Source organism: Lissotriton helveticus, chromosome 2_2 (assembly GCF_964261635.1).
Source record: "Lissotriton helveticus chromosome 2_2, aLisHel1.1, whole genome shotgun sequence".
NCBI classification, from domain to species: Eukaryota; Metazoa; Chordata; class Amphibia; order Caudata; family Salamandridae; genus Lissotriton; species Lissotriton helveticus.
This window is the reverse complement of record NC_136060.1, coordinates 332,158,831-332,303,009: the sequence shown is the minus strand read 5'-3', so window position 1 is coordinate 332,303,009 and position 144,179 is coordinate 332,158,831.

The following is a 144,179-nucleotide window of genomic DNA, read 5'->3' as shown; positions in this document are numbered from 1 at the left end:
GAAGTCTGTCTAAAGACCGACTGGCTAGGTGACGACCAAGGAGGGAATCCACGGCCCATCTCCCCTATAGCTAAACCAGGTAGCGTCATCGGGCATCAGACAAAATAGTTTAGTCTCAATACATTGAAAGAGGAGAGAAGGAGAGACATAAATAGACGGAAGTTCGTAGAAGTCAAGAAGAAACTGAGAACAGCGGAAATTGACTACGCGCTACTGTACCCAGCGAAACTCAGAGTGACACAGCAGGGGAAACAGAGATTCTTCACAAACCCGCAGCAGGTAGAAGATTTTCTCCGAACCGCGAAGCGTGCGAATCGGAATGGAGGGAGCCTGGGGGCCTTCCAGAATCCTGAACGTAATGAAGACAACAACGAGATGGAATGACTATTCCCCAGAACTGCTGATATGTGCCACTTGGTGCCGAGTGACTACCTCAGATACACTGGCGAGTGGAGAAATGAAGGGCGGTGGGAAATCCTATATTGACTAATTAGTTATTAATGTTCCAGGCTCCACTTCCAACCCCCCCTGTGATGTACGGCAAGATGCCGAGGGGGACTTCAGAGGAGCGGAGAGACTGCGTAGCTATCTAGACATGACCCCTCACGGGTGTTCCCCCACAGAAGGCAATGACACACTGTTTGGGAGGGGTGTGATGTCGTGTTTGTTGCAGTTGCGGGAAGGGGGAGGGGTGGGAACTGGATACTGCCACATTTGGGTTGCTTCAGTGGGAGGGGGAGGGTAGGGGGGAAGTTGGATCGTTAAGTTTGCAAGAGAAGGAATGTGTAAGATTATTTCCCAAAGGGGAGAATGGCTAGTTGGGACAGGCAGAGTACGGCATCTGATAAGAGTACTTTTAAAAAAAGATGGCTGCAATCGCAGGATCGGGAACACGTTGCATGCATTACAAATATATATCAGGCAGACGACAGAGGTTATGGCTAATCCGACTGTAGATAACTTAAACATTGTTACATGGAATGTGCGGGGGTTGGGCGACCCAAGGAAGAAAAGCCAGATACTATCATATCTGGATAGACATAATGTGCATATATCTATGCTGCAAGAAACTCATTTAGCGAGTAAGAAACAACACACATTTGCCAATAGATGGGCGGAGCATAGAATATTCTCCTCTTACTCTACATACGCAAGGGGAACGGCGATGTTGATAAAGAAACGGGTCCCCTTCACGATGGAGGTTCGAGATGGAGGATCAGGAGGCAAGGTATAGCCTTGCGTGGGGCCGACTGGGTACAACGTCAATCACACTTGCATGTTGCTACGGACTAAACACAGATGACCCTGGGTACTTCGACACTCTTTGGGTAAAGAGTTTTGAGATAAATTCCACCCATATCATATGGGGAGGATATTTTAACGTGACTTACAACCCTTGATTAGATAGATCACATCCCGCCCCCCATCATTATTCTAAAGCGCAGGGAGTGTTAAAAGAGATCATTGCTGCCTACCAGTTGACAGATGCCTGGAGACATAAGTTCCCTAATGGGAAAGAAGGCACACATTTTACTGCGCAAGCACAATCCGGGGCCTGGCTGGACTATTTCTAAGTGTCCAGGGGTACGGGTCCTGCGGTAGCCGTGGTGCGTCACCTGGCCAGGACATACTCGGACCATGCACCAGTAGTGTTGGGGCTCGCCCGACTTTAGCACACCTCGCAGTCCTTGGTGGCTGCATGCCCACATTTTGCTTGACCCAGTTTTACAAGAGGAGTTACGGATGGAAATCAGTGACTTTTTCGAACCCAATAAGGACTCGGTCGATAGTGTGGAGACTGTCTGGGAGGCCTTTAAGGTAACGCTCAGGGGATTTTGCATAGCTAAGGGGGCTGGAGTTCTTAGGGACATCCTACATACCCTGCGATCCCTAGAAACAGAACTGAAAGCATTAGAGCTGGAACTCGTGGAAGGTCCAAGGAGCGCCACGCAGGCGGCATTCAGGGAGAAGCTCACAGAATATATGGAAGAGGCTCAGATGGAGGTGCTACTCCGAGGGAAGCATTGGGTTCACTGACAATATGGCGAAGGAGATAGACCTGGTAAGATATTAGTGTAAAAGGTGGGGAAACCTAGATGTAACACTTATGTAATGGAAGTGGAGGACCCAGACGGGGGAGTCTGTCAAGAGACACCTAACATACTCAATGCCTTTATGAAGCATTACAAAACACTCTACACCACTACAAGAGTACAGGCACTGGATCTGGATAGCTTTCTGGGGGATGTGGAGTTGGGATGGCTCAGCGATGGGCAGAGGGCTTTCCTGTGTGCATCGTTTGAGCTCGATGAGGTGCGAGAAGCTATATTGGGTCTACAATCTGGGAAGGGCATGGGTACAGACGGCATCCCGGCAGAATTTTACAAAACATACATAGACATAATGGCCCCCATTCTTAAGGAAGTCTATGAAGATGCGTTGGAGGTGGGCCACCTGCCAGCCTCCATGAGGGAGGCGCTCACACTGTCCTTGTTGAAGCAGGGTAAGGAGCCAACAATGTGTGACTCCTATAGACCATTATTGCTCCTAAACTGCGATGCAAAAATCTTGGCCAAATTAATTGCAACGCGCCTGAGTCTTTCAATGGAAAACCTAATATTGCCTGGCCAATCGGGCTTTGTGCCTGGCAGAGCCACCTCTCGCAACCTTAGGACGCTGTTTGCCGTCCTGCAGAACGTCTCGCCTGATTTGCCGATGGCGGCTTTTTTTTTGGATGCCACCAAAGTGTTCGACTCCATCGAATGGGACTATATCTTTGGAGTTATGGAGCGCATGGGCTTCCCCCCTCTATTCCTGTCATGGATTAAATTATTATATTGCAGGCCTGTGGCTAAGGTCCTCGGCAACGGACACACAACACATACCTTTAATATTACTAGGGGAACGAGGCAGGGGGGCCCACTTTTCCCATTACTATTTGCAATAGCGACGAAGCCGCTTGAGGCTAAATTAAGACAGCACACAATGAGAAGCCCTCAGATGTAATCTGCGTCAGGTGTTGATATCACTGTACGCCGACGAGATCACGTTGTATGTTCGCGACCCTCAGCAGAACCTGAACCCGATATTGAGAGAATTTATAGTATTTGGGCAACTCTCGGGTGTACAAATAAACTGGGGAAAATCATGTATTTTTCCACTGACCTCAGCTACAAAACCTTTTCCCCTAGGAATGGTGTGATGAGGAACTGAAGTACTTAGGTATAAGAATCACCAGGGATAGGGAAGAACTTATGCAATTGAATTACGGTACAGTCATAGCTAAAATAACAGATTGCGTCACATGCTGGGTGGCGCTGCCCCTCTCAATGGCGGGACGTGCATCATTGATTAAGATGGTGGTGCTCCCCAGGTTGCTATACCTTTTCCTGAACATCCCCTCTTATCCAGGGGCATTTTTCTTTAAATCACTAAAATCAGAGATGATTCGGCTAGTTTGGGGAGGAAAACAGCCTAGACTGCAAAGGGAGGTGATGACGAGACCTTATGAGAAGGGAGGGTTTGGAATTCTAAATTTTGAGCTATATTATATCTGCGCGCAGGCCCATTATGCATGGTACTGGGTGAAGCAGCCGGCATATATGCCACAAGTGGCAGCGGAACATTGGTTGGCGCATCCCACACCAATAGAAGGTGCACTATATGTAGTAGCTAGAAATAGAGACAGGGCGGCCAATGCACTTACGGGCACTATAGCAGTATGGACACACATACAGCGGATTGGTGTCACTACAACGCGGTTTATAACAACGCATTCCGTTACATCGGAATTTTTACAACGCAGGATCCATTACATCGGATGCCATTACAACGCATGGCATTACATAGCAGATGCTATTACAACGCATGGCATTACATCGTAAGTATAGGTAAGTATACCTTTTTAAAAAAAATGTAATTAAGTTAATTTAATTAATTTAATTTAATTAATTTAATTAAAATACATTTTAAAATAGTAATTAATTTTATTTAATAAATTTAAATCTATTTATTAAAATTAATTTTAATAAAAATTGTAATTAATTTTATTTAATTAATATAATGAAATTAATTTAATTTAAATATTTTTTTAATTGTAATTAAATTAAATTATTTAAAATAATGCATTTAATTTAATTATTTTAATTAAGAAATGTAATTAATATAATATAATTAATTTAATTTAACCTAAAAACACCCCTGTACCCCAAAACCCAAACCCTGCCCTGAAACCTAAAAACACCCCTGTACCCCAAAACCCAAACCCTACCCTGAAACCTAAAAACACCCCTGTACCCCAAAACCCAAACCCTACCCTGAAACCTAAAAACACCCCTGTACCCCAAAACCCAAACCCTACCCTGAAACCTAAAAACACCCCTGTACCCCAAAACCCAAACCCTACCCTGAAACCTAAAAACACCCTTGTACCCCAAAACCCAAACCCTACCCTGAAACCTAAAAACACCCCTGTACCCCAAAACCCAAACCCTACCCTGAAACCTAAAAACACCCCTGTACCCCAAAACCCAAACCCTACCCTGAAACCTAAAAACACCCCTGTACCCCAAAACCCAAACCCTACCCTGAAACCTAAAAACACCCCTGTACCCCTAAACCCAAACCCTACCCTGAAACCTAAAAACACCCCTGTACCCCAAAACCCAAACCCTACCCTGAAACCTAAAAACACCCTTGTACCCCAAAACCCAAACCCTACCTTGAAACCTAAAAACACCCCTGTATCCCAAAACCCAAACCCTACCCTGAAACCTAAAAACACCCCTGTACACCTGTACTTATTTTAAAAATTATTTTAATTAATATAATAAATAATAAATTAATAATATTAAAAAACATAAATAAATATATTTAATTATAATTAATATTAATAAAATTTAAAAAAATAAATACTTACCTATACTTACGATGTAATGCCATGCGTTGTAATGGCATCCGATGTAATGGATCCTGCGTTGTAAAAATTCCGTTGTAAAAGCCTCCCGTTGTAAAAGTTGCGATGTAACGGTGCATCACCCATACAGCGTATGCTGGATAAGCTCAAGGTTTACTCTCCCCTGTTAGTCCTTATGTACCACCCCAAGATGCCTTTGTTACAGGAGGGTTTTTCAAAAAATCCAAGCAGCGGGCTCAAGTACTTACTTGGGGAGACCTATATCACGCGAGCCAATTCCGTAGTATAGACCACATGTTCCAAGAGACACAGGGGACATCGCTAGATGTATTTATCTATCTTAGACTGAAAAACGGGTTACGATCGATTACCCCTGAGTTCCCAGCAGAACCGCCAGTTTTGACTCCATTACAGCTCATATTGGAGAGAGACGCACCCAAAAGGCTAGTATCGTTGTTATATCACACGATTCATACACAAGCGGAGGCGACACCCCTGACCTCCTGTAGGAGGTGGGATGAGGAACTGGGGATGGTTTTAACTGATGAGCAGTGGGAATGGAGCTGTCTACAAACAGAGCGTGTTTCAGCCAGCAGTAGACTTCGGCTAATTCATTATAAATTTATACATAGACTGTATTATACCCCGGCCAAGGTGTACAGGTTTAAGTTGCGAGGAGATGACAGATGTGACAGGTGCCATGCAGCTATGGCGGATTTTTTGCATTTGGCATGGGAATGCCCTGAGGTAAATGAATACTGGGATCAGATATTTCATGCATTGCTCGAAATGATTGACACACCTGTAGAGGCCACACCACAGATTGCATTGCTGGGACAAGTTAAACCACTCCGACCTGAGCACCGTCAGTTCACAACGCTGGCACTCCTTACGGCTAAAAGAAGGGTGGCGTGCCGATGGGGCAGGGGACGCGCTCCCAAGTTTAAGGACTGGATTGCGGACCTAGTAATGTGCCAGGCAAGATTATTGACTTATGCGGACCTGTTACCAATAACTTCAAGGCCCAGGGATATATGGGCACCACTACAATGCTATTTACTGGCACACCCACGAGACGTAGAGAGCTGAGATACAAGAGAACTGTAAAGAGAGGTAGAATTGATAGGTGGCTTCTAGACATACTGTGACATAATGTTAGACATCTGTATTGTTAGGACCGGGAATGGTAGGATACAGACTCCCGTAAGAAGATAATTTCCCCATTTTCAGTAGAAACTGTACAAGGATGGGGGTGGGTGATGGAGCCGATCTGTTGAATATATGTTATTGTGGTTCGCCATCTTCTGCATGTAATTACTGGAGACATTATTAATGTTGTAACAAGAATATGTTTTGACTGCTCAAATTGAACAATGCATGCAACGCTGTGCTATGTCTAATCTACGTAGAAAAGAAATGTAAGGTGCTGATACATAAATGCTCACTTTTGGAAAACAAAAACTAATAAAAAGAAGTTTAAAAAAAAAAGTCTGTCTAAAGATCGACTGGGTAGGTGACGTCCAAGGAGGGTATCCCCGGCCTGTCTCCCCTATGGCTAAACCAGGTAGCTCCATCGGGCATCAGACAAAATAGCTAGATCTCAAATGACAAGGGTAAATTCACAGATAAACCGAGTGGAAACTAAGGGCCAGAAAAGGTGAGGGCAAAGGTCATGTGGCAGGAAAGTGGAGAAGAGTAAAGCGGAGAGGGGTAGGGGGTAGGGGAGGAGGGAGATAAGATCAGGAGAGATGCAGGAGGGTTTGTTGCGGCCGTTATTTTAGGCAAGTATAAGCAGTATTTACATGAGGATCAGAGTTACAGGTAACAAGTTACATTTGTTCCAAGAGCAAAATAAAGATAGGGAAAAAAGAAAGCAAAGTTACGGAAATTCATCAGGGGAGGGATGTGAGAAAAACTGGGAGATGGGGAGAAACTGTGCCCAATTTCCTGCTGGGTAGGTGATGGCCGAGGGGATGAACCCAGGCCAGACTCCTCTATAGCTGAACCGAGCAGCTCCACCGGGCATCGGACATAGTAGACTTATAAGTGAATTAAATATGACAATTGGAGATAAACCAATGTTACCATTTTTAGAGGAGAGAGTACAAGCACTTTAGCACTGGATAGTAGTCCTAAAGCCAGCAAAATCGGGATCAGTAGAAAAAAATAGAGGAAGGCAAAAAGTCGTGGGGAAGACCATCCTAAGGCTAACAAACCCAAAATTTAAAGTGACCCTCTAGGGTTGGGAATGCTGTCTCTCTTTTGCCCCCTCAGTCAGAGCAGTGTGCCAGTACCCTGGTATCAAATAAAAAATACTGAGGAACTTGTCAGTGCTCAGCCTGTCGATGAGCTAATCTGCTCAGGATCTAGGGTATGCGTCAGTTATCACGACAGGATTGAAATCCCGGTAGTCCAAACAGAACCTATGTTTTGGAGTGATGCCCGGTGGGGCAACCTTGGGTACCAGCGCCATAGAGATGGACCATGGACTGCTGGAGGGCTCAATCACCCCTAATGGTAACATCTTGGCGACTTCCTCCTTGATACTGGCCCTCATCCTATCTGACAACCTGTACATTTTGTTCTTCACTGGTGGACTGTCTCCAGTTTCAATGTCATGGACTCACATATGAGGTTCCTAGGGGTCTTTTAGGTCCATCAGGTAGGTGGACTTCCACTTTCGCTCCTTCACCTCATGTGGATACATCCAGCAATCCTGGGGAGCGCTAGGTTACACAGGCTCTATGACCCACCCATACTTTCTGCTCAGGCTGAAATTCCACCAGAGGGGCCTTCTGGTCCTAGCAGAGCTTAATAACTCCTTTGCTGAACTCAATGTTGCTTTTAGCCTTTTTCCGCAAGTGGTGCATCTGATTTCTTGGGAGCTTTCTCCCACCCTTCCTTGACAAGGCTCAGAGACCGCCTGACAGAGTGGTTATAGAGGAGTTTAAAAGGGTTAAACCCTACTCCTTTCTGTAGCACCTCCCTGTAGGCAAAGAGAAGACACGAAAGGAAGATGTCCAACTTATGCCTCATGGGCTCAGGCAGGCCAATTATCCTGCCTGTCAAGGTCTTGTTGAATCTCCCGCAAGACCCCTGGTATAGAGGTTATAGGGTGTGGTGAACTTTTATGTCACCCAAAACTCCTCCCACATGGACTTCATGTACGCTGACATGAAGTTAGTGCCTTGGTCAGACACTTCCTCCTTTGGGAACACCACATGGATCAAAATCCCCATCAGAGCTCTGTCCACCACAGGTGCAGTCACTGACCTCAAATGGATGGCCTCTGGGTAGCGAGTTGCATGGTCCACCAAGCCCAGGACAAACTTGTTGTCTAAGGCTGTCTTGGGGTCCAAGGGTCAAATTATGTTGATGCCTACCCTTTCAAAGGGATGCCAACAACATGAATTGGGATCAGGGGAGCTTTTAGCTTTTTCTCTGATTTCCCACTGACCTGGTAGGTGGGACAGGACCTACAGAATGCATCTGAGGCTGTCTTTATCCTGGACCAAAAAAGTGGGCAACAAGCCTGGCAAAGGTCTTGTCTTGCCCTAAATGTCCTGCCAGGAGTAACCCCGAGCAGAGAACTCCGCTCCGTTCCACGGTGGGAGTTCCAATGTGTCGTCCCAAGATGCGGGTTGAGGCGGTGATGCAAGTCTTGTGCGATGGGTCCAATCCAGACAGCAGCTGCAATACATCTGTTCTGCTCAGGGATGTGCCGCTCAGCCGAGGGCATGCTTCGGTTCTGCTCAGGGATACATCAAACAGCAAAGAAGATGCATCAGTTCTACTGTCATGGACCCACTTGGCAGGGTAGACCACAGCTGGTAGAGTCCAGTTGCAGGGGTTGGAAGCCGGTCAAATTCAAAGTATATTTATTTCAGTTAATAAAAACCATGACCTTTTCTTCATTGAAGCCAAAGTTAAAATATTAAGATCATTAACACACATTCTGGTAAAAGAGCATCATGTTATTTCAGCCATACCTTCAGATCAAAGTGCAAGGTATTAATGCAAATTTCGCTAAAAGTGCATAGCTCAAAATTGTAAACATGCACAGAGAGTATCACCCCATACATATTTTTAATATAGTGGGAACAATGAAACCGCCCCAAAACTGTAGCTCGCAATGTTTATTGTTCCTGCTGCAAAAGAATCATTAAGGCTAACAACCAGCTATTTGCTTGGGGAGATGTGCCCTTCAACCAAAAATGTAGTGAATGTCGACATGACCTAATCCCATGCTGGTTAAAAATTCTCCGTAACAAACACCTGCATTCAGTTCACAGAATGGGGCAAATCAATAGAATGTCAGCTTTCTTCATGTAAATGACAAAGTGTACACTAAGTTGTAGAATGTTTCGGCAGCCATTTAGGAATACAGTCAATTGTGGTGACACAAGCCAAAAGCTCAAGTGGAGCAGCTTTTTAGGACTCGATTACAGCATTGCTTTAGCAATGCTTTTTTGGCGAGATTATAGTAAGGCTTTCAAAAGTCTACCCAAAACTGCGGATCGGATACAGTTCTTGTGAGCCAGGCGCGTGCACATCTCCAGCCACATTCTACACCATTTGTCTGAGCCTCAGCATCTGACTTCAAAGGAAGCCGCTCCCCCGTCCCCCCATCAGACTTCAAAGGAATGTGATCCCCCGCCACAGCAATGCCGAGAGCGTGTTTTCAGTAGGCACGGGGATCACAAGCTTGTTAATTTATCTCCTTAGTTCTTTTCGGCCGACAGTCTTTCTTCCTATTACACACGCATCCTGGTTGCCTAACAACCATCAACAGGAGACTCCGTCTTTTTTACCAGGGATCATGACGTCACTGACATGCATGACCATGGGTAGCACGGAACAAACACTTATCGGCTGGAGGACACTGCAGTCTGTCTTCTTGCATGCTTGCTAGTTAACGTTTTTGCGCTCTTAACATTCTCCATATATTTGGCTTCCCAGGCTCATTAGGGCCATTCTGCCCAGATAGCCGATACACAGAAACCGAGATTCTAGGTAAGCACTTTTGCACAGCTTTGCCGACATAGACCCGGGCATTTTTATTTTATTTAATTTTTTTTACAGCCCGCACTACCCTTTCCCCCAAGCCGATTTTAAAACGTTTGCTGTGGCTCACTGCACTTATACTAAACAACACCCCGCCCCTCCGGGCTTCCCACAGCCATCATTTCTATACATGCGCCGCTCACTTACTGCCCTTCTGCCTCTTTTCCATATGCTGTCCCACTCAGTTGTCCCTTAGTCACTTTATAAGCACCTACCTCACTAGGTCTGACCCCCCCCACATACCAGCACCACCAGTGTGCTATTGCTTGGACAGCAGCATTATTGACGACCAGCATGCAGTCCGGTCCCTCCTGTCTCCGCAAGCCTGTATGCTCCCGGTGCTGAGTGCTTCCCAAATTCCGTTAGCACACAGCACCCACGGGCCACCACCACCTTTTCGAGGCATCATTACGATGTCAGGCCGCTACACACCACTAGTGCAGCTGCACGTCACCTCTTACTGGTGACTAGGCTCCTTTCCCCCTGCGCCATCGTTCACATCCCATCATCCGAGCATATTGTGCCATGTTTGCTCACCAGCCCTCTGCATGCACCGCAGTGAGGCGCTTACCTTTGGTTTCTTTTCATCACACCAAGCTAGTGTCCACAGGCTGACCATGACTGACCCTGATTCACGGGCTCTCATTTTCTTCAGGTCTCTCATCACAAGCCCTTGTCAAGGTGGCCACTTCACCATTGCCAGCACTGAGTGCTGCTGTTTCCGTTCCCACGCACCAGGAGCGGCCCAAGCTGGGCCTACTCCACCCAAGTCCTCGACGCACCATCCATCTTACATCCACATTGGTATGTACCCTCCTGTTTTATTTACCTTACGAGGGCCATGCATGGTCTGTCATTAATCCCGTTCCGCCTCAGAAGCACCACTGAGTATTGTATCCAGTTATATATTTCGAGCGCATATGGTGTCCTGTAGGCATTCAGCCGCATGTATGTTTTGTAGCCTATTGCATGTTCAATAGAACTGCTTTACTTACCCGGGTTCTTTGCATGGTATTTTATATATATGTGGTCTTAGTTTAGATAGTATCTGTTCTTCACACACTGATGCACCACCATTGTCTTTCCCCGAGTGTTGCCAGTATGCCCCCAGCAGGGGCGGTGGCTAATTTGAATCATGAGCCAGTATTTCTCAGTCCCATCGCCCATGCCCCTGGTGTGAATTTTAACCCCACACCCCACACACACACAACCCCCCACACACACAAACCCCACACACCCCCCACACACAACCCCCCCCCACACAACCCCCCACACACAACCCCCCACACACAACCCCACACACACAACCCCACAAACACACACAACGCCACACACACAACCCCCACACACAACCCCACAAACACACACAACCCCACACACACAACCTCCCACACACACAACCCCCCACACACAAACCCCCCAACACAACCCCCACACACACAACCCCACACACAACCGCACACACTCCCCCACACACAAACACACACATATACAACCCCCCACACACACAACCCCCCACACACACAACCCCCCCACACACAACTACACACACACACAAGCACACACACAAAACCACAAGCATACACACAACCACCCACAACCACACACAACCACACTCAACCACACACACAACCTCACAACCAGACACACAACCCCAAACACACACAACCCCACACAGATACAACCCCCCACACACAACCCCCACACACACACAACCTCACACGCACACGCAAAACCACAACACACACAACCACAAGCACACAACCACAAGCACACACACAACCACACACAACCACACTCAACCACACACAACCACACACAACCACACTCAACCACACACAACGAAACAGCCACACACACAACCCCACAACCACACACACAACCCCAAACACACACAACCCCACACACAACCCCCACACACACAGCCCACACACACACCCTCACACACAACCCCCCACACACAACCCCACACACACAACCCCCCCACACACACAACCCCACACACACACAACCCCACACACAACCCCACATACAACCCCACACACAACCCCACACACACACCCGCACAAACACCCCAACACACCCCCACACACAAACACCCACACACACACCCCCACACACAACCCCAAACACACAACTACACACACAAACACAACCCCCAGGCACACAACACACCACAGACACAAGCCCACACACACAACCCCCCCCACACACACCCACACAGACACACCACAAACCCCCAACACACGCACACACCCCAAACACACACCCATACCCACCCACACACACACACACACACACACACACCCACACACACCCACACAACCCCCCACACACACACAACCCCCACACACACACAACCCCCCACACCCACACACACAACCCCACAAACACACAACCCCCCATGCACACAACCCCCCCCACACACAACCCCACACGCACACAACCACAAGCACACAACCACAAGCACACACACAACCACACACAACCACACTCAACCACACACAACCACACACAACCACACACAACCACACACACAACCCCACACACACAACCCCAAACACACACAACCCCCCAAATACAAGCCCCCCCACACACACCCCACACACACACCCTCACACACAACTCCACACACACAACCCTACACACACACAACCCCACTCACACAACCCCCCACACACACAACCCCCCCCGAACACAACCCCACACACAACCCCACATACAACCCCACACACACACAACCCCACACACAACCTCCCACACACACCCGCCCACATGCACCCTCACACACACACCCCCCCTCACACACACACACCCACACACACACAGACACAACCCCCCCACACACAACCCCCCCACACACACAGACACACCAAAACCCCTACACACACCCCAAACACACACCCAAACACAACCCCACACACACACAACCCCACACACCCACAACCCCCCCACACATACACACAACCCTGCAAACACCCCCCCACACACACACACACAACACCACACACACATACAACCCCACTCACACCCCCACCCACACACAACCCCCCACACACACAACCCCCCACACATACAACCCCCCATACACACAACCCTCCCACACACACAACCCTCCCACACACACAACCCTCCCACACACACACAACCCCACACACACACAACCCCCAACACACAACCCCCCACACACACAACCCCACACACACACAACCCCCACACACACAACCCCATATACCCCACACACCACACACACAACCCCCCACACACAACCCCACACAGATACAATCCCCCGCACACACAACCCCAACACACACACAACCCCCCCACACACACAACTACACACACACACAACCACACACACACAACTACACACACACACAACCACACACACACAACCACAAGCACACAACCACAAGCACACAACCACAAGCACACACACAACCACACTCAACCACACAACCACACACACAACCCCACAACCACACACACAGCCCCACAGAGATACAACCCCCACAGACAACCCCCCGCACACACTACACACACAACCACACAAACACACAACCACACACACACAACCACAACCACACAAAACCACACTCAATCACACACAACCCCCCACACACACAACCCCATACACTCACACAACACCACACATACCCAACCACCCCCACACACAACCCCCACACACACAACCCCCACACACACAACCCCCAGACACACAACCCCCACACACAACCCCCACACACACAAATACACACATGCACAACTACAAACACACAACCACACACACACAACCACACACACACACAAATACAAGCACACACACAACCCCACAACTACACACATAACCCCAAACACACAACCCCACACAGTTTCAACCCCACACACACACAAACCCCACACACAAACACAACTACACACACACACAACCACACACACAACCACACACACACACACAACCAGACACACACAACCACGAGCACACAACCACAAGCACACACACAACCACACACAACCACACTCAACCACACAATCACACACACAAACCCACACCACACACACACAACCCCACACAGATACAACCCCCCACACAAACCCCCCCACACACACAACTACACACACAACCACACACACACAACCACACACACACAACCACAACCACACAAAACCACACTCAATTACACACAACCCCACAACCACACACACAACCCCACAGCCACACACGCTACCCCAGCACACACAACCTCACACACACACAACCCCCCTACACACACAACACCACACACACACAACACCCCCACACACAACCCCTCCCACACACACCCCCACACACAACCCCCCACACACACAACCCCCACACACACTACTATACACACACGCAACTACACACACATCTGTCTATCTATCGCTCCATCCATCTATCATCTATCCATCTATCTATCTATCTATCTATCTATCTATCTATCTATCTATCTATCTATCTATCTATCTATCTATCTATCTATCTATCTATCTATCTATCTATCTATCGATTTATCTACCTACTGCACTCACTGTATCTATCGCCCTCACTCTATCTATCTGTCTATCGCCCTCACTCTATCTATTTATCTATCCTATCTATCTATCTATCTACTGCCCTCACTCTATCTATCCCCCTCACTCTATCTATCTATCTATCTATCTATCTATCTATCTATCTATCTATCTATCTATCTATCTATCTATCTATCTATCTATCTATCTATCTATCTATCTATCTATCTATCTATCTATCTATCTATCTTATCTATCTTATCTATCTATCTATCTATCTATCTATCTATCTATCTATCTATCTATCTATCTATCTATCTATCTATCCATCTATCTATCTATCTCTCGGCCTCCCTCTATCTATCTATCTATCTATCTATCTATCTATCTATCTATCTATCTATCTATCTATCTATCTATCTATCTATCTATCTATCTATCTATCTATCTATCTATCTATCTATCTATCTATCTATCTATCTATCTATCTATCTATCTATCGCCCTCACTCTATCTCTCTATCTATCTATCGCCCTCACTCTATCTATCGCCCTCACTCTATCTATCTATCGCCCTCTATCTATCTATTGCCCTCACTCTATCTATCTATCTATTGCCCTCACTCTATCTATCACCCTCACTCTATCTATCGCCCTCACACTATCTATCCATCTATCTATCCATTTATCTATCCATCCATCTATCTATCTATTTATCTATCCATCCATCTATCCATCCATCTATCCATCTATCCATCAATCTATCCATCTATCCATCTATCTATCCATCTATCTATCCATCTATCTATCGATCGCCCTCACTCTATCTATCGCCCTCACTCTATCGCCCGCAGTCTATCAATCTATCTATCTATCTATCTATCTATCTATCTATCTATCTATCTATCTATCTATCTATCTATCTATCTATCTATCTATAGCCCTCACTCTATCGATCTATCACCCTCACTCTATCTATCGCGCTCACTCTATCTATCGCCCTGACTTTATTGCCCTCACTCTCTCTATCGCCCTCACTCTATCTATCGCGCTCACTCTATCTATCGCCCTCACTCTATCGACCTCACTCTATCTATCACCCTCACTCTATCTATCACTATCTATCTATCTATCTATCTATCTATCTATCTATCTATCTATCTATCTATCTATCTATATATATATATATTCACTGAAAAAACCATAGGTTATAGACCATATATAGTTAGGAATTAGCATTTAAAAAACCTTATTTTACTCACACAAAACCATTGAAATTCCATATATAGTTAGTTGCACTAACTATATATTGCGCACCCGCAATCCACTGCTGATGATGTCACATATTACATCATTCATGACATGGTCAGTGACATCACTGATGACATCACTGATGACATCTCAAATGACATCACTGATGACATCACTGATGACAACATCCAGTGACTATGTTTCTGTAAAGTTAAAATATGTCTTACATATTGAAGAATGAGTGGATGTATAAGTGTCTGGACGAAGGATTTAGTAGGTGCATGACTGAATGTATGAGTGAGTGATTAAATGTGTCTCACTGAGTGCATGGGTTAGTGACTAAACTGTCTTAATTTGTGCATCATTATGTCTGTTGTTCTGTAAACTGCTGCATGTGTTGATCAGTAGCTATATGAGTAACTATATGGGTTATTGATTGATTGCCCAAGTATTTGCATGGGAGACTGAGTGTGTGTGTGGCTGGCTGGGAGGTGTGTGACTCTGTACAGATCAATGTGTACTTGTATCAATGATTGTATAAGAGAGTAAGTATGTGTTAGTATATGGTTGAAAACGTAAGGTGCTCTATGTTTAACTGTATAGAGTAGAAAATGGAAGTGTGATTGATTCTTTACAGGACTGACTAGGTGTGTGAGTAACTCCATGGATGAGTGGCAGAGTGTGAGTGTCTGTATAGGTGTATGAGTGCATATGATAGTGTTCTAAACATGAGTGATTCTATGTATGAATGATTGTATGGATGAATGAGTGAATGTGTGTGTAGACGTAGGAATCAGTGAGTACGTATGTAGTAACTAGTATTGGTGTGTCAATGGTTTCAAAAATTATACTCTGTTTTTAACACTGGGTGAAACAGAGGTTATATTAAAATGTGAGGAGATGCATTGTATTGTCACATGAATGATATCATCAGTGATGTGGTCATTGATGTCAAATGAGATGTCATCAGTGATGTCATCAGTGATGTCATTTGAGATGTCATCAGTGATGTCATCAGTGATGTCACTGACCATGTCATGAATGATGTAATATGTGACATCATCAGCAGTGGATTGCGGGTGCGCAATATATAGTTAGTGCAACTAACTATATATGGAATTTCAATGGTTTTGTGTGAGTAAAATAAGGTTTTTTAAATGCTAATTCCTAACTATATATGGTCTATAACCTATGGTTTTTTCAGTGAATTTTCAAGGTTTTGTAAATGCTAATTCCTAACTATATATGGTCTATAACCTATGGTTTTTTCAGTGAATTTCAATGGTTTTTTAATAGCAAATATCATAAGCTGTCGAATGTCAAGTACGTGGTAAGTGAAAACATTTTCGTGTTTATGCACACTGATCTGCTTTGAATGGTGCCCCCCCCCCTCATTTCTATTACGAGTACTCTCTCTTTGCAGATAGTGAAAGGTAGTTAACGCAGGCCTTTGCCCCCGTTGTAATCCGTCGTGCCTGCTTCTCTCTCCATTTGATTGATTGTTATCCAAGTATTTACTGTTTTAGAATTAGTTCTCTTTGGTTCATTCTCTATTTACAAACAAACACAGAGTCGCAATACTCTGTTTAGTCTTTGCAGATAACGAAAAATCGTGTAAAAAAAAAGAAAAGGAATCGAGTAAAATCAGTAGGCCACTAATGGGATCTCTTTTTGACCTCGCTAAAATAGAAACAAATACCAACCTTGGGACACGTTTCAACGGCATGGCAAGAATAAGAGCTCTTTTGTCTCAGAGAGAGGTGGCCTTGAGTTCGGCCCGTGAAACTTTCGTACTTCACATAGCGAACACCCGTACAGAGGTGCACACCCTTTTCAATTAAGATTTGCCTTTCAATTTCAGCAACATGTTTCCGACTATCTTTAACGCATCCTCCACAAAGTCCCTGGCGCACTTTTTTAAAGTTGTTACCAGTGGTCTCGTGACTTCATTTGAGAAAATCTTTGGAGTCATCCCTGCTTCCTTTCATTCCATTTTCTCCACTCTGGTTCGTGGATTGGCATTTTTACTTGCATTACCAGCGGACGCTCTTGTGCTTTTTTACATTTTTAAATATGGATGTCCCTCCTATGCAACCTCACACCCTGCAGCTGCTGACACTGTTCCGCAATCGCATGCTAGAATATTATGGCACAATGCCGTTGGCGATATTAAGCACGGCATATGGATTATCTTTTCGATTCTCCTACTTCACCTGTGTCCAGCCTGTATTTCACTGCCTGACCTGTGATTTCGATTGGGCCATTGATTTGTGTCTCTGCGGACCGGTTTCTCCTGACGTCGACTTTAATCAGCTGATGACTCCTATCATTACTCACGAGTTGGTTTGTCCTGGCGAAAGGATTATGGCTGTGGCATTGATGCATGGACTACTTGGTCCCTGGAATTTACTGGCGGCAGCACAGTCTTTCTTGGAACAGAGCTTTCTTGAAAACCCACCGAGCTGTCCTCTGATGGTGATAGAGGATGCGGTGCTGGGAGAGCACGTATGTTCTTTTCCGCTTTTAAATTGGATGGCTGAACTGTTTTCGGATGAAGACGGTGACTTCCTATTGGAGGCTGTTGCAGCTTATTTTGCATACACAGTTATGTCATAGACCTTTTTCATGTTTGATATGCTGAGTACTAGCATTTCATTGACAATTCATTGACTTATTTGTCAAGTTTTTATTATTTACCTTGCCTATTGGCTTAAGACTCGATAAAGTACTTGGCTGTTTTATTTTTCTTTAGCATTAAATTTTCCTAGTTTTTAATGCTTTACCTTGCGGACCGTCCACATATAAACTTGCAATCTGCTCTCATGAGATGGCACTTCTATTATCTTATTCAGTTCGTTTCCGGATCATGGGGAGGTGTCATCTAGGTCCTGGATATCTTTACACCGTGTTAAGTTAGCATGGGCTCATTACCGGTTTAAACGCCATTTTTCCTTTTTTGCAACTTCTGCACAAGACACTTAGTTGTTGCTTTAGCTTTCCACCTAGTAGTTCATCGTGGTTTACATGAGAATAATATGTTATTGGTCTACTATCTGCTTTACTTGTTAAACTATATCTGTACAGCGAGTGCTAAAGTTTCAAGAACAACACGATACAGAATTGTTATGAGGTCTGATCTCCACGACTTCATACTCATAACATAAGTGCAACTTCTGCCAATTCTGGGCATGAGGCGGGTTTTATATTGCTTTGCCGAACACACATACACAACAGTTGATGCGGTTCACATGAAGAGAGAGCTGGTGTATGCTGATGTGATTCCTTCAAATCTAAGACACTAAAGTATGGGCACGCCCTAAACCAACACAAAGAGACCTTCTTAGCAAATAATATAATATGTGTATTAGGGAGGGTGAGATATAAGCAGCCGCGGGCCGTGGAGGGAGTTACGATGGGGCAGGGAGGCGGGGAGGGGAAGAAGCAGGGTGGAGCCCTCTCTACCTTGCCCCTCCCCCTCCCCGCCTCCCTGCCCCACCGTAACTCCCTCCACGGCCCGCGGCTGCTTATAAGTGTTGCTAACTCTTATTCATTTACAGCATGTTAACATACTGTCACCATTCGCTTTTTATGTACTAGTAACTATGCTGGTAATTTTGCTACTGATAATATGTGTACTTTTATTATCTAAGGTACTACGCCTGAGAAGACGGCATTAGTAAATAAACATTTCAAATACACATCTGTTCTTCTTAACTCCATGTTCTGGTTTCTAAGAAATCTATAACAACCGACTGTTCATGAGTTCCACGTATCCTGAGGTACTATAAGTTCATATTCTGGATTGTCTAAACATTGAGAGTTTGTTATATCCAATGTGACACTGTACCTAGCTTGCTAAGGAGTTTTTGATTACTAACGTGAGTTTTGGGACACCCTAATTCGCCGAGGTTCCAATCCTCTGTCCACAGTTCTGTGTGAGAACAGAAACCCTGCGACAGGGGCACCCCCGACCCTTGCTGGAGCTTCATCACACTTGCGATACAACTCCAGCAATGCATTCGCCGAGGTTCCAATCCTCTGCCCACAGTTCTGTGTGAGAACAGAAACCCTGCGACAGGGGCACCCCCGACCCTTGCTGGAGCTTCATCACACTTGCGATACAACTCCAGCAATGCGCCACCTTTACGGCACAGATACATCACGCATCTGTGCTGTTTTTGCCCCATGATGCGCCGCATTGTAAATGCAGCACACCATAGGTGACGGAACAGCGGCACAGAATGACTAACACATCCCTGGTGATGCGCCAGTCATCATAAATGTATCCCTATGCTTCTTATCTTGTTAGAGATGAACCGCCATATGTATCATCAAAGTTTTTTGCATTTCCTAAATAGCGAACTTTAAGGAATAAATAGCGATTCTTTACCATTCCTAGTTTGCGATGAGCTATTTGCTAATTAGCCGAATGTAGCCCAATGAAGCCCAATGTAGCCCAATGTAGCCCAAAGATGGCCGCCAGACACACAAAAAAACAAATGTAGCCCAAATATCAGCCAGATGTAGCCCAACTATAGCCCAGTGACAGAATGACCAATCAGCTTCGCAAACCTCCGTTACGCGAAGCGGAGCGCTGTTACAGATATATATCTTTTTTTGAACGTTAATTTCTCAAAATCCACTGGAGCACATATATTGAGACCTAGCAAAGGCACATCGGGCTACCAGTCCCTAATATTTTGCCAGGTTTCGTGCAAATCCATTCAGCCGTTCGATTATTATTATTATTATTTTTTTTTGCCCCGCGGGGCCCTTTTAAAACCTCCACATCAAACCTAGGGGGTCAGCGAGGATCTACTATGCCCCCTTATAGTTATTTCCCCCTTTGTTTTGACCTCCTCTTGTCTCTCGATCCTACCGAGAGACAAGATGGCGGCCGCTACGGACTTTTTGGAATGTTGACAGACGCCAGAGAACCAATCAGCTTCGCTTCACAAAGCTCCGTTGCGCGAAAAGTACGCGTCCTGGAGCGCTGCCCGGTCCGCTGTTACAGATATATATCTTTTTTTAAACGTTAATTTCTCAAAATCCACTGTAGCACATATATTGAGACCTACAAAAGGCACATCGGGCTACCAGTCCCTACAATTTTGCCAAGTTTCGTGCAAATCCATTCAGCCGTTCGGGCTAAAAGTGAGGCCAACCGCCCTATGGAAAACTCAATGTTAAAAACACGTTTTGGGACCCCCCTTTTTTCTCGGCCCCCCCTTGACGAACCCCCCCCAAATTTTCAAGGGCTGCTCAGAACCAAAATGTGCCATTTTCCTGAAAATTTCAGCCAATTCCGTCCACAAACGCCAAAGTTATTAGACATAGAATTTTCAAAAATCCCATAGAGAAAAAATCCTAACTATATATACCTACTGGCGACCGCCAGTAGGTAATATATATATATATATATATATATATATATATATATATATATATATCTATCCATCTATCGCCCTCACTCTATTTATCTGTCTATCGCCCTCACTCCATCTGTCTATCTATCGCACTCACTACCTATCGCCATCACTCTATCTATCTAACTATCTATCGATCGCCCTCACTCTAGCTATCACCCTCACTCTATCTATCTATCTATCGCTCTTAATCTATCTATCTATTGCCCTCACTTTATCGCCCTCCTTCTATCTATCTTTCGCCCTCACTCTATCTATCTATCGCCCTCACTCTATTGCACTCACTCTATTGCACTCACTCTATCTATCACACTCACTCTATCTATCGCATCACCACAGCATCACTCAGCACCAGCACAGCATCACTCAGGGGCACCACAACATCACTATGCGCTACCACAGCATCACTGAACGCCACAGCATCACTCGTCGCCACCACAACATCACTCAGCGCCACCACAGCATCAATCTGTGCAACCATTCAACAACAACTGGTTCAAATATGTTCTCTCGATGTTTCAAGCTTTTTTACAGATGTCACAAAAAGATGTTAATATTTCACTTCTGTTCTTGGATTTTCGTCACAATAAAATACACTGAACATAATCTTCACAAAAGTTATTTACAAAAGTTTAAGCTATTGCCATTATAAATTACAATAACTTTTAATTAAGTATTAATTATAAAAAAATTTAAAAGCTATTGTTATGTGTAATAGCAATACATCTAAGTCACGTAAATACAGCACATATTGCATTACAAATGCAATAGGTGTCACATTTGCGAAAGTTATAACTATAGGCATTGTAAATAACAAAGCTATTAATTTCGCTATTTTCAAAACCAACACATAAATAAAAAAATTGTCATTTACAATACCAATAGCTCAAACTTTCCTAATGCGAGACCTATTGCATTGCAAATGCTTGTTTTAATAAAAGGATCCAAGTAGGGTTGTTAGATATAGCTGCGGACAGAGCTGCCTATAAGAGTCAATGATGGTCCATGTATGTCTTCTTTTTCCAAAGTCCTCTTTATATTTGTTCCATGATAACCTCTTCATTTGTTTATTGAAGACAACTTTAAAAGAGTTGTGAAGTAGTGACAGCTCCTATACTTAATTTGCGTTCAAATCATTATGGGCCTGTTCAAAGGACCAGAGCCCAGATGTTTTTTTTTACAATAGACCAGGTAGAATTTCGTGCCATAGCAGGCAGCTGTCCGAGAATCTTCATAGTGACATGTACTTGACTTTGGAGCCTTTTTGTACCAGTTATTCGTAGCTCAAGCCGAATTCCAGCCGTATGTGGGATGGCCATACGTTCTGAGGAAGATGAAATAGAAGGCGAAATACCTTACTTTGTGCAGAATTAAGACAGGACCCCAAATTTCCTGTAAAAGCTTCGGTCCCGAAACAAATCGTTGGGATGAGCTTGGCTTTTATCACTGTAAAAAATGGCAGGCTTTGTAATTTACGATGTAATGATTGAAACGCTGCAATCAAAGAGGCAATCCTTGGCTTCAATAAATTGAGCTTTAAGTGATATGACAGACGATCCTGTAGCCAGACACCGGGGTATTTATAGCATGGGCTTCGCAAGACAAGTTGTCCTCCTAGCAAACAACTCCCTTTCTTTTTTACCTTCCAGTCGAACACCGCAACCTGAGTTTTTGTAAGGTTGATGGTTATTTAATTTTCAATACAGTAAGAATGCAGATTGTTTAGCATCCTCTGTAGTAAAATCTCGGTCAAATTCCTTAGAAATACATCATTGGAGTATTGTGGTGAAGACGCTTGACAGGCTTCACGCTTGAAGGATAGGAATTGGCTGGATCTCGGTACGAGTTTAGATCAGCCAGAAACAGATTAAATAGGATTTGTGCAAGAACGCTCACTTGCTTCAGGCCCTTCTTTATTGGGGTTTTATTCAACAGGCCTTTGTTCAGTCCAAGTTTGACCTGAGCCCAGTTGTTCGAATATAATCGCTGGTTGGTGTATAATAGATGTATTGGAATGAACCAGATAATCAGTAGAATGGTGAATTAATTAGAAGGCGTCTAAAATTAAAGGATTTATAAAGCAACACTGATAAGCCACCTTTTGGGTGCCCATTTTCATGGCTTTTTCTGCTGGGGTAAAGTATTCCATATATCCATTTAGTGGAAACTCCTCCTCATTTCAGGTCTCCTGCAAGCATGCAGCATCAAAACTCCTGAGATAGTTTTCTAGCGCGGGATCTGAATTGAGTTTTTTGATTCCTGCTGTATTCCATGATATCAAAGATGTACACCAGAGTTCTTTATTAGATAAATTTTCATCACACAAATTTATGGAACGTGATTTTCATTCTTGGTGGGGTTGCTGTATTTGGTGCTTAATTTCGAGGACTGTAGTGGAGGGACTTTTCAGGGCATGTCATTTGGTTTTATTTTGATTAAGAGTAGAAGCTAACCTGTTGTTTGGCAATTTGGAGGATTTCCAAACCAACAACTATAAGCCTGCGATCTAGTTAGTGATATTATTAGCTCTCAGAGGCTGAGGCGGTTGGGAATTGTGAAATGAAGCGGTTGCAGGCTTGCTCCCATTTTCAACCAGGAGGAGGGCGAGTCATTACGGGGCCTCAGGCTCTTCGATGCTCACAGCCAAACCCTGGGATTAGATTGCTGCCTATCTGCCATCTATCGGCCATTGAAGAAGCTGGACTGGACTCACACAAACGTCTCCGCCTCGCCTCGCTGATGCTGATGCTGTCAACTGTGCACTAAAACTGGAACCGGAACACATGTAACTTGCAACTACCCAGCTTCATGCAAGGGTGTATGCCTGGAATCATGTTATGTCCCTGAGGCTTCAGTTAAAGAGGCAGGACAACTAGCCATTGGATTCACTCTGGGGTCTGGGGTCAAGTGATGCTGGTCCAGTTCTTTTCATCCAGGTAGAAGGGAAGCAAGCCAGCAGATCAGCACAGCAGAGAAGGAGTACATCAACGTAGCAGTCCAGCAGAGAATCAGTCTTTCGGAGGCACATTTGTCCTTTTTCTTGGCAGAGTATCCAGAGGTCCAGAACTGTTCTGTCTTGGTGGTGTCTGAAGTCCAGTGCTTATACCCAGTGATGCATTTGAAGTGGGGAGACTTCAAAGGCATGCCTTTGAAGTGCACAGAGGTCCTGCCTTCCTGCTGTGGCTCCAAACTCACTTCCGAGGGGTATGCAGCCACTTGTATGTGGACAAGGCACAGCCTATTCAGGTGTAAGTGAGGCTGTACCCAGGTCTTCCCTCCCATTCTGCCAGAGATGGCCCATTGAGACACACCTAATCTCCCATTGTGTGTGCTGTCTAGGAGGAATACACAAAGTACAACTGCCAACTATACCCAGTCATGTGATCAAAGGCAGGCACCAGGCACCAGGCAGAAAACGAGTAGAGCAAGAAAATGCCAATTTTCTAAAAGTGCAATTTTCAGAATTGCAATTTAAAATTCAACTTCACCATACATTTGGATTTTAAATTGTGATTCCTGAGACACCTGACTTGAAGGGTTTATCTTTTCCCAATTGGAAATTACACTTATAAAATTGTAATAAGGTAATCCCAATGTTATCCTATAGAAACCTTGCTGTAGTGAAAAATTAATTTGAACTGCCTTTTAAGCACATTGCACCCTGTCCTCAGGGCTGTCCAATGCCTACAATAGGGGTGACGGGGAACATCGTTTACAACGCGGTATTTACACCCCGTTGCCTTTACAACGATGCCATTACAACGCAAGTCGTTACTACGACTTGCGCTGGATGGCGCTGTTGTATAAGGAATATTGTAATTTGATATTCCAACACCTTCCCTACTGTTACGTGGACTGGTGTTGGAATATAAAATTATAATATTCCACAATCCACGCCCTCCAACGCAAGTCGTTGTAACGACTTGCGTTGTAATGGCAGCGTTGTCATGTACCGCGATCTAAAAGATCGCGTTGTACTGACATACATCCGGGGTGACATATGTATTAAAAGAGAAGGTTTGGGCCTGGAAAAATGTCGACATGGCAGTGTAAACTGCACACACAGGCTATGCAAAGGCGGGCCTGTGAGATGGCTAATGGGCTACTTAAGTGGGTGGCACAATCAGTGGTGCAGGCCCATTAGTAGCATTACATTTACAGGCCTTAGGTACATGTGTAATCACTTTCCTAGGGATTTATAGGTAAATTAAATATGCCATTTGGGGATAGGCCAATTTTACCATGTTTAGGGGAGAGAGCACAGGCAGTTTAGCACTGGTTGGCAGTAGTAAAGTGTGTAGATTCCTAATACCAGTGAGAACTAGGTCAAACAAGTGGAGGAGAGGATCACCCTAATTCTGCCAGGTCTAACAAATACACATACCTACATACATTTGCAGATAAATACAAGCACCATTACATCAAATTATAAATGCTTTGAGATTTCTGGTGCTGAGCACCAATGAACAATCCCAAATTAAGAATGGAAAACATCCATAAAAGTATAAAAACAAAATGTATACAGAAAATGATACGGTAACATGGGATTGACATTTACATTGTGGGAATGTAAATGGACCGAAAATAAAATATAAAATAAGAACTATATAACCTCTTAAGGCGTTTAATAATTCAGAAACATTTTGCTTTTCACATCTCAAAACCTCACTGTTTTGAACATATATAAAATGTGATTTACAATCTGATCCTTATGTGGGTCTTCTATACTGTGAGTGTGCAGGGTTCTTGCTACCCTATTTATTGAGGTTGTGGTGAAAAAGTGAGATAAAAGGTTATCTAGTAAGTCTTTGTTAAGGATGTACAGTGCACTCTGTAGAGTGAGGTCTGTGTAAATGTTATTGTCAAAAACTAGAGCCTCGATGTCAGATGCTTATGATAAGGTAAACAGATTTGTGAGGTTGTGTATTGATATAAAAGTGAGGAGCACTGTGGGCTTTTTACTATTCGTCTGAGATATGGGTGGTGTGGAGCTGGTGATATGGCCACTGGATAGCTTTAGTTAGGATTGTGTTTCCATAGGAAATGCATTTTTGTGTTGCTAATAACTTTGGCCCCATTTGACGAATCTCCACAAAGCATTCGATAAAAGTGCTGCCTTTTGACTAGTTAGCACTTGGAAAGTTTAGGGATGAACCATCAAGCAGGGGCCAAGAAAAAAGGGGAGTCCCAATACGAGTTTTCCACATTCATTTTTCCATAGGACCATTAGACACCACTACAGCCCAACCGTTGAACAGATTTACACCAAGTTTGGCTGACAGCTAGATCTTGGTCCAGAAAGAGTGCTTTCTGTGTTTGGTGTAGATCCATCCTGTATTTTTGGAGAAATGACGGCTAAATATTTTCAGGTCTCCTCTAGGCAGCGCTTGCGCTGTCTCTTCGAGACATGATGTATTCAGGTATGGACTTGAAGCACAGCCCACTTTATGCCCATCTTTTGAATTGCTCCTGTTACTGTCCTTTGTAAATGGTGGCTTTTGATTCCTCAATAGGCTTAGTAGTCCATCCGTCTCTTTTGTTGTTACCTCCCCTGAGAAGAGACCCTCTTACATGTGTCCTTATTTGTTAGCTTTCATTAGCAGTAAGGGAGAGCTATTTACTTAAATAATGTCTTGCTGAAGCAGGCACGACATTCTATCTGAGCGCATAGCAATGGCAGACACTTCTTTTATATCCAACCCCAAAGCACTTTGTCTTTAAAGCAGTGCTTTAGCAATGGAGTAAACAGAGGGGAGATACCGTTGGCGTCCACCCCCTCCCGCTTGGATTTTCAATGTTCATGTTTTTTTAATGCAGGCCAGCACCCCACACTTCATTAATGGCAGCTGCCTATTTTATACACAGCCCCACACAGCACTCAATGGTCGCTGCTCTTCAGCAATCGCGGTGCTTCGTGTTTTTATCTGCAGCGCACCATGTGCGCTTTCACAATCACAATGGCAGCCGCGCACCTTTCTTTCTGCGCAGTTCGCTGTATTCAAATTGTTTTATTAGCTGCCTAGCACTCTGCCTTTTTTCTGGTCGCGGCACAAGGAGGAAGGCAGAATCGGGTCCTTCACATGTGGGAAGGTAAGCAGGAGCAATTTAGCCTTTCTTTTTCCATTAATGTAGCATGGCCTCGCACCTTTGTTTATTAAAAAATGCCACCACTTTGACTTAATTAACATTTTGTTTTCTGTGTAAATCATCGGTGAATTCTCAGTAAATGCTTGGCATCTCCTTCCCAACTGAGTTGAGAAACCTTCCCCAGCCCTGGGCACCAAATGGAATAATAGTATATGACAAAGCAGCTTTTTGAAATGTAGTTCACATTCTGTTGTATATTCTTTCCTCTTCACAAATTTCACAGGCTCCCACATACACTACGATGCTCCGCTCCCCCAGATCAATGAAAGCGATAACAATGAAATTTATGGCTAGGCCTGACTACAGATTTGGCTCAAAACCAGCAAGTTGTTCATTTCGCCCTATACTGCTTCCTTTATTACAGTATGTAATCTGTCAAGGGAGTTTGTATTTTCTAAAATGTATAGGAATATACCTGAAACATATATCTCTGTGCAAAACACATGTGCACATAATACTGTTTCGGTTTCTTTTTTGTTTCACTAGCGTTTCACTCATTTTGTAAAAAACATCTGCGCTCATGTGTGTATACTTTGATGTGTTTTTTAAACCACCGGCTTATTTTGGAACAGCATGCAATTATGGTATCCACATGAACACAGCAGTCTACTACACACTACATTCACTCCACTCAACACATAAAAAACGATTACATTTACAATGACAGTAGCTCTAACTCTCGCAAATGCAAGACTTATTGCATTGCAAATGCTTGTTTATATTCACACCACAGAGGACCCATGGAGCTGACAGATTTCAAACTGAGATCTGATTGGCTGCCAAAATATCAGCCAGGAAGTGGTGGTAGCCATCTTAGGAATTGGGACAAAGTCAATTGCCTTATCTTTTGTGCTTTGCGAGCTACATTATGTTTTATTGCATGTTTGGTGCCTGGCAATGTAAAGATTCTATCTGGTGGGTCTGAGGGTGACTATTTGCAGGCATGCCTGGAACAACAGTATTTGATGATATTTTTGAGAGAATGGAGATGTTGGATAACCAATATTATGGGATATTGGAACTGTGTTGGTTAAATCTGATAAGCACTGCTTATATTGCGCTGATTTAGAGGATATTTATTGACACTTTGATTTGGTAGGTTCATGCATACTGTATATTATCTATTCTCTAAATTACCTCTGCTAATTCTGCCACCAGATTTTCCACAGTGTGTCCTGGTAGACATTGCCGCCCTGAAATTCCTAATTAGCTATTTCGTGTCAGGGTAAAACCCCAGCCCCCCAAACCTCAATCCCCTCTCCTCACCTGAGTAGTGACAGAAGTTTACTGCAAATATCCCTCTGAGTCGCTGTTGGTACATGCGGCACCCGAACTAACCCCACGGACCACGCCAGAAACCTCGGCATCGTACTTGACTCCTCACTCTTCATGAACCTACAGGTCAACGCAGTCACCTCCAACTGTTTCAATGCCCTCCTCATCCTTGTGTCAAGGAAGACAGTCACTTATGCCCTCATAACCAGCAGGCTCGACTATGGGAACGCTCTCTATGCCAGCATAGAGAGCCTCTACTCTTCAAGCTCCAGACAATACAGAACAACGCCGCCAGACTCATCCTCTGCCTCCCCCGAATCAAACACACCAGCCAACACCTACAGAACCTTCACTGGCTCCCTGTTGAAAAGAGAATCACCTTTAAAATACTCACCCACGCCTACAAATCCCTCCATAACACCGGACCCCAATACCTCAACAAGAGAATCACTTTCCACGAACCCAAGAAAAACCTCTGATCTGCCTACCACGCCCTCGCCGATACCCCACGGATATGCAGAGCCAGAACAGGGGGAAGAGTTTCCTCCTACATTGTGGCCAATACCTGGAATGAGCTCCCGATCAACATCAGAAGAGCCTCCTCCCTGAACGCTTTCAGGAAGGCCCTCAAGACCTGGCTCTTTGACTGAACATAGCTGCAGACCCTCCCCTCCCCCAGTGCCTTGAGACCCTCGAGGGTGAGTAGCGCGCTTACAATTCCTTTGATTGATTGATTGATTGATTGATACATCAGAATAAATCTTCTTTCAGACTTAAACTGCTGTAGGAGTTTGATGGAGAAGAATGGTTTCCATTCATAAGGATTTAAGTCTCATAGTTGTACTGCTTATCTTCACGGTATACTTAACGCCAGATGTACAAAAGGTTTTAGCGTTTGCAAACTCTCTGAATCTGTAAATCAGCAAGGGCCAGATGTATGAGTGTTTGTGATTATCAAATAGCTAATTTTGCGATTCGCTATTTGATTATCACAAACAGTAATGTACAAATGTGTGTCTTAAACATTTTGTGATTCCCAGTGCGTCACAAATAGACCTACGTCATAAATATTGAGGTAGGTCTCGGTGTGCAACCCTTTAGAAATTGCAAAAATCGCAGGGATGGTGACCTGCTGGGGTCAGCAGATCACTATGTCTGGGATTGCTTTTGAATAAAGCAATCTGTTTTTTTTTTTTAATGGAGCTCATTTTCCATAAAAAGGATGTGTTTCAAAAAGAAATATGAGAAGTTTTCTTCTCATTTTTTAAGAGTAGGCATTGGTCTGTGGAAGCACTGCCTGCTCTTAAAAAATAACTTAATGAACATTCACAAAGGGGCAGGGGTTCGGTTGGGACCTCTTTGCAAATGGATTACCACCTACTTGAAGTTAGCAGTAAAATGTGAATGTTTTGCAACCACATTTCGGTCGCAAAACATTACCACATACCACTGTGGTATTAGGAAGGGACGCCCTAAACAACCTCCTTCCTAATACCGAATCTCAAACCCAATTTGCAATTTGGTAATAGGTTACCGAATCGCAAACAGGGTTTTGAACATTTCAAAAAGCCTCTTTGCGTTTGCTAACATAAAAACGCTTTGTACATCTGGACCCAAGTTTGTGAATGCTAAAACCCGTTTCTTATGTATGAAACATATATGGTGATTCAGAAAACATTTTCCAAATCATTAAATGTGTTTAGAAATAGATACCAAATCTGTATTTGGAAGCGAAATGTTTTGGCCCCCGTTCATTATACTGGGATGATAACCCATTTGTAAAAGGAGAGGTCCTGTAAGACCCTTTTCCCTTTGTGAATTTATAAAAATGTTTGTTTGGTAATAGGCAGAGGTCCAGGGGACCACAACCAATTTTCAAACAAACCTTTAAAAAAAGATTTTTTTTTTAACTCAGTACAGTAGTTTCTTTTAAGGAATCCATACTGTATTAAAAGAAAAATACTTTATTTATGGCGATCAAAGGCATAGTCTTGTGTTGACATTAGGAGGCCACCATTACTGCGATGGTCACCAATTGAATGAGATGCAGTTAATGAGGTAATTTGGTTTGCTATCCACTCCGATTTCTTATTTTGTGAACTGACCTATTCGTATATATATCAGTCTCAAAATAATTTAGTGGTTGCTAAAAGTCGGTTCGCAAATTGCAACCACTTCTTGCTACCACAATTTTAGTACATCAGGCCGTTTGTGAGACTAGGGACTTTGCATTTGTGAATTCTGAGCGGTGTTAGCAACCTGAGTTTGGAGTCCTGTTTCAGGCTGATAGTATGCTGGGTAGAATAAGAATAAACGTGTTGCTTTGGCTTCCATTTTCCAATACTGATACTCACTTCGACAAAAAACCTTTCGGACCAAAGCCAACTTTACTAGATGTGTTTGGAGGAATCGAAAACTGATGGTATTACTAAATGGATGACTTTATGTGTACATATTGTTTTGATGCACTGCAATTTGCTGGCAGTTTACATTTTATAAATGCAACAAACAATAATACTCATACTAAGAAGAAGATTGGATTGAAATCTACTATCCAGCATTCAATTGTCCAAATAAAAAAATCCTTGTTTTCCTTCCCCTGTCAACCTTTTCCTATTTGGTGCCTCATTAACCTCAAGTTCTCCCGAAAAGCTGCAATTGATGGTGAGTTAATACCGTTTTCACTTTAGCAAGTGATTTGATTGAGCTTGTTCTATAGGCAATTAATTGCTAGATATATGTGAGATTTTTTGGTGTAGCAAATGCTGGCTGATTCCCTCACTTCGTCCTCATATGAGAATACAAAATGTACATGATGCGCACATTGGAAAAAACTGTCTCATTGTCTATAAACGTAAGCTGCTTGATGTGCCAGTGCATTAACCACACCCAGAAAGTGCAAACGAATGAATGAGCTAATATTACAAGCCACAATCCATTTTTAGGCACCCTGCAAAACTTCAACATCAAAAGCAAACTATGCAGCACGAGGTCTAGTGTAATTTTCTTGCTGATGTAAATTGAAATCCAAAGGGGACACTGACTTTTAGGAAAGTAAGACGGGAAGTATCAGGTTCTCTTACAGTTTTTGATTTATTGCTTGTATGCCTGGTTGTTATGGCAACCAATGTTTACAATAATAATAGTCATGCATTACAAATATGTCATGACTGTAATGTCAGAAGTGAGCCACAGGAGGCACGGCACTACTAAACTGAGCTTGCAGTTAATGGGGCTTTAGTGCATACTTATTTATTAAACATTTTTTTTATAAAAAAATTGTAAAGTTCACCACAAAGTATTTTTATGAGTATATTTCTTATGTCCTATTATAATGTGGCAGCTTTAGTTACTAATTTGCGATGTGCATAATGCCAATATATTTGTGTGAGTACATTTGGCAGTGTACACTCAGGCAGGCCATGCAATATTAATAATTGACTGGAATTATATCTATTTTAATTTGAGGCTTTGTCCACAACATCAAAGCTCATTAAAGGATAACAACACATCTATTGCTGACAGACCCCCTTCTGAGGACCATAGGGTTGACAGGACCTGTGCCCCTACTGTTGTGTTTGACGTCGTTCTAATACATCTTTGTTAAATATACCAAGTACAACCCTGTCTGTATTTAACTTCTCTAGAACTCAACAATCAACCAACTGGACACAATAACTCAATGTACTGCCCAGTGTAAAGTGACTTGATGTGTTGCGCCAAAGAGAGAGAGCAGACATCTAATAAGATATTGCACTGTTTCTCTCCTCCCCTGTACTTGTGCACTCTAGAGATAGTCCTGCGTCAAGCATATATGCCTTCGAAGGTGTTTGTGTGATGTCTAGCATAGGTTTCGTACTGGACAGGTACTTTTCCAGTACAAAATACTATTCTAAAAAAATGGTTTAAACTTTTCCAGGTTTGTATGTATGGTGTACAGTACAACACACATGCAAAGTTGGAAAAGTGTGGCCGAAAGATAACATTCATCCAATATTATAACACACTCGTGGAGTCATAATTCTTTGAGCACAAAACCCTATCTACCTTTTTTTACTAGATAGGGGTTTGCATCAAAATCCATGCAATAGTTGCAGTGGAACGTCCATGTACCACCCACATAAAGCCGTCTTGAAGGACGGTAGAGCAAAGCTCTACTATGCATAGCTTTTGAGGTAATTTACAGCAAAAATCTAGATTTGCACTGGAAAGTAAATCCCAATTAAATCTTTTGCACAGCTTTGTGTCACTTTTGGTAACCTTGAACCCGGAACAAATGCTTGATAAATTTGACCAACAAGGTGTTACTCTTGATTAAAATTCTCCCCTTCTCCATGTCTGTGCGACACACTTCCTCTACCCAATGTTCTAGTCTCACTTGGATAACACTATTCATTATAGTTTACGGAAGTCTTTGGCAGAGATTTAGCCACGGGTGGATATAACACTCGCTACATGCTTAAATATGCAATCAGTGATTTCCATTTTGTTCTCATTGTTGTTGCAGCATTTAGGGCCTGATCCACAAAGGGCCTCTGCACTCACGGCAGAGGCCCTGCAGTCATGGGTGAGTCTCACCACTCAGGGCAAAATCTAAATGGGGAGGTTTCGCCTGAGTGTGACGACTCACCAATGACTATGGGGCCCCTGACAAGAGTGCGGAGGCACTTTGGGAATTAGAGGCCAGATGTACGACTTTTTTGTTGTTGCCAATGCGATTTAGACCCGTTTGTGAATGCATAAAATGTGTGGCCAATGTACTAACCCTATTTTGAAAGTAGCTAATCAATTAGCGACTCGCAAAATAGGGTTAGCGACTCACTGTGAGGAAGGGGCATGCCAAGTGCGTCCCTTCCTAATAGCATGACAAAAAACTATATATGAATGTTTTATGACTGCAACTGCAGTCGCAAAACACTCGCAGTTTAGGGTGGTAAGACACTCGCAAACTAGAAGGAGTTCATGCATGCATAAATATTTTTTAAGAAGAGGCAGGGACCACTGCCTGCCCTTAAAAAATGAAACTGAAAAGTTATTTTTTATTTTTTAAATACATGCCGTTTTCCTTTAAGGAAAACAGTCTGCATTTAAAAAACAAAACTGCTTTATTTAAAAGCAGTCCCAGACATGGTGGTCTGCTGACCGCAGCAAGCCACCATCCCTGGGAGTGGCAGCAATTCCCAATAGGGTCGCAAATTACGACAGCCTCAGTAATATTCATTATGCATGCATGCAATTTGCGACCCCATTGGGAATCTCAAACAGTGTCTGAGACACTGTTGTATATTGGATTTTACCACTCGCAATTTGTTGCAAAATTGCGCGTCACAAAATCCAATGGTCGTACATCTGGCCTTTGGTTCTTAGTGGTTTAGCACGCTACGTTTAGATAATTTAACCTCATTCTAGTTTCTTCGCAGTGTTCAAAAAAGGAAGTTCTACCCTTTAGTTTGGCAGAACTATTGATATTATTAGGGTTGTTGAACAGAGTGGACACCCACAGGGTGTCTAGTGATTTGCGGCTATAACTCAACCACAGAATAGTGGCACCCTTCTCTAGGCTGAAACAGTCCAAAATTATGTCCCCGCACAAAGATGCCGCCAGGTTTGTCCATATGCTGACCAACAACAATAGCAGGGCAATATGACCCTGTTTGAGCTCTAAATAGGGTAACTTAGGGTAGTTCATGGTAATTGCAGAATTCTACTGAGAATGCAGTTCTCCTCCACCGGCAGGGAGGAACTGTTATGTAGGCCCCAAATCCCAGCTCCATGTATTACTGTGGAAACACACTGGGAGTTGTACACTTTCATCTTAGGTGAAATAGTCCCTACACTTCCAGATGAAAATGCCAAGTTCGTAGACAGCTAAAAATGAAGCCTAAATGACAAAAATGTCTGACACTGTTAAGAGTCTGGCTGTTTATATTAAATCTAGTTAACCTGGATTTGCCGGGCCCGCATGCCCTAATATGTGACTTACCATAGTTAGTCGCTAATTCAAGGTTACTCATAAAAAGGACAGAATGGTCCACCAGTAATCTCAGAGTATTAGGAGTTCATATTAAATGGACCGTATTGTCAGCTTAGAGTAGAACGGGCACCTGCATGCTTGTGATAAAAAGAAGGGGCACCAATATACAGCCTTCGCCCCCCCCCCCTCCCCCCACCTCCCTGTTTTAGGTGACTAGATGTGACCCATGTGACTAGACAATTATAAACAGCTCTCCTGATCATTTTTGTTGTGCTGGCTGCCTATAAGTGAAATGGATTGGTATCATTCAGCAGACAAACGATACCCCTTTTTAAACACGGTAACAAAAGTAGGAGAGTTCCAGGAGTGAGGGATATTGGAAGTAAGGGAGCATTAAAAAAGATTTGTAATCAGAGACCCCCAGAAATCAGGCATGATTGGGACCCCATCTGGGCCAGGTGTTTTCCCCCATGCTCTGCTGTATAGCAAGTTTAACTTCCTGAAGGAAGATGAAAAAGGATGGAGAATGCTGCAGTCGTCTGTGTAAATGCAAGTTACAAGTGCTGGTCTTCCCCAATATGGTAGATATAGCAGTAAAGTGTATTACCAAATGCAATCTTTAAACTACTATTAGACCTTGCGTCTTTGGCGTGATTTCCCCCTATCTTTTTGCCTCTACCTCCTGTATTTTTGATGCTGTGCTGGATTTCGTTTTTGCTGGTTTAGATGCTTTGGGCACTTTGTTCAGTGTCAAAGTGCAAGTGCTCCCTGTGTAAATTGTTATTGTGATTGGTTGTCCATGATTGGCATATTTGTGTCACCAAGAAGTCCCTAGTAAAGTGCACTGAGTGTGCCAGGTCTGGTGTTAACAAATGCTACTAGTAGGCCTGCAGCACTGATTGTGCCACCCACATGAGTAGCCCTAAAATGGTGTCTCAGGCCTGCCACCGCAGTACCTGTGTGCCGTCTGTGAACTGCCATGTCCTCCTGGCCAGTGTCCCCACTGGCCAGGCCTAACCCTTCCTTTTCTGTACACATTGGTCACCCCCTACCCAATGTGTACAGAAAAGGAACCCCCTTTCACAGGCACTGTACCCTGCCCAAGGTACACCCGTGGGCAGGGTGCAGTGTATGTGAAAGGTAGAGCATGTACTGGTGCAGGTGACATGCTCTGGTAGTGAATTACAGCCATTTTCGTTTTTCACTATTGTAAGGCTATCTTGCCCCAGAGGCTATCATGGGGAATGCTGGCTACAGTGGCTACCAGCATATCTTCCCATAGAAGCAAGATAGGACATAAAAGTCTGGTGCCCCTAAACTCAGAATTTAATAACACATCTTTTAGGAAAGGTAGTTTTTAAATCCTGTGTTTGAGAACAGCACCTTTAGAAAGTTGTCTTTCTCTTGTCTGACCTTCTTGTGTGCCTTGGCCTGCTTGTGAATTGACTGTCTGGTTTGTGAGTGGCATGGGTGGCTCCCAGAGCCTGAATAGGGCTGTGCCTGCCTTCCACAATGCTGGCTCCACTTCCTGCTGGGCGGCTCATGACCCTGCCCCTCTCTCTGAAAGGAAAGGCCAGGAAAACAAAGTGCTCAAGGAACACCCAGAACTGGTTTAGACAGGACTCATCCCTCCTGCACAAAGGGATCAAAGACTTTTAGGGGTATAAGTACAGGACCTCTGACTACAGAAAATTAGATGATCCTGGAATCAAGAAGGAACCTCTGCCAAGGAAAAGGCTGAAACTGAAGAAGGAAGACTGTGCTGCTGTTGCTCTGCTGGACTGACCTGCTGTTGCTTTGGTGCCAAGGAGAGGGGAAGGACTTTGCTTTGTGCTGTGTCCCCTGAGAAGAGCTGGCTCCCTGTTAAGAAGTCCCAGGAACAAAAGGATTTCACCCCCAGCTTCCCTGAACTCTTCTGAGAGAGTTATGTCTTTCCTAGAGTGATTGGGCCAGTTGTGGTGCCTCTGGAAGTTGTACATATGTTGGGAAGCTGGTAACCAAGCTTTTAAAGACTTTCTGCAAGTTTTGTCGCGTCGCTCGCTTGCGGAGCCATCCCCGTCAGTGCGAGGAAATTCACGAATGCTACAAAGGCAGAGATCGTCGCAGCGCCTGTTTCTGCTGCCAGAGTCATCTCATCCTTTGTTTGAGGGACGCACCAGTCCGGTGCGGGAAGATTACTATCTCTGCGAGAATCGTCGCAGAGCCTGTCATCGCTGGGTGAGATCGTTGTACCGCTTGCTTGCGGACCGCATCACATCGCTGCGAGTGTCGTCGCAGAGCCATGGCATCGTGAAGCGTGCATCGTCACCCCAGAGATCGTCGCAGCCCAAAGATCATTGCATTCTCCCTTTGCGAGCTTTTTCACTACGGAACCTCCGCACCGGAATCCATAGAAAGTATCGCTTCCCTCCCCATACAGACCGGAGCCACCGCAGCATGCCGGCTACAACCCGCTGGGTTGTCGCATCGCCTCCCCAGGGTCTCAGGAGTGACGCATCGATTGTTTTCCAGCTTCTGTTTTTGAACTTTTGAACACATTTAAAGGTACTGTTGGCTAAACGTGACGCAACTGTGAACTTTTCACGCAACTGTGAATTATTTTATCGCAACTTTAAGAACTCTTTTTGTCGTTGTGGTCTTGTGTAGTTTAGATTAAATACCTTTATTTTTCTAAACTGTTGTGGAGTAAGTTTGTGGTGTTTTCACTGTGTTACTGTGAGTGTTGGTACAAATACTTTACACATTGCCTTTGATAAGCCTTGACTGTTCGTGCCAAGCTACCAAGGGGGTGAGCAGGGGTTATCTCAGAGGGTTTCCTGCTTACCCTGACTAGAAGCAAGGGTCCCTATTTGGACAGTGGTACCTACCTCTGCCAACTAGAGACCCCCAGTTCTAACGACTACTAAAGTGAAAACACTGAACAATGCATAATTAGATGAAAGTGGGTATGAGTGTGACACTAAAAGCTATGCACAATCTGAGGACCCAACTATGAGTCAGTCAGGGTGTAATCCCCGGGTGGATACGGTGCTGATGTTTAGTGTTCCTGCATCTAGATTTACTGGGTGCTGGAACACTGGGTCCAACTTTACTTCAGAAAAAGCTTGGCTAGAAAACTACATGCTGATCAGTCAGGTACGGAGGGAGAAGATGAATCCAAGCCCTGCCTGACCCCCTCTATGTCATGTTGACCTCTACTGCCATACAGCCTGACCTGCTCCATGACAACCTCCTACCTCCACACAGCTAAACCCACATAGACTTCCCACTCCACTTTATCAACTGCTTAAAGGAGGTTGTAAAAGCTATTTCTGAACTGGGGAACCTGCCACCGGAAAAGGAGCTTATCATTCTGGGTCCTGTGTTTATCCCCATTCTGAGACAATAGCACATTGTAGCTGAATTTAGAGTTTTAGAATTCAGAAAAATTATTTCTAATCACCCAGTATACCGGCACCTAAATCCACCTAAATGTTTGCTCAACGACTTGAGTGGTTTCACCAATGTTTAGCATTTATAATCATTACAGTATTGCCCTTAAGTCGTTGGAAGTGTTCTTGCAGCCTTAATAAGAAAATAGGTATATAGAACAAAATAAGGTTTGTGGAAAGTCATTGACAAAGATCAGCACTTACAGCCAAGGAACTGGTTATAGGCAGAGACCTAATGGCCAAATTTTTCAGGTAAACTTTCCATCACCCATTGTACTGGTTGTACATTTTCTCCCACATTTGTTTGTACAAACTATACCACATTACGGGTTTTGCACCATTGCAGAGGAGATTTTACCCACCAAAGTGTCTGTTCCATGGAAGAAGCCAACGGTAGGTGTTAGGATTGTACCACCAAAGTGGGGTACATTTTATTACTCAAAATCAAATTTTTATATTGTGCTTAAGAATGTTAGATACACTATAAATAACTCACCAAGCATATTAATGGACCTGCCACCCTAGATTGAGCGACCGCTCCTGCGCCATTTCTGGTGGCATTATCATTGCTCCCTGTGCTAACTCCAAAGGCTGAATGCCCACTATTGAAAAAATAACATAGGATGCATGAATTAGAAGTAGAGGTCTGTAATTTTTTAGCAGAATCACTTTTGTCACCTTTCTGTAAACCAGGCTGTAAGCCTTTAACATGCAGCCAAAGAACAACAACCATAGCCAGCTTTAGAAAGAAACTACTGTTCATAGATGAAGAGTGAGTTAAGCAAAAGGTCATAATTAAGAGTACCAGGTCTAACTCTCCCATAGGATTACATTAGAGTTATCCTTCTTACATCTAATAAGGTGTAACTTCCAATTCAGAACAGGTAGACAAGTCGAGTTTGCTGTCTAAAGAATTGTAATTAAAAGCCCTCTTTTATGGTAAAGTAAGATTTTTAATCACAAATCTAGAAATGCCACTTAGAGGAAGGTAGTGGGGCATATTCTCAAGGACTTATCACCGAGTTATCAGCACTTTAGCGCAGCCTAAGTCACGATAAATTTATCGCCCCATTTACAAGCTGGTGCCAACAGCCCATAGCACCAGTTTACCTGCGATCGCAGCCGCAAAAAACATTGCCACAGATTAGCCCCGCAACTATCGCTAATGAGATGCAGAGTAGGCGTTCCCGAGCAAAAAGCAGTGACAACACAACTCTGCAACATTCTCAATGACCAGCCAGATCGGCGATAAGATCACAAAACAGGCAATAAGGCGTGTTAGCAGCAGGAAACTAACACCTGCTCTGACCTGGTGTAAAGTCCGACCACAGCCTGCACCAGAAAAGGGAGCCCAGCCTAGAGCCACACCTGAAGAACAAAATATGCCATGGAGCCACTGAACATGCAGCTCGGAGCCCCAAGAGGGCCCCAACACCCACTGCCACCACCCCAGGACCACCCTCTGGATCCCCACCACCCCCAACCAACACAGAAGCAGTGCAGACAAAGTCAGCGATCCTCCCAAAATGCACCAACCTCACAGACCCAACACCAGAGAATGTCATAGGCCACCACAGGCACAACAGATCAACCCACCTCCGCATCCTGACCACCATTACACACAGGCTGACGGTACCAACACAGCGGACAACCAACATCCCACCTCAGACCAAGCTGCTGGCCGTGATGCACCTGTGGGCCACTGGTACCCTCCAACCAACATCCCCACGAGTCAGAGGAGTGACACAGCCAGGTCAATCCAAGTCCCTCACAACGTTCATGGATGACACCATCGGCTTGGTACCCCACCATCTAAACCTCCCCCACACTGCGCAGGGACAGCTGGAGATCAAGCAAGGCGTCAATGCCACAGCTGTTTTCCCACACGTGTCAGTGGGCAATTGACTGCACACATGTCCTACTTGTGCCCCCTGGCAACACTGCACGCAATAAGCGCAACAGAAAGAGCACGTATCCCACCATTGTCCGGGCAAAATTGGACCACTGAGGAATCCCTCTCAATGTCACCGCCAACTCCCTAGGCAGTGTGCATGAGCCCTACATCTGCCGACAGACCATCATCAACCTGCGATACCAGGATGGCACCCACTGAAATGCACAGCTCGTTGGCCAATACCAAATAAACACACCAGACACCTCAACTCCACAATCATGCAACTCACAACACAGGAAATGCACGTCACAAGCTCACATATAACGTGCACTCGCCTAATCCCTGCTGACGAGCGTTAATGAACGTGAAACACGTGTCCAGGGATGGCAAGCACATCAGTGAACACCCTCAAGATTCAAGACTCGGGTAGAAGCGCACCAGGTGATACCTACTACATCGACCATCATGCTCCGGGGTCACACGCTGATGGGACGAGCAGTGTGCGACCTCATTTGGAAAAGCTATTTATACAGGCTCCCTTGAGCCGGTGGAGGTGACGACCTCGAGATTCTGCACCTGCGCACCATAAGAGGTATCTGGACCTATGAATATTTTCGGCAGCCCACACAACAACCCCGTGCACTCGCCTAATCCCTGCTGACGAGCGTTAATGAACGCGAAACACGTGTCCAGGGATGGCAAGCACATCAGTGAACACCTTCAAGATTCAAGACTCGGTGGAAGCGCACCCGCTGATACCTACTACATTGACCATCATGCTCTGGGGTCACACGCTGATGGGACGAGCAGTGTGCGACCTCATTTGGAAATGCTATTTATACAGGCTCCTTTTAGCCGGTGGAGGTGACGACCTCGAGATTCCGCACCTGCGCGCCATAAGAGGTATCTGTACCTACGAATATTTTCGGCAGCCCACACAGCAACCCCGTGCACTCGCCTAATCCCTGCTGACGAGCGTTAATGAACGTGAAACACGTGTCCAGGGTTGGCAAGCACATCAGTGAACACCCTCAAGATTCAAGACTCGGGTAGAAGCGCACCAGGTGATACCTACTACATCGACCATCATGCTCCGGGGTCACACGCTGATGTTTTGAATCTCCTCTGTTTTGAATCTTTCTCTGTCCTGTGGCATGGTCCCGCCAGCCTGGAAGAAGGCAATGGTCGTTCCCCTTCTAAAAAAACCAGGCCTTGATCCAGAGATACATGCTAATTACAGGCCCATATCTCTCCTGCCCAGTTTGGCTAAGATCGTCGAGAAGCACGTCCACTCTGTGCTTTCTTCCTTCCTTGAAGACCATGGGTTACTCCACTCTACCCAATCTGGCTTCCGCTCCAATTTGAGCACTGAGACCGCTCTTTTGGAAGTTAACGAAGCCATTAAGGAAGTTCTCGACACAGGCGGAAGAGCAATGCTGGTGTTGTTGGATCTGTCGGCGGCCTTCGACACCGTCCCGCATGATGCCCTCTTGAGAAGACTTCACGAGATCGGACTCAGAGGGACGGTGTTGAGCTGGCTGAGATCTTACCTAGCGGGTCGCCGACAAGTGGTCTGGGCCCCCCCATACTCCGCTGAGATGCCGCCTATGGATGTCGGAGTCCCACAAGGGTCGGTGCTGAGCCCGACCCTTTTTAACATCTTCATGACTCCATTGGCGGTACTGGCGGAGTCAATGGGTGCCCAGATCATATCCTACGCTGACGACACCCAGCTCCTCTTCACCTGCAAGAAGGGCACGGAGTTCGAAGGGGAGAGCATCCGTGGTTGCCTTGGGGCTGTCTTCAACTGGTTTCAGCGAAGCAGCCTCAAGTGCAACCCTGATAAATCTGAGGTGCTCTTCTTCGGCTGTCAGGCAGATCCGCCCTGGCAGGAATGGTGGCCGGTCTGCATGTCCCCCCCTTCCTCTTCCTCTGTGGTCGCCAAAAACCTTGGGATTAAAATTGATAACACCCTTGCTTTGAAAACACAGATCACAGGTCTCACGGGTACCTGCTTTGGTCTGTTAAAAATGTTGCGTAAATTCCTTCCTTTGCTCCCTCTAGCCCATAGGAAACTGACAGTACAAGCTCTGATTTGTTCCAGGCTTGACTATTCAAATATCCTCTACCTGGGTCTGCCGGATTATCTTTTGCACAAACTCCAGGTTGTACAAAATTCTGCGGCCAGAGCCATCTTCGGCCTGCCCCGGCAAGCCAGATCATCTGAGTTGCTTTCCTCCCTGCACTGGCTTTCGATTAAGAAGCGAATTACATTCAAAGCTCTTACACTGGCCCATAAGGCACTCCATTTGGTAGGGGCTTCCTACATTCAGAAACGGCTTTCTTTCTACAAGCCCACCAGATCTCTCCGGTCGGAAAATCTTGGTCTGGCAATGGTGCCTCCCATTAAGAAGGCCAGAATTGGTGGACGTTCCTTTAAACACCTCGCCCCCAAACTTTGGAACTCTCTTCCCATTGATCTCCGCCGCATCCCCAACCTGTTTGCCTTTAGAAAGGCCCTGAAGACTTGGCTTTTTAATCAGTAATTCTGTTATGTTTTGTTGTCCTTCTCCTTTTTTCAGTAATGGGTCAGAAAGCGCCGGGACACTCCTTGGAGTAGCCGTGCGCTATATAAGTCACCCATTAACATAACATAACATAACATGGGACGAGCAGTGTGCGACCTCATTTGGAAAAGCTATTTATACAGGCTCCCTTGAGCCGGTGGAGGTGACGACCTCGAGATTCCGCACCTGCGCACCATAAGAGGTATCTGGACCTATGAATATTTTCGCCAGCCCACACAACAACCCCGTGCACTCGCCTAATCCCTGCTGACGAGCGTTAATGAATGCGAAACACGTGTCCAGGGATGGCAAGCACATCAGTGAACACCTTCAAGATTCAAGACTCGGGTGGAAGCGCACCCGCTGATACCTACTACATCGACCATCATGCTCTGGGGTCACACGCTGATGGGACGAGCAGTGTGCGACCTCATTTGGAAATGCTATTTATACAGGCTCCTTTTAGCCGGTGGAGGTGACGACCTCGAGATTCCGCACCTGCGCGCCATAAGAGGTATCTGGACCTACGAATATTTTCGGCAGCCCACACAGCAACCCCTTGCACTCGCCTAAACCCTGCTGACGAGCGTTAATGAACGCGAAACACGTGTCCAGGGATGGCAAGCACATCAGTGAACACCCTCAAGATTCAAGACTCGGGTAGAAGCGCACCCGCTGATACCTACTACATCGACCATCATGCTCCGGGGTCACATTCTGATGGGACGAGCAGTGTGCGACCTCATTTGGAAATATAACATGCACACCCACCAGACATGACAGAACAATTTACTGTGGGAGCCTGGGCCAGCCATGTACATTAGCCATCAACGGCATGGCACCTCAGCCACACAATAGCAGGTTGTGGGAATAGGTGAGTACCAGGTTGTCGAAGGAGGTAAGTGACCCAGGAATGAGAATGTACACAATGCCAAGTGTGGTGTGGATGTGATGGCCACACTGCAGTATGCAGACCACACACATATACATGTCGACACACACCGCTGGTGTATGGAGTGTAGTGGACAGGGGACGCAACCATGTCACCCCAGCCAGTGGGGAGGAACCCGGAAATGTAGCTTGTGACGTCCCTGTACGTGTGAGCAGAGTGGGTTGGCCCAGCGTACGCCAGGCCAGCGTAGGGGTGTGAATAAAAGGCATGTAGCTCTGGGCGTGGTTCTCTTCCGGAATGCCCAATGTCTCTGCCGGGGAGGCGCCTCTCACCCCGCCATGAGGCCTACGCCGTCGCCGTGAGCGGAGTTGCCTGCGATCCTGTGCGCCTGCTACACCCCGGGACGCTGGTCCCCGAACCAGGCCTGCCCGTCCCTGCGCACCCAGGCCTCAATGCCCACCTGCGACACCGGCGTGTGTCAAAGAGGGCACACCACGTGCCGCGCAAGCTCCAGGACCGAGGCCTGCGACCCTGGGAACCTGCTACGACCATCAGGGCCTCCTTGACACAGGCCCGCAATACTCCTTTCTTGTTGACGTACTCTACCGGCTGACACAGTGGTCTAGTATGTCACACATTTGGAACTGAGTCTTGATTACACCATGGTAGAGAACATTAGTTATGGCAGAGTTTAAATCCATATACTCCCTTCGATGTGGTGCCACCAAGTCTGTGCATAGCATTACAATCGAGTAGGTCACACATTTGGAACATTTGGAGTCTTGATCATGCAATTGCCGGGTACACATGGCAATGCAGACTTTAAATCACTATACTCCCTTCGATGTGGTGACACCATGTCTATGTATAGCATCACAACCACACATTTTTGTGGCCCCTTGCTGGAAACGCCTACCGCCTTCACTGCGGTCGAGTTGGTCGCACAATTGGAACTGAGCATCGATTTTTCAATGGCAGAGAACATATTGCACGCAAGAGAGGTGTAAGAGGATGACCCTTTGCCGTCTGGAGCACAAAAGGATCATTGTTACCGAGATGATCGAACACTACCGACAATTGCCCTGGTGTCAATAACTCTGTGCATCGTGAGTCAACGACAAGTGGCTGTGGGCCCCTGCTGGCCTCTGCCTATGGCCCACACTGCGGTCCATTAGGTCACAGAGTCTTGATTTAGCAATGGCGGAGTTCATATCAGTGTACTGGCATCATCGCAGACTGCATCCCCTCTCAGCCCAGGTGCCACAAAGTCTGTTCCCCGACATTCATGGACACTCACTGGTCGTACATGGGTGGCGTCTGATCAATGGACTAGGGGGTAGTTTCATCCTGATGGAGCTGATACCAAATTGGTCCTGGCAAAGAGGCTGTCGCCGTCCACTCCACCACTTGCTGTTTCCGGATAAGATCAAACTTCCGCATCATGACCTGGAGGACACCTTCCACTGGGGAAACATCACTTACAACGCAACTTTTACCACGCAGTGCCTTTACGACGCAACTTTTACAACGCAAACCATTACAACGCATTGCACTGGGGGGCCCTCTAGGATAGGGAATATATTTAATTTACTATCCAACACCTTCTCTACTATCCACAGGGACTGGAGTTGGAATAGTAAATTAAATAATTCACTATCCAGCGCCCCAAAGCACTATGCGTTGTAATGGTATGCGTTGTAAAACTCGCGTTGTAAAAGCTTGCGATGTAAAAGCATGCATTGTAATGTCGTACATCCCTTCCACTGTCCCCGTAACTCTCCACCACATTCACCTCCGACATAGATGAGGACACGCCCAGTCGGCGTGGCCCGATCTCAGTGTACCGCAAGTCACCATCCTGTGGCAGGGTGCCTGTGCCAGCCGCTGTGCATCCAGGGCCACTAACTCTGTGCTGGTAAGGTCTGGGACCCCTTCTTCTGAGATATTGGATGGCCTCTGAGGCAATGGCCTTGGCGTCATAAACTTCATGTGTCTGTGGCCCTGCGCTGTCGCTGCCTCTGGCCTCAACTGCGGCCCACCAGGGCTCACACATCAAATCGACTCCTGACCAGTCTGGAAGTCGCATCTCCACAGGAGGCACACGCCACCACCGCCAGGACCACCTCCAACCACCATCTGCCAGAGTTGAAACGGTGGTACTGGCAGACTGACGGAGTTGCTCGCACCTGTCATGGATGCCATCTTCCGCCTGATCCCCTGCTCAGCACTCCAGGTGCCACTGACTCAACCCATGGAACTTTTTCTGATGGAGGTTTGTGCTGTGGAGAGGTTGCGCAGCAATGTCACCTCAAGCAGTGTGGGAGACCTGGGATGTTGATGAGGGAGATGATGCAGGTCTAACGCACCCCACTGCTTCTGCATCAGGAATATCTCAAAGGAACACAATCCTACACTTTTTCTTCACATGAGAGTGCTCAGCTTTAGTGCCCTGACCTCAGTGCACTGCAACTCACGGACACTTCTGTTTGCATATTGGGTGACCTCTGTACTTGCTCCGGCTATCTCCATGTTGGTCAGCAGTTGACCCTGTTATGCTTGTGTTTTCTGTTTCCGTCTCAATGGTGTTCACTGTTCAAGTTGTTGCCAGCACCAACCACTCCGTGCGGGCTGGCTTACCCTCACCCCACACACATCCAGCACAGGCGTCACTGTACACCTGGCCCTGCCAATAAAGGGGCCGGGCGCACGTGCCTGTGGCCAGTTCAACATAATATCTGCATGTGTCCCTATGGTCTTGTTGTATGCGTGAGGGCCCAGGGCCCTACAAAATTACATTGTACTGTTTACAGTGGGCGCAGACAAGTCTCCGCAGGCAGGGGGTTGGAGCTTGGACATGTAGCTTTGTCGTCACCCACTCCATTCATGAGGAGAGTGGCCTGGGCCATCGTATGCAGAGCCAACGTGGGTGTGTGTCTGCTCTTTGCATGCCCCTGGGCATGGTCCTGTACTGTGAATGTGCATCTGCATGTGTTTCTATTGCAGTGTGGGTCTCCTTTGTGGGGTGTAGGTGGTCCCTTAAGGATAATAGACCCCAACATATGGGATCTAGTTTGCCTTCCATGGGTTCAGATCCCACCGACACCTGTTCAGCCACTTCCTTTAGACGTTCTGACACCTGGCCTTGGGGTGCCATGTGTGGGTGGGTGGGTGAAGTGTTGTGCACCACCTGTGCTTGCGGATGCTTTCTGCTGTCTGTTCTGTTGCAGGTTCTGTGTTCTCCTCTAAGTAGTTTGGCTGCCGGGGCCTGGTGGTAGGTTGCGTGGGATGTCCATGGGCTGTTGTAGGGTGTCGGAGTCGTAGGTGTTGTGGTCCTCTCGGCATCACAGATGTGCTGTCTTCTGTGGTCTGCTGGAGGTGTTTTGTGCCCCTCTGCAATATGAAGAGGAGATGCATGTTGACATTGTGTTGACATGTATGTTGGTGCATGTATGTTGGTGCATTGTTCTTGTTTAATTGCAGACTGTATGACAATGTACATTGTGACTGTTTGGGGGATGCTGAATATTGCTGCAGGACAGTGTACATTTGGACAGCACGGATGTGAGGTTGCACGTGTACATTTCCATTTCACAGTTTCCAGTACTGTGGGATGTAGTAGGCATGTTACGGTGAGTGTGCGGAGCCACTTATGTCCTCTGTTCTGCAGTGTCGGGTTTGCGCATTGTGCCACATTGTCGTCAATGTGGGTGTGCTGTTCTTGCCATGTGTGTGTGCTGCAGTGTGCCACGCTGATCAGGAACATGATCCAGGGTAATTGTGGGTGTGCAGTGTGCTACACCTCATTGTGCATGTGTGCCATTGTGCCCATCTCCCCCCGTCCCCCCAGTCCCTGGTCGTTACTCACCCTGTTTATATTGTGTCACGTACTCTAGAGCTGTGTCCGTACTCCCTACTCCTTGCACCGTCTCCACAATGATGACTTTAACCTCAGTTGCCTCCTGCTCCTCCTGTGGCGCAGAACTCCCACCTCCTGTCTCCATTGCAGCCTTCCTGTTGGCAGCGGGTTTGTGCCTGGTTTAGGTTGTCACATCATAACAGCGCCTCTTGGCCTCCTCGACTGGCCTCCTTGGCACTCCAACTGCATTCCAGGTGGCCTACTTGTGGGTCATTTGATGGTAGTGTTCTGTCACCTCCGTGAAGCTGATCTGGTTTTGCTACGGACTGCGCCCTGTGTTGCTCTCCCTCTTCTCCTTGGCCGTCCCCATTGTTCCTTGCTGGTGGTCTGTGGGGGTTGTGGGGTTTGCATTGGCCTCTGCGCTTGGTCAGGGTGCATCCATGTTGCTACACACTTTGGATTGTTTCTGGTGTGCTGTTTCTGTAGTTTTTATGGTGCATTTTCATGCAAAATGCATAGGATTTGCAGGCCTGTTGCTGGTTTTCGCTGCTTTTTGTACCGCAATTGGCCTCATCGCAAGATTTTTTGTGCTCGCGTTTTGCATTTTTGCAGCGTGCCGTTGATTTCAAAACAGACATTTGAAGCATTATCTAGAGATTAACGCATGGTACCGCCGTGTTGAGAATGCTTGGTTAAAACGGCGTAATTTTCCCGCGATGTTGGAAGTTGCGTTAGGTACATTTTGCGATGGTTATCACACGTTCTTGAGAATATGCCCCAGTATTTGGTACCTAGAGCCCGAACCTGGATAACATAACTAGCTGTAGCTGGTAGTTAGTTTGGCACTTGATGATTCCAAGGAAGCAGAGGGACTTGCAATGTAAATTCCTAGTTCACTGTCAAGTATGCTGTCGACGAGGGGCTTGTGATGCGAAGGCCTGTGTTGAGAGGTAGTTCCTGGACGGCAGTGGGTGGCACATGCTCACATCTACAGCCTCTCCCTATTTAAGCATATACATTCCAGCCACATGCACAATAATCCATTCCACATTCCACCAACCCAGCAAGCAGCGGTTCACAACACATCTTTCCCCCAAACAATGATAATAAACAACAATCACATTTCAATACAAAGTTGCAGAACATGCTGGTAAAGGAAATAACACAAAAACAGCTATTACATTCTAAAGACATACATTCATATGATATTTCTCTTACAAAATAATATACATAAAGAGCGAAAAGAAGATGAAATATTAATTACTTATTATGAATGGATGCACGAATGGATGTACGATGTATATTAATTAATGCAACGCATATACTGTCAACCTAACACGTAATCATGCAGCTCTGAAGGCACATTAGAACTCCTGCTTAATCTCCTCAAAACAACATCCCTAATCATATCTTGCTTCTGTTTCACTGCCCCAGGATCCCACTCTCTGGGGATCATAGATATCTTCTCTTTGCTCCAACACTCAACATCCTCCAATGTCACCAAATACTTACTAAACTGAAACACCTTCTTGTGGTGAAAATCAGGTAATTCTTTCTTCTCTCCCTTAGAGGGAATTTTCACCCATACATAATCTCCTTCAACAACATCAACCTTTTTGTTTACTGAAGTGGTATACTTGCTCTGAGCATCTCTTTGCCTCTCTTTCACGCCTTGCAGAACCTTTGACCATCTTTCTCTCCATCCACAATCTGTTCAATTCCAACCCATGTAATCTCCCTTTAAGCAACACAAAAGGAGAAACCTTGTTTTCTGTATTAGGTGCAGTGCAAAAAGCCCAGATTATATTCTTCACTTCCTGCATCTAGTCCAAACCACCCACAACAGGCAACTGTATACCCTCTTTACCTATTGTGTTGCAGCACTCAACCAAAACAATGCTTCTTGGGTAATACAATGATGTTGTAATGTGTTTGACACCAAAACTAGAGAGAAAAATGTCAAAATCCTGAGAAATTAACTGCAGTCCATTCTCTGTAACAATTTCATCAGGAACTCCTTCACAGAAGAATAGTTTCCTCATAACATCTTCCATTACAGCAGAAGTAATGTTATTAACAACAGCTACTTCTAACCACGTAGTATAATAGTCCACTATCACAATTCCATATTGTGCATGACCATGGCTTACCCCTACTGGGTCAATTATGTCCATGCCCAGCTTTGACAGTGCATTCTCAGGAACAGCAACAATAGTACTAGGAACAGGGACTTGCATCCTCGTCGCCAATAGAAAGATGCCAATATGCATAAGGAGTCATTATGCTGAGTTCTTATTCTGGAGCATCTTAGGTATGGAGTGACAGGGAAGCAGGCTCACATCAACTGCCTCTAGGGATTCAAGCATATAGATTCCAGCAACACCTACAATGATCCACTACAACATTCCATATTCCACCAACCCAGCAATAAGCAGATCCCAGCACTGTTCACAGTGCTTGTTCAAGTTTGCAACTGTACTGAGAATTGTACAGTGTCCCAGTTTGTGCAAGGCACACCATGTCATGGCAAACATCACAAACGGGCACAGTGCAACCAAGCTATAATTTGGGTCCTTGTTATATTTTCACTTGATCTAAATGGATTACTTATACAAGGCTCTAAAATGTGACTAATTAAAATGACCATTTCAGACCACTCACCAACGTCTTTACACTATATTTGATGAAACTTCTAAATGTATTTAAGTGAGCTAGAAATATTGGTGGTGTGAACAACCAATTTTAGCAGTTGAAGGGAGATTCACTGTAGGTCCAATAAGCTGCTTAACTGGGCCCCATTAAAATGCGGCGTAGTACTGCATGTCGTCAGACAAAAGTATATATATAGCCAGTAGGCATTAGTGAGGGGGGTGGGATAAATATACAAATCGACCTTTGAGGGGAGGGGGGGTTCATTGTGTTAAAGAGTTAACGTTCAGCATATCAGTCCGGTACATCATTGTCTGATGTCAATAGATAGTCCTGTAGTGGTTACCATATATCTTTAGGTCTGGAGTTGAGGCGTTGTATTGTAGCATAGACTTCACAGTAAATAATACTTTTTAGCCATGCAGTATCGCTGGGGCAGGCATAACTGCCCCGAAGCAGTGCCAGACCTCACTTAACATGCAGCAGTGCAAGGATAGTAAATCTATGCACCCTTTTCGAAACATCATCAAAATATCCCAGTAGGGCCAATAGAGGATTTGGTTTAAGCGTAACTCCTGTCATTGTGGATATCAAGGAGAAGATTTTAATCTAATATGTTCCTATGTGCAGGCATGTCTAAGTCAATTGGGCAACATAACCTCTGCAGTGTGCCATTTGGGACATTGGGACGATCACGTAGGATCACTAGGTGTGGTGTATGCTTGGTGCAAGTATTTGTAGTGCAATAGCTTGTATTTATGATAAGAGGAGATAACGATGTCTGAGAACAACATTAGTACCAGATTTTGTCAGTTAATAATAGTCCCAGGGGCTGTTCTTAGGCTGCTCGATTTCAACCATCTGGCTCTGGCTTAATGGCTATGCATGCTTGGTACATGTGGCATTCCCATAATGGGCAGCATCCATGTGCCTGAGGATATGACCGTCCTGTAAAAGGTCCCTGATTCTATGTAGGTTCTGTCACAGTAAGGTACACTGGACCAGCTTCTCTTGAGTAAGGGGGAGCCAGGGGTCATTTGCTAGTGGTAGGGCAGGCGGGTAGAGGATGCCCCCTGAGGCGATGTTGAAGTTTCCTCCATACTTAGCTCGTGCTTGACAGCGTTTGCATGTTGGAGGGGTCCATAAGGATGGAAGCAAGTGGAACACCTCCCGCTTAGTCTTTCTGAGGCTTTGCAAGGGGATGCGGGTGTCCGTATGCTACTAATTGTACTCAAACTGGCTTTGTGCTGCAAGGCAGTATAACAGTAGGCCAGGCACACCAAAACCTCCTCATTCATAAGGGAGTACCAGGGTATCCCATTTAATCCGGGGTCTAGATCCTGCCCATATAAGTCACATAAGAAGGCTTCTGAGGGTGATAAAGAAGTTGTTTCTTGAGGAGATAGGTATATTTTAGGAAAAGATATAAGAAGCATGGGAGGACCACCATTTTTATGATCACCATGTGCCCTGCCATGGAAAGGGAAAGTTGTATCGATCATTCAATCTGCGTAGACAGCTTGTCGATGGCTGGTCCATAATTCAAGTGAATTATCTGGTCTTTCTCTCTGGGTAGACTAATTCCCAGATATTTGGTGAAATCCATACACCAAATAATTGCATATTCAATTGGCTCTTGAGTCGTAATGTGAGTGAGGGGGAAAAGTTCAGATCTGGACTAATTTATGTTAAGACCTGAAATGCTACTATGTCTAATAATTTTCTGTATAATAGGGGTGAAGTTGTCAGTGGGGATATGGACAAATAGTAGGATATCGTCCGCATACACGAACATTAGTACTGAGCCAGGACATAAGTAATGTCCACGATTTAGATATTTCTCCTGTAGATAGCAAACTAGGATGTCCATGGCAATAATGAAAAGTTCAAGTTCAAGTTCGAAAATTTGTATAGCGCACTACTCACCCAGAGGGTCTGAAGGCGCTTGGGGGAGGAGGGGGGGTACTTTACTTATCGAATATCCAGGCTTTTAGTTGCTTTCTGAAGGAGAGGTGGTTCTGTGTAAGGCGGAGGTGGGTGGGGAGAGAGTTCCAGGTCTTGGCCGCTAAGTAGGAGAAGGATCTTCCCCCCATGGTGGATCTATGGAGGCGTGGAATTGCGGCGAGGGCTTGATTGGACGGACGTAGTTGGCGGGTGGGGGTGTAGAAGGACAGTAGCATGTTTAGGCATTTGGGTCCTAGGTCGTAGAGGGCTTTGTGTGCGTGGGTGAGGAGGCGGAACGTTATTCTCTTGTTGACGGGGAGCCAGTGAAGGTCTTTCAGGTGACCGGAAATGTGAGCTTGACGAGGGATGTCTAGTATGAGTCTGGCTGAGGCGTTTTGGATCCGTTGGAGTTTTTTCTGTAGTTTGGCTGTGGTTCTGGCGTAAAAGGTGTTTCCGTAATCCAGTCGGCTTGTGACCAGTGCGTGGGTGACGGTCTTTCTTGTTTCGGTGGGGATCCAACGGAAGATTTTTTTGAGCATGCGTAGGATGTTGAAGCATGATGTTGAGACGGCATTGACTTGTCTGGTCATCGAGAGGGAGGAGTCCAGGTTGAAGCCCAGGTTACGTGCGTGGTCCGTAGGTATGGGTGCGGTTCCCAGGGCCGGTGGCCACCAAGAGTCATCCCAGGCAGAGGGGGATGAACCTAAGATGAGAACTTCCGTTTTGTCCGAGTTCAGTTTTAAACGGCTGTTCTTCATCCACTCGGCTACTTCTTTCATTCCTTCGTGTAAGTTGGTTTTGGCGGTGTTTGGGTCTTTGGTGAGGGAGAGGATCAGCTGGGTGTTGTCTGCGTAGGAGATGATGTTGAGGTTGTGTTGGCATGCGATGGATGCGAGGGGACTCATGTATATGTTGAAGAGGGTGGGACTGAGTGATGATCCTTGTGGTACGCCGCAGATGACTTCGGTGGCCTCTGATCTGAAAGGAGGGAGGCGGACTCTCTGGGTTCTTCCGGCGAGGAACAAGATGATCCAGTCCAATGCTTTTCCTTGTATTTCGACGTTGCTAAGGCATTGTATGAGGGTGCTATGACAGACTGTGTCGAATGCTACGGAGAGGTCAAGTAGGATGAGGGCAGCTGTTTCTCCGTTGTCCAGTAGAGTTGGAATGTCGTCTGTTGCTGCGATGAGGGCGGTTTCGGTGCTGTGTTTGGCTCGGAAGCCGGACTGTGAGGGGTCAAGGGATTTGTTGGATTCGAGGAAGGCGGCGAGCTGACTGTTGACGGCTTTCTCAATGACTTTGGCAGGGAATGGGAGGAGTGAGATGGGACGGTAGTTCTTAAGTTCAGTGGGGTCTGCTGTTGGTTTCTTTAGAAGGGCGCTGAGTTTGGCATGTTTCCAGCTTTCCGGGAAGGTAGCGGAGTTGAGGGAGCAGTTAATGACATCACAGAGATAATGGAGTCTGCTTTGTTGAAAATGTGGTGGGGGCATGGGTCGGTTGGCGATCCCGAGTGGATGGAGTTCATCAGGCGGATGGTGTCTTCAGTAGTGATTGGGTTCCAGTCGTAAAGGATGTTAGAGGTCGGTTTTGGTTCGGAGTTGGGTGGAGTGGACTGGTCTTCGGGCTGGTTTCCAAAGCTGTTATGTATGTCGGCGAAAAGGAGTGGTGACAGAGGACATCCCTGCTGGGTTCCTCTAGCCCCAGAGAAGGGGTTTGTCAGAGAGCCATTGACCCTTAAGCGGGCCACAGGTTTGAGTATTATAGCATGATTAGAGCAGAGTATGCAAGGGGCAGTCCTAATTTATCTAAGGTCGCTTTTAGGAAGGACCATTCTAAAGAATCAAATCCCTTTTTGGCATTTAAGAGGGCTACTGCTACACAGACATCAAGAGAGATCCTATTTAATACTGAAAAGATTGTGCATTTAAAGAATTTGATCTGAAGAGAATAAAGCCAGTTTGTATGGAAAATATGATCTGCTCCACCTGGAGTGGTGATCTAGTTGCAATAACCTTAGCTAAGATTATATTTTGAAGGTTAAGTAGTGCGAGTGAGAGGTAGGAGGTGTAGATAAATATGGGACGAGTAAATGTTTGTACACCGTATAAACTATACTAGTGAGTCTATCGAGGTCAGCGGCCTTAGACCCATCAAGAGCGTCTATCGCCTGTATTCTTTCCTCACGAAAGATGGGGTCACTCAAGCAGTGCCTCTGTCAATCTGTGATTCATACCATTGGGATCTCAGTGAGGTATGCTGCATTTGTAGCAGGGTCCCATGGTGTGTAGGAGGAATAGACTTGTTTGTAGTAGCGTAGGCGTTCATTCATATTACCCTATTTGTCTAATACCTGTCCAGCCTCCTCTGTCTGCAATGTTCGGATTTATCCACGTTGTTTGAAGGGGGGCAAGAGCCACACCATGGTGCAGCCAGGGCATACCCTCTCTCCATATCATCTTGCTTTCTCATATACTTTCCCAAGTAGGCTGTTTCTCTATTAGCCAGATTGCAAAACCTTCATCAAGAGAGAGGGATGAGGAATACTTGTCCCGTTCAGTTCCCCAAGGACAATATTGTAGTAATCAAATAGAAAAGGACACTTGTATCTACAGGAACCATTGGTTCACTTTGACAACCCTCATAGACGCTAAAGATGTTGACGATGCGGTATATTTGTTTTTCCGCCCCTCATCTAGCGACATGGCATAGTCATTGGGTGGTCAAAGGTAAAGTATGCCTGCCTCACCCGAGGCACCTCTGGAAAGTGTAGAAGTGTCCAGAGATCAAAAAGAGAAGGTTCAATGGCCAACCAGCGAGGGAGTTTTTGTAAAAAACAGTATAGTCACCAAAAACACGTTTATTAAAGAAGGTGAATACTGTAGGCTAAAATCGAATGGATATATTCGATAATCGTGTGACTAGATTATCATATATAGAATTGTTTTTTAAAAAGTCGACATGTTTCAGCTCCTAGTGGCCCAGGAGGGTCGGTGGAGCTTTCGTCAGGACATACACAAAAAGTTCTACTTACACCACTTGTGCAGTATTCAAATGCTTAATGGCAATCATGGAAATGTTATCCTGTATTTTAGGAAACAAAAACAACAACATCATGCTGTTCACATGTGAATTGGAGGCATACCAGACTGTTCAACTAGCACAGTCTCTATAACACTGTATACATTGAAAAATGTTATTTTAGGGTGCATAGTGATAAGTGCAAACAAACTCTCAAAGCGGTGAAGAAGGTAAGGGAACACGGGCATTGGTCTCAGTGAAGGACAAAAGAAAAAGGCTTTGGCTAAAGTGGTATTATTAAAGCCCAAAAGCCTGCAAATGCTAGCGCAATCGGCGCTGTCAGGTTCTCAGAGAATGACGAAATTTGTTTAAGGGCGTCATGCTTATGTTAAAAAAGGAAGAAAGAAACAAAGAGACTCACAAACTGGTGTTTGGCGGTATTATAGAATACGAGCAGTTGTGCAAAGGTGTCAATACGTATTCAGAACAACAAACCCAAAGAAATGTATTGCAAGCGCATTGGAGTATTTATCAAATGCTTAGCGGTAAAAAACCTGAATGCGGAGGGAATATTTCCTCTTCAGGGTGCTAAGGGCCGCTGTATTTTGGTCTCAGCTGTAAGTAATAGATACGGCTTTTCAATTCAATGGAGCACCTCTAGAGCGACTTGTGTCCAAGGGGACCTCTCACTTACCCACGTGTGTTGCTCAGGTTGTCTGTGCTGGCTCTGCCCCTGGAAGCGCCGGGGCCGGCCGGGACAACGCCTTATGCCGCTCTCCAAAAGAAATAGACGATGTCTATACGATGGAAAACAGACTCACGTCTAGGCTGTTGGCAAGTTTACAGCAACGTCCATCTAGATCTAAGTAGACGAACGTTTGCTACTGGAAAAACGTTTGCTACTGGAAAAACAATTGGGAGTATTAACATTTTACCTATAATGCTCAAAACTCAACAGGGTCGTTTGAGCGGGCATTTCACTCTCAATGTTATATATTCAATGAATCAGTGCAGGATTACCTTAATCTGATAGAAATGCTATGATGTTATAATAGACAAAGATGAAAAATTTTTTAAAAAATATTAATAATACCTGATCTAATTCAGAGATTAATTTTTTATGCACAGTTGGAGTTACCAGTTACTCACGGTAGTATCAATGTAGCAACTTCAGATAGGGTAAGATGAGAGTATATCATGAGCTAGTCTGCCCAGATCGCTCAATAGAACTGATGCCAGGGAATATTATTGTTCATCCCTGACACATGGGTGTTAAGACGGTTCACCCATCTTTGCTCCTTTTCGAAGAGAATATGTTCAGCATTGGTGTCTCTGTCTTGGAGCATCTCAAGGACCGTCCATCTCAATTCATCGCATGTATGGCCAGCTGTGACAAAGTGAGCACATAACTTGGTTGTGTTTTTCTTGAGTCTAACATTACTTCTATGCTCTCCAATACGGACTTTCACTTTCCTGCAGGTCATGCCCACATATTGTTTCTAATGAGATTATAGAAAAACAGGGTTACACCCACTACTGTCATTAGGACCTGGGTAATTATCAGAATGAAGGAAAAAGGGGTCCAAGACAAATAACGTGTAACTATAAATGTCATTCACGAAACATTCGGACAGCAACGCTAGTCAATACAGGAAAAAGTTTAATCAATTCTGTATATTCCCTGTACATGGGATAATATTCATCACATATATTTCATCGCATCCAGAACAGATTATTGGTAAGCATAGGTGCCCACATTCACAACGGGGAGGGGGGTAGTGAAGGAGAAGTGAGGGAAAATGATGGGATCACGTAATAGTGAGATTCATTCAGTGACATAAGAAATTACAGATTTCGGAATCGATTCATATGGTCCCAACAGAGAGGGCCAAATCAAAAGCGCTCAAAAAGAGTCCAACCAACAATTGTCACATCACAGATCCAAAATCCCTTGCAACCATTAGTGTTCTGCTTGGGGTAGGAGATTTGGTCGTGTTATAATAGAAACGGTTTCTGCCAGACCAGGAAGTGAACAGACGGACGCTGTTCTTTGCCGAGACCGAAGCCACACGAGCCGCTTTGATTCATTCAGGGGCTTTGACTTATAAATCGCGCCGACGACCCTGTGACTCGGTGTAACGAGCGGAATGATGTTTTGACAATGGTGCATGTTATGCCCGACGGCGGCTGCCTGACGACCTCCTTAATTCATTGTTTCTGAGGCTTTGGCAATACGGTATCCACAACCAAATCAGAAAATTATTTAATGAATCTAACGGGCTGGTCTCTGATCATCTTTTCCAATTGATGACCTCTGATAGAATGAATTCGATTGTTGAGTCTGGATGAGATGTTTTCCATGTATTTTGAAGAATACCCACTGCCACAAATTACAACAGTGGAGGTTGCTCACCCACAACTTCTATTGTCCTGAAGAAGACCCACCGCGTAAGGGATAATCGCCTACCTTGTTTACGGGTCGAAACGTCGACTATTATAACACGACCAAATCTCCTACCCCAAGCAGAACACTAATGGTTGCAAGGGATTTTGGATCTGTGATGTGACAATTGTTGGTTGGACTCTTTTTGAGCGCTTTTGATTTGGCCCTCTCTGTTGGGACCATATGAATCGATTCCGAAATCTGTAATTTCTTATGTCACTGAATGAATCTCACTATTACGTGATCCCATCATTTTCCCTCACTTCTCCTTCACTACCCCCCTCCCCGTTGTGAATGTGGGCACCTATGCTTACCAATAATCTGTTCTGGATGCGATGAAATATATGTGATGAATATTATCCCATGTACAGGGAATATACAGAATTGATTAAACTTTTTCCTGTATTGACTAGCGTTGCTGTCCGAATGTTTCGTGAATGACATTTATAGTTACACGTTATTTGTCTTGGACCCCTTTTTCCTTCATTCACATATTGTTTCTGGCAGGGGCAGCTGATCAAGTAAATCACGTGACTTGAGTTGCAGTTTGTGTGTTGACGTTGAGTCCATAGCAGTTGGTCAGTTAGTTGTAATGTTTTTGTGGGCCTCGTGAATTTACAAACTCCACACATCCCGCAGGGATAATGTCCTGTGACTGGGGCCATGTTGAGATCTCGAACATTCAACACTGGTCGTCTTATGCGAGGGCGTGTGTGAACGAGTACATCTCTGATGTTCTTTGTTCTTCTGTTGGCAAATCTGGGCTTGGGCCAGTTGTAAGCACCAGAATTAATGATTGTCCAATTTTTCTTTATCAATTTTTGGACCTCATACGTTGCAGGACAAAAAGTCGTGACGCAGGTCACTAGATCTTTTACTGGTTCTTTCTCATAGATCTGCAACAGACAGTCACGTGGTTGGTTGTTTGCCCTCTTTCTGCATTTAGAGATAACTCGAGTGGTGTAGTCTCTGGCTTGAAGTTTTTCACTCAAGATTCGTGCCTGGTGTTTATAATCACTTGTTTTGCTGCAATTGCGTTTATGTCGTAAAAACTGGCTGTATGGAAGATTATCCCTCAAAGGTTGGGGGTGATAGCTCAGGTAGGACAAGAGGCTATTCTTGGCAGTGGGCTTAGTGTACGTCTTTGTTTCCAGTTTTTTGTTTTCACAAAAAAGCGTCAAGTCCAGGAAATCAATGCTTTTATTGCTGGCAGTGAACGTAAAGTTTAGCCAATGATCTTGCCCATTTAACCAATCGATGAACATCTGAAGATCTTGTTTGATGTCCCAGATTAGCAAGACGTCATCGATATAACGTTTCCAGTATAGTATACTGGAAACGAAAGGATTTTTGTTATTCAAAACACAGTTCTTCTCAAACTGGCTGACATACAATCCCGCTACCGAGGGGGCAAAGGCACTGCCCATAGAAGTCCCATGGCATTGTAGGAATAGTTGTTGGTTGTATTCGAAATAGTTCTCTTTTAGAGCCATGTGACAACATTCCAAAATGAAATGGCGAGGGGTGTGGTAAGTCCATTCTTCTTGGAAAAGTAGGTCTTCAAGCATTTGCAGTGTTTCATCCTGGGGTAAGCTTGTGTATAAGGATTCGACATCTAACCCCACTAGGAGCATAGTGTCTGGGTCGAAATCCTTATTTGCAATTTGTAACAAAAGGTCACGAGTATCCTTTAAATATGTGGGTGTCCGTTGTACAACAGTTTTTAGGAACTGGTCCGCAAACTTAGACAGAGGTTCGAGGAGGGAACCAATGCCCGAAACAATTGGTCGACCTGGTGGGGGGGATTGGTTTTTGTGAGTCTTTGGTAAGGAATAAAAGAAAGGGACTTTGAGAATAGCCTGTTCAAAAGCTAAAATTTCCAAAGGGACTGCATTGGTAGGAGGTACAAACGTTCTTTTGACTGCAGATCAGGAGACAATCCTTAACAAAGGCCTTGGTTTCGTTCCAACTCCTCCACTTGATCCATTCAAACTTAAGTGTGAGCTATCAGAATTTTGCAGAACTCTCAAATTAAAGGCCTTTTTTGAAGGGACACCAGTTCAAAACAATGAAGGAGACACTACCCTACGAAGAAAATCTAAGTTTGTACCTCCTACCAATGCAGTCCCTTTGGAAATTTTAGCTTTTGAACAGGCTATTCTCAAAGGCATTGACAATCTTGATTACAACAAAAAAGCCTTTCAAAATTTGAACAGATCGGAACGCCTAGCGCTCACTGAGTTGAAAGAAAATGACAATATAGTCATCAAACCCGCTGACAAGGGTGGGGGAGTCGTTATATTGACCAAAGAAGGTTATAATCAACAGTGCCTTGCCTTGCTTTCGAACGAAACTTTTTATAAGCGACTTGATTCGGATCCTACTGAGAGAATCACGAACACAATAGCGATCATGACACACGACGCAGAGGTGAATGGGTGGATTTCGAAGAAGGAAGCCGACTATTTGACACCAAGATCAACAAAAGTCCCTTTCTTTTATTCCTTACCAAAGACTCACAAAAACCAATCCCCCCCACCAGGTCGCCCAATAGTTTCGGGCATTGGTTCCCTCCTCGAACCTCTGTCTAAGTTTGCGGACCAGTTCCTCAAACCTGTTGTACAACGGACACCCACATATTTAAAGGATACTCGTGACCTTTTGTTACAAATTGCAAATAAGGATTTCGACCCAGACACTATGCTCCTAGTGGGGTTAGATGTCGAATCCTTATACACAAGCTTACCCCAGGATGAAACACTGCAAATGCTTGAAGACCTACTTTTCCAAGAAGAATGGACTTACCACACCCCTCGCCATTTCATTTTGGAAAGTTGTCACATGGCTCTAAAAGAGAACTATTTCGAATACAACCAACAACTATTCCTACAATGCCATGGGACTTCTATGGGCAGTGCCTTTGCCCCCTCGGTAGCGGGATTGTATGTCAGCCAGTTTGAGAAGAACTGTGTTTTGAATAACAAAAATCCTTTCGTTTCCAGTATACTATACTGGAAACGTTATATCGATGACGTCTTGCTAATCTGGGACATCAAACAAGATCTTCAGATGTTCATCGATTGGTTAAATGGGCAAGATCGTTGGCTAAACTTTACGTTCACTGCCAGCAATAAAAGCATTGATTTCCTGGACTTGACGCTTTTTTGTGAAAACAAAAAACTGGAAACAAAGACGTACACTAAGCCCACTGCCAAGAATAGCCTCTTGTCGTACCTGAGCTATCACCCCCAACCTTTGAGGGATAATCTTCCATACAGCCAGTTTTTACGACATAAACGCAATTGCAGCAAAACAAGTGATTATAAACACCAGGCACGAATCTTGAGTGAAAAACTTCAAGCCAGAGACTACACCACTCGAGTTATCTCTAAATGCAGAAAGAGGGCAAACAACCAACCACGTGACTGTCTGTTGCAGATCTATGAGAAAGAACCAGTAAAAGATCTAGTGACCTGCGTCACGACTTTTTGTCCTGCAACGTATGAGGTCCAAAAATTGATAAAGAAAAATTGGACAATCATTAATTCTGGTGCTTACAACTGGCCCAAGCCCAGATTTGCCAACAGAAGAACAAAGAACATCAGAGATGTACTCGTTCACACACGCCCTCGCATAAGACGACCAGTGTTGAATGTTCGAGATCTCAACATGGCCCCAGTCACAGGACATTATCCCTGCGGGATGTGTGGAGTTTGTAAATTCACGAGGCCCACAAAAACATTACAACTAACTGACCAACTGCTATGGACTCAACGTCAACACACGAACTGCAACTCAAGTCACGTGATTTACTTGATCAGCTGCCCCTGCCAGAAACAATATGTGGGCATGACCTGCAGGAAAGTGAAAGTCTGTATTGGAGAGCATAGAAGTAATGTTAGACTCAAGAAAAACACAACCAAGTTATGTGCTCACTTTGTCACAGCTGGCCATACATGCGATGAATTGAGATGGACGGTCCTTGAGATGCTCCAAGACAGAGACACCAATGCTGAACATATTCTCTTCGAAAAGGAGCAAAGATGGGTGAACCGTCTTAACACCCATGTGTCAGGGATGAACGATAATATTCCCTGGCATCAGTTCTATTGAGCGATCTGGGCAGACTAGCTCATGATATACTCTCATCTTACCCTATCTGAAGTTGCTACATTGATACTACCGTGAGTAACTGGTAACTCCAACTGTGCATAAAAAATTAATCTCTGAATTAGATCAGGTATTATTAATATTTTTTAATTTTTTTTTCATCTTTGTCTATTATAACATCATAGCATTTCTATCTGATTAAGGTAATCCTGCACTGATTCATTGAATATATAACATTGAGAGTGAAATGCCCGCTCAAACGACCCTGTTGAGTTTTGAGCATTATAGGTAAAATGTTAATACTCCCAATTGTTTTTCCAGTAGCAAACGTTTTTTCAGTAGCAAACGTTCGTCTACTTAGATCTAGATGGACGTTGCTGTAAACTTGCCAACAGCCTAGACGTGAGTCTGTTTTCCATCGTATAGACATCGTCTATTTCTTTTGGAGAGCGTCATAAGGCGTTGTCCCGGCCGGCCCCGGCGCTTCCAGGGGCAGAGCCAGCACAGACAACCTGAGCAACACACGTGGGTAAGTGAGAGGTCCCCTTGGACACAAGTCGCTCTAGAGGTGCTCCATTGAATTGAAAAGCCGTATCTATTACTTACAGCTGAGACCAAAATACAGCGGCCCTTAGCACCCTGAAGAGGAAATATTCCCTCCGCATTCAGGTATTTTACCGCTAAGCATTTGATAAATACTCCAATGCGCTTGCAATACATTTCTTTGGGTTTGTTGTTCTGAATACGTATTGACACCTTTGCACAACTGCTCGTATTCTATAATACCGCCAAACACCAGTTTGTGAGTCTCTTTGTTTCTTTCTTCCTTTTTTAACATAAGCATGACGCCCTTAAACAAATTTCGTCATTCTCTGAGAACCTGACAGCGCCGATTGCGCTAGCATTTGCAGGCTTTTGGGCTTTAATAATACCACTTTAGCCAAAGCCTTTTTCTTTTGTCCTTCACTGAGACCAATGCCCGTGTTCCCTTACCTTCTTCACCGCTTTGAGAGTTTGTTTGCACTTATCACTATACACCCTAAAATAACATTTTTCAATGTATACAGTGTTATAGAGACTGTGCTAGTTGAACAGTCTGGTATGCCTCCAATTCACATGTGAACAGCATGATGTTGTTGTTTTTGTTTCCTAAAATACAGGATAACATTTCCATGATTGCCATTAAGCATTTGAATACTGCACAAGTGGTGTAAGTAGAACTTTTTGTGTATGTCCTGACGAAAGCTCCACCGACCCTCCTGGGCCACTAGGAGCTGAAACATGTCGACTTTTTAAAAAACAATTCTATATATGATAATCTAGTCACACGATTATCGATTTTAGCCTACAGTATTCACCTTCTTTAATAAACGTGTTTTTGGTGACTATACTGTTTTTTACAAAAACTCCCTCGCTGGTTGGCCATTGAACCTTCTCTTTTTGATCTCTGGACACTTCTACACTTTCCAGAGGTGCCTCGGGTGAGGCAGGCATACTTTACCTTTGACCACCCAATGACTATGCCATGTCACTAGATGAGGGGCGGAAAAACAAATATACCGCATCGTCAACATCTTTAGCGTCTATGAGGGTTGTCAAAGTGAACCAATGGTTCCTGTAGATACAAGGGTCCTTTTCTATTTGATTACTACAAGATTGCAAAACCTGTCAGGACAGAGCTACGATGTAATTGAAGCTCACTGTCTAGTTTGGCATCTTCAAGGTCTATGTGCTGCAGCTCTGCCTCTTTGTGGATGAGACGGATACGTATGTTACGCAGTACTCCAGCATGTTTGGCGAGACATACTCCATAAATATATGACTTAAAGGCTTCCCATAGAGTGGCTTGGGTTGTGACTCAGCCTGTGTTAAGTGTAAAATATTCAATGATGGAGTAGTGGAGCTTGGAACAGAAGACTCCGTTGTGAAGAGCATTGCCTTGGAAGCACTATCTGCGCTCCAGACCACCCTCATAAGGCACTGTTAACACCATCTGCACTGGTGAATGGTCCAATAACCAACCAGAGGGCTGCGTTTGTAGAGATGAGCCAATAATCCGTTCACATCCTACCCTGTGGGGCATGGAGTAAAATGTGTATTCTGAGTTAGGGGTGTATCGCAGGTGCTAAGCACCGCTTAAAGCATAGGTATCTATGATATCTCGCAAGACGAGCAGTGCCTTTCATTTGCCACTCAATTGTGAGCCGATAGAGTCTGCGAGTGGATTTTGTACCTTGTTCCAGTCCCCTTCCTTTATGATCAGGTTGGCCTCGACACATCCTATTAGGACTGAAAGTAACTGTGGTCAATGAACTCCGCTCTGCTCCGCTAGTCATGCAATAATTCCGACTCCACTACATAGTGGAGTTAGCTGCTGCACCCACAGCCCTTTGATGAGACAACTTTACCTTTACATGCTAAAAAACATATAACCAATTCACAAAAGTGAACTTTGAAAAATACCAGGCAATGAGAGTTGATGATTTTGGGGCCTCCCCTAATGTAGGGGGTGGACAGGCACATGCCTTGATCACAAAGAGCATATCATTCTGAACAATTCGGTGGTGGTCCCATCCTCCTAGGACCACCCCAAGCAAAGTTATGGGCAAAAATGCAATGCCAGCCAAAGGCCCAGCAAAGCACCACCAATCGCTCAGCATGATGTGCTTTTTGTGTTCAAGGCATCTGCTTGGTTCTCTCCCTATGTTAGTGAGGACACCAAAATCATCACCTCTCTGAATGCTTGCTATATTTTCATTTTTACTTTTGTGAGACGACCATATGCTTACTTGTTGTTTTATCAAGGATATGTGAGGTTTCGATTTTGTTAATTGGGGTGCAACACAGATTTTTTTTATATCTCCCTTTGGGTAACAGGTAGAGTTTTAGTATCGCCCACAACACTTTTTCATAGAAACTCCTGTCCTCTAGGAAGAGAAAGTCTTCTTAAAGGAATACAGGATTTCTTGTTAAAGAAGGCAGTTGCTCCAGCTCTTAAGGAAGAGATCAAGGAAAGCTGCTATTCCTTCATGTTTTTATTCAAGAAACCTTCAGGGGACTTCTGTTCTGTTCTAGACTTAAAGAAGGTGGATAGGTGTGTACTATGCCAAACGTTCAAAATGGTGATTCTTCAAAACATCCTGCCTTTGATTTATTCTGGAATGCTCCTTGCATCATTACATCTGAAAGACAAATATATCCCTGTCCAAATACATCATGGCTAAAATAAGTATTTTTGCTTTTCTGTTTTGGGAAATCATTATCAGTCTAGAGCCCTACCAATCAGCTTGCCATTGGGCCTGGGAGTATTCACCAAGGTCCTGGCTCCTCTAATGGGAATTCTTCACTTGCAGGTTTTAATGGGGTGCTCATATCTGGACAATTGGGTAATCTGGGCTTCTTTTTTCTCAAAAGGTGTTGAAGTAGTTTAGCAAGTCTGCAAAGTCCTGAAACAATACACTCTCCTCCTGAACGAGAAATGACAGCTTGTTCCATTTCAGAGACTTCAATTCATAGGGGAATTATTCAGGAAAAACTTGGGAAGAGGTTCTTTCTACCTCCTCTGACAAGAAAAGGTAAGAAACCATCTCAGAACTCTTGTTCAAGGACTATATGCTCCAGACAGAGCTTGGCTGAAGACGATGGGGGACTTGACAGCCTCTCTTTACTAGTGATTTGGGCAAACTTTCAGATGTATTCCCTCGTAAATAACTTCCTATCCCACTCAGATCCAATTTCAGTGTATTCTGAGATATTGGTAGCAGTTTCTCCAAAGATTTGGAGACCTGGTTGGACGGAGAGTCTGCGCCGGAAATCCTGGAAGCACTCCCCCATGAATATGGTATGCTGAGACTAGATCGTGGTATACAACACGGGGGGATCTCTTTGGTGCATAAATTGGAGGTGATATTCACCCTGGACGCAGTGCGCATCAATAATAGTGAAGCAGGCTTCTTTTCAATGAAAACCTCGCCCAATCTGACTATAAATGGTTATCTGATCTATCGTCCACCGGGGGCGGCATCGCAATTTATAGATAGCTTGATGGAGGTGGTGGCTCAGCCTTCTCTACGGTACAACAGGCTCCTAATGTTAGGGGACCTTAACTTGCACGTGGAGGAGTAAGGAAATAGGGAAGCCCAAGGGGTGATTGCCACGCTGGAGTTATTCTTGTTGAAACTTCAATCTTTGACGCCTACCTTTGGGCCACCTTCTCGATCCTATTTTTGCGAATTGGGATGGAGTGAAGGTACAGTCCCCAATCAGGGTAACTTGGTCAGATCATTATCTGATTCAGTTCTCTATATTAGGTATGTCGAAAAGTCCCACACAAGTTAGACCGATGGGGTACAAACGTAGGAAATGGGGGAAACTCAATCAGGCAGCCTTGGAGTTTGCCCTGAGGCAAGGTTGTCCCCCGCAGAGAGAGAACTTAGATGAAGCTTGGAAGGAGTAGGAGGACTGGCTGACCAGGGCCCTAGATAGGGTGGCGCCGTGGACGAACAGTGCCCCGGTGAGACGCACTAAGACGGAGCTGTGGTTCAATGATGATTTAAGAGCAGCCAAGTCTACATGCAAAGGTTTAGAACGCGCCTGGCGCAAAAACTATGATACGACTGCCAAGCTGGAATATAAGAACAGTTTGAAAGAGTACCATGGTCGGATAAGGAAAACTAAAAGAGAATTCTTAAACAATAAAATTGAGCTAGCGGAGAATTCCTCTAAGGAACTCTTCTCTATATATAAGGAGCTTACCTCACTTAATAGAACTCTTGCTCCGGACACATACTCCAAGGAGGTCTGCGAGGCGCTCGCAGACTACTTTGTGAAGAAGGTCGAGACCATATATCTGTCTTTTCCGCAGGGTGTTGATGAGATACAAACAGGACGAGCTGGGGAAACGAGGCTGAGGAAGTATAAGTGCCTTAACCAGTTTGTATTTCCTGACCAACCGGAACTGATGAAGATAGCACTGAGTATCCAGTCAGGTTCCCCAATGGATGCTGCTCCACCTAAGATCTTTAGGAACCAGTTGGAACTTCTTATAATCCACATAAGACGTCTGGCAGAGGTAACCTTTCAGGCAAGTTATGTGCCCCTTGATTGGAAAACAGCTCGGGTAATTCCGATTAAAAAAAAGGCCAACCTGAACCTGTCCACATTGGACAATTTTTGCCCTATTTCCCTCTTACCTTTCTGTGCTAAAGTGGTGGAGAAAATTGTCAATGCCCAGATAGGTAAATATATGGAAGAATGCCAACTTCTCCACCCCTCACAGTCAGGATTTCGAGCCAACCATTCCACGGAATCGGCTCTGCTTTTTTCGACAGAACTGCTTCGTAGGAAAGCAGATGAAGGGCGGACGGCTGCTCTGCTGTAGCTAGACCTTAGTGCGGCATTCGATACCGTCTCGCATCCTTTACTACTCGCCCGCCTCGGGGAGGCAGGGGTTGTGGGGCCGGCTCATGATTGGCTGTGTTCGTTCCTTGCGGATAGAAGGTTCCAAGTCCACTGTCCCCCTTTTAAATCGGAAGCACGATCCCTAAAGCAGGGGGTTCCTCAGGGCTCTATCTTGAGCCCTACTTTATTCAATCTCTATATGGAACCCCTGGTGAAGATTGTGGAAGCTCACGGGGTGGAGATTGTGTCCTACGCTGATGACACTCAGCTGGTGGTGACCCTATCTCAACTCCCGGAAGAGGCGGCGGCTAACTTCTCCGCCTGTCTAGGGGAATTAGCAGGCTGGATGAATAACAACTACCTTCGCCTTTAATGGGAGCAAAACCGAGCTTCTATTGATGGGGAATACACCGTCAATCTGGTCTTCAGCCTGGTGGCCACCCGAATTAGGGCCCACTCCCAACCCCTCTGAGCAGGTGTAAAACCTGGGTGTTCGACTGGACGCCAATCTTTCCTTTGAACATCATATCAGAGGGGTTGCAGGCAAGTGCTATAGCATTCTAAAAAGTCTTCGTAAAACCTTGGACCTACTCCCCGTCACTGGTAGGAAAACGCTGATACATACCCTGGTCACCTCCCATCTGGACTATGGGAACTCACTCTATATCGGCCTGAGTAAGAAAGGACTGCATCAACTGCAGTGCGTTCAGAATTCGGCTGCTAGGCTGGCATTGAATCTCCCCTGGAAGTCGTCCAGGAGCCGTGCCTTAGTCACCCTGCATTGGCTTCCCATCCGGGAACGTATTGTGTTCAAAACTATGTGTATGGCACATCGCATTGCACAGGGAAAGGGACCTATATCTCTACAAAATATGCTGACCATGTATCGTCCTAAGGCGGCTAATGAGATCCCTAGGTAGTATGCTTTTCCAGGTCTCCCGTATTTACAGACCACGGATGGGCGGTCGCTCTTTTAGATACCTGGCCAGTAAACAATGGAACACACTTCCGAATGAGCTCAGTTTGGAACCATCTGAGGTGAGGTTTCGTCAGAAATTGAAGTCTCACCTATTTCCCAAGTAGTTAGGTCCATTTTCCTGTAGGCCCCTTCTTGTGCTCCCAGCCGGACAGTTGTTGAAGCTATTTAATGGTATGTATCTATAGCGCGGGGACACACTGATTTAAGTGTAACCAGGCGCTTTATAAACTTTATTATTATTATTATTATTATTTCGGGCAAGCTCTACTGGTTACTAAACATACCAATCTGAACAAAGGATGAAGTCTAGCTCCCCCTTAGGCAGTGGTCATCACAACGGATGCAAGCAGTCTATTATGGAGGGGCATCCTGTTGACATGGTCATTGCTAGATCAGTGGTAAAACAAAGAACAGAAAAATATGTCCATCTGGAGGTAATTGACAGCAGTTTTTAAAGTCCTTTTGTCTTTTGCTCTTTTGATTGACTTTCAGAGGGTACCAATTCAATCAGACACCCAAGTCACTTGAGCATGTGTAAATCATTTGGACAGCATAAGAACCCCAAGTATGTGCTATTTATCAGCGGAAATTGGTTCTTGAGCGGAGAGAAATATCCTCTCTCTTCCTATCTCTCACTCTCTCTCTAAAAGCTACATCTTCAAGGGTAGGAGAATATGTTTGCAGACAGGTTGAGTTGAATATTCACATCATTGACCCTTTGTCATTGTCCTTGCCTTTTTCTGGCCATTTAAAAGAGGTTTGGAAAACCCAAGATAGACCTGTGGAGAAGTGTGGCTCACTGGTTAGAGGCGGCAGACCCGTAAGCAGAGAACGGCCCGGGACCAGGGTTCGATTCCCGACGCGGCAGGGTCGTGGACCAGGGTCAGCGGACTCGATAATTCTCGCCTCAGTGCCTACTCTAGTCAGAGACCACACGCGGCAACTCTGGGCATCAGCTTGCCTCATCTTCACAACGGCCCCCCCAGATCGCCGGGGATGCTTGGTCGCACCTTAGAGATACCCATCTGGGACCATCTCTCAGGGTGAGCCAGGACGGGTTCCCCAGCGGTCGAAGCGTGGAGATACTCCTCCGGGAGTCGATTCCTAGCGCTATATAAACCCACAATTAATTAATTAATTAATTAATTGCCTCCCTGAACAACAGTCCTCTTCCTGTTTTTGTTCTCTCCTGCAAGACCCAAAAGGGGAGACAGTGTAGAATGGATTCTGCGCGCTTCAAATAGCCATCTGTTTGTATTCCCTCCATTTGCTCTTATCAGAAAAATCAGGGATGACAAGGCAGAGATGTTGCTGGTGATTCCAGTATGGAATTGGAGAACGTGGTATCTGATGCTCCAGCAACTCGCAACAAATCTTCCTTGGATATTTCCATTAATACCTCTCGCTCCTAGGTTTCCGGACTTTCATCAGTCATCCCTATGGCATCGGACCCCTGGAAAGTTTGATTTTGAGAGGGCAGGATGGAATTGTAGGGTTGTTCAAGAGAGGTTTCTCTTTCTATACATAATTCAAGAAGGCCAAGTACCCTTAAAGTATATGAATGACAATGGAAAAATTTAATGATTGGTATTTTCCAGTGGTTTTCAGGATCTTTCTTTGATGGAGGGAACATTCTTGGGTTTATGAGGGATGGTTTCCTCATAGATCTGTCAGTTTCTTCTTGTTTAGCCAGAAAGCCTCAACTATAGCAATAAGAGGTTTTTCATTGCCCTCTTTTGAATTTCTTGTGTTTCGTTTGTGAAAAAGTTTTTTTTCTGAAGTGTCTGGTGGTTTACTCTACAGTTCCATCCTGGGATATGCCTTTAATACTTAATGCCTTACAGAAAGATTACTTTTAACCATTAGAGTTTATTTCATTTAAATGCATGACATTGAAGATATTTTTCCTAATAGTTGTTTGTTCAGGGTGAGGGCTAGGAGTAATAGGAGCTTTAATTGGGATTGATCATGTGATACGTTCTTTGTAGATAAGTTAATATTAAGGCCAAACTCTAGCTTGTTCCCTAAAGCTCTTCATTCCATCTTTTGGAAGATCTAGTTCTTCCGGTTCTTGTTCATTCTGCATTTTCTCTTCTTCCTAACATGCATTAGACCTGCATAAAGCTTTGTCTATCTATTGAGCGAGTATGGCAGAATTTCGTAAAGGTCAAATTTTCGGCTGACAGAGGACACAGAAATACTACAGAGACCTTGAGAAGACAGATAAGAATGGCTATTTCTTTAGGACATTCCTCTTCTGGCTGTGGTTTAATGCCACTTTACCAGAAGTAAGGCCAACTCTTGGGCAGCTTTCAAAGGAACCACATTAGGTGATATTGGTGTAGCTACAACCTAGTCATCTTAAGTACCTTGATTACTAATTATAAGCTACTTATTGAGGAGGTTGTTTCATCCACTTTGGGGTCTGCAGTTTTGGCTCTTGTTCAAAATTCTTATTTCTTTTTTGCTTTATGGAGTTGGATATTAAAACAATAGACCATAGACTATAGGCCAATTATTTCACATAATATTCCAGCACAATATTGACATGAATACAGTCAGATGTGTATAATATCATACACTAGACAAAAAGTTCAAAAACCACCAGAAAATGGTCGCTACTGAGAATAAATTTGGCCGTTTGGTTTGCCTCCTAGGTATCAGTAACTTGAAATCTCATATCTGCATGCACAGAAACATTTTTCAAATAGTTTTAAAACAGAAAATGAAAATTCTACTTAAACAGGCATTGGCAATGTCAATAAATCTCCCCTGTAAAACCAATGAACTTTGCCAATGTTAGCCATTTTATATGGAAACGCGGCTGCTGTGCAACAGGGCTGAAAAATCGAGACATGATGACGTCGCTTCGACATTATTTTGTTAGCGTGCAAAACTATTCAAGTTTTTTATTGTTCAATGACTGAGATCTTTTAAAACGTGGTGCAAATGTGCGTTTGATGGGGTTGAGAGCGAGGGTTGAAGGTTGGAAGAAACAAAATGGGTGCAGAGGTGAGCAAAACGACGGCGGGCAATCAACATGAGAGTAGAACATGGGTAAATGAGAAAAACAGCAATGTGTAGCTTGGGGACATAAGCACACGTTTGAGAGAGAACGTGAGTGTGGGTGTGGGAGAGAAGACCATGAGCGAGAGAGCAACCTGGAGTGAGAAAAGGTCATAAGGAAAACAGTTGTGTAAGCCATGGAGTGCTTCAAACAAAAAAAGAAAGTAGTCCTCTATAAGTGAGCAGAGGAACCATAGAAGCCAGCCAATCAATGAGCTGGTAAAGAGGTTATGCTCCAGGGGAGAGATTCACACCAGGGAACACCCTGAATCAAGGAAGGTCAACCAGTAGAAAGCAAGCTAGTAAACGTGATAGTAAACAAGTAAATAGTAAGAAATGAGCGGGCTGCAGGCCCCTGTATGTTCTTGGTAAGCCCACAATATGACTTTCGCAACCAGCCTGCTTGCGCTGTTTGATGGGCTTGGTTAAATAGAGACCATATGAAAATGTGCATTTTTTTCTGCAGCTGTACTTTAAGGAGGAGCTGTGAGGAGCACAAAGGTGGATAATTCCAAGGTTGGTTGGGTGCAGTGAGGGGGTCATAAAATGCCCGGGTGTTATGAAAGGGCAGAGGCAATATGCATAACAAACATTGGTGAAGACAATACATCTTGGCTTTAGGACCTATCGTCTTTGTCAATGCAGTTTGCCAATACGGTGCAGCAATCCACAGCAATGAAAGAAATAAATGCACTTGCAACCACTTGCTGGTCGTGTCATTCTGTAGCAACCCCCATGCGTCACCCCACATATGTGTGCCTACAGAATGACGCAGTAACCCTTTTCCTATGTTGTTTACTCACCGACCCAAGATGTCAGATGCCACTTTTATTGCTGAATATTGTTTTTTTTTTCCTAAAATGCACAAAGTAGTATATAAAGGACATGGGGCAATAGAGACGTGTGTAGGAGGGACACACTTACCGGAGCTGAGGGACGAGGGAAGTCCTCCAGTGTTGCCGCCACCGCCAGGAGTCACCACCTGCTGGGATAGCGCCGCCGCCCCGGGACTGCAACTCCCGGCTGCCTCAGCGGCGGCGCTGCTTTCACACACACCGCAAGCGCCAGGAGGCGCCCTTAAACAGCGCTCTGCTCGGCGGAGCAGGGGGGACACACTTACCGGAGCTGAGGGACGAGGGAAGTCCTCCAGTGTTGCCGCCACCGCCAGGAGTCACCACCTGCTGGGATAGCGCCGCCGCCCCAGGACTGCAACTCCCGGCTGCCTCAGTGGCGGCGCTGCTTTCACACGCACCGCAAGCGCCAGGAGGCGCCCTTAAACAGCGCTCTGCTCGGCGGAGCAGGGGGGACACACTTACCGGAGCTGAGGGACAAGGAAAGTCCTCCAGTGTTGCCGCCACCGCCAGGAGTCGCCACCTGCTGGGATAGTGCCGCCGCCCCGGGACTGCAACTCCCGGCTGCCTCAGCGGCGGCGCTGCTTTCACACGCACCGCAAGCGCCGGGAGGCGCCCTTAAACAGTGCTCCGCTCCGCTTCGCGGGACGCCGAGCGAAGCCCGGACAAAGGGCGGGCCCTCTGTGGCCCTCGGAGACCTGAGGAGGACGGGACGGGCCACCCCTCTTGGCCTTTCCACATGAGGAGGTAAAGAGACTTGGACTCCATATTTTGTTGTCTACCTAATATTTGACATTATTTATGGACTTTTAAATTTTGTATACTAAAATTTCCTGACGTTGTCGCTGCTTGGTATTACCCATGCACATCCCACTCACAACCAAGCCACATTATGTCTCCTAAGGGGATTAACAGAAAAACCATCCCCCAGAGGGGTTTGTGCCATGGGACACAAGTCCACTACCCAAATGGGATAATATTGCCCATCCAAAGAAAAACTGACGAAAATGCTTCTCGCCAGTCAGTAGATAGCACACTTAGCCAAGATTCACCTTCACTAATAGCCGGTACTGCGCAAAGCCTCTCATTGGAAGAGGAATTAAATATTCTGTGCAAAACTAGGTATGTCCCAGAGGAACCGAAATTCAAACAAAATAGTGCCCTACCTTGTCTTGCAAATAGTATCGGTACATTATCCCCTAATGACTGCCCGCTGGAAGCTTCCCTATCGCCTAAAAAAGTTAACACCCAAACCATAGCACTCCCCCAGGTCTTATCCGTAAAAAGGAAGCACGAAGGGGACAAACACAATGGGAATCACCGAAAGCTACAAAAACTGCACAAAAGTCCCTCCTTGTTCATCACTAATTCCCCCTTAACCTTGGAGGTTGCAGAAGAATTAGACCATCTAGTACCTCCCTCCCACTTGGTTTTATTGTCCCAGATCGAATTAATGGTCAAATCTATTACATTGCCGTTGGTGGAAAAACTAAACACTTTAGGGGATAGGCTAACGGGATTAGAAGAAATGATCAAGGCCAACTTGCCACCCACTAAAAACTCCGTAACATCTAACCGCTCAAAGCCACCTGCTGGCTCCGAAGCACCTACGTTAACTTCACAAAATAACAATGTCCAAATTCAGCCACTAGCCCTCAATACATCGGCCCCAAATGCTCCTAAGATCTCTTCTAAACCCGTATTAGCACAGCATACCGCTCCTAGAGCACAGCTTAATAAAGCACCTTATATACACCTACCACCGGAGGCCGCACCATTCGTGTGTGTCCTCTCTGGAGTACCAGCACCCACATACGGTAAAGTGGAAAGACAAGAAGATCTATTAAACAAGGCTATGTTTTGGTTAGCAAAAAATAGACCCTTGCCAACAAACCTTAATGGAAGAATAGTGAGTGTCAGAAGGGTGGGCTGGTTAGGCTCTCTTCCAAAAGACATTCCTGGTGATCTAGTGCTAGTTAAATTTAGGAACCCACATATTGTCCCGTACCTGCAAACCTGGCGGCCTCAAGAAGGTGACGGTCCTATATCCACCTGGGTTTTACATGACTTTTACCCCAGTGCGTCATACACCCCTTTATCAAGACCAAATACAGGGTACAATTATTCTATGGGCAGAAGCGTCTGTGCACTGAAGGGTAGTAGCTTTTTCGCATCTAATCAATTTGAATTAATACACAATAGCTATAAGCATGGAAAGTTATATTAATTTGCTTCTAGCAAGTGACAACCTGATGTATTGGTAGAACCGTGAATGCCAATCCTGTGATAACCACGCAAATAATAAGGAAATTATTCCCACAGGCTGGGAGAAATTTTTTAACCTGTTGATACCTTGTGCTATTGCATGTATATTGTCATGACTGTTTTTAATTGTACGTCGTAAGGAATCGTTCTTCAATGATTAGCTGATTTATTCTATTGATTTGATCCCATTTTAACAGATGGTATTTATTATGAAATGAAATGCATTGGTGTACATGTATGTATTGTTGCTGCTTTTATGATTTTTATATTGAAAAATCGAATAAAGCTAATGAATTGATTGATTGATTGAATAGGAGGGGGAAAGCAGCACACGAGCGAGAGCAACAGAGATGGCTGAGTTGTGAGGCACACAATGGAGAGAATAACACCGAGCGCAGGGCAGGGGAGAACCCCAAAAGAGGGAGACTACAAAACATGGCGAGAGCCTTTTATGAGAGAGCAAAACGGAGCAGGGGAGTATGGAGAAGAAGGACACAAGAGAGAGCGCAGCACAGCAATGCACAAGGGAGAGAGGTACATAGGGGTGGAGTTGGGGGGGGGGGGACTGGAATTTGACTTGGTGTTAGAAGCACATTAGGGGGTGAGTTGGACAACACGCCATCTCATGGAGTGCTTAACCAGAAGCACAACAATACTTCCCTAAAAGTGAGCAGCAGAAGGTTACAAAGCTGCAAAGCAAAAGGATGGTAAATAGTCCTTGCTCCTGGTGAAGGACACTAGAAGCACAAGAAGAGGAAGACAAATCATTGAATAAGAACCAAACACATGTGAGTGACAATAGAGTCAGCCAACAGTATCAGATTTCCTCTGTCTTGATTACGAGAGTCTATAAGTAATCGGATTATTTTAAATGAATTGAAAAGCTACAAACTTTGCAGCCTTTGTTTTTTTTGCACAGTTTCTAATGTTATGATAGAACATATGTCTTAGGATGTGAGCTACAACAGAATACTGGTTAGTTTTTGGTTCGCCCCATGATCGTATTTTCAAGCACTTTAATTAAATATGGGGTAACATTTAGGATAATAAGAAAAACCTCTTTTTCGTAGCCATTGCCTTTGCATAGTCTTCTGCACTGTCATTAATTAAGGAAGATGCCCCGTTGCATAGTAGAGTGTGGAGGAGGCTTCTGAGCTGGTTGCTCTATAAAAATGACACTAGGGTATTTACAGATAATTGTAATGTGCAATGATTAGTATTTCAAGGGAATTAAAATAAATAAATCATGTAGTTATCTAATTCTGGTGTACTGGCCAGAATCCTTCACTCGAAGGAGGGGCTGGCAAATGATAAACGCAAAGATTTATGAGGTCAGGTTTTATGACTTTGGATTTCTTGGTATTATCCCTTTCTCATTAAAAACCACCTACCCTGCTGCTGTCCAGCAAAGCCAAGAGAGTGAATTATTACGCTTGCTTCATTCAACGTTGGTGTTTTCAAGAGAAAAGATTGCGACGGTAAACAAAAAAATACAGGCTCCTGAAACATACTGGTGTCTTGTGCGTTCGCGTTTTTTGCAGCTTTAGAAGAAAAATGCAAAGTGTTTGGCTGTTCAGGCAAAATATAAATTTCCTGCTAGAGCATTCACCACTCATCAAACCAGAGATGATTTTCCTGTTTCGAACCTGTGCATTAGAGTGAAAATAATGGCGGCTTCTTAAACATTGTTCCAATCAAAAGACAGATTTACAGACGGAACAAATACAGAGCACTTGCGTCTCTAGAGGGGGACAGATGGGATCCGTGTCCCAGTGTTATCTTCCTGGTAACCACTTGTGCACACCATCACAGCTTCAATTGACACAGAAACAACAAACAGAGACAGCACCTTGCCGGTCATATTAATTTGTCCAACTACTTTTGATTTCAAAGCAATTTTATTTGCTTAAAATATTTTTACCTTACATTATGTGTGTATATATAGTTATATCAAAATTCCCAATATAGCTATCCATATATGTACCTCCAAATGAAGATTTAAAAATTTTAAGCAAACATGGTGATAGATAGATAGATAGATAGATAGATAGATAGATAGATAGATAGATAGATAGATAGATAGATAGATAGATAGATAGATAGATAGATAGATAGATAGATAGATAGATAGATAGATCAAACCTTGAGGGGCTATGGATGCTGAGTAACTGGGCCAAGTACTACCCCCTTTTAGCAATAGTACCACAGGTCGAACAGTCCAAGGCACTTCAAGTTGGAGATGAGTGTGCGGCATACACTGGCACAAGATTAAGGTGCAAATAGTAACTGGGGTAAGGTGAATGAGTCCCACTGACTCTTTCTAGTGAGACTTGTAATTCCCTATTTAATATGGGAGGCGACTTTCAGATGCTGCCCATGCTAGTCCCGATGCAACAAAGTCTAAGTTTAGCCTTATTAGTCACTTCAACAGCACTACCAACTAAATTCATGCCTTTTCCCAACTGGCATGCAGGCCTCAAACAGTCTTCTCCGACCAGATGGCACTTGCCAAGTGAGGGAGGACTGGATGATTGTCTGTGGGCTCTGGTTTCTCGATGCTGAGGGTCTGACAGTTTTTGTAATCTTTCCCTAATGTTATGCGTTTGCCTTCTCAGCCTCCAGATGGCTTGCGTCAGTGTTGGACGTCCTTCTCTGCGACCCCTTGCAGTTGGTAGGTATGCCTCACAGCAGCCTGGGCATGAAGGTCCAAGCCAGTGGCCCTGCCCCCTCGATGGTACCCCTCATGGCACATGGGGGGGAGGGTTTGCAGACTTTCTCTTCAAAAGGGCAATGGCCTTTACTTCATGGTGGCCCCCAGCTGGTAAATTGGGGTCACCAACTCACTGGTAAAAGTTACCTTTGTGAATAGCCCACATAGTGTGGGGTGCAAACAAACAGGGTTGTTCACAAAGTTAACTTACACTTGTGAGTAATTTACAAGTTTAATTTACTCCTACACGTTTGAGTAACTTTACTATTTTTGCCTGTTCACAAAATCTGAGTGTAAAATTATTCAAAAGTATAGACCTACACATGTCCACACCCTTAAAAAGTGGGTGAAGCCAAATTTAGGACTGCAAGTTACTACTCCCCAAAAAGAAACAGTAGTAAGCCCAGAACAAATGGCCAGCCATTAATACAAGTAATGCTTCCAATAAAACATAATGAACATAGGTACTTAAAATAAAACGACATAGAAAAAAATATTAAATTAAACTAAATTAAATTATTAAAAATATTAACAGTTATAAATAAATATAGTTCTATTTAAAAATGTATCTAAAAACAAAAGATATTTAAAATTGAATTTGACATATTTTAAGAACTTTTTTAAATTCATAAACTGAGGCAACATGAACTAAAAATATAAATAAATTACTTTTGAATGATTTAATAGGGGGAGGGCAAAACGAGCTAGGGAGGGACATGGACAAGGCAGGTGACAATGAAGACTTTCTCAAAACAGTCTGGGTTACTTTAAAACAACTACTGTCACCTTTTGAACTCAGACTGTCACGCATTGAGAATCATCTTCTTGAGATGGATAAGACCTTAGTATCCTTGGCCACTCTTAGCCTAAAACAGCTGGAGGCCACATATCCCTGTATCGCTGAGGGTGTCCCCCAGGAAAGCAATGATGGCATCCAATCGGCTCTAGACCCTAACGCTGGCATCCAACCGGCTCCAGATCCTAACGCTGCCTCCCCTGTTCTTCAAACTCCGCTCCCACCACTACCAAAACCTACTCCAATTCCCAAACCTCGGACAATTCCAAACGTCTCTGTTCCCCCCACATCAAACCCATTAAAACCAGACATAAAACCCCCCAATAAACAGATACAGCCCAAAACTATTTCTAGGGCAGCCCATAAGCCCACCAGCCCTCTTCCCCAGCGTATAGTCAACCAACATCAAAGTCACCAGAATTTTCGTGGGGGCTACATTGATCTCCCCCCTGATGCCGGGCCCTATGTTGTCATCCTGGCTGGGGTACCCCCACTTGATCCCCATTCTGTGGAGACCCAGTGGTCTCTAAAGAATAAGGTGATCTACTGGCTAAACGTCAATAGGCAGCTCCCTAACATCTCCAGGAGCGGGGTCCTAATGGTCAGGCGAGTCCCATGGGTGGGTCGCACTCATAAATCCATACCTGGAGATTGTATTGTGGTCTCATTTGCAGACCCCCATACAGCTCAACTTATCACCACATGGGATCCATATGTTACTGACCAATCTATCGTCACCAGACCCCTCACCTTCTTTTACCCTCCTAAACAGATTGCAGAGTTACCTGGGGCCTGGTCTATAGCCCACAATCACAGATGGAAAGGTCAGGGGCACGGATGGCAACCCACTAACAACTGGTGGGAAGGAGCACCCACTAGGAATAGGTTTGAATGCCTAGACCAGGTGGATTGACTGGGAACTACTGTTCCTTCATCCCCTTCTAGTACCCATAACCACCCAATGGATGCCATTAAGAACGATAAATTATTGCCCATTAACAAAAATTCAACCCTAATGGGGGTAGATCAGTCCCGCCCTGAACAGCATGCCCCTCCTGTACAGGTCACACAACAGACAGAGATGGCATACTCCCTAGATCCGAAAGATATAATGGGGAACGAGGGTCAACTCTATCAAAAAAACAGAAACTCAACGCACTCTCTCCTATCCTGGAATGTAGCAGGCTTGGGCAGTAAGATCACCCACAAACCTTGGTTGGAGATTGTTAAGAAGCATGCCATTCTTTGTCTCCAAGAAACCTGGCTTATGGAGGAAACTCACATCCAGGGCTACCGAACATTTCACTCACCCGCTGTTCCATCACCCCAGGGTCGCAATAAAGGGGGCCTGTGCATATACATCTCTAATGTAGGGGATGTAAAAGTATATAATTTTCATTCTGATCAGTATTTCCAAATTATTTTATTTAAATGGGGCACCACACAAAAGGTGATACTAGTAAATTTTTATAATAACATGCCAGCTAAGGAAGTGGAATTGATCTTGAATAAAATGATTCACCATATTCACAAACTGAGAGATCAAAGTACGGGGGACCACGTAGTACTGTGGGTGGGAGATTTCAATTGTGCCATCTGTCCATCTTCTGAGTTAGGTTTGTGCGGCCTTTCAGACCTCGGGGAGGATGGTCCTTTTCATTTCTCCCACACCAATCTGGGGACTCTCCTTAACAACATCATATTCTCTTTTGATCTTACTTTCATCAACCAGGCATGTTCCCCCCGGTTCCCTTTGCCCCAACATATATTGGAAGAGGCTGTGAAACTACAATCGATTTTGCACTAATATCGCCCACCAATCCCAATTTTATAACTTTTTGGGAGATTGGGGATGACCCAATAAGCGATCATTATCCTATCACCTTTGGGGTAAGGTTGACAGAGGGGATAGCAAAGGAATCTAGCGGGGCTCTTTATCCACTTGAGGTAACCCTAACAAAGATCAATGGGTATGTAATAAAATGGGAGAAAATGAATCCTACAACTTTCTTCCAGAATTTCATTTCGTCTTGCTCTACAGACATATTTGTCTGTTTAGAAGAAGACACTGACCCAAAGGCCATTATGGCTGCTTTCTCTAATATCCAGCAATTCATAAAAGACGCACTAACTAGGAGTCACAAAGAGAATGGGAAGCACAAACGCGGGTGGTTTGACTCCAGGTGTACAGCTGCTCTGAAAAAACTAAAGAAAGCTCTATCTGCTATCCCAAAAGACAGGGTTCAAATTTGCCATGCGAGACGAGAGTATAAGCAGGCAATTAACCAGCGCAGGGCGAAAATGAAAATGGAGGCCTGGGAAGCCTTGGGTGAAGCCGCTAGGAACAAGGACACCAATCTTTTCTGGAAAGTCATAAGATCTGTATATAGTTCAAAAGATAGTGACAATTCCATAGACGTAGCAATTACGGCAGAGCTCTGGGTAGAACATTATGGCAACCTTTATACCAACAGCCAAGGTGACACCCAGAATCAACAAAAGGCGACCTCATCCTTGGATGAAATAACGGAGGATTACCCGTTAAGTGCCCTCCCAGCATCCCCCTATCCAATTGAACTGGTTTTTACCACTCTAGAAGTGGAAGATGCCCTGAGGGAAAGCCCGTCAGGGAAAGCCCCCGGCCCTGATCAGACACCAGTGGATGTCTATAAATCAAATCTGGTTTTCTGGGTTCCATTGTTAACCAACGTTTTAAATATGGGAAACAAATGTGGCTTTATTAATACCTGGTCAGATGCAATCGTAGTGCCCATTTTTAAAAAGGGGAATAGGGACGATCCTGCTTGCTATCGTCCAATATCGCTATTGGACGGACTCATGAAAATTGCAGGAAGGATCGTCCTTAAGAGGATTCAGCACTGGGAAGCAGAGAAAAAGGTCATCTCAGAGTTCCAATATGGGTTCCGAAAGGGACTGGGGACACAGGAACAATGCTTAAACCTGTCTTTATTGGTCTCTAAATACACTGAGGCCAAGAAAGGGGACCTGTTCGTTACCTTTGTTGACCTTAGCTCCGCATTTGATTGTGTGGACCATGCGCAGCTCTGGTCAACATTGGAACACATTGGGGTGGATCCAATTATTATCATATTCATAAAAGAATTATACAGAGATGCCGGGGCAAGAGTGAGGTTCGGGACCCAGGGGCAATGCACTCAAAAATTTGCCATAAACAGAGGGGTTAGGCAAGGCTGCATACTTGCGCCCCTGCTGTTTAGTTTTTATATAAATTCCATCGCAGAGAATCTAATAAACTTGGCAAGTGATTACCCAGCTGTCAATGGTAGGCCTGTACCCATCCTTTTATATGCCGATGACGCGGCAATTATGTCTAGGACAAAGCTGGGCTTGCAGAGAGCTGTAACTGAATTTTCATCCTACATAGGTAAAAGAAACCTGAGGGTGAATATCTCTAAGACTTTCTCCATGTCCTGCTCCCAAAAATATAAGACACCACAATGCTCAATATACTTGGAGCAGCAAAAAATTGCGATCACGGACACCTTCTGCTACCTGGGCGTTGTTTTCAATAGGAGAGGAAGGTGGAAACATGCAGTATCTGCTAGGAAACTTGCCTTTACCCGCGCTATAGGGGCCCTACGAACCTTTGCAGCCAAAATTGGGGGTAAACCTATTGCTGAGATGTTACAGATCTATCGGGCAAAGTGTATAGCGACGGCCACCTATGGAGCGGGTCTATGGGGCTTCGAGAATGTGTCCTCACTACAAACTTGCGAGAACATTTTTATCTGCTACTTACTAGGCGTGCACAATACCACTTCGACTTTTAAGATCCACATAGAGGCTGGCCTCAAATACCTCAGTGACATTATAAAGTTATCACCCTGTTTGCTTTGGCATAAAATTTGGACTACTGTGGAATGCCAATTGAACAGAGAGCTCATCAAAGACTGTTTGACTTTGGATGGTGTATCAAAGGTTAAGTGGTTACGATACGTTCAGACGATGTTCTCTAACATTGGACACCCCGAATTTTATGATGATCCAGAGTCCTTAGAAACCCTGTCTAGGCCGGCTCTCAAAAAACTTTTAATTACACACCTAGAAAGTGCCAGATGGAACACTGAGAAACTTAAAAGTACCACCCTGAGCTACCAGCAAATTTCTCCCACTGAAGGCCTCCAACTTTATCTCAGGACTGAAACTGCACCCTACCCTCGCATGCTCCTTACTAGGTTGCGCTTAGGGTTTTTCTTTCGCATGGTCACTTTTCCAAAACAGAACGACTGGGCCTCTTTGAACTTAATTTGCCCATGCGATGATCATTCAGCACAGAGTAACATCCATATCATGTTCTTTTGTAACCTGTACACCACCCCGAGGAAACTGTTCCTTTTACCACTACTCAAACGCTGGGGGATAAGAACATGTAAATCTGCATATTTGAAATTACTCTTGCTGGATGAGGAGTACGTCATTTTTGTTGTTTCTCGCTTTCTAATGTCAGTGATGAAATACAGAAACTCAATGACTTAAGCTTTACACGTTTACATTAATTGAACACTGCAAAATGAGGCCTTCCGTTCAAATGCCTACCATAGACTTTTAATTTTTGGAAAAATGTTTTATATATTTCCTGCTTACGTGAAAACTGTTTTTAGATTTATGGTATAAACTGTACTTGTACGTGTAGTATTTGTGTCCATACATACATGAAGAGAGGTAGCCGAGGCAGATGTAGATAAGTTGTAAAGTAGGTTTATTTAGCCATAGATAGAATCGCACTCACATTCTAACCTGGAACATTCACACTGGCTGAGTAGCTAGATGCAGAGAAGTGCAGTAATATAAACACTAAACTCAGAACACTACAGTACGCTTTTATGATTTTCTGATAAATCGAATAAAGCTTATTTTTACTTACTTAAAAAATTCATAAACTGAGGCAACATGAACTAAAAATATAAATAAATTACTTTTGAATGATTCTATGCACCACTCTAATACTTTTTAATGCACAATAAAAACATTTATGTTACATTACAATATTTAATTTAAAATAAATAAATTAGAATATAATTCACAATTAATTTAAGAGAGCTGTAATGTTTTCGAAAATTCTAATCCACATTTAAAATAAATATATAAAATTAACATATAATAATATTTAATATATACATATTTTTACTAAGTTAATATAAAATGTAATACATTATTTAAATTGTCCTTTAACTTTTACATTTTGGAGATCTCCAAATTGGTTGCCCTAGTGTTACTACTGTTTTGGGTCCCTTTTTAGCTGTATGAACTATAAAGTGTGGTTTGTGAATAGCAGTGGGCTTACTCTTTTGTTGGTGGGTTCATGTATATCCCTAAACCCCTCCCTAATTGTCCCTAAACCCATCCCATTTAGTAGTAAGAATGTCCCTGTTTCCACTCACTTTCCATGTTCCTTTTCAAATTTACAACTAAGGGCCCGATTACGATGCGGTTAAGAAATCTTCGTGACCGAATCGGTTTGGAAATGGTTTCCGACCCACTCGGATAGGGAGGGTCTGACCGATCAAGAAGGATTCATCCGGATGCTCCCATTGACTTCAATGGGAGCCTATGTTCCTAACTGCATCATAATTGGGCCCTCGGTCAGGAAGACGCGTTCCCAATCCGATTCGGAAGGAGCAAATGCTGTTAGGAGGCCTTCCTAACCGCATCGTAATCTGGCCCTAGTTGGGAATGCTTTCCCAAACGCATCATAAACCAGCCCTTAGTAGTCAACATACAAGCATGAGGATCTCTACATAAAAAAGAGGTGGAGGTGGATATTTAGGGTCTGATTTCAGGTTTGGTAGATGGGTACTCCATCATACATGTGATGTATATCAATGGCACCTGTAATGCAGCAGGCGCGAAACCCGTCATGTTTGTGATGGAGTAACCTGTCAGATGAATTCTAAGCAGTAGTGGCCGGTGGTGGGAGTGCTGCTGGGCAGTGAGGCAGGGCAGGGGTGGAGCAGGGTGGGGGTAGTGAACTATGGAATACCGGCCAACGTAGGTAAGTAAACAAATAAATAAATAAAACGATTTTCATTGCACGCGCTGCATTGCCAAATGTGATGCAGGGCGCACAACAAAATTCATTTTATTTATTTGTTTACTTACCTCCATGGGGGTGTATTCCATAGTTTACTACTACCCACCCTCCTCCACCCACACTCTGCTCCATGCCCGCAGCACTCCCACCACCGGCCCCTACTGACTCTAAGGGCTTGAATCCGATCTTGCTTGGAAAGCCCTACGGCCGACTTGGTCCGTAGAGCTTTCTGACCGACTCATGCTCCTGGGCTCCGAGCGCTCGAGTACGGTGCAAGTATGCGCTGATGAACTCAGGTCGCTCGGAGTCCCATTGAAGTCAACGGGAGCCTGTTGAACATTGCGTACATAGGCTTCCAATGTGGAAAAAGGACATTGTGGAAAAGGGTGCCCTCTGTCATGGGGATGTGTTGGTGCCCCCACCACCATACATGCATGTGTAGTGGGGACCCTTAGGTACCCCCTGTGACCGAGTCATAGGGCTACGGGTGAAGGGACCTGCTACACCACCCAAAGTCTCCTTCCCAGAGGTTTTTTGAGTTGGAGGTTTCGAGTCAATCCGCCTGCCTGATGCGAGCTTGGTACTTGGTTTCTCGGAAATCGGACCCATTGTGCTGCACAAGTCGGCCATGTTGTAGTCGTCCTGAGGGTTTTGCTGATGGATATGAGTCGCTCGAAGCATGAGGCGATATTCACATCGTACTCGTTCGCTCATACGGCGGGACGAGTCGGTCGGAAATCGCACTCGCGACTCGGACTCGCTCATGACGATGCCATTATGAGCCCTTCCAAGCGAGATCGGAATCGGGGCCTGAATCAGGCCCTTGGACTTTTATGTTTGTGAATAGCATTTTGTAGTAATTTACTACTACTAAAATACTACAAAATGTAGCTTGCTGGTATACCTCAATAAGTCTAGCATTTGTTGTGGTGTGCCAGCAGGAAATGAAGCTGCAAAGAGCCTCGGTTCTCAACCCATCAACTATTGTTTCATTCCACCATCCATAGCATTGCATGCACCTAACTGGTATTTCATGTGAATATCTGCCAAAAATGTCAGAAAATGCCACAATATCAATATTAAGCCTGAGATAGATACCATTAATTCAAACATTCTTACAATCAGTCAGTAATTACTAATAGCGCTTATCATTTTAGTTTTTTTCTATCCACAGAATGGTGGATGTGAATTACGGGAAAATTCACATTTTCTGCTGGTTTGATAACTGCCTTCTGTCATTGAAAAAAAGAGGAAAAGGGTGAGAGGGGAGAAGTTGTAGTCTTCTGCCTTATGCCATGCACTGGGTAATGATATTTGCAATTGAGGGGCCCCTCCTATGCTTTTCTAGTGGTAGTTGTAGGGGAAGGATAAACAGAAGTCACAATGGCGCTAACTGGTAATAGAAAATGCTAAGGGATGAGCCCAGCAAAAGATTTGGCAGTAAGAGCCTCATGTCGAGTATGGTTGGTTGTGTGCTGGTCCACCAGGTTGGCCCAGGGATTCCCTACAATGACTTGGCAGAAGACCACATGCATGCTAATTGATCTCCTTCAGGCAGGCAGAGATCCCTGTGCCTTTAACAGAGCCACTGCCATGGTCACTCCACTGAAGCAACTGAAGCTTTGCTGAGTGAAAACATTGTTTAATACGTATGCTTACCAATTTGTTTTTTATTTTTCAAATTTCAACGCTCAAAGCAGATATTTGCTATTGAAAAGCAAAATAGAAATGCCCCTGACATGCTGGAAAATGTTCCCAGCATGTGGCAGTCATTTCTTTTGTCTTCTATTTTCTTTGGTTTCCTTTTTGGTACAGCCATGCTTCCCTTGACCGTCCCAAACAGGAAAAATGGACGTCAAAATGTCTGTGTGATGTACATTGACTGACACCCAATCTGAGATATCAGTCAAAGGTTTTTGCAGGCAAAGTAAATGAAGGATCCCCCATCTGAAACAGGATGCATCCCTTGACTCTAAATAGTGAGAGGGAACTACAAGTCTGGCAGTAGGGACATCTACAGCTTTTTGCAGTGTCCAGCATCTGCCAAATTCTTAATGAGGCACTAAATCTCTTGCCATTCACAAAATGTAATGTCAATTTCTCTGACTCCCTCGCTTCCTGCAACACTTTCATTATCATATATCTTCCTTGGCACTGGAGACTGTAGTGGGGGTGTTACTTGGCGCTACATTTTCTGTATTAATACTTATGGTGCAAGAAACATAATACCCAATATACCTTGTCTTGAAATTTGTTTTTGGAACAATATTTGCTCCTCAATCAAACATTAAAAAAGGCAGATCTCTGCCATTTTCATAGTTTGCCTGAATCTTCACCCGCCCCTAATTACGAACGTGATGGCATAAACAGCATTAGACACAGGTAGGTTCACTAGTGACATAAATAACTGCAATACGCCAAATGTTAACACAGAATTATGGTCTGGATGGATTATATGAGGCCATTGATGCTCTCAACATGGTACGAATTGCCACCATTATTGCCACTGGCATTCTGTAGGTGCCAATGATTTGTTTGAATTATCACCAAAAAGCTGGTATGGTGAACATAAAGTTGTGGATTCCCAAATATGCCAGTAATTTGGTATTGCCAGAATGCTAGGGTCAGCCTTATGCCAGGAGTGGGAACCATGATGACATGGGTGCCAATGGTAAGCAAAGTATTAATACCATTATGTTAGGGGTGGGCAGGATCATGCCACTAATGTCTACACGGTGCCTACATTGTGTCATGTGTTACAACTGTTGTGTGAAGGATTAACACCATAATGCTGAGGCTGGGGACTGTTTGGATGTGAACCTACTGCATGTAGCTCAATTCTGACAAGACATGAGTACTGGTCTTCAGCAACAAGACCTCCCCATGGGAATCCATATGGTGGTGGGCAGAGCTAAGACCAACACCCACAAACACAGAACACGCAAAAAATGTAGGGATCATCCTAGATAACAAGTTCAACTTGACGGCAAAAGTCAACTCAGTGTGCCCCCTCCTGCTTCCACATCCTATGCATGCTGCAAAAGATCTTCAAATGGTTGCTAGATGAACCATCACGTAGGAACTCATCACCAGCAGGCTGGACTACATCAACACTCTCTACCCCTGAATCTCTAAGCAACTCCTACACAGACTCGAGACCATTCAGAATGCAGCGGCGAGACTCATACGCAGCCTCCTACGCCGCACCCATATCACACCGCACCTCAGGCACCTTAACGAACTACCCATTCACAAGCGCAGCCAAAACAAGCTTCTAATGCACACATACAAAGCCTTACACAACACAGGATCAGAATACCTGAAAAGCAAGCATAACCTTTCCCCAACCCACAAGACACCTACGCTCTACTCTCACTCACACTCAATCCCCGCATCCGCAAAAGCAAAACTAGAGGTTACTCATTCTCTAACATCACACCCAAGACATGGAACAACCTCCCAGAACACATAAAAACCTCCACCTCACTTTTTGAGTTTTCTAAGACGCTGAAGACCTGGTTCTTCATATAAGCACCTTAGGACCACATACCTACAGCACTTGCCCAAGTGCCTGTATACCGTCTCTGTTGATAAATGCGCTACACAAATCAACTTAACATAATATAACATAACATCAGAATTAGACCCATTATATGGGCTAGGGGGTCGCCAGATGCCATAGTTGCCCTGGTATAGCAGTCATATCAGTGGTGATTGAGCAGATCATTGCTAGGCTGAGGAACAAAGATCGTAGGTACACTCATATACACACACATCCACACATATACACACATACACATGCAGTTCAGTGAATGAAGTTACATTGCTGTCATTAACTGCACAAATTACAGAAACAGAACAAGAGGAAGAAACTGCCAGTGCAGGATGTCCCGGCTATTGAGTTGGAGATTTCTGTAATTCAAATTGTTGGTTAAGGTTTCAAACAAGCTACTGTTGATATGCGGTGAGTCACCATAGTGGATAAGAAGAAGAGGTGGATAATGGGGGTGTCACTGAACGATATAGATATTACCCTTCCATGCTTAGCTGTATTTGTGCACAGTCCTGAAGATATTTTTATTTAAATGTAATAACTTTCAACATTTCCCTTACACCTTACCATTGGGAGATTTCAACACTGACTTTGGAGTTTCCATATGGTTAAGTATATGGAAAATTCAAATGTAACTAAAATTAAGTAAAAGAAAATTTTGAGCTCTGAACACAACTTAGGGGCTCATTATGATGGCAGGCAAAGGCACCACTGGGGTGCCGGTAGAAAATGACCTTTTCTGCACTCCAGCAGCCGTCCTCACGTCCTCCATATTACAATGGGCAAACATAGCCCATTTCCAGTCTGCCACGGTGCAACATGAACCACCATAAAAATGTGTCCGCCACCTTGGTGTTGGGAGACAATAGAGACCCACCGCCGTGCGGAATGACATCTCGACCGCTGTACAAATCAGGATGGCCCAAACAGCCCGTCACACCGCTGCGGAGAAACCACCCAACTGGAGACGGCGGAAGCACAACAGCGGAGCGCCAAACCAAACTCCCGGTCCACTCCACCCAGTCCGGACCACAATGGATCCAGCTCTACAAGTCTTGCCAGTGCTGTACCTAATACACTACCAGCAAGTAATGCTCCGTCTCACACAACGCCACAGGTACACAATCACACAACTCCACACACAACCAAAACACACAACTCCTGGCTGATATATGGTTCTTGTCCACACCAGACACTCTCGTGGGGACAGGAACACATTCACAAGTGTACCCACACAAGTCCTACCTGTCACAAAATCACCCCTCCGTTTCCAAGTCACCCGTTAACCGCGAAATCACAGCAATCTCCCGGTCACATCACCGCAGCGGTGAAGACGCAGGAAAACCTGAAAATAATGTAGTATGCAGGGCCAGTGCCAGGCATGAGTAGTCCACAAAGACCCACAGGGCCACAACTATACCCTTCACACACTAGGCCCCCAAACCTGTCAGGGGACATGCTGTCCGCCCCTCCTGTGCTCCCCCTGCACAATCTACCAGCCAGATGAACCCAGACCCTGCACCACACACACACCAAACAACCAGGGAGCCAGGAGCAGCAGGTGGGGCTGAAGATGAACACACAGCACAGGAGCACAGGGCCAGGGCAACCTTCCTCCCCACACCCACACTCCACTCATGTCAAGTAAACTAAGTCCAATCACAAAATGAAAATACACACTAAATATGAACAATACCCTAACTGTACACAATGCCTGTCAAGCCACCCAGACACACCTCACACTGACACACAGCCACATACACAAACCAGATGGCAGCACCAATGGAGGACAAGAAATGTGCAAGACAAACGTGAGGTGGACTGTGATGGGAACACAAGGAACCAGTCACAAATCATCTGTACATCACATGCAAGAGAAGGAACAGACACAATACCCTTAGGCCAACGAATAACACATGGCTGACACAGTGAGTGAAATGAAACCACAGTGATCTTTGGGCAACAACTCAGGGAGACAGCAATATAAGCCATGCACAGCCACTGGGAAGATAGGAAGTGTCTGTATTCAAATAGTAATCAGCTACACAACTGTACCTATTTACTTGACATGTGTATGTCATCAGCACAATACACAGGGCCCATTGATACATTCCATGACTGTCAAACACAACTTGGACCTTTCACACATACTCTCCTCCACCCACCTCACACCTGCACCACTTAACACCAGTGTCAAACACACAGAATGGTGCAAATAATGTCCTGTGAATACAGACATTGACAAAGAATCACACTCCCTGGGGTGCATCCTCAAACATCACACCACACACACATTCAGGGAAGCCTGGATCAATGCTGGCACAAATACACTAGCCAAACACAAACTTCACAAACAACAGACACAGAAGTACAACATGCCCAGACAAGTGCAGACAAATAGTGGAAAGGCAATGGGATCACAGACAGAACAGGTGTACACAACCCATCACTCAGGACCAATGTACAGACACCATACCCCAACACAGACAGGAAGTGCATCATCTCAAAACAATCATGGACACAAACTGTGAGCAATGGGCCAATATGTAAACACAGACAGACATACCACACCACCCATCAAGTCAACATGCTGTAATAGTGTGCCACATTCATGCACATGCACAATCCAGACAAGTGACAGGTCAAATAGGAGAGGAAAAACCACCAAGGTGCACTCAAAACAAGCTCAGGAAATAGAATACTCCTAAGTGCATGTGGCAGGTACACAAGTAATGCACACTACACTTGCAACACCCATCTGCATTTATCACAATGCACAAACAACTCACACACAATGACAGGCAAATAGAACATCACACACAGAGCATCTGTCAGCTGAAAGAGACAACACAGGCCAAACACTGCACACATCCACAGCAAACACACAACAGATGCACATGCCAATCCTTCACATTGCAAACACAGCTGTACATCAGGGGATGCATACCAGGCAATTACAAGTAGGGCTCCCGGTTTTATGTTTTATTTTTAACATTTCCTCTGTATTTATCCATATTTATTTTTTGGCCATTTTTTCTGTATTTTTCCATATTTATTTTGTGTTTTGCGTAGAAATGTAGTTGTAAAACTGTACATTTCCGTATTTATTTAAATGATAGAAGCACACACATACTTTGATGTCCATCACGTTTTAGCTAATTAAGTTGCGGAATATTACATAACAGTACATCCACTGTCAAATATTACCATTATTTTAATTTCCCATGCTGTCCATCTGCTCAGCTGTTGGGCTATAACTCATGAAAGATAGCATGAAGGGCCACTTAAAAGAAGCACATTTTCTGTATTTATCCACTTTTAAAAATAAATGCAGACAGAAAACACATTGTTTTCTGTCTGTATTTATCTGTAAAATTCCATAAAAATAGAAAACAGGGAGCCTTAATTACAAGGCAACATACACTCACAGCACTGCATGCACAACAAGCAGTGTGTGCACACCAACCACAACAGTAGCACACATATCTGAGTGCCACAACATGAACCCCCACAACACAAACCACCACAGCACACAGACAACATCACACTCAGGAAGGGTAGCAGTACCTCAGCAAACACACATACAGCTTACCAATCACAAACAGATGCACAAGTTGGGGACTCCCAGATGCAAACAACATGACCACAGGACTGTGCAGTCCAAACAGTTGCACTGCACATGAGCAACCATTACAGCAAACCAGTACAAGAAAATCACACATAACCAATTGGGAAACATGCCCGAGCGGCACATTGGTCCGCTGCACAGATCTGCACCACAAAGCATAGTGTAACAAATGAAGTGGTGGGGAGGGACACACACTGGCAAACCATGGGGATAGCTGACATGAGAGTGAAGTGGTGTGTATGTCAGTAGTGGAAATGGCAGTAGTGCACCATATACAAATAGGAGTGCTCACTCACAATGGGTAGGTATCATAAGCACAGGTATGGGATGGTATACAACTCCACATCCCACATGACATACTGGAGCAAACAGAGGCTCAAGTGACAGCAATGCATGAGAAAACACACCCACAAAGTCAGTGTGGCTGAGCAGGCCTGCACAGTGAGCCCAAACAGTATCAAGACACATGGCTAATCAACAAAACACAACACTGACTTGGTGCACAGACATAATATCGACTCCAAAATATCGTCTGGACAGAATATCGAGTTTTAAATATCGTTTGGAGAAAATATCGACTAGACAGAATATCGACAGCCAAAATATCGTTTTTAAGGTAAGTGAAGTAATATCGACTGTAAATAATATAGACAGTGAAAATATCCAAGTATATAATCTAGATAGTAAAAAATATAGTTTTTTAAATAATATTTAATTATTTATAGTGTGTTTATGTTATAATATGTGTGAAAAGTGTCAATTTATTTTATTATTTTTTTTAATTAATTATTTTTTTAATTATTGTGTAATTTAATTCTGTAGCGGGTTGTGGGTTTATAGGGGAATAGGGTGGGAAGTAATTTAATTATAATTAATTAAATATGTAAATTTATTAATTGGTAGTAATAATGAATTAATTGGTAATTAAATAATATATGTTAATTATTTAAAATTTAATTGGTAATTAATTTTATTTAATTGATTATTTGCTAATTATGTCAATTAAAATAATTTATTTTCTCTAGCGGGTTGTGGGTTTATAGGGGAATAGGGTGGGAAGTAATTTAATTATAATTATTTAAATATGTTAATTTAATAATTGGTAGTAATATTTAATTAATTGTTAATTAAAAAATGTTTGTTAATTAATTAAAATGTAATTGGTAATTAATTTTATTTAATTGATTATTTGCTAATTATGTTAAATGAAAGGGGTATTTTTAGGGTTCAGGGTCAGTTTTTAGTTTTTGGGTAAAGGGGTATTTTTAGGGTTCAGGGTCAGTTTTCAGTTTTTGGGTAAAGGGGTATTTTTAGGGTTCAGGGTCAGTTTTCAGTTTTTGGGTAAAGGGGTATTTTTAGGGTTCAGGGTCAGTTTTTAGTTTTTGGGTAAAGGGGTATTTTTAGGGTTCAGGGTCAGTTTTCAGTTTTTGGGTAAAGGGGTATTTTTAGGGTTCAGGGTCAGTTTTCAGTTTTTGGGTCAAGGGGTATTTTTAGGGTTCAGGGTCAGTTTTCAGTTTTTGGGTAAAGGGGTATTTTTAGGGTTCAGGGTCAGTTTTTAGTTTTTGGGTAAAGGGGTATTTTTAGGGTTCAGGGTCAGTTTTGGGTTTTTGGGGTACATATACAATATTGCCTATTATTTAATTAAATGTTGTTACTATATATATATGTTTTAAGAAATATGATTAAAAATATATATTTTTTTTACTTTCATTAAATATTTAATTATTAAAAGTTATTTTAAGTATTGTTAATTATATTTTAGTAATTAATTTTTTATATTAATTTAATTAAACATTGTTTTTAGTAAAGTCGATATTTTTTACAACGATATTTTTGTAAACGATATTTTGTAGTCGATATTTTTGTACTTACCTGTTTGTACATACAAACTCGATATTTTTGTAGTAGATATTTTCACCTCGATATTTTGGGTACTCGATATTGTGGTAGTCGATATTCTTTCAGTGATCCCACTGACTTGCCAGTCACACACTCTGCATACTCACTATTGACACCAACAACAAGTAGGTGTCCCACAGAAGTGCAAGGACACACCAACACACTGCACAGTACACAGTCTACAACTTTCACATGTGCACACAATCACAAGCACAGGGCTGACCAATCCAACTAACAGGCACTCAAATCCAGGTTGGCACATGTGCAGTTGCCATCGCAGGGGTACACACACACACATCAACACTACTGACAGTCACCCCTTCACACTGCACACTGCACACTACATGACCACTCAAATGCACACATTGAAATGTACCCATGTAACTAGGATGACTGGCCATCACAAGATGAGCATATAGCAACACTGCTGTTCACACACCAAGAAAGATCACACAGACATGTTGGACCCTGGCCATCCTGCCTGCAATCCTGTGGATAGAATCAATTCATCCAAACATGACATGTGTACAATTTAGCTAACATCACCATAGATTGATCATGATAACAGTAGTTCACCACAAACAACCATCATTGCATCCCCAAGCCGCAGAGTCAAGAAGAACTGAAGTGCCTGTCACCTCTGCAATACCCTGAAAAAGTAAAATCAGCCATTGACAATGTTAAAGTGGCATACAGAGCATGTGTCACATTGAAGCATACCCACACATAAAACCCTTTATTTTGCAAGGACACTGACAAAGCAGACAATGGGAGTAACTGTCTTTATTCACATATCACACAGATAGGCATCAAAAGTCGCAAGAGCAGGACCGGTGCCCAGTCCAAAGTGCAGAGTAGGTACATGAGAACCTGCACGGGGAATGGCAGACACAGTAATGAACAGCACGGCCAGTGGCCAGTCCAAAGTGCAGAGTAAATACCTGAGAACCTGCACAGGGAATGGGCAAACACAGTAATGAACAGCAAGGCCAGTGGCCAGTCCAAAATGCAGAGTAGGTACATGAGAACCTGCACAGGGAATGGGCAAACACAGTAATGAACAGCAAGGCCAGTGGCCAGTCCAAAGTGCAGAGGAGGTACATGAGATCCTGCACAGGGAATGGGCAAACACCGTAATAAACAGTAAGGCCAGTGGTCAGTCCAAAGTGCAGAGTAGGAACTTTAGATCCTGTACAGGGAATGTGTGAGACTGTACACTGCCATGGTCATCAACACAGTTAGGGGGATAACAATGGTAAGACAGGCACCGCTGTGGGAGAGACAGGTGTGTGAGGGGGACTTTCACTCAGACTTGGCTGTCAGTCAGACTGGGAGGTGGCTGAGAGTCGGGCCAGTTGGAGGACTGGACCTGGGAGAGAGAGGACCAGCTGAGGTAGAGGCCTCAGTGGCTTTGGAAGCCGGAGGGCTGCTTGGACCGGCTGGTGTGGTGATATGTGGAGGTGGAGTCATGCTGCCGTAAGACACAATGTGGGTGGGAGATTGTAGAGGGGTGCCTTTCTACTTCTTGGGGTCTCGATAGGCAAGAACTGTCTTGGGAGGAGGGGTGAGTGGGGCGGGCACTACAGGCACACTCACCACCAAAGCTGCATCAGGTGCAGCCAGTAGGCCTCCCTCTGGGGACCTGCTGGATCCGGAGGTATGCTTGGCCTGACCTTGCCTTTTTCCCTCCACCATCTGTTTACCAGGTGAACCCCCTACACTGACCTCCTTTCCCTGCTCCACAGGGGTCTGGATGGGCGTAGAGGTTGTGGGTGAATCTGGCTTAGCTGGCTTTTTCTGTGGACCCTTAGCAGGCACCAGCTTCACAGCAGGAACGGGAACTGACTGCTTTTATTTGCGAGATGCTTCTGGGACAGGAAAGTCCTTGGCTGGGGAGGCCTCTGAGGCATGTGAGCATGTGAGCCTGAGGCCTGCTTCTTGGCTTTATGCCTCTGAGTGTCCCCTGAAGTGCTTTTGCCTTTGCGCTCTAGGGTGGCTTTGGTTTTTTGGGGGATGGTGTATGCACTCTGGCCCACCTGGGCTGCTGCTGTTGTGTGCTGCGTGTGCTGTATCTTGAGCCTGTGGTCTGTGGTGTGTAGTCACTATCATCAGATGTAGCCACTGGCAGGGGGTGGCCAAAGGTACTGGAGCTGGGCTCTGAGACTGTGACAGCTGAATGGCTGCCGTCACTGTGGAGGACAAAGACTGGACAGTCCTGTGTAGCCCACCCATGTCTGAATGAATGCCCTCCATGAAGGCAACTACCTGTGCCAACTTTTTGTCGTGGCCTAGGAAGGCATTGAGGAGAGTTGTCTGACCCACACACAGCTGGCGCAAAAGGTCCACAGAGTCAACACTGATGGTAGCAAGGGAGACAGGGGCAGGGGAAGCGGTGCCTGGGGTGAAGGACACGTGCAGCACTAGTGGAGGTAGCTGGGAGGGTGGGAACTGGATGCTGTGAGGTGGAAGAGGAGGCAGAGTTCTGCTCCCTGTGCCTGCCAATATAGATGTGTCACCGCTGGCGTCAGATGACGTTGAGGTTGGTGTCTCTGGCTGTGATTCCTAAAGCAGACTCCTGTCCCCCTCTGATGCACTGGTCACATCAGTGTCAGTGTGCTCGTGTGTAGCTGTGGTGCTTGATGCCTCACCACTGGTGTCCATCCCCTGTCCTTCTGTGCCCACAGTAGATGCTGCAGGAGACAGAGACGTAGGGTATGTTTAGTGGCATTAACACAAACATCATATGCAAGCAAAGCACTAAACAACATGATGCTAGGGCCATGTTGCACACAACCCTGTGCAGTAACATTGTGCAACCTCAATTCAAAACTCGAATTTTGCGTGTCATCATGCAAACTCGGCATAAGTGACCCATGTGATGACCACACAGCCAAATAGCCTGCCCGTGGCTCCGTGTAACCAGACATACAGATCCCTCTGGGCATACCTAGGGACCTGAGGGGGGAAAGGATGTACCTCCCAACATGTTGCCACAGTAAGATATGGAGGCAGCAGAAGGGGGCAACACAGATACAGACAGAACATATCAGTCCACAATGGCTATGAGCTCATGCCATTCACCATGTCGTACTTTAGGGCACAACTACACTTGCACATTGGTGTCAGATGTGTAGTCCGCACAATTCTGACGTCAGGCAATGCACACATTGATGAAAGCACACTCAGATGAGGCACACTGCCGTTCCCTTCCATGGGATGTCCCTGACTTCCACAATGCAGACGATGCCAGAAGGCCACAACTCAAAATGCAATGTCAAGGGCCATTACTTCAATGGCATGGGAAAATACAGGTAGGGAAAATGCATGACAGATGCACCCAACACAGAGGCCACATACAAGCCATTGCATCACACTAGCAACATCACAGAGCTCAGCACTGGCACAGGCTTGGAACACATGCAGCCACTCACAACCAAAGTCACCCGTCACAGAATACTCTCCCCCAGCCAGCTGCTGATGGTCCTTCAAACATTCACCCAGCTCAGGCTGTGTCACAGCTAAGATGCTGGCCATTAGTGGTGTCATGCTCCTGTGCACCAACCTTCCAGTCCGAGGGAGCAGCCCCAACGTCATCTCTGCCAGGTTTTTGCTCAGCCGGCAGATGTCATTCCACCTCTTGTGACAGTGAGTGCGCCGTCGGTTGGAGACACCCAGAGCCCGCACCTTCTGTGCAATGGCCCTCCACACGTCCTTATGCTGGTGGACTTTGAGCTACAGGCATAGGAGACAAGAGTGGGAAAAATCTGTGACACAGGGTTATGTACCACTATCTCCCAGTACAGGAGCATGATACTAACTCAGCACTACTTCACCGATATGTCTAGCAGAGACAATACAGTATCTAACATAGTACATTATCATGGGAGAATCATATAACAAAGCATGCAGGTATGAGGGTGGACACAGTACCTGACAATCTCATACGCATGCAGAATGCCAGCACAGAAAGCTACCTGTAGGGGGCCCACATCTGCTATCCAGTTTGTGGGTGAACAAGACATACATTACATTTGAAAATATGTTTCAGGGCAGACTCACTGTGTCCAACACTGCGCAGCCCTCAATGTCCTTGCCCTGTGAATGGCTCACTGTGTCATGGAGCCACATTTAGGGACATTAACTTACAATCTTACATCTTTCTCACAAGGTCTGTCGTGTGCAATCTATAGGGCTGAGATAGCTCTTTGATGGACAGTCTAGCAGACACCCATATTTCTCACTCTGTACATTCAGTGATGTGGCCATGTCAGATTGGACAGTGGTTGTGTAAGAGCAGAGAGGCGTCCAAAATTCCAGGAGGAGGAGCAGCGGAGAACGGGGGCCATACCGAAGGCACCGTGGCGTTACTACGCTTCTGCGGACCCCTTTTGAAGCCGGAGACTTCGTTGGGCACTTACACTCCCTTTCCCCTCTGGAGTTCCCCCGAGGGGTCCGGATTTGTTACTTTTATTGACCTATCATAGTGACAGCGACCTAATATTTCGTGGAAACTTGGACCGTCACTCCACTTGGATTTCATCATTAAGCATTCTGCAGATACACATTGTGATCCACTGTGACTGCCCTTCAAACTGTTCTTGAAGAAGCACGATATCGAGAGTAACCGCACAGACTAGACTGTCTAAAAACATGCCCTGATGAAATTCCCAAGGCACGAATGGGAATGAAACGCGTTGGCTGTGCCGCTGTACATGAAAATAAAGAAAACTTTTACAAATAAGAACCGAAGATCTACAATTCATTTTGGACTTTCGTATACTATTGACTTTACTGTGTGCGCCTCTCTGCTCTTACACAACCATTGGTCTGATATCCATCCTTGGCAGCGGATGGTGAGAGTAGCCGCACCGCCTAATAATTTTGAAACAGACGAAGTGGATGTGCGAAACCTTAGTCAGCTGCTGGGTGCTTCTGTTTATTGTTCAGATTGGACAGTGACTGGGCAGGCCAGGTGGGCTCACACTGAGGTCCAATGTGGGGCATCAGAAATGTCACATGCAGGGACAATGTGAGAGCGTAAACAGTGCCTACACAACAGAGTCAGTACACTTGCTGATGAAAACGGAAGGGGTTCTGTACACAAGTACAACATTCTGCTGTGTCTTAGGTGAATTACCACCAAGAGTGTCACCCTCTGGCATTTAAGTCCTGAGCATAGTGCTAAACTATACATGATGGCAATTTTGAGTCAGACACACTTCCATCAATACCCTCTTGACGTAAACCCTTGGTAATGTCACAGATGAGCCTGTGAAGAACATCATGGGCCCACACATCCATTCACACAGGCAATTTCTGTCCTGACTCCCGCTTAACCAACTTGCTGTGTCGATAAATGGCTGAATAACAATACATGTCCCTCCCATTCTGATGTGCAGCCAGGGAAACAAGTGAAATAAGCTACACACCCCTTTTCCCCGGATTCAGCATGCTAGGCAGTGTATGATACAACCCTACACTCTCAGACACATATTGCAGCTGATCAACTTCATGTGTGCACTCCCTGCACTCTTGCTTCCACTCTGAAACACTTAACATGACATCTGGAGCACCATACAGCTTCCCATATTGTGTGAGCACCTCGTCCACCAGGACCTCCAGCTCCTCGGTGGGGAAGGGACGGGCCCTGATCTTCTCAGTCCTCGACATCACTGGGTCCAGGAGAGAGGAGCAGCAGCAGTTGGTGGTGAGGGGTGTCAGGCAGCAGTGGATGGAGACAGGAGCAGCAGCAGCACTTGGTGGTGAGTAGTGTCAGGCAGCAGTGCATGGAGACAGGAGCAGCAGCATTTGGTGGTGAGGGGTGTCAGGCAGCAGTGTCTGGAGACAGGAACAGAAGCAGGTGGTGGTGAAGGGTGTCAGGCACCAGTGTCCGGAAGCAGTGGAAATGTGAGGCTCTCTCCCACACATTTAAAGCCCCTTGGGGTAGTTTCAGTGGTTCTAAGCTGCTGCAATTGGTGTTCCAGGTCCGCCTATTCAAATGCATCCAATGACCTACTCCGCGGTGGTGGAGCTCGCCTACAGCGATTTTCAAAATTGCATTAGTCAATTGCGATTGTGGTTCCCATTGGCTGTAAGGGCTTGGGCATTGACGGTGACACACCGCAGGGGCCAGGGAGTCGCTACCGCGATTTGCCAGCTATACATTGCAGGATGTGACCGTGATTTGGGTGGCGGAGCATGCCAACCGCCATTTTATAATAAACATTTGTGTATCACTACCGCGAGTGTGGCTTTGGCATTGGCAGTGACACACCACAGGGGCAAGGCGGTCGCTACCACAATATGCCTGCTACACATTGCAGGAAGTGACTGGGTGATTTGGGTGGCGGAGCATGTTGACAGCACCTATGGACCCATGATGCTGTGTCAATAGCAATGGCCAGTTCTCAACAGTGTACAGTGGACACATGATTCATGGCACAAGATAGTGCACACAATGCCAATGTAACATGTAGCCCACTGCTGACTACACCTTCCATGTTGGTGTATATGATTGCAAACATTGGCATGTACTCCTCACATGTCACTTCTTGTGATCTTGTTGGATATGTACACAGAACAGTGTTGTGATGAACTCTCCAATGAGTACACATGTCAATGTGTGATATGGCTGAGCAACTCACAGTGATGAATGTCTGACTACACAATGTGCATATTTCATTGTCTAGTTTGCTTGGCTCATGCACATACTTGATCTTAATGCACAGACAGTGATCATTGTGTTGTTGATGTGTGCCCTGTTCTACTTAAGCAATAAGGTATAGCAGGTATAGCAGCTGGGTACGAGACAGTAGTGTTGCCGTTTCACACATATGCTGTATGAACTGCTGTCAGTGCTGGTTATGCAAGATGTGGCAATATACCTTTGGGCATTCACATAGTCAGATGTTGTTTTAGAGGGACTCACTGTGTGAACACTGTACAAGTGTACGACTAGTGTAGCTGTTGGTGTCCCTACATGTAAGTTGTGCTGTAAGCTGAGTTTTACTGCCAGTCATTGTTGGCATTGAGTCAGTCAAAACGTTAGATGTTGGACACATCACATGGTGGATTGCAATGACATGTGTCCCCTTTCATCTCACCTAGGAGGTGTCCATATGTGCATCGTCCCTTCACAGTGCAGGCGGACATGGAGGATGAGGACGTCATATGGAAATTCCGTCTGGATCGACCCACCCTACAAGACCTATGTGCTCAGTTAGAGCCCCACCTGCGGCCTTGCAGAACATACCCGACTGCTTTGACACCCACGTGTAAGGTGATGGGGCCCTGCATTCCATCATGAGAGGAATTCATTCTGGATCCCCTCGGGACGTAATCTCCCCCAACCGATGTACAGGAGCTTTTGATAGTATGATCGGGCAGATTGAACAGCTTATTGCTCTCTCTTTTCAGGAGTGCCATGTGCTGGAAGCTTGGAAAACCGCACAGGTTATACCCCTGAAAAAGAAAGCAAACATTCATATCTCCCAACTACAAAACCTCCGCCCTATTTCCCTCCTCCCTTTTTGCGGGAAAGTTGTAGAGAAGGTTGTAAATAAGCAACTCATGAATTTTATCGAAGAGAACTCCCGGCTTCACCCTACCCAGTCTGGATTCAGAGCAGGATATTCAACTGAATCCGCGGTCCTCTTTTCCATTGAACGCCTGAGACAACTGGTTGATGAGGGGCAGACAGCAGCGTTGGTACTTTTAGATCTTAGTGCAGCATTTGACACCGTGCTGCACTCAACGCTGCTGTCACGCCTCTCCGATATGGGAATAGAGGGTCCAGCCCTGGAGTGGATAAAATCCTTTTTGGAAAATAGGAATTTTCAGGTGCATTGCCCTCCTTACAAATCATCCCCTCGTAAGTTGAGGCATGGAGTTCCACAAGGCTCAAGTATGAGCCCCACGCTGTTCAATATTTATATGGAGCCTCTGGCACATATTGTGGAATCCTATGGTGTGGATATCGTCACATACGCTGACGATACCCAATTAATAATCCAACTCGCCAACAACCAGCCTGAGGAAGCCGCTAATTTTTCCAACTGTATGCGGGCGGTGGCAGGTTGGATGAATAGCAACTGCCTCCGCCTAAATGGCGATAAAACGGAGTTGCTGGTGGTCGGTAAGGCCTCCTCCACCTGGTCGCAGGACTGGTGGCCTACGGAATTGGGGCCAATCCCCCGTCCAGCAGAGGCTGTCAAAAATTTGGGAATTATGATCGATGCTGAGCTTTCCTTTAAGCAACAAATTAATAAAACTACTGGAAAATGCTTCGGAATATTGAAAACTCTCCGTAAAGTTCTCGATCTGCTCCCCTTCGGTGCCAGGAAGAAACTTATCCATGCCCTGGTCACGCCACATTTGGATTATGGTAATGCCCTTCTTCTTGGCTTGAGCAAAAAAGGCATTCAACAGCTACAGGGTATCCAAAATGCCGCAGCCCGCTTGGTACTCAATCTCCCACGCAGGGCATCCGGTAAGACAGCTTTGCGTAAACTTCATTGGCTCCCCATTGTGGAGCGCATTAAATTTAAGGCACTTTGTATGGCCCATCGTATTGCCCAGGGAAAAGGCCCCAACTATCTGCAAAGACTCCTTACTATCCACCGCCCCACCCGAAATCTCAGATCCGCCGGAGTGATGTTATTCCAACTTCCCCGTGTTCACAAAACCAGAATGGGAGGTAGCTCCTTCCGTTTCTTGGCTTGCAAACACTGGAATAGCCTTCCCCTAAACCTTCGTATGGAGCCCTCCGAAACGAGATTTAGACAATATTTAAAAACTTATCTCTTCCCCAAATAAATAATACCCTTGTACTTTCTTTCTCATCTGGGAGTAGTAGCATTCCAGCGCGGGGACACACCGTCATAGGTGTAACCAAGCGCTTTAAAAATGGTTTTATTATTATTATTATTATTTCTTTGCCACTGATTCCTTCCAGTACACGCTGTCCAGCGCAGGTGGAATGTCACAACCTATGTTCAGCATGGTGCTACGTGATATCGTGTCCGCTATGATGAGCTACAAGGACAGATACATCAATTTCCCCTCAAGGCATGTATTGGTAGGTGTGAAGGGGGATTTTTATGCCCATGGGCACATCCCTAATGTTGTTGGTGCCATTGACTGCACACATATTGGCTTGGTTTCACCACAGGCACGTGAGCACATCTACAGGAACAGGAAACATTTCCATTCCATCAATGTGCAAGTGGTGTGCCAGGCGGATATGATCATCTCACACATCTGTGCCAAGTTTCCTAGCTCAGCCCATGACCCGTACATCCTGCATTGTGCATGGATTGTGGGTGAGTACGCAGAGACAAGTAGCATGCTGTGTGTGTGCCGTGCTGTCCTCTGCCACGGTCATATCCCAAAATTGATATGTGTATCTCACACCTAGATGACTGCATCTTGGTTGCTGAGCCAACTGCAGAATCCCAGGACCCCAAGTGAAGTCCGCTAAATGATGCCCATGGCAGGACCCGTCGCGTGGTAGTGGAGCGTACTTTTGGTCTCCTGAAGTCACGATTTTGCTGCATGGACAAGACTGGAGGTGCACTGATGTACTCGCCCAAAAAGGTGTGTCAGATTGTAGTTGCATGCTGCATGCTCCACAACCTGGCCTTGCGCAAGGAGATCCCCTGCTCCTGGACGCTGATTAACCCGGGCATAGTTCCCGTAGTCGCGCTACGCGCAGCTACGCGCAATGCACTTCGTACTACGCAGGCTATGCGTAGCTACACGCAAACTGCGTAGTGCGGTAGGGCCAATGCTGTTCGCACTGATTGCACAGTGCTGGATGCTTGTCCGCACTGTGTAAACATTGCAAAAGGCATCTTGCACAGTGCAAGCAATCGTTTTCTGCCGCTCGAGTAGATTTGTACTTGAGCGCCAGTTTTCTCAACGCGGACTGGTAGTTTCTCATCGCGAGCAGTCATGAGCATATTTGACCACTCGCAATGAGAAACCTGACCTCCCCGCGTTGAGAATCTAGTAGGGAGGTTTATTTTCCATGCTTGCGATCGGCAACTTGATGTTGCTGATCGCGAATGAGAAAAAAGTTTTGCCGGTATGTAATTTTGCTTGCTCGCGGTCGCCAACTTGACGTTGAGGACCGCGAGCAGGTAAAATTTTTTCGCTATGTTACATGTTTTTGAACTGTGCTACGTGCAATTCGCGTATAGTGCGTAGTTGCGCAAACTATGCAAACTATGCGAGCGTAGCGTAGTCCTACACCCAGGGTTAACACTGATGAGCAGCCAAGGCCCCCGCCTGCAAACCAACCCATGTCCATTGATGAGGATAGTGGAGAGGAGGAAGGTGTCGACCTGGTCAACAGCTCATCAACCGCTACTACCCCTGAAGGAGAGTGTAAACGTACAACAGGGCCATTTTCTGCTGATGTCATTGTTGAGGAATAGGTGTAGGTGAGCATTGTGACTGCTGCCTGTTCTTGACTCTGTGCTGGCTAATGTTTTTGGAACAGGGTAGTTTAGCTCAGATACAGGATGTCTATGTCGGTACTGTTGCTCATTGTAATGTGTTCAGATTGGAGTACCTTGATGACTAGTGTTGTGTGATGGCTATTATGCCACCGCTTGACTAGTGAATATTGTTCTTTTGTGTTTTCCTAGGTCCCTTCAGCCTCTCCTTGCCTACAAACAATCCATGCTCCTGGTACATTGTAATCATGGTGAACATTGCACATCCTGTGATAAACACGGAGCAGACTCAACAACATAGGTGTGTAAGGAGTGTTTATTTACAATGGGTACATGTGACAGGGGAGTGAATATTTACAAAAATGTGAATAGTAAAGCAATGAGTTGTCAGTGATGGAAGAAGAGGCACTTGTGTAGTCACTACATTGATGTGGTGACCCAGTCCAACAGACGGATGCCATTAACATGGCAGTGTGGAGAAGGACAGTCAACAAAGTCAATGGCAAGGTGAAGAGGGGTGCCTTCTTGGCTGGCTCCTTGACTGGCCTTTGGCAGATGCTTTGCCACAGGATCCTCCCTTGGATTTCTTTGGATGGCCCCTTGGTCGTTTGGCAGGGGGGGCCTCTGCTGCTGGACCAGTGGGGTCTGAGGAGTCCCCCTCTCTGTGGCCGTAGGGGAGGATGAAGAACTGTCATCCTGTGGGCCACCGGAGGGAGGTGGAGGTGTTGTTTGGGCCACAGGCCTGTCCCTCAGAACTGCATCTAGCTGGCCCAGGAAGTCCACAATTTGACCAATGCGGGTGTCGATGGACCTCAGCAGCATGCAGAGCTCACAGGAATCTTCCTGAGCCTGGCCCGTTTGTCCCTGGGCCCGTTCATAGGTCCTAAGGACTCTGATGATGTTGTCCAGGGCCTCGGTCCCAGTGTCCTGTTGGCTTTGACTCCCCTTGCCCTCCCATCTTCCCTGCTGTCACTGACCTGTTGCCTCACCACTGTATGCACCCGGCTACTCTCCCTGCCTCCCTCCGTTGGTGGGGCGGGGTGGTCATCCTCTGGGGCAGGGAGAGTGTTGCAGCCAGGACTGGTAGTGGTGGTGGAGGTTGCACAGGTTGTTACAGCAGGGGTCATTGTAATTGTTGTTGTTGCTGACGTGCTGGCTGTGGGACAGTGGGGCCTGGCATGCCAGATGGGCCAGCTTCTTGCTCCACATCCTCGAAATCCAGAGAGTCATCATCAGAGAGTCCACGTTCCGGGGTGGGGACTGGCTCTGCAGGTTGGTGTTGTCATCCTCTGCAGTCAGTTCTTGGTCACTTGTGGGACAGAGGGTAAATGGTCATTGACATGCACCCCTAAAGGTGTTCGATGTATCTTTTTCCAGGTTGTTCAACACACAGTTTCCTAGTTCTCACATTGTATGTCTGCACAGTACTGTGCATCATGACATGATGTGGAGGTACATACATAGATTTTCCAAGGTGTGACATGTCAATGGATACCATGCCCCATGTGCAGTATTTGTGATTACTAGGACATGTTGTCACCTAACAATTAGCGGAACGACTTGATGTGAAGCATATTTGCTGATTACTCTGCCTGGCAGGCGTTACATCTGTGCATGAAATAGCAATAGTTATCTCATGCATACCTTTGGCATGTCCTGTGCTTAGATTTATTAGTTCTACAGACCATGCTTGCTTTGTTTTCATGTGGTCCTTCAAGCTCTGCCCCCATTTAACTTACAGATGACATTTAGTGCTGTGCATGCTTGTGCCCTGATTTTATTCTACATGGGATTTGGTGAGTCCCACTTTTGTCCATGTTGCTTAGCTGTCTGCACACTGTAATATGATTTTGTTTCCGTGTCAATTTTGGTGGGATGTGAAGGCTGGTGTTGTCATTTGGCTCCATGCTTTTCTAGAGGAATGTTGGGGTGCATGCACTGTCTACTTACCTGTTCTGTTGTCACATTGGTGTGGACTTATCTCTATGTGTGTGGTAGAGTGTTCCATCCTGCTCAGGGGTGGGACAGGGGTGCCTAGTGGGAGTTGTAGAGCAGACCTACCACCTCAAATACCCCTCCCTGGGAAGATGGCTACCTTCCTGTTAGGTGAGTGTGACCAATACAATGGCTGCCACATGCTTCTGGGTGTGGTGGAGTGCTGCATCCAGCTCAGGGGTGAGACAGGGGAGCCTAGTGGGAGTTGTAGTACAGGCCTCCCACCCCCAAACAGCCCTCCCTGGGAAGATGGCTACCTACCTGTTAGGTGAAGGCGAACAATGCAATGGCTGACACATGGTCCTGGGTGAGGGAGTGCTCCATCTTGCCGAGCTGTGGGACCGGGGGCCTGGTGGGAGCTGTGGTGCTGGCCTCCCACCCACCAACACGCCTCACTGTTAAGATGGCTACCTACCTGTTAGGTGAAGGTGAACAATGTAATGGCTGCCACATGCTTCTGGGTGGTGGGAGTGCTCCTTCTTGCTGAGCTGTGGGACATGGGGGCCTAGTGGGAATTGTAGTGCAGGCCTCCCACCTCCAAACAGCCATCCCTGGGAAGATGGCTACCTACCTGTAAGGTGAAGGTGAACAATGCAATGGCTGACACATGGTCCTGGGTGGGAGAGTGCTCCATCTTGCTGAGCTGTAGGACAGGGGGCCTGGTGGGAGTTGTAGTGCTGGCCTCCCACCTACCAACACCCCTCCCTGTTAAGATGGCCACCTACCTGTTAGTTTGAAGTGAGCAATGCTATGGCTGCCACATGCTTCTGGGTGGGGTGGAGTGCTCCATCCTACTCAGGGGTGGGATAAGGGGGCCTGTTGGGAGTTGAAGTGCTGGCCTCCCACCAACCAACACCCATCCCTGCGAAGATGGCTACCTATCTGTAAGTTTGGTTGTTGAGATATAATGGCTGCCACATGCTTCTGCGTGTGGTGGAAGTGCTACATCTTGCTGAGGTATTGGACAAGGGGGCCTGGTGGGAGTTGTAGTGTTGGCTGCCTGTACACATGCAATCCAGGTAATGTTGCTACCTTTGGGGTGAATGAGAGGGAGTGAATGTTGGATCTGTGAGACATGTGTTGGGGAGTGTGTGGTGCACATGGGTGCATTTGGGCCTAGGAGGTGTACCTTTGTAGTTGTGCAAGACAGTACATAGCAGTGTGATGGTAGGCATTTACTTGTACGTACCAGCCTCCACTCCCCCGGCTATTCCTGTGAGACTCTCTGGATGCAGTATGGCAAGCACCTTCTCCTTCCATGCAGTGAATGTTTTTGGCGGAATGGGAGGGCCATGGCCAGTCATTTGAGCCAGCTGATGGTTCTTGTTGTTCCTCTCTTTCACCTTGCTCTTGAGGTCATGCCACCGCCTCACAATCTCCTTCTTGCTGCGCGGGGTGGTCCCTACTGCATTGATCTTGTTGACTATCCTTTCCCATATTTGGGCTCTTGTGGCTAATGGTGTCTGTTGGACCAGGGTACCAAACAATTGTGGTTCTACTCTTAATATCCCATCTACCATGACTGACAACTCACTGTCAGTGAATTTGGCCATTTTCTTGTCTGCCATGGTGTGTGATGTACAAATGGTTGGAGGTGCAGTTGTGAGGGTGGTGGGGGTGGTGTGGGTGGTGTGTGGGTGTGTTGTTGTGCTGGTGAGGTGTGTGGTGTTTTGCCTATCCAGTGTTCTGCAGGTTTTGTTCCCTTCAGTACTGGAGAAGTGCAAAGGACTCTGGTCAGGAAAAGGGCTAGTTTATTCTCAGCTATGTGGGTGTGACAAATTGTCACACACCTGGGCTATTTGTAAAACAAGCTGGACTATACTTATGGTGTGTCTTGAATTTAAGTGGTGCAGCCTCCATTTTAGGGAGCTATCTGATTGAACTGATTGAAAGTAGTCAGGCCCTGCACAAAATGGCGTAGAATGAAAACTGAGATAGGACTTATGAGCTAAGTGTGCACATGAGGACTGTAACAAGTGGGTCTCTTGTGTAGAAGTTAACAGAGGACTACTGGTAGAGGGATTAGTAGACATTAACAAAGGACTGCGATATGAGTAAAGTAGAAATTAACAAAGGACTACCACGGAAGCTGATCCACTAACAAAGACATACGAATTAACTCCACTCCAGCCGGATACTACCTTGGCAGCTATTTTGGTAGGGGCAGAGCTCATACTTTCTCACTGGCTCAGATTTCCGCCGAAGAATCTAGGGAAAGTGTTTTCTAACTCCAGAAGCATATTCAGTAAAATAAGACACAAACTCTCTATTCTAAAACATGGAAGGGCACCATCTAAAACCAGAAGGATTGAACTCATACTCAATAATTTATCCTACCAGTAAGTCTAAAAATTCTTCCAAATCCTTTAAACAAAACATTCTCAGAACTAACCCCAATACTTTAATTCTGGATCCATCTGTCAACTTAAAAAAATGCGTGATCATTAATGACTTTATTTTCTTTACAAATAGAATGGCCAGATGGAGAAATACACTAAGTAACTCACTAAAAATTCAGGAATCAAAGAATATTCCCTATGGAACTAAGTTATTAATTACGCTGTCTAGAAATCTGCGAGCAACATTAAATATTACATGTTATAAAAAATGGCACATTGCTCATTCAAGCTGCCAAGAGAGATCTGGAACGCTTTGAGGAATTCTTCTCAATATTAAAAAATCAGGTCATCAGCAGTTCCACCTCTAGAAGACATAATCCACATACTAACCCTCAAGCCACGGTCCCTCATGGGAACCTACCGGATATGGTGGAAATAGGCAGGGGGAGTGTCTTACAACAGTCTAGTCAAGTTATTTAGTTTGGTCGCACTACGCACTTACACCAATGAAGAACCCCAACCTTTATACCAGGAAACCAATAATTCGCAGACTAGTGCAATTGGTAGCGAATGTAAACTAGCTAGCATAAACCCCAGGGTAGAGCCCCAAATATCAACCCAGGAAGTCAATTTCTCAATTGATAGCAAAACTGGATCCACCAGGACTTTTGAACCTCAACAATCGGTTACTACCTTATCATTAAAAGGCACGTCACCCAACAAGGAGCCCCAACAATTGTATGAGGAAGCTAGCAACGTTAAAGGTAGGGGTAACTGGGCATAATATCGACTCCTAAATATCGAATTGACTAAATATCGAGTTAAAAATATCGATTGTAGAGAAATATCGAATGAAATTATATCGATGTAAAAAATATCGTTATAGTTTTCACTAACTAAATATCGAAGTAAAAAATATCGAATCAAAAATATCGTGTAGTGTTAATATCGAATTGTTAGTGTAGTTTAAAATATCGAAATATTATATATAGAATGTAAATAATATCGAAAAAAAATATAGATAGTAAAAAATATCGAAAAATATATGTAATGTTAATAATATAAATATAAAAAAAGTGTTAATATTGTAGAATGTGTTAATTTTTTCAAATATTTTAAATGTAATAATTATTTTAGTTGTGTATTTTATGTTTAGTTTTTAGGGACGGGATGTTGGGTTAATAGGGGATAAGTGTGGTGAGTGTTTTAAAATAATAAATATTAAATTTAAAAAAAAGTAAATTTTTAGAAAATTCAAGAATTTAATTTAAATTATTTGGAAATAATTAATTAAAAGTATTTTAAATTTTAGGAGCGGGATGTTGGGTTATTAGGGGATAAGGGTGGGTAGTGTTTTAAAAAAAGTGTTTTTAAAAATAAAAAAAAATCGAATTTTTAAATTTTTTTAATGTTATTTTAGGAGCAAGATGTTGGTTTAATTGGGGATAAGGGTGGGGATTATTTAAAACTATGTATAATTTTTTTTCAATTTAATGTAAAAATACAAATATTTTAATTATATGCAAAATTTAAAATTTAAATTTAAATTTAGAAAATAAAATTAAAAAAAATATATGGAGTTAATTGTGTTTAATGGTGAATATTAACCTTTATAATATGTTTTTTATAGTAAAATCGAAAAATATTTAGAGAATTTACTACATTTAAAATATTGTTAAAAAATTTACCATTTTGCAAAATAATTTAGAAATTTTAAAATACATTTTTTAAAAAATTATGAAAAAAAATAGAAAAATATTTAGCATTTAAAATTTTTTTTTTAATGAAATGTAATTCAAAATCCCAAATTAAAAAAAAAATTATAATAATATAGAAAAATATTTAGGAATGTTAAAAAATTAAATACAATTTTAGAATAAAATTATACAATATATCAATTTGAGTTTTTTTTAATATGGGTTGTGAGATATAGAGTGAGACGTAAAAACTTTATTTTAAATGTAAATTTATGGTATTAGGATTAGTAAAGTTGATATGATTATTATCCTGCACCTTCTCAGAATTTGGAGTGGGAATAGTAATTTATAATGGGTCTGTGTTCAGTACATTACTTGATTTTTACATTATTTGAGTGTGAATATTACATTAAATAGGGTTAGTGTACAGCACCTTCCCTGACATTTATCTGACTGGAGTTTGAATAGTAAATTAAATTGAGTCAGTGTCCAGCATGTTTCCTGTTTTTCATCTGACTGGAGTTGGAATAGTAAATTGTATATGGTTAGTGTCCAGCACCTTCCATGTTTTTCACCTGACTGGAGTTGGAATAGTAAATTTTATTGGATCACTGTCCAGTACCTTTCCTGAGTTTCACCTGACTGCAGTTGGAATAGTAAATTGTATATGGTCAGTGTCCACCACCTTCCCTGTTTTTCATCTGACTGGAGTTGGAATAGTAAATTGTATATGGTCAGTGTCCAGCACCTTCCCTGTTTTTCACCTGACTGGAGTTGGTATAGTAAATTATATATGGTCAGTGTCCAGCACCTTCGCTGTTTTTCACCTGACTGGAGTTGGAATAGTAAATTGTATATGGTCAGCGTCCACCACCTTCCCTGTTTTTAATTTGACTGGAGTTGGAATAGTAAATTGTATATGGTTAGTGTCCAGCACCTTCCCTGTTTTTCACCTGAGTGGAGTTGGAATAGTAAATTATCTTGGATCACTGTCCAGCACCTTCCCTGAGTTTCACCTGACTGGAGTTGGAATAGTAAATTATATATGGTCAGTGGCCAGCACCTTCCCTGTTTTTCACCTGACTGGAGTTGGAATAGTACACTGTATATGGTTAGTGTCCAGCACCTTCCCTGTTTTTTACCTGACTGGAGTTGGAATAGTAAATTGTATATGGTCAGTGTCCAGCACCTTCCCTGTTTTTCACCAGACTGGAGTTGGAATAGTAAATTATATTGGGTCACTGTCCAGCACCTTCCCTTAGTTTCACCTGACTGGAGTTGGAATAGTAAATTCTATATGGTCAGTGTCCACCACCTTCCCTGTTTTTCACCTGATTGGAGTTGGAATAGTAAATTATATTGGGTCAGTGTACAGCACCTTACTTAACTGTTATTTGAATGGAGTGGGAATAGTAAGTTATATATGTTTTAAAAAATGTTCTCAAAACTAATGTAAATAACATATGAGGTAGTATGATAATTGTAGAATAAATATTTGTAATGGAAATAGGTAGATGTAAATATATAAATATTATTATAATAATTACAATTTCAAAAACAACATTTTATTCTTATTTGTAAAATTAGTAGACATGCAGCTTTTGAAATTTTTTATTGACAGATTGTATTTATAATATGTACAGTACAGTATACAAATTATGTAAGCTTTTTTATAAACAGTTAGGTAAATTGAATGTATTACATTACATTTATTTATATTCATAAATGTTTAACATTTCAAAAAAAAAATCTTTTTAACGGTATTTTTCAAAAAATATATACAGTGTTGTTTCTGAATTTTTATAAACTTTGTCAACAATTTTTAACATTTTATTCTTTTTTTATAAACTTTTTTTTAAATGCCCATTAAATATTTAATTAATAATGTTAATATATAATATATTAATGTTATTAATTAAATATTTAGAATATTTACATGAACAGAAAATAAGAAACAGGTAAGTATATATTTGCTACATTTACATGCTAAATATATTTTGTATATCATTTATACATATTAAATACAATGTTCTTAATAATAATTAATATTTGTGATTAATTATTATTAAGTATATACTAAGCTTTTAAATAAAAAGAATGTAACACAATATAAAATAGTAAATCATTTATACAGTTGCATACAATGTTTGATATGTATTTTTAAATTGTATACATACATACATACTATTATTAATAATAATAATTAATATATCAGATTAATTATTATTATTAATTTACAAATGTAAATTAATTATCAAATATTTTAACAAATAACATAAACATATTTTGGGAAAAATCAATTAAGTGTAAATTCGGATTTGTATTTATTTACAATATAAATACATAAATATGATTAATAATAAGAATAAATAATATTTATTATTTATTATTATTATTAATTTACAAATGTTACATATTTGTATAGTAACTTTAAAAATAAAACATGAATGTAAATACTATATAAACTCAAGTTTTATTTGTTATATGTATTTATTACAATGTTAATATATTAAATTAAGTATTAATAATAAGTATTAATATGTTATTATATTTATTATTAATTTGCTAAGGAGATTTAATCTAAGATTATTTTTATAAGTGTTAGAAATAAATGTATAACTTTTTAAGTCTAGTAGTATATTTTATTTTTAATTAGAACATTGTATTTAATATGTTTAAGTTTCTATTATTGTTTAAATGGGACTACTTTTTTAACTGCGTAAGGTCATTTTGCTTCATTCAGGACTGGAGAAGCTCGCGGATGGATGCTGCGTCGCGTTGCGAAAGGTAAGGAGAATTTTAACTATTATATGTTATAGAGTAGTAGTGTTTGAGTGTATTTTGGAGGTGTGTAGTGTTACTGTGTGTGTTTAGTTGTGGCTTTGGTATGTTTTAGGTGTTAGGGCTTTTACGGAGGTGTCGTGAGTGTTTGAGGCCTAGTGTATTTTCTGAGTTTGATGTTAAAATATGTGTATTTTAATGTTTTATACTAATGTTTAGCTATATTTTGAAATGTTTGGGGGCTTTGTGTGGGTGTTTTTTTTTTTTTTTTTTTTTACAGGTTCCGGGGTTTTTGCTGTTTCGTTTGGAGGTGAGATTTTATTACTTTATTAAAGTATTGTTTTTATACTCTCTCTCATTTTCCCGTGGTTTCATTGAGCGATTTTTACTCTTTTTGACTATTTTTCGGGTTTTTAAGGGTATCGATTTGGATTGGGAGAAGACCATGCGGTTTTTTTTAAGAAAAGTGTGTGTATGTAACTTTTATGAATAAACTTACCACACTTTGGGGCACATTAGGATGGCGGGCGGACTTTGTCAGCCCGCCACCCTAATGGAAAATGGGACCGCCCGCCATAAGGGCGGGCTCCCGTAGGGGGAATTAGGATGTGCCCGCCACAGTGGTGGGCACATCCTACATGTTTATCATTGTGGCGGGCGGTGCACTCAGCACCGCCCGCCACAATGCTAAACATTTCAGCACGCATATGCATATGCAAATGCAAAGCGGCAGGCACCGCGCGGTGCCTGCCGCTTTGCATATGCAAATGTGGGGGGTACCATAGGTACCCCCCATGTGCACCCCCAACACTGGCATCACCTGGGAGCCCCGCGGGGGGCCCCCGCAACAATCACCGCCTGCCTTTCCCTGGCGGCATTGCCGCCACGGAAAGGCCCTTGAATGTAGCCATCGTAATATGGCTGGCGGTGTCCATTGGACACCGCCACCATATTGATCTATCACCGCTGCGGTCGCAGGGCGACCACGGCGGTAAAGCGGCGAACGGTCTTTCCGTCCGCCGCTGTCCCCTCCGCCATCCTAATCTGGCAGGGGGGAATCAGGACATGCATGTAGGGGCGGATTGCCTCCGCCAGGCCGGCGGTGGCCACCGCCAGCCTGGTGGAGGCAATCCGCCCAACATCTTAATGGGCCCCTTAGTTTTGTCGGGGTTTACTGGAGCTATTTTTAAATTTTTAAACTAATTTTCTGGATTATATCGATTTGGATTTGGAGAAGATCATGCGTTTTATTTTTACTAAAAGTGCATGTATGTCACTTTAATTAATAAAGTTACCATACTTTCTTTTATCGGGATTTCCTGGAACGTTTTTTCAATTTTTACTTGTTTTCGGGTTTTTGAGGGTTTCACAAATTGGATTTGAAATGGATTACCAGTGGAGTACACGGTTTACAAGTGGTTGGATTACGTATTCTTCTGCAACATGAATTGTAAGTTTCTTAATTTTATGTTATTTGGGTCGGAAATGTGATTGTTATTATTATTGTTATATTTTATATCATATCAAATATTGCTTAATTGTCTGCAATTCTTTTTTTGGTACATAAATATGTTGACAATAATGGAATATTTATTATGATATAAAATATTTATGCTACTTATCACAATTTTATTAAATACATGAGAGTGTTGTTATTTGTGTGTAGATAATTCACAGTAGGCTTTTGGCTATTAAGGATAGATAGTCTAGGCCTCTTGTAATAGGATATAGGGTGACTTGGCTTTGGAGTAGTCTAAACATTTGTTTTGTTTGTTTAGTTACTTTTGGTCCTTTTTGGGTTACTGATTGTTGTATACGTAGCTCTTGGTAGCTCTGTTCTTTTTGTAAAGCTTCTATTAGTTTTTGGACAGTGGGTTTTCCTCTGCTAGTGGTAGCTTGAAATGCATTGTGCCATCCTTCTACACTGTTGTTAGTTTTAGCTTCTTGATTCAGTGTACTTAAATATACATTCCACCAAGCTATGTGAAATTTAGGTTGACGTCTGTGTCCTGATCTATGTAGCCTTCCCACCCATGTATCCTCGAAGTAGTCTAGGAGTGGTGCTAGTTTTTCCTCATATTTTATGTAATATGGGCTATCGATTAGGATGTTATAATTTTCTGCTACGTCTGTAACAGGGACATGTGATAGGGCAATTAATTTTTTGATTTGGTATGCAAAGGTGCTGTCTGTAGCATATTGTATGCTTAATGTAGATTTTTGGAGATGTCTCCAAATGCTTTGATTAAAATGATAATAGCAACATTGTATTGCTGTGTGAGGAAAAGTTTTTAATATACTATTGATCATAGCTAGTTCGAAATCAATAATTATTTTCTGTGGAAAATAATTATTTGTTTCCTGTTTTATTGTGTTTAGGACTTCTGTGTAAGTATTTTGTTGTTTGTTGGGCAACAAGCAGTAAATAAATGGGATGTTAGAATGATGGTACAATCCATGTATGCTGTAGAGTTGGTAAAATGGTTTAGGACATGTTTTAAAAGTCCCATCCATCATCCAATGTTGGCACTCTTGTAATTTTCTTAGATTGTTAGCAGTAGCAAACATTATAATTCGGTTTGTAGGGCATTTTTTGTCAAATAGTAAGAATGGTTCCTTATTATGTGTTATACTCAGTTCAGGGGGAATAACAACTTCTTCTAAAGTTTTCGGGTTAGGTTGAGTAGTTGTTGTGACTCTTTTTTGCCTTGCAATTGTGCTTTTTAGGGAGTCAATTGAGGGGAGTTGGCCAGAAGCATGTTGAGGAACTTTTAAGAGTTCCTCTTTTAATATTTGGGTTGTTGGTTTGTCAGTCCCTGTACTTGCTTCTTTTATGCTTTCAAGGGCATCCCTGACCTCAATTTCAGTTATATTAGGGGGGTGATTGTGTTCCTTGGTAGATAGTACATTAGCTTCTTCTGTTGTAGCCCTACCATAACATTTATTAGAGTAGAATTTACTACATTTCCAAAATACTTTGCGTCCTGACTGTTTTTCTTGGGTATAAACATACCCCATATAACATAGTAAAAGCTTGTTTTTCTGCGACATAACAAACTCTGCACCTTCAGTCATGTTTCTATTTGTAGTGCTAGGAAGGTTAGAAAGAAAAATATTGTAAGTTTAAATACTGCTATACATGTTTTTAATGCATTCATATTTCAATGGTTATACTTACATTTGTTCTTTGTTGTAATTCGAAATGTTGAGAAGGTGTTTTCAAGCTTTTTCTTGTATTTCCTTGTTATATTTCTTTTGGTAGAAAATGAAAATAATTTGAAAATCTATTCTTTAATTACATTTTGAGCGGTTTCTAGGGGGAAGCTGTCTTGTAGTTAGCATTTTAGGGTTTTTAAATAATTCACAAAATATACTTACATTTTTAATTTGTGTAGTCTTTAGCTTTAATGGAGTAATTTTTTGGATGTCTTCGAAATTTCTGTTAAGAAGGTAGAATAAAGATAAAATGTGTAAATTTGGGTTCAATAAATGCAGTTGGTGTGTTAGAGAACATTTAAAAATACTTACAATAAGTATTTTGTAGTAAATAATCAGTTCAACTTTTATTGCTGTGTTTTGGAGATGTCTGTAGAAGAAATGTAAAAGGTAAAAAATAAATGTTATTTAAACTGTTTAGAGAAATAGTTACACTTTTAGCCTACTACTTTAGTTTTATTTAAAAATTAGTTTAAATTACTTTAATTATTTCTGTAGGAGTCTTGTCTGGAAAAATAGTTTTCTCAGGAAACAGTTGGTCAGAGTGTCACCTTCTTCTTTCTTTAGAGTTAGAAGCAGGAAATAGCAGTAGCAAAATAATCCTTTTATAGTGTGTATTTGATTAGTTACTTCATTTGATTGGATGATTTACGAATGGGAGCTTTTCATTGGTTGGTTTGAATTCTTTTTATTTAATTGCCATGTTTGGTGTTGTGGAAATGCTATTTACTTAATACTTTTGCAGGAAAACAGGTTTGTTTTTCTTCTATTTAAAATGTATCTAATAATATTTTGCACATATATGTTAAAAGTATCCTATTTATTTATACATTCACTGCAATGTTTGGATGATATATGTTACAACGTTTTATTTGTATTGTATGTGTTTTAAAAAATGTTTATTCTTTGTATTATATCTATTGTGGAGTGTATTATATATTTAAAATATGTAGTTGTATTTTATTTAAAACGTTTTAGGTATTTTTTCTTGAGTCGATATTCCAGTATTTTCGATATTAGTGTCATCTATATATTTTGTTTCGATATTTTTGTTGTGTACTGTTTAATGTTTTAATACACGATATTTGTTTATTCTATATTTTGTCTTTCGATATTAGTGATGTCGATAATTATTATATTCGATAATTAGTAGTCGATATTTTTGTAGGTTCTTAAATAAGTATTATGTGTCGATATAATGGTAGTCGATATTATGTCGCCGATATTTTTGCAACTCAATATTGTGGTCGACGATATTATGTCAGCGATCCCAAGGTAGGGACAACAACACAAAACGTTCAATAGTCTCCTCACCCTCCGACTCTCCCCTTAAGTCTGGCTCTCATCCTACCCTTAACACTGATCTTGACCGTCAAATGGGAACAGTCAGATGGGTGGAAAGATCGCTAGTTGAACATGATAGAGGAAGGGACACGCGGGGAGTTGCGGATCCAGTTCCAGGCTTAAAAATACACACACAGATACTGCAGAGATAGTCAAAACTTGCCATCCGATAGGAGCACCCACACAAAAACCTACTAGTATACCTCACAGATTGGACACGGGAAAAACCAGACCCCTACACAAAAATGGGGATTTTATAAATCTCAGCTCGCAAACTAGCAAGACTTACAAAGCTATGCTATCCAATATTAAAGATATGAAAAACCTGCTATGTCTATCAGAAAAATGGCTTGCTAAAATGGAGGTCCTAAAGGTTACCTCGAGGGAAACACAAGTTAAGCACAGGTCCACCCCATGGCGGCATCAAACAGAATTTACCGTCCACGTTCTCAACTCAACTATCTGACAAATAGTGAACTATTATCCATTCTATCGTCATGTGAACCTACTCCTACTGCTCATAATATGACAGGAAAAAATCACATCCAAACAATCAAAACAACAATAACGCATGGGGACAGAACTTCTCAGTCCAAAGTTAGAGGGCTTAATGTCAACAACCTTAAGAATGTGCCATTAATGCCTGAAGAGTCTGTCTCGGCTAGGATCAATGATCAGGAACACATGCGGTGTATACTAGTTAACTGTCGCTCAGCAAATAAACACGCGGCTGACATAGCCAACATCATACTAAGCCATGAAATAGACGTTACCATCTTAACTGAAACATGGCTATCGGACTCGTCCTCGCCATCCTTAGACCTGTTAGTCCCACCGTACTACCAGATTATGAGACAGGACAGAAAGGAAGGAAGGGGTGGAGATATCGCTTGTATTCATAGATCAGATATTTCCATCACAAAAATTCATGCTGACGCATTAGAGTCTTGTGAATATATGGGCATGTCCCTTAGATCAGCTGATAACCAAAGCTGTAAACTCCATGCACTCTACCACCCCCCCGGTACAAAGACTAAATTCATAGACCAGCTAATAGAAATCATTACCACCAACTGTAACCCGCAGTCTACTGATATCTTCTTAGGAGACTTTAATATTCATTGGGAAGATCAGGAAGATAGTCAAATCACCATCCTTAAAACCTTCCTGGTAGAGCAATCGTTAGTCCAAGGATGTCATCAACCCACCCACTCTAAAGGATCCACCTTAGATTGGATCATAGCTAAAGAGAAAGCGATAGAGAACATTGTAATCACACCATGTGACTGGTCCGATCACCATATAATCACATTCGAAATTCCCTTAAAAAAAACAAATCGTCTTCACAAGCTGGTAAACCAAAAAAATGGATCAGGGACACTCGAGGAATTAATATGGAAAACATAACCGCACGCTGTACATTAGATTTGCAACACCCAAGAGTATGGTAGACGTCAATGACCTCAATTTGCACTATAACAAGACTATGTCAAGCATTCTCGAGGACATAGCCCCTTTAAAACTGAAAAGGTTGACTGACAAAGTCAAAAACCCGTGGTTCAATGATGTGCTTAACGAAGAAAGAAGATCAATGAGACTATCAGAACGCAAATGGCGACAACACCCTTCCTCGCCCCACTTATCCCTACTGAGACAATCGATGAAAGCTTACAATAAAAGCATTATTAAATCTAAAAAAGACTTTTTCAGGCAAGAACTGGATAATGCAATAAACAGACCCAGGAGACTTTTGATCTACTTAAAGAACAATCTAATAAATCAGCCAAAGTAGCACCAGCCATCACCAAAAATAGCCTAAATAGTGAAGATTTCTCGGTCTTCTTTACAGATTAAGCGAACTCTTTGGAGAGGGAACTAAAAAAAGCAGCCGAAGATATTGAAAGTAGGAAGGATACGGAGGACGAAGAACTGGTTCAACAAGAATTAACTAAACCTAAAAACAATGCCAGATGGTCAGGTTTTAAAGCGGTCACTGAATTAGACATCTCAGATTTCATGTCGACCACTAAACCTAACGACCACTATAACGATCCCCTACCAGCAAAGTGCTGGTCCACCTTAAACCACCTGTTAATCTAATTTTGGACAAACATCATAAATGCCTCATTGTCACAAGGACAAATCCCGGCCTTCCCTAAAACAGGACAAGTCATTCCTCTGTTAAAAAAACCAACAGAGAACCCCTCTGTTCCAAACAATTTTAGACCTGTAACTAACATTCCCATGTTAGCCAAAGTTCTGGAAAAATGTGTCCAACAACAATTGAGTCTACACATTTCTGAGTTCAGCCTGCTAAATGTTTGCCAATGGGGCTTCCATCCAAACCATAGCACAGAAACTGCAATTTTGCACATTGTAGATGACGCATTGCTGGCTCTTGACCACAATGAAACCTGCCTCTTAATCTTGCTGGACCTGTCGTCTGCGTTCGACACGGTGAACCATGCCAACATTCTAGATTGGTTGAAAAACAGAATGGGCCTAGAGGGTACAGTCCTTAATTGGTTCAGCTCCTTTCTTGAGAACAGATCACAAAAATTCATTGTCAACCGAAAACCCTTTCTAGCCCAACCAATAATACAATCGGAGTTCTACAGGGATCAACGCTTTCGCCTGCGCTATTCAATCTTTAAGTTGAACCACTCACGGAAATATTAGAAAAAGCAAATATCGCTTTCTACATGTATGCGGATGACACTCAGTTGTACATCAAGGTCGCATCAACAGAAGATATAAAGACCATGAACCATGCACTATCCCTCCAATGGCTAACCAATAATCACCTGAAGCTAAACCCTCAGAAAACCGAATTCCTACTGATTACACCGCAGAAAAGCAAACTAAAGACAGCAGAATGGGTCAACCTTATCACTGCTCTAAATTGTACTCCAAAGATTGTCGACTCCACCAAATCACTGGGAATCACCCTAGACAAAAACCTGAACATGTTAGCACATATCAATACAATGGAAATAAACGCCCGGTTCCATTTAAGCTACTTGCGAAAACTTAAACCTTTCCTGAACAAAACAGACCTTAAAACTGCAGTTCAAGTGCTGGTCATATCAAGGATCGAATACGGATGCACTACCCTGGCTGGGCTCCCCAAGATCTCAACAGCCCCATTGAAAGCTTGTCTTAATGCAGCCACAAGGCTGATTGGGGGATCCAAAAATTTCGACCATATCTCCCCTCACCTGAAAATGCTAAACTGGCTGCCTTTCGTAGCAAGAATTCAATTCAAGTTGGCATGCATCACTCATAATGCAATACACCACAAAACTCCAGGTTACCTGGCTCAGAAACTAACGCTTTCTGGAGGTAACCGACCCTCCAGGAGCAAAACAGACTTACTTCTGAAACCGGCTCGCTTCTGCAAGAAAAAGACTTATGACCGGGCATTCTCAGGAGCAGCACCGAGAATTTGGAATGCACTCCTACCAAACATCAGAACAATTACATCCATTGCAACCTTCAAAAAGGAAGCAAAATCGTACTATATGAGCAAATTGGGAGAAATTTGCTCACATAGTACGATTTTGCTTCCTTTGCATAAGACTATATTGGAGGACCGCTGCTCACTTGTATTCGTTGCTCCGCTAACCGGGGGATGGTACAAAAGTTTATCCTTTTATTTAGCTGCGCCTTGGTAATTTAACTACTGACTGTATATATGTTTATATGCTATACTGAAGTGTAAAACAGTAATGACTGTTTTTTCCTCTAATGTTCTCGTTTTGCTGAAAACGCTACTGTAATGCGCTCTGATACCCTACACTGGGTCATGTTTGCGCTATGGAAAACACTAAATAAATAAATAAAATAAATAATTGTGTTGTGTGGGTTGTCCTGGGATTTATATTTTTTAAGTTGCCATCGGGGAGTGTGATTGGGGTGGGTTAGGTGTTTTTGGGGCAGAGCTAGTTTCATATGTGCACTTGGTGGCCTTGTTGTGTGTTTTTTTTACTGCCATATTTATCACAGAGCTTCAGCGGCGGTGGCTGTGCAACTGCCAATACGCAGCCTCTCCCATTCATCACTGTTAGCGTTCGCGGCGGTCGGAATCAGCGGATAGTTCTGCTGTCACCTCATTGGAATCCTAGGGCCCGATTCACAGAATGAACTTAAGACTAAATCCTAAACTTACTACTATTTGGTATTCACAGAATGCACTTACTACTTTCGGGATTCACAGAGTGAACTTACTACTTTCGGGATTCACAGAATAAACGTACTACTTTCGGTATTCACAGAATAGATTTAAGACTACTAACTCGAAGTCCGAACTCGGGCCGTAAATTCCGGCCCGGAGGCGGAGCTTCCGGCTTGGGGGCAGAGCTTGCGGCCCGGAGGCGGAGCTTGCGGCTTGGAGGCGGAGCTTCCGTCTCGGAGGTGGGGATTTTTGCCATGCTGAAATCTCCAACTGAAAGATGTTCAGAGGTTCAGAGTCAGACGGGCACTCAGCGGCGGCAGCTCTCTCTTAGCTGCAGCGGCCCGCCCAGGTTTCATCAAAGTTTAGAAAGTCTCAATTTTGATTCAGGCGGGCTCTCAGCAGTGGCAGCTCTTTCTTAGATGCTGCGGCCCGTAGAGGTTTAGAAAAAGTTCAGAAGGGCCCAGTCCGCGACCCTCGCAGTAGAACTGGAGGCTCCAGATTACTCGATGGATGCCTCAACTGCAAGCAGAACTCCTCCCACAGGAATTCCTGATGGGGTGAGGTCTAATGTCCCTGAGACTTCTGCAGGAGGCGCTCTCGATTTTAGGCCCTCGGGTAGTTTTTCGGCAAGCTTGATGAAAGTTGCAAAGTTCTTTCCTGTGTTCACTCGGACAGAGTTTGTCTTGACATCCAGAAGGAACACATTTGGCCAAAGTTCCAGTGCAGCATTTTATACCAAAAAAGTATCAAGGTTCCTATCGGGTTCCTAGGGCCCGATAGGATGATATAAAGCAATCTTTAACTGGCCCATCCTGGCCTATGGGAATGGATCGTTTTGCAGTAGCGACAGGGAAATTGGGGGTATTCACTATTGAAACAGGCTACACTGATGTAGGTATTATAGTTATCCTTATTCATACAGTCTTTTATATACAGGGAGCATTCGCACTGTGGCACTGAGTAGCAATGGCACGGTACCCAGAACATCTAAATCATGCCAATATAAAGAATAGGGAGCGTAGAGAGGTAGGGAGACCCACGCCAATGATGCTAGGTCTAACAAAGATCAATACTGATTTCTTAGTTTTGGAGATGTTCATTTTAAGAAAATTATTTTAAGAATATCCATGCATGGGAGGAGCCTCGAGCACAACCAAGATGGCCGCGTGAGCACAGGGCTCCCGAGACTCTCGCAACCTCCCGCATCTATCCTGACAATTATCCTGATTACGTTGACGGGTTATTGAAGATGAGTGACAGCTGAGGCGGTAACCGTTGTCAAAATTTGAATCGGATCTCCGGAACCGGAATAACAACGATTTGAATATTGCGGCCTGCCCCTCGGAGTTGCCCGGAGCTCGAGTTGGCATGGTGCCCGGGCAGAAGTTCAACAACAGCGGCCTCAGGGGATGCGGACTGTCGGACTGATTTGAACTTTCACTTTCGCTTTTGAGGCTCCAGTCTGATCCTGTCTGAGGGCGTACCTATGCGAGCAGAAAGCTATTGGACGGTGCGACGTTCATAGGTGCTGTCCCGAGTGTGTATACTGGGCCTGGACGGGCTGTGCCCTCTGGTTGCCTGCTGATAGTTTTGATTGCGGTTCCCGAAGCGGCCATCTTCTCTCGTTGCCCACTGCTACTGGGGGTCTCCTTATTCGTGATGGCGTCCAGACTTGATGGAGACAAGCAAAAGTCCAAGACCACTCGACGAGGTGGCTATACCCAAGCAAACAACATGGATCGGTATGCCCAATCTAAAGGATCCCCCAGTGGACCGAGTAGATCACTTGAAGGTACCGGGGAGGACCCGGCCTCATCGGCGGAATTGACTTTGCAAGACGTCATGGGCGCCCTTGACGGGATGAAGGCCTCCATCGGCCAACAATTTGAGACTCTTGCCCACAAGCTGGACACTATTTCGATCGATGTCAATTTGATCCGCACGGATTTATCGAAAACTAATGAGAAGGTCAAATCTTTAGATCTGAAGACTTCCAGCCTGACGGGTGATGTGTCCGACTTGCAGACGGAGGTCCACAACCCGTGAACCTCCAATGATCTTTTTGCCCGCCGGTTGGAGGACTTTGAAAGTAGGGCCCGGCGTAATAATGTACGCATTATTGGGGTCCCCGAGAAGTCGGAGGATCCGGCGGCTGATCTCTTTGTTGAAGATCTTATAATTAAGCACCTTGCACCTAAAGGACTGAGCAAGTTCTTTGCAGTTGAACGCGCCCACAGAGTACCGGGTGGTAAACCGAAGTTGGGTGCCCCGCCGCGGCCCATCATTGCCAGAATCTTCAACTTTAGAGATAGAGACGCTATTCTGCAGGCCTCGCGGGTGGGGGGACCCATGTAATACGAAAACACCACTGTAAGTTTCTACACGGACTTTACACAGACAGTCCAAAAGCAAAGACTAGGATTTTTCCAGCCAAGTTGCGCATTGAATTCGAGGAACGGACATATTTCTTAGATTGTCCAGAGGCGGTGGGAGACTGGCTCGACACTTTGCCTCACCAACGTGGCCGGGAGGAACATTCTGAAGGAGCAGAGGGCGGACCGATGGAGCAGGAATAGGAGCATAGTTTCCGGTCTCTGAACTTTGCTGATAGCCTGACTGTGGTTCGATGACTTTTTATTGTTTGATTTGATGTGTCATACCCGGGGGTGGCGGGGCGATTGGTGGGACTTTTTCCTCCTCTGGGGTTCTTTTTGTAGATTAGTTTGATGTCAGGGCGACAGGCACACTGCAAGTTGGGGTGGCTACTTAGTCTTACGCAGGGGTGCAGGGTGGGGGGGTTTGTAACGGGTTTTTGGTTTGGGGGTGGGGGGTGTTCATTTGGGTGTGTTTCATTTCCGTACAAGGCAACGTACTGTTCTATCATTTGATTTGGATGCTGAACTCCGAGGGGGGTTGGATCTGCTTTCACTTTCGGGATGGGGGGTAGGGGATTGAGACTAATGAGTTGGAATGTGAACGAGTTGGGGGAAAGGATAATTCGAGGGGTTGTGCTACAACTGTTGAAACAACTTTCCCCTGATGTTGTATTGTTGCAAGAAACACATTTGATCGGTAACAACTGTCATGCCATGAACCGGAGAGGGTATCGTCCGGTTGCCCATGCGGGGTTCTCCTCTGGATCCAGAGGGGTGGGTATCCTAGTTAGGAGTTCTCTCCCCTTGGAAATAGATGCAACAGTCCTGGATGATAGGGGGCGCTACGTAGCTCTCACTGGACGGTGGGAGGATAGAACTGTATCCTTGCTCTCTGTTTACGTTCCCCCGGGTTTACGGTCAACAACTTTTGAGGACTTAGGGCGAGTAGTATTGGGACTTCCTGAGGGGACTCTGGTCATGGGCGGAGATTTTAACTCGGTTGTCTCTGGTAGGGAAGATCGATACCCGCCCAGGGACCTCACAGGATCACAGAACTGGCTTAGCGGTTTTATAGATACACTGGGGTTGGTGGACTGTTGGAGATTGCTGCATCCTGCCCAGAACCAATACACTTTCCACTCGGGTGCACACGGTAGCCTTTCCAGGATTGATTACATCTTGATGCCAGCTGCGCAGGCCCCCTCCGTTACTGAGGTTCGACATCTGGCTCGGGGAATATCCGATCACTCTCCGCTGTGGCTTCGGATGGAGTCGCGTGTAGGTGCGGAGGGACGAGGAGCCCCGATCAATCCATGGTATCTCCGTAACCCTAAGACCCGCGCTGCATTGGTCAAATCCCTTGACCAGTATTTTGTTGAGAATGAGGGATCAGTGTCTTCGGCGGTGTCGCTCTGGGAAGCTTTTAAGACGGTCATCCAAGGTCAGGCGTTGTCATTGATTGCTGGCGCTAAGAAGAGTAAGAATGCGGAGGTGGTTAGCCTTGAGGCAGAGATTGCCGAACTGGAGCGTGATCTGGAACTGGGGGTCACCCGTGAGAAGATGCATGTTTTGCGTCTTAAACAACTTGAATACAAGGCTTTGGTGACGGATGCTGCGAAAGTCATGAGCAGAGAGCAGCAGGGCCGATTATGTGATGTCGGGGATAAAGCGGGTAAACTGATAGCTTGGTTAGATAAGAAAGAGAGGGCGAGTCGTGTGGTTCCTGTGATTGAGAGAGTGAATGGTATGCGTGTGACTAAACCTGAGGAGATAGTACAGAGTTTTGCGGAGCATTTCCAGGAAATATACTCCCCTGTATCTGAGAAGCCGGAGGAAGATTCACATTTAATATTGCACGACATTGCATTGCCCAGTTTGTCTGATTCCGATAGAGAGTTGATGGATGCAGTAATAACCGCTGATGAGGTGGCTCTTGCTATCCGTTCCATTCGTTCGGGGAAGGCGATGGGTCCTAATGGCCTCCCCATTGAACTTTATAAATTGCGCCCGACAAAATGGTATCTTCGTGACATGTTCCTAGAATCGCGAGATAGGGGCTCCCTTCCCCGTGATCAGCGTCTTGCGACCATTGTGGTGATTCATAAGGAAGGGAAGCCAAGAGACCGCTGTGCCTCTTATAGGCCGATATCACTTCTTAACGCGGAACCCAAGATTCTTGCTAAATTATTGGCCAATCGTATAATCAAGGTGATTAGTGACTTGATTCATCCGGATCAATCCGGTTTCATCCCGCATCGGAATATGGCACTAAATCTGCGACGTTTGCATGGTGTCCTCGCGAGGACTGCATCATTGCGTGAGCCAGCCATCTTGGCTTCCTTGGATGCCACGATGGCTTTTGATACTGTGGAGTGGCCGTATTTGTGGGCCGTACTTGCCAAGTTTGGTTTCGGTCCTGGCGTCATTGGCTGGGTGAGACAACTCTATGAGGACCCGTTGGCGCAGATTGTGGTGAACAGTCGGGTCTCTGAGCCTTTCGTTCTCGGGAGAGGTACACGACAGGGTTGTCCACTGTCGCCGCTCCTGTTTGCCCTTGCTCTTGAGCCCCTTGCTGCCTGGATTAGATGGGAACCGTTGATGAGGGGTATTCAGTGGGCCCCAGACTTTGAAGATCATATCTCGTTCTACGCAGACGATATACTGTTGTACCTGACGTCGCCCCGGAAATCGTTAATTGTTTTATTTGATGTCCTCACCTCTTTTGGTAGGAATTCTGGCCTAGTTATCAACTGGCCTAAATCTTACTTATACGTCCTTTCGGGGGATGTCCCCCTTTTGCCGCGCGGTTGTCCCATCCAGGTTGCACAGACGGGTTTTAGGTATCTTGGGGTTTATGTATCGTTGAACCCGGTTGTCCGATACGAACGGAATTTGCTCCCACCGCTAAACCGGTTGAAGCTAGACGTGGTGGGCTGGCGCAAGCTGCCGCTTTCACCGCTCGGCCGTGCGGCGCTTTTTAAGATGATGTCATTGACACGCTTCCTGTATGCTCTTCAGAACACCTTTGATTTGATTCCTGCGAACTATTTTCGGGCGGTGGAGAGTCTCCAGAGGAAGTTGATCTGGGATGGGCGATCACATATCGCCCTAGCCAAGCTGACGCTTCCATGATATGATGGTGGTATCGCTCTCCCTGACATCAAACGATATTACTGGGCGTCTCAACTGGGGGCCATTAATCATGGCATGTATGGTCCCGAATTGAACCCCGCGTTTGCAATGGACAGGTGGTTGTTGCCGGGGGGCGATTACTATAGAGCGCTCTATTCGAGATTGGCTGGAGGGAAGCTCTCGGGGCCTACAAAGATTGCGGTATGGGTGTGGAACTGTGAAAATAGTGCGATGGGTTGGAAGGATCGACTGACCCGAGCGACCCCGCTTTTTGCTTCCGAGAAGCTGGATAACTTGTGGAAAACAAAAAGATTTGAGAAATGGGATATGATTGGCGTTAATAAGGTGAGTGACCTCTGGGTAAAGGGCAAGATTAAAACCTTTGAGGAATTGAAGGCTGAGTTCCAACTGAGTGAAAGGGAATATTTTCGGTATGCTCAGGTCCGCCATGCCTTGCAGTCGGTTTTTCCTGAGGCTGTGGAGATTCCGGAGTCCTCTCCGCTTGAAGATAGAATACTGGATGGTCATGTGCCAGATACTATCTCTTTGATTTACAAAAAAAAGATTAACGATAGGACTGATCTGTTGGTACCCAAGATGGCCTTGAATTGGATGATGAGGATTGGCAGTCAGCGGTCTCTTCTCCTAAGGAGGTTGCGATTTCGGCCCGTCTTCGGTTGGTGCAGCTTAAAATCCTGCACAGAATTTATGTGACTGGCCCCCGTTTGGTTAGAATGGGTTATTCAGAGGATGGTCTGTGCAAGCGTGGTTGTGGGCTGCTTGGGATGTTTCTGCATATAATTTGGGAGTGTCCTGGAGTAGCTGCTTTTTAGACTGGGGTACACAATAAGATGAAGGAAGCTACCGGCGTTGCCCTGCAGCCCGAGGCCAGACGGTGTCTCCTGAATGTTTGGGAACCAACTGATTATGATGTAAAGCAGATGCAGTGGGCGACCCTGGGAAATATGGTAGCCAAGAGAGACACAGCGCAGTTATGGGGTTCCCAAAGGCCACCCACGGTCAAGGCATGGATGGAAAACATGGATTGGTGCATGTTTAGGGAGAAGACGGTCTATGTGGCACGGGGGCGACCCAGGAAATGGGGTACGATCTGGGGTCATTGGAACATTTACCGTGGAGACATTTGCACTCCTCCTCTTGTGGATATTCCTGAAGTTCCACTTTCACCCTGACCTGCCATTCCTTGTATTGTATCATGCATATTTTGTTTGGAGCTCGTCTCTCCCCTGCTTCCCTCCCCTAATATTGTCTGTATACCTTACTGCATTGCCTTTCCTTCCTCATTCGGACAGATATCCTACTGTATCGTGTTTATTGCCTTGTTTGTTTCTCAATTTTCAATAAAAAGATTTAAAAAAAAAAAAAAAGAATATCCATGCAGTGCATTAAGGTTGCGTTACGGACCAATCTAAGTAAGGTAAAAAATTACTACATCCTCAGCGTACATCAAAAAGTGAAAAACAGAAGATGCAAGGCTTAGTGGGAAATTCTGACTATTAGTAAATTGAGTAGGTAAATCATAGATGAATAGGGAAAACAGAAGTTTCAGACTGTTCCTTGTTAGGATTTGAGGTGTTAACTCTTTGTCCCGCCATCAGTACCATGTACAAGAATGTAATGCTATAAGCAGCCTCAACAGTTTCTAAGAGATGTGTAGCTTACCCAATTTCCCCTACAGAGTTGGCCTATCCCCATGATCTAAAGCTGTTGAAAAGTTTGTTTTTTGCACTTTACACTTTCTGGGGCAATGTTGGGGGTCTCCTGACCTTATTACACCTGAGACCATGTTCAGTTCCAGTACCGCTGCCGCTACGCCATCTTTGTTGGCAGTCTAGTCTTTGTCCCAGGCTCAGTATTTAATGAGCCTGGGAACGTGAACCCGATAGCTACCTGAGGTGAGCTGCTGAGGTGGTAAAACATAATCACAGCTTCTTAGACACTAATCTGTTATTTTAACACTTGCATTTTATCTGCTGTATTTTTTTAAATCAATAACTGATGCTGGGTTTCACTCACATTTGTTTTTGCACTTTGCAGTGTATGGGGTTTCCTGACTTTATTGCACATGAGACCATGTTCAGTGCCAGTGCCGCTACCTAGACGCCATCTTTGTTGGTGGTCTAGTCTTCATCCCAAACTCGGTATTTAATAAGCCTGGGAATGCAGATGCGCTAGCTACCATACGGTTCCTGATGAGATGGGAAAATGTAATCATAGCTTCTTAGATGCTAATCTGTTTTTTTAATTGTATTTATCTGCTGTATTTTTTTAAATCAATAGCTGTTTGCGTGGTTTCACTCGCATTTCTTTTTACACTTTGCACTTTCTATGGCAGTGTCGGGGATCTTCTGACCTTACTGCACCTAAGGCCGTGTTCAGTGGCGGTACCGCAGCATAGATGCCATCTTTATTGGCAGTCTATTCTTTGTCCCAGGCTCAGTATTTAATGAGCCTCAAAATACGGACGCACAGCGGGGGCAACACGAGTGCACAAAAGGCAAGCCGGACTGCGACAGACCGCCCCAAAGACCGGGCCAGTGGCTAGAACCCCATGTCAATTTACATCCCAAATATACACCAGGGCGCACCTGCTGGAGCTTAATAAGTGTGAGCATGCACTTTCTACCTCCTTCATTCTAGGTCATGACTCTGTTATCCTGCAATACGAGCACTGCAATTGGACCATCTCTTTAAGTGGAGACATGCCGTTCAGTCTTCAATAAAGAGTATTATAAGAATGAACTGCATGTACTCTCCTTGATTACACATAGATTTTAATATTTCAATTATGTAGAAAACTATGCTGCCTACATGGCCTACTTGACAGAGACCTGGGCCAATGAGAGCTCAGACTCAGATGTGGCCAAGGCACTACTTACTGGCTACTCCATCAAAAAACTAGACTGAACCGGCAAGCGAAGGGCGTGAGAGTGCATGAGAGTGGCCTTGAGGTGGTCTTTTGAGATCATTTGGAAGTATCATGTTAGAAGTTCAAAATCACTGGTTGCGAAGCACTGTTCTCCAGGTTTAAACTTCTGAATCAATAATTTTTCCTAGTTTTTGTACATTTTGTTCTTTGCTTTAGCACTATTAAAAAATACTGACTTCCGAGAAACTGCTCAACAGCATTTCAAAGATGAGACACGCCTGTGAATTAATTTGAATCACCCATAACGACTGTGAGTAACTACCCCTTTTCTCTAAAGGTCTTTTGGTCCACCTTTTGATCTAATGCATGAAATTAGACCTTTATTACTATGGACTTGCTGATTCATATCAGTTTCATCATGTCCATACATTTTGTTCATAGGAGGGAGCCACCACACCTGGGACCCCCTTTGGACAGCACGAGTTTTCTGTTCTTTATTTCTCCACCATACCAGCGTTTCTAAATAATTGAACAAAATCACCAACAATATTACGGTGAGAGGCTATGATAATATATTTTATGACGTATATCGGCAAACTGTGGTACTGACAGACGATATAATGAAGGTTTTTTTATGAAATCGTCCATGATATATGCCTTTGGATGATATTTCCCGCCGCCGCTAAATTACTTATATTTGCCCTTTTCTGTCACCTTCCCTGTTTTAGCAACCAGTCTGTATATAGACACCTACTGAGACTGACTAGTCTCTGGGTCGTGTCTTAAAGGTATGCGATTTTGCGAATATAATAACTATCTTACTTAACTTCGTCCACAACTAGGTGTGCATGTACGCATGGCACAACGCAGAGAGAATGAACAATCATTAAGTGCATGCCATGTTCCAACACCAAACTTTCACTAATCTTCGGTGGTTCTTCTTTTCTTTGCTCATGCTTCTAGGTCTTGATAAGGCTATAACTCTTTAACACCATTGACTGTCTTATTACTAATAAAATTAAAATGGAGTACCTCTACTCAGTTATAAATAATGTCTCTAGGTTCTCCATTCTAGCACGCTACTCACTGACCTTTTGCGTTTCTAAGGGATTTTCTAGGGGAGTTTCTTTCTATACTCCGTCTTTTTCTTCAACACAACAGTCACCAGTAACCAATACACAATTTTGTGTGTTCCTAGTGTTAAAGTGTAAGAAAATGCCTAATCAAGTATGTACATGTTTGTACACAACTTAAGTACTTTGTACCCACACTATTGTGCTTCCTTCCCAGCCCTGAGGAGTCTCAGTGATCTGTTCCCACGTGACGAAACACGTGTCGGCTGGCTTATGGAACCAATAAACCTACATCTGATTCCCTAATATACAGTTTTGAATTGCAGTTGTCGTGATTAAGCTCTACATTGTGAATATTGTTGTAATTTGACTACGTTACCTTTATACTTGAATTTGTGTGTGCGAGGGCATTGTAGTCACATTTTGTCTTGTAGGTTAGAATTCTAACCCACAATTGAACTGTTAAGGGGTCTTATCCGCTCGCCTTTCCGCATCACATCCCTACCATTAGTTTCTACACACTTTCACGTTCACACTAGGTAGTGCGCCTGCTCTTTCTGATATCTAAAAACCCCACCTGCTGTATTGTCTAGTTGATTCAGTCAGGGCGCCTCCACGTTGTTTATCCATAAATTTATCAAGAGCTATCCATCGATAGCGCTAAGGCAGCTGCAGAACTTTTTGATAATTTAGCTAAAGACACGCCTACTTATAACGCATCAGCAAGTTCAGTTCAACCACGCGTAGAAGGTCTCAAAGACAAATTCATAAGACTAGAGAGACTCAAAAAACAAGAGAACTCTTGTTGGTGGGATGGAACCACCCTAAAAGAATACATGCGACTTAAACACATACCTAGAGGATTACGTTCCCAAGTCTTCCCTACTTACGATGATTTAGACATTGATCTTATGACCAAATGGGAAGACTCCCTTAATAACAACTCCATGATACTCATGGACATTTTGATTGAAAGCGCAGAACGTAAAACAACCAAACTACAAACAGAAATAGCAACTCTAGAACAAGAAATTAAAGACCTCAATCTTCCTGAGGCAACTGTAAAGAATTACACCCTATTAGATGAGATTATTTTAAAACATAAGGCTGAAATCAAGAATAGAAAGGCCCGCCAACTAAAAAGGGACGAGGCGGATTATCGAGATGGTAGGGTTTTTACTTACGCACGCAAGTATGACTCCGTGATTCCTAATAACAAACAAGGAAGACAAGCAGGACCATCCACCAGTAATAGTTCAGCAGCATCTAGCAACACTTCTCTTAGCACAACAGGACTAAGTGGTTCAGAAAACGATCAAGCTGGCAACAGTGGTATCACTGGTTCCGCTTTTTTAGTAGAAATGCAACGCATCAGAAAAGGCAACAAGACACCACCACAAAGAAGCGTACAAGACCTAAAACCCACAGGGGCAAGCGGAGCAAACAACGAAGATTACCGCAACAAATTGAGATCAGGGACCATGAGGAAATAAGTACCCCCAACCAGGAGGTACAGGTCATTAATCTTTCCTCTTTCCCACTAACCTTAGATATGATCTCCTTACTCAGCAAAGGGCTTAGTTTTAATCCCTACTCCATTGGGGACATTTGCCAAACTAAAATTGATGTGTTTAAGTTTGTTCGCAATCTAAAACTAAAAAAAACACTTTGCAGGAGAAATTAACAATAAGAGTCAATCTAAGAATATTCCTACTGTCTTTGATGCTGATGAAATAACAATAAATGATGTGCAAACAACACACTTGCTTCTTTCCTTGACTGAACGAGAAGAAAGTCCATATGAAATGGAGAGACTTTTAGATGAGCTTGATATAGAAACAAACTATGGTGTAGCCAGTGGTTTAAAATTGAAATCTAAATGGACCCCTACTCTACCTGGAAGTAATGCGATCGATAACTTCCATAGACACATCTTAGAAGATCTCATTAAATTGAACACCAAGAGTATAGATTCTACCTTCAAATACAAGGACAATCTCACTAAGGGCCCCATTAGGATAGCGGGCGGAAAACCACCCCGCCCGCCATGGATGCGGGAAACAACCGCCCGCCATGGAGGCGGTGCAACCGGCAGACAAATTAGGATCGACCGCCACTAGAGACCGACCGCGGCGGTAGCGGTGAAAATGAAACCGCCCGACGTGTGCGGTGATGACAAAACTCCGACCGCGGCGGTCGGAAAAGCAGCTCGAAATACAACACCGCCCACAGGGAAAGCGGAGACACCGCACAGGAAATTACGATATCCCCGAGGGTGGCGCGGCCGGACCGGCAGGCACCGACCGCCGCGGTCGAAGGCAGGATTGCATGGGAGAAATGACGGACAAGCACCAGCAAAGTCACCGCAGCGGACGAACACGAAATCCATCGCGGTCGCTGTTAAAGCACCGCAGCGATGCAAAATACTGCATAAACAAAGTAGCCCAGCCACAAATACATACAACACACATACACAGATACAGAAATGGCAAATAAATACACAATACTACATAACCACACCCACAACACACCTGACAACCACTATCCAATTGGACACACCCACACAGCTGAGTACAAATCCACACCCTCCACTCACCACAATCCTTTGCATCTTCCCAGAACAGAAGGCCACACACCACATCTGAGAGGAGAGGCAAAATCGCACACAACACCCACCACCACCATCAACACCACCATCACACCATCACAATCAAACCCCCAGCACAGAACACACCTCATCACCACACCCTTGCACCCACACACCCCTGCACCCACAAACACCTCAACACCCCCACACCATGACCTCACAAAAAATGCCCAAATTCACAGAGAGTGAGTTGACAGTCATGGTCAACGAGATTGTGAGAGTAGAACCACAACTATTTGGGAACCTAGTCCAACAGACACCATTAGCCACCAGGACACAAATGTGGGAAAGGATTGTCCAAAGGGTGAATGCAGTTGGGGCCACCCCAAGATCCAAGAAGGAGATCATGAAGCGGTGGCATGATCTCAAGAGGGTTGTCAAGGAGAAGAGGAGCAAGAACTGGAATCTGGCAAACGTGACTGGCAGTGGCCCTCCCATCCCACTGAAGACATTCACACCATGGGAGGAGAAGGTGCTTGCTATCCTGCTACCTGAGAGTTACACAGGAGTAGCCGGGGGAGCGGAGGCTGGTAAGTACAGACAAATGTTTAACACCACATTGACTATTACCTCCTTGCAATACCCAACCGCCAATATACTGTCCATCCCTAAGCAAGATGTAGCCAGCCATTCTGCTGAGGAGGCCTGTATGGGGCCGGAATGTCAGTACAACAACTCCCACCATAGCCCCTGTCCCACAGCCCAGCAGCATGGAGGCCTCCCCCACCCAGGAGCAAGTGTCAGCCATTGCACAGTTTAACACACAAACTTACAGGTTAGTAGCCATCTTCACTTGGAGCCTGTTTGTGGCTGTGAGGGAGGGAGGCCTGTCTCACTACTCCCAGCATGCCCCCTGTCCCACAGCCCAGCAGCATGGAGGCCTCCCCCACCCAGGAGCAAGTGTCAGCCATTGCACAGTTTAACAAACAAACTTACAGGTAGGTAGCCATCTTCACTTGGAGGGTGAGGCCTGTACCACTACTCCCAGCATGCCCCCTGTCCCACAGCCCAGCAGCATGGAGGCCTCCCCCACCCAGGAGCAAGTGTCAGCCATTGCACAGTTTAACACACAAACTTACAGGTAGGTAGCCATCTTCACTTGGAGGGTGAGGCCTGTACCACTACTCCCAGCATGCCCCCTGTCCCACAGCCCAGCAGCATGGAGGCCTCCCCCACCCAGGAGCAAGTGTCAGCCATTGCACAGTTTAACAAACAAACTTACAGGTAGGTAGCCATCTTCACTTGGAGGGTGAGGCCTGTACCACTACTCCCAGCATGCCCCCTGTCCCACAGCCCAGCAGCATGGAGGCCTCCCCCACCCAGGAGCAAGTGTCAGCCATTGCACAGTTTAACACACAAACTTACAGGTAGGTAGCCATCTTCACTTGGAGGGTGTTTGTGGGGGTGAGGCCTGTACCACTACTCCCAGCATGCCCCCTGTCCCACAGCCCAGCAGCATGGAGGCCTCCCCCACCCAGGAGCAAGTGTCAGCCATTGCACTGTGTAACAAACAAACTTACAGGTAGGTAGCCATCTTCACTTGGAGGGTGAGGCCTGTACCACTACTCCCAGCATGCCCCCTGTCCCACAGCCCAGCAGCATGGAGGCCTCCCCCACCCAGGAGCAAGTGTCAGCCATTGCACTGTGTAACAAACAAACTTACAGGTTGGTAGCCATCTTCACTTGGAGCCTGTTTGTGGCTGTGAGGGAGGGAGGCCTGTCTCACTACTCCCAGCATGCCCCCTGTCCCACAGCCCAGCAGCATGGAGGCTTCCCCCACCCAGGAGCAAGTGTCAGCCATTATACCCTGCACGCTCACCTTACAGGTATGTAACTACCGTTTATCTTCATGAAGTGTGTGTGTATTAATCTATTTACTATTGTACAAAATGCATAGACAATCAACCTTTAGGACACCATGATCTAACTATCCACTATGTAATGTAACACGATGTTGCCATGATTTGTACAACTGATGACAGCACAATGCACTAGTGTACAGACAGCTGATGATACACAGATGACACAAACACTGACCACTCCCCATCTACTCCACAGGTGATGAAGAACTCACTGCTGGGGACAACACCAACGACCCGCAGAGCCAGTCTCCACCTCCGGCACATGGACTCACAGATGCAGACTCCCAGGACAGTATGGACGATGAGCTCCAGGCCGGCCCATCCGGTGTTCCACACACCCAGAGGTCCCAGGCCCCCATCCTCCCCACCACCACCTCTGCTGCAACGACAACGCAGCAGACCCCTGCTGTCACGGCCTCTGCCTCCACCGCAACCACCACCACCGCAGCCACTGCCACCAACACCACCACTACCACCAGTACCACCTGCAGCACCCTCCCTGTCCCTAGGGATGACCAGCCCACACCAACAACTGTGGAGGGCAGGGAGCCAGTGCGTGGCGCACCAGTGGCGAGGGAAGAGGTTCGTGGCAGCAGAGCAGGTGGGAGGGCCAGGGCCAACACCAGACCTCGGGCGGAGTGGACACCATCCCTGGACCACTTCACCAGAGTTGTGGATGCCTACCAAGAGGTCCAGGGACAAAGTGGCCGGTCGGACGAATTTTTCAGGGAGCTCATCCTGCTGATGAGGTCCATCAATAACCACATGGGACAGATGGTGGACCTCATGGGCCAGCAAGTGGCGTTGCAGAGGGACAGGCCTGTGTCCCAACCATCACCGCCATCCCCTCCTGTTGTGCAGCAGGATGACAGTCCACCATCCTCCCCTGCGCCAACAGAGAGGGGCGAGTCCTCTGACGCCGCTGGCCATTCAGCAGGCCCCCCACCGCCAAAAAGATCTAGGGGGCGTCCAAAGAAGAGCCTGGGAGTCTCTGGAAGCCAAGCACCTGCCACACGCCAGTCACGGAGCCAGCCTTGAAGACAACCCTCTCCCCAACTGCATTGACTCTTTTGGACTATCTTTCCCCACATTGCCTTGGCAATGGCACCTGTCTGTTGGACTGGGTCACCACATTCATGTGGTGTCTACTCTTGCATCTCAGCGACCATGACTGTCAACTCACTGCTCATTCCCCACCTTCCTGTAAATATTCACGCACAATTCACATGTCCACCCCGTAAATAAAATACCTTACAATCCAGATTTTGTGTAGTGAATTCTTTAGTGCATAATTTACAATGATGATAATGTCCATGATATGTAAACATGATGTACAGTATGCAGGGCAGGAACACGCTGGAGAACCTAGGGAGACACAACAGAACTACAGTCACTGGTCTCATCGTGGCAACACACACAGATCACTGATCCACAAATATCCTAATTATCACAGGTACCCTACACAGTGTATATCTGAAATGCTGTAATGCCGTCCATAATACATCTCCGGACGTAACGTCCATTCCAACAATACCATACATAGGTGACAGAACATGTGGCTATTGGGAACATCTGCGCATAACCATTCACAACATAAGCTAAGACACTAGACTATGTAGACGTTGTAACTCGTCACACACCTTCAAGTGAAGTAGCGTTGGATTAGCTGCTGCCGTTGGTCAACTCCTTCCTCCTCTCCACTCTCCTCATCACTGGATTCAGGTCCCTGAGCAGGTTGTGGCCTTGGTTCCTCACCGTCATCCAGGAGCAGGGGGACCCCCTTGTGGATGGCCAGGTTGTGTAGCATACAGCATGCCACAACGATCTTGCACACCTTCCCAGGCGAGTATGCAAGTGCGCCTCCAGTCCTGTCAAGGCACCGGAACCTTGCCTTCAGCAGCCCAAAAGTACGTTCAATTACCCGTCGTGTCCTGCCATGGGCCTCATTGTAGCGGATCTCTGCAGGTGTCTGGGGATTACGGAGTGGGCTCAACAGCCATGGCCTACTGGGATAAGCCGAGTCCCCTGTGAATAAAAAATACACATTGCAATGTTGTACGGCCACAGTAAAGGCAGTGACACACAGCACGTGATAGCAGTTGTGTAACTCACCCACAATCCAGGCACGTTCGGGATGCAGATTCTCCATCATCCGTGGCACCATGCTGTTCCTCATGATGAAAGAGTCATGTGCCGAACCGGGATACTTAGCACACACATGTGAAATTGTCATGTCTGCAAGGCACACCACCTGCACATTCATGGAGTGGTAGTGTTTCCGGTTTCGAAAAATGTGCTCCGTCGCCTGCGGTGCCACCAGAGCCACATGGGTGCAATCGATCGCACCGACTACATGTGGGATGTGCCCAAGTGGATAGAAGTCCCCCTTAACGGCAGCCAATTCACGTCCCCGGGGGAAATGGATGTAGCGATTCCGATAGATCATCATGGCCTCGAGTACATCCCTCAGCACCATGCTGAACATGGGCTGCGACATTCCCCCAGCGTTAGCCACGGTCTCCTGGAAGGAACCAGTCGCAAAGAAGTGTAGTGCTGCCATTACCTTGTGGGCGGGTGTGAATGCCGTAGGATAGTGACGGCGAGGCTGCAGGTGGGGCTCCAATAGATCACACAAGATCTTCAATGTCGGTCTGTCCAACCGGAATTTCCTGATGATTGCCTCATTCTCCATGTCCTCAAGCACAATCACCTGACGTAGGAGATTTGGCCTCCTCCTAGTTTAGGATTAAAAACAATAGGTCAATGACAAGCATCATGAGATGGCCATAGCACAAAACATCAATGATGTAATGGGTAAAAAACAATGGCCAGAAAGCTGCATGGCACATCTGGTTACATGGCTGCCCAATAGCTACACACAGAGGGCAGGCCTCTCCAGTGACAATACCCAAGTGACAATAATGTGGATACAATGATTAAACTAGTGACATGCGCAGACATGGAGCTACAAGAGCCACAAATCTAATGTGACTTAACATGTCTGTCATACCCATCTGCCGTACCTGCCAGACCTCAATGCATCATGTACATTGTGGAAGCATTCATCAACACAATGATCACAATAGCAGGGACACTTCTGGTTGTGTGCATGATCAGTTCTGAATGCACAAGTCAGGTACGATACAATGCAGTGCCACCAGCCTGGTCAAGGTCTGCACTGACCAACAACACATTAAACCTCACTACATCTATGTAGAGCACCTGACGTCTGTCAATTATCATCACCCATCAAAAGCCTTACTAAAATGGCACAAACACATGCTAAAGTGGCACAGACTGAACGTGCGTCCTCCTGTGGATGCAATGGCTCTGTGGCATCGTGTGTACAATGATGTGCCCTACACCATGTAGCTGCATGGCACTTATACATTGTCCATGATTGACATACACAGCAATGTGTACGAAAATGCCATAACCTAGCGCCAGTCCCCGGTGGTGTGACCCCAGCACCACCATCTACCCAGCCAAGGTAGCCATTGGCACATGGACTGGTGTCTATGCCGCTGGCTAGGCTCCGCCGCATCAGTCGCGGTACCTACCGCCGGTCCCCGGCGGTGTGGCCCCAGCACCATCATCTACCCAGCCAAGGTAGCCATTGGCACATGGACTGGTGTCCATGCCGCTGGCTAGGCTCCGCCGCATCAGTCGCGGTACCTACCGCCGGTCCCCGGCGGTGTGACCCCAGCACCACCATCTACCCAGCCAAGGTAGCCATTGGCACATGGACTGGTGTCCATGCCGCTGGCTAGGCTCCGCCGCATCAGTCGCGGTACCTACCGCCGGTCCCCGGCGGTGTGACCCCAGCACCACCATCTACCCAGCCAAGGTAGCCATTGGCACATGGACTGGTGTCCATGCCGCTGGCTAGGCTCCGCCGCATCAGTCGCGGTACCTACCGCCGGTCCCCGGCGGTGTGACCCCAGCACCACCATCTACCCAGCCAAGGTAGCCATTGGCACATGGACTGGTGTCCATGCCGCTGGCTAGGCTCCGCCGCATCAGTCGCGGTACCTACCGCCGGTCCCCGGCGGTGTGACCCCAGCACCACCATCTACCCAGCCAAGGTAGCCATTGGCACATGGACTGGTGTCCATGCCGCTGGCTAGGCTCCGCCGCATCAGTCGCGGTACCTACCGCCGGTCCCCGGCGGTGTGACCCCAGCACCACCATCTACCCAGCCAAGGTAGCCATTGGCACATGGACTGGTGTCCATGCCGCTGGCTAGGCTCCGCCGCATCAGTCGCGGTACCTACCGCCGGTCCCCAGCGGAGCGTCACCGCCATGGTGCATTGCATACAGCCAATGGCATGGGTGTTCAATGTGGCATGATGCAGATTTGAATAATGCCGAAGCGGCGCGCCGCCGCCGCGGAGCCGGTCATTGGATGCTTTTGAATGATGCACCATCGCGGTAGCGCACCCCGGACACCCGCGGTGCGTCACCGCCATGGTGCATTGCATACAGCCAATGGCATGGGTGTTCAATGTGGCATGATGCAGATTTGAATAATGCGGAAGCGGCGCGCCGCCGCCGCGGAGCCGGTCATTGGATGCTTTTGAATGATGCACCATCGCTGTAGCGCACCCCGGACACCCGCGGTGCGTCACCGCCATGGTGCATTGCATACAGCCAATGGCATGGGTGTTCAATGTGGCATGATGCAGATTTGAATAATGCGGAAGCGGCGCGCCGCCGCCGCGGAGCCGGTCATTGGATGCTTTTGAATAAGGCTGACCCAGACAACCAATTGTAGCACCTTATCAGCTTCCTAACGACCCCATGGGCCTATAAATCTGTGGGAGTGAGCCACACATTCCCACTGCTCACAGAGCCTGCTGCCTGAGACCCTCTCCTGCTGCTGCCTGGGACCCTCTCCTGCTGCTGCCTGGGACCCTCTCCTGCTGCTCACAGAGCCTGCTGCCTGGGACCCTCTCCTGCTGCTGCCTGGGACCCTCTCCTGCTGCTCACAGAGCCTGCTGCCTGGGAGCCTCTCCTGCTGCTCACAGAGCCTGCTGCCTGGGACACCTCACAACTCACTTCCGCCACAGGTCTGCCATATCCACAGGGATGTCAAGAACAGATAAGATCCGTGCCAGTCCATTCACGAGTGAGGAGCTGGATGTCCTTGTGAACGAGGTGCTGGCACAGTACCCACGGCTGTTTGGTGGCCCCAATGTCGTGGTAAGTCACCATGTAGGGAGCAGTAGGGCAGGGTGGTGTCAGACGTGTATTCATGATGCAGCTGTATGTTATTTTGGGTGTGTGGTGCAGACAAACACTGACAGACAAGATGTTTGCAGGTGGTGGGAGTGTGTGTTTTGCATTATGACTCTGTCCTAGGCCAATACTTGTATGTGTGAGTGGGATGTGCTACTTTTTGGGGCAGACATGACCAACGGTTGTTTGCCTTGTAGCTGGTTGGACAGTGTCCGCTTGTGATGTAATTTCAGGGTGCCCCTGTAGTCATAGTCAGTGTGCCCCACAGAGTAGGTTCAGTGGCTGCCCTTCCAAAGTTTGTCCATCAGCCAACTTACATGCTACAGTTGCTGCACACTGATTAGTGGATATGCCACATCAATGCCCTGTACAATTTATGATTTACACAGTGCTGTCGATGCATTTGTGTTGAATCATCATTCTTCAGTGTGATAATCATGGAGACTACGAAGCTCAATGTGTGCATGCATTCACTAATGTTTATGCCATGCAGAGTGGCCTTGTGAGGGTACCCCCAGTTCTGGAGGGAGGGAGGTCACTGTGCGTCCAGATTCAGTGTCTGGCTGCTGTACTGATAGATGCTGACATATGACAATGTGTAAATGTTCATTAGTCCTTCTTTACTCTCATACCTGCAGCTCAAAGTACACCAACGTAAGGCTGTCTGGAGGGCCATAGCAGCAAAGGTGCGAGCCCTGGGGGTATCAAACAGACGACACACACACTGTCACAAGAGGTGGGACGACATCAGCCGGTTGGCTAAGCAAGTGGCAGAGATGAACTTGGGGATGGTACCACGCACAGGGCGTGTGGCACGCCGCACCATGACTCCGCTGATGGCACGCATACTGGCAGTGACCTATCCAGACCTGGATGCACGTCTGAAGGGGCTTCAGCAGCAAGACAGAGATGGTGAGTATCCGGGGAGGGAGAGTTTGTCTGGGAGTGGATGCATGTGTAGAGTGCCTGTGTCTGCGGTGACACATGTGATGTGCGTGTGCTGCCATGCTGTGATATGTGATGTGAGTGGCAACTGTGATGTGTGTCTGTATGAGGCATTGGCCCACCATGGCCTTACTCTGCAGCTCCTGGCTGCAGTTTTCAGTCCTTGACATATATTTTGTTGTCCACATGGTCACTCTTCTTTGTGATGGTGGGTGTAGTCCCTATTATGCTGTACAGCTGTGTCCACTTAATGAGTGTTACACCATGTCAGTCTACTTTGCATGCACCTGCATGGTAGTGGCCCACACATCTGACAACAATGTGAACCCACATTGGCACATGGTGATTGTAATGGCCTATTTGACAATGTGGCATGTGTAGACAAAACAGGTGTGTGTATTTCCCTCTGGATCCCTTTAGGCTCTGGAAGTGGTGATGTTAGTTGTGGCTACATCATGTCCGTGGGGCAGGTCCATGTGGGCTAGGGGAACACCATCCATGGGCAGGGTGTAGTGCTGTGTGTCATCGACATTGGTCCACTCCTGCCTGTTTGTCCGCATGACAGGCACAGTTGTGGTGTAACTGGTGTGTAGCAGCACAATGATTTGAGGGTGTGGTGGTTACCATGTAGCTCTAGGCCTCTCATGTGCTGCATTGCTCTGATATCGTGTGACCAGACTATGACACTTATACAACCATGTTTCTGTCACTAATGCAGATTCGGAAGACACCACGGCGGAACATGATCCTGAAAGTGGTGGCGAGACCAGCACGACAGCGGCAGCAGAGCAGGGTGAGACGGAGCAAAGTGACACTGACCACACCAGCGCTGATGAGGGTGACAGGAGTATGCATGAGGAATCTGTGGCTGAGACACAGAGTACCACTTCATCTGATGGCAGGGGGGATGAGTCCCTGTTAGCAGCCACAGGGGATGGGGACTCTGCTGCTGCATCTGACTACCAACGGCCACTGCCCACCCTCCCATCCACTTCCTCTGGGGCTGGCCGTATCCGTGTCACTAAGAGGGGACGTGTGACATTCACACATGGCACCGCAGCACCTGCACCTGTCCCCCCTGCTGCCCTCAGTGCAGAATGCGTAGAGCTCCTGCGGCAACTTTGCGTGGGCCAGACCGCCCTGCTGAATGCCTTCAGTGCCCACGATTACAAAATAGGGCAGGTTCTGGCATTCATGGAGGGCATACACTCTGACGTGGGTGGCCTACATCGTACACTCCTGTCATTGTCAGGTACAGTGACGTCAGCCCTCCAACATGCCCCCTTTGCAGCTCAGGTGCCTGTGACGTCCACCCAGTCAGTGGCCACATCAGATGACAGTGAGCACTTGGGACATACATCAAGTAAACGTTACAACACTAGGAGCACAGCTCAGACCCAAAGCAAACAATCCCGTCCACAGACTCCATCCCCAAAGAAGGGCAGGGACCCCCCAATATGCACAGACAAGGTGAAGTCACAGAAGAGCAAGGCCAGAAAAGCATTGTGTCACACATCAGGCTCACATGCTGCTGAGCCATCACCAGATATTGACTCTGCTATGCCCACAGAGGATGTGTGGGATGTCATGACTACACCTGGGGAGAACACAGGGACACACCCACCTACCACATCAACCCCAGAACAAAGTACATCGAGGCAGGTGGAGGGAAGCCCTGTTGTGACCAGCCCAGTCATTGTGGCAGTGGAGACCCCTGTCGTGACCAGCCCAGTCATTGTGGCAGTGGAGACCCCTGTCGTGACCAACCCAGTCATTGTGGCAAAGAAGGCCAGTGTAGTGGCCATCCCTGGCAAGAAGGGACAGGAGGGCAGTGTAGTGGCCATCCCTGGCAAGAAGGGACAGGAGGGCAGTGTAGTGGCCATCCCTGGCAAGAAGGGACAGGAGGGCAGTGTAGTGGCCATCCCTGGCAAGAAGGGACAGGAGGGCAGTGTAGACACCACCCCTGGGGTAAGTGGGAAGGTGGTCACTTTGGGGGGTACACCTTCCAGAGAGGCTAAAGTGGTCCGGAGGCGTAGCCAGCACAAGCGTACTGCAGGATCAAGCACTTCTCCAGAGGGAGTGGCAGTGTCTGCCCCTGAAGTGGAACAGTTGGGGGGTGTGCAGGTGGTGTCAACGCCACTTCCCATCAACCCCATGACAGGGAAGCAAATTCATATTCCAAAGAAGTGGAAGGGCACCCCTCCAACCTCTCCCACCCACACTGTGTCAAGGGCGTGCATGACTCCACCTCCACGTGCCACGGTGCCACCTGGTCCGCACAGCCCTCCACCTTGCAGGCCCTCTGTTATAGCCACACCACATGTCCCTCTGTCACACCAGTCAAGTCGACCTGCAGTCCCTGACACACAGCCAGGTTCCACTCCACATGACAGCCAGGAGTGAGTTGTCAACACCCTCAGACGCCTGTGCCACACATAGGTGTACTACAGTACACCGTTGTTAGCGATGTGGGTGTGTTCCTGGGCCTGTTGCTCTGATGTGCTCTCCCCTGCCAAGGACTCTGGGCCTGTTGCTCTGATGTGCTCTCCCCTGCCAAGGACTCTGGGCCTGTTGCTCTGATGTGCTCTCCCCTGCCAAGGACTCTGGGCCTGTTGCTCTGATGTGCTCTCCCCTGCCAAGGACTCTGGGCCTGTTGCTCTGATGTGCTCTCCCCTGCCAAGGACTCTGGGCCTGTTGCTCTGATGTGCTGTACCCTGCCAAGGACTCTGGGCCTGTTGCTCTGATGTGCTGTACCCTGCCAAGGACTCTGGGCCTGTTGCTCTGATGTGCTGTACCCTGCCAAGGACTCTGGGCCTGTTGCTCTGATGTGCTGTACCCTGCCAAGGACTCTGGGCCTGTTGCTCTGATGTGCTGTCCCCTGCCAAGGACTCTGGGCCTGTTGCTCTGATGTGCTCTCCCCTGCCAAGGACTCTGGGCCTGTTGCTCTGATGTGCTGTACCCTGCCAAGGACTCTGGGCCTGTTGCTCTGATGTGCTGTACCCTGCCAAGGACTCTGGGCCTGTTGCTCTGATGTGCTCTCCCCTGCCAAGGACTCTGGGCCTGTTGCTCTGATGTGCTCTCCCCTGCCAAGGACTCTGGGCCTGTTGCTCTGATGTGCTGTACCCTGCCCTGCCAAGGACTTTGCACTTCCCGATTGTGATTCACCAGTGCATAGTCTATGGCATTTGCACATGATTTTGAGACTAGCTGGTGTCTACTTATGTTGTGTAGCTACATCTGTGCAATATGTGAATAAATACAGTACATTATGGTGTGTTTTCTCTGTCTCCTTACTGATTAAAGTCATTTTCTTGTTTGACAGAGTTCCATGGTCTCTTTTGTACAGCACCATTGCAAGGTTCTATGTGCCCATATGATTTTTAGACAGGGGGACAGGGTCTTC